Below are 144,179 nucleotides of genomic sequence, written 5' to 3' on the forward strand. Positions count from 1 at the left end.
ATCTGTCAGTGCTTCTGCTCACAAGATATGAGAAACTTATGGAAAATTGTCTCCTAATACTTCATAGAGGTGAAAGAGTCACTAAAGAAAGCATTTTAAACTGATCATGTTCAAAACGAAAATAAGGAAAGAGTAATGCCACTGGAAAAAAAATAAGTGAAAATTTAAAGTAAATACAATGACAGTGTCAAATTCTATATTCAGATAAGTTGAGGTAATAGATATTTGTCCATATGTCCATTTGATTTAGTAATTAAATAGTCATTAGTTACTATTCAAAACCAATTTCAGCAGTTTTGTGGGGATGTACGCCAAATTGCATTGGAGGTTGGAGTAAGTATTTAGTGAAGAATAGACATCAGTAATTGCGAAGCTTACTCGTGAAGCAAGGGAGACATCAAAAAGTTTGAAGCTAGGCATGGAATCTGTGATGGGTTTCTTTGTAGGGGTGTGTGAAGGAGAGTTGGGCATATTCATAGGGTGAGAGGTTCGTAAGAAGGGAAAGTCAAGGTTAAGTTACAGAAGAGAGAGAAGAATTGACTGGCTATGATTTCGTAGAGACTGGAATAGATTAAATCAAAATCACAACCTTATTAAAGGGAGGGAGGAAGTAATTGATGACCTGGGCATAATTTTATGGGGTAACAGAGACAAAGTAGATGGAGTTCATGCCCAAATTTTATAATATTCCAAAGGAAACACAAGAAAGTAGTGGATTAAATCAAGACACAGATATAGAGACACACCTTGACCTTGAGTTCAAGATTGAGGGAAATGAGAACATCATTGACTTATAAATACAATTATAGGAAGTAATAGAGCTTGGGTTGAGGGTATTCATGCATGAACTTCCTAACGGTATGAAGGAGGTAAGGGATAATAATGTTTTCTGAAATTAAAGGTGGTGAAGGTTGGAAAGACATGAAGAGTTTTGATGATTATGGCTAATTATTGAGGGAGATGAGTGAAGATATCAGATAAGGACAAAGAAAAATACTGTGAATCAGCACAGGTGCTCATTGAAGGAGAAGGCCATGGATTTGAATTTTCAGTAATTCTACATGGTTTTCTTCAATAATGCTCAACGCCGGCCCCAAATCTCTGTTCACACAGAATTTTGGACCATATTTTCCATTCCTGAGGGAATGAAAAACCAGACCTTAGACTAAGAGAAATTATAGAGATAAATCCTAGATCACAAATAATACTGGGGCAAAAAGAGTAACCATGATATAGGCTTAGAAAAGTCTAGCAGGTGGTAGAGAGAATGTTGAGTGTTGGCAAAGAGAATGTCTGGTTCTTTCAGTTCCAGGAGAAAAAAAATTATAGTACCAATTATATGCTATGAGAGCCTATAACTGTGCCAATGTTCTGCTATAGTAATTGAATGCTTCATACTAACAACAACAACAAAATAGCCAAGCCACTCAATTAAATGAATGAAGGATCAGAATTGGTATGCCCTTTCTATCTAGAAGCAAATATACAACTCTTACTCAAAAAAATTATTTCTAAATCCAAGCCTCTTATTATGTTAAAAAAAAATCAGCCAAATGTTAACTCATAGTAAAAATTACCGAACCCAGAAGAAGCCAACCTACCGTTAATGAGAGACAGAGGATGAGAGAAATCTGTTCGACAACAAAGACCAGAATTTGTAAATATTTCTTTATATATGACTAAAAGGCAAAGATCTTTTCAAAAGTATAACCATAATACTGTCATTATATCTAAAACAATTCCTTGCTATTAACAGTATCTAGTCAGTGTGCAAAATTCTCTGATTGCTTTATATTTACTTAGATTTTGTTGGCTCAACTCAAGATCCAGATAAAGACCATATAGTGCCACTGTTTGTTATGTTTCTTGGTCTTTTTTATATCTATAGATAACCCACTCTGCCTCTCTCTCTTTTTTTGACCTTGCAATTTGTTTGTTGAGAAACCACTTTGCTAGTCCTACCTGGAATTCAGAGTGATTGTATTGTCACACTGTATAGTATCGTGTTCTTCTCACCCATGTATTTCTTGATAATCAAATCTAAGGGCTCGAATAGATTTGGAATTCATTATTATTATTGTTGTTATTTAATTTCATTTTTTGGCAAGAATACTCCGTGGGTTATATTGTGTTCTCTTATCAGAAAGCACAGAATTTCTGACCGTTTCTTTGTTTTGCTAGCAACCTTGACCTTTTATTTCATAAGGTGTGAGAAAATAGCAGAATTCTAAGCTTATATTTTCTTCTCCATTTATTAACTGAATTATATATACAGATTATACCTATAAAGGGAAAACATCCCTTCTTCAACTATTTGCTTACACTGTGGTACAGTTTACACTGACAAAGAAGAATAAATTTTTATTTTGTTTTATTTAATTAAAAAAATCAAAATGATGGTGAGTTAATTCTCCAGCATCATCCAAAACTAACCAAAAAGGTTTGTTTTTTTGCTTTTGACCATTAGGAATCCATGGATTTAAACATATTTGATTTATTTCAATTTATTGCAGATTTTATGTTTTCCGTTTTGTTTTGTTTTTTCTTGATGACGCTTATATTAACCTCTTTTGACAATGGGAGCTTCTTCAAATTGGCCACTAAATCTTTTTAACATGATTCAGGTAGATTTTGACAGGTTTTTTCTTTTTGTTGTGACAAGTTATTTTGGGCCTATCTAATACCTTTTTGCTCAGACCTGGAATTAGTTATTTTTACAAAGAATCCTTGATCCTTTTGTAAGGGGAAGTAGTATTTAGTGATCATCATTTGAGCACTATACTTCTCATTTTTACTTGTTGTAATAACTTGCTAGGGCTGTCATAACAAATTCCTTAGACTGGGTGGCTTAAACAACAGAAGTTTATTTTCTCACAGTTTAGGAGGCTGAAGTCCCAGATCAAGGTGCTGGCAGGGCTGATCTCTCCTGAGGCCTCACTCTTGGTTTGCAGATGGCTGCTTTCTTGCTGCCTCTTCACATAATCCTCTGCAAGCACACACCTGATGTCTCTCTATGTGTCTGAATTTCCTCTTCTTGTAAGGACACCAGTCAGATTGTATTAGGGCCCACCCATATGACCTCATTTCACCTTAATTACTTCTTTAAAGTCCCTATCTCCAAATACAGTCACAGCCTGAGGTACTGGGGGTTAGGACTTCAACATGTGAATTTTGGGGGGACACAACTCAGCCCGTAACACTGGTTATTTATTGTTATTTATTTATTAGTTTATTTATTGCCTTTTACGTGGAAATAATGAGGTAATTTATTATTTTTAAAAGATAGTAGATCATGAGTTATTTTATATTTGTCTGTTTTTTCTTGGTTCCTTATTAGTTGAATATTATTACTGGAAATAATTTAGGCATATTTACAGTTTTGTTTTTCTGTCCTTGGATATGACCCACTAGAGATCTGTCATCAAATTTTTAAAATATAAAGTTAAATTAAAACACTTTTCTTTGTGATTTAGCCACCAACCACAAACACAAGTTTTTTTTTTGTGACGAAGATCGGCCCTGAGCTAACATCCATGCCAATCCGCCTCTTTTTGTTGAGGAAGACCAGCCCTGAGCTAACATCTATTGCCAATCCTCCTCCTGTTTTTCCCCCATTTTCTCCCCAAAGCCACAGTAGATAGTTGTATGTCATAGTTGCACATCCTTCTAGTTGCTGTATGTGGGACGCCGCCTCAGCATGGCCCGACAAGTGGTGCCTCCGTGTGCGCCCGGGATCCCAGCCCCGGCTGCTAATAGCAGAGTGCGTGCTCTTAACTGCTAAGCCACGGAGCTGGCCCCACAGGTTTCTTTTTTAATTTGCTTTAGCTTTTGGGGATTTTACTTTAAATTTAATTTTATTTTGTTGTCATCATGTGAGGTATTTGCATGTTTCCAAAGTCGAATCCATGAATGGTTTCCTGTGAAACCCCTCTCAGTGTCAGTTGCTCTTGTCAGATGGACCTACCACGATTTTCCTGCAGAGTTAGGAACTCCTCTTTTCAAGGGTGAAGTCTTGTTGACAGTTAACTTTCTGGATTCTTGGTTTTCAGGGCCATCAGAATTCCCTTTATTTCACCTCTTTTCTTCCCACCTGGTTACTGATATACCACCAGAGTCTAATTGCTGTTGTTGATTTGACACCTTCCACTCATAATGTGACCCCCCTCCACTTTGTAATCTTAGGGATGTTTTGATGTTTTGTGAGGCAGATTGGATTTTTCAAAGATGGCTGTACATACAGTATATACATATATCTGTCTATCTCCCATCTATGGTGCTGGTAAATGTTTAACAATTGACTCTTTGTGAGTGGGGAAAGGCTATAGTGTTGTTGCAGTTGTCAGTTTTCCTGGTGTAAATTCTACCTGCATGCCTGATTTAAAGCTGTCGCTGTGGTGCCGCTGCAGGTGGAGTTGGGCAGTAATGCTAACTATCAGCCTATATGAGTCAGCTCTAGCCCACTGCTGATGCCGTCGCTCATGTTCTTTCTTCAGTGTGGTATTGACATTCTTCCATTGAGTTGGTGGAGATTATGTTATTCTCTTTGAACCTAGGCAGACTTTTCTAACAACTTCAACCAATAGATTAAAGCAAGAATGCCGCTACGTGACTTCTGAATCTAGATCATAAAAAGCAATACCACTTTCTCCTGACTTTCAGGATATGCACCTTAGAGCCCTGAGCCACGATATAAGTAGTCTAGCTACTGTGAAGCTGCCATACTGGAGTCAGCATGTGGAGTGACCAAATAGAGATGGAGAGAAATTTCCTCAGCCTGTTGTCTTTTCAGAGCAGGCAACAACCTAGTCTCCAGATGACTCCAGCCACAGCCAACATCATCTGACTGAAACCGCACAAGAGATCTCAAGCAAGAACTGCTTAGTTAGGCACATTTCGCTCTGAGACTTGTGACAGATAACAAGTTATTGTTATTTTTGTTACTATAACTTTTTTATTTGGACCTAATTTTAGACTTACAAAAAATTGCAAATATAGTACAAAGTATACTATTCTACCAACTTCCTCAAGTTTTCACTACTGACCTTTTCTGGGTCCAAGATCCAACCCAGGAACCCATATTATATTGCGCTAGTTTTAATCTACTAAGTTTTGGGGTGCTTTGTTATACAGGTATAGTACCTGGAGCATCATTTCCAAATTTTGGCCAATGAGAGTCCCTTTATGTTGACTTACGTGAAGGACACCTTCTGTTTTAGGCCCCAGAGTCACTCTCTGTGCCTCTCCTTCAACTTTCCTCTTTGTCCCAAAAGGCTGACATGGATCCTCTTGATCTACAGCCTTATGCACTAAAGATGCAACTTTTCTACCTCACATAAAAAAAAACAATATATAATGATGGCATAGGGACAAGATAATTATAAAAGGACTCCCATTCAGAAAGGGGAACAGATCTGGGTGGTCACTCCCTTATGCTCTATGGCCTCATCCAAAGTGATCATTAGAGATATTAATTCCATTTTCATTTCTCATCTTGTTTCTGGCTGAGAGAAGTTTGGAGAGGCCCTCAGGTCATTTTAAGCCCCAAAGAATCACTTTCTATTTTGAGTCCAGGTCCATGGTCTTTATAAGTCTTTACAGACTTGCTAGTTTTCTTTCTTTTCTTTTTTAATGTTTAGTTCTCTGACAGTTATTTTCTAGATATAAGTCTGTGCTTTGCTGTAGGACATTTCTTTGTGTTCTTGTCTACATGCCTCTTTTTATCCTCAACTAAAGTGGACCTCACAGGCTTTGATGGGAGAGTCTCATGTTTAGCCCTTGTCCCTGACCCATTTGTGTTAAAATAAGCAGATATGTTGGTGTCATATTAACGAATTCAATTCACCAGTTGTTAAATTTACAATACTTTTTATTTGATCCTTTCTGGAAAGCTGAGTTTTAGTCAGATTTTGTTTACTTGGCTATTTCTCAATTTTAATTTTTACTATTTGGGGTTAAAGGATAGTTGACTTTTCCAAATTTATTAGTTTCCAAATTTCTGGATTATTTCTGAGAATTTTTATTCCTTCTTGCACACTGGCTGATTCTGAACTTATCTTTTATAATAATTTTAAAGAGCAGCAAATAACAAAATATGCTATTATAATTCTATCTTAAGACTCTTCCCTAAGAGCTACAAGTATATTAGGCAAATTATCTGTCATCAATACTGTTACAGGAAAATTTACCAAATATGCCTACACATCATAATATGTATCATCATCCTTCCAGTCTCTGATAGAAGTGTGTTTACTGCTCAGCCCCTACGCCAAAGCCACAAATTTCAGGTTTTTGCTGTGGAAACATCCCACAAGTAAGTACCTGTTTCGGGGTATCCCCAAACCATCCCCAGACTCCGTGATTCGCTAGAATTACTCGCTGTTATCCTCATAGTTATGGTTTATTACAGCTAAAAGATACAGATAAAATCAATAAAGAGAAGAGACACATGGGGCAAAACCCAGGCAAAAGCTTCCAGATGTCGCTCCCAGTGAAGTCACACAGGATGTGCTTAACTCCCCTTCAATGATACATGACAACACGTGCAAAGTGTTGCCAACTAGGGAAGCACATTTGAGCTGGGTGTTCAGAGTTTGTTTTGGGAGTTGGTCATTTAGGGGTACAGGTACAGGGCCTGAGTAACCGACCTCAGTAATTTAAGCTCCAGATCCTTGGAGAGAAAGTAGATGTCCACCATAAATTACATTGTTGGTATATGCTATCTGGACAAACTGACACACTGTGGTTCCAGGCTTTAGGCATTCTAAAATACTTTTATCAGACAGAACATTCCAGGAGCTTAGTGCCCAGGAGCTGACCAATGGCCAGTTCTGAAAATAGGGCTGTCTTGGGAAAATGTGCAGGTTTGAGCCTAGGTCTGCTAAGTTAATCCTTTCCTGAACAATACCATTTTCCGTACTGATCAGAATAGGCCAGAAGTAAAATATGGAAACCCAGGAGTAAAATTTCAGTAGCTTAGTATGTTAAAGGTCTAATTCTTACAACTGCAACAAGTCCCTGTTTTCTCAGTTGGGAACTCTATTCTATTTCATGTTCATTCTGGAGCTTGAAAAGAAAATGAGGTAATGTAGCAAATTGTGATCTGGCTTTTAAAGTTTTAGCCTGGAAATGACACACAGCATTTCCTCTCCCATTTCAACAACAAAAGCCAGTCACGTGGCAATGTCTAACTTTTTCAGGTGGCTTAGAAGTAAAATTTTATCATATGTACAGAGGACAGAAATCTATAGGGGATTATCATATTTACAATTATAATCGTAATTATTATTATTATTATATATAATGTACATACAAAATATAATTGTATATTATACATTTCACTTATATATTATTATTATATTATTATACTTGTTTATTATTTTTAACTGACCTCTCAAAGATAAGTCTCACAGTTTACTATCACCTCTGAAGTTAGCCCTTGGGTATGCCCTTTCACTTGAATGAATACATGAAAAATATTCCCTTTGCTTACAAATCCGTAAGTTTCCGTTAAGGACGGAACATTCCATTCCTTACAGAAGCTTCTCGGTTTGTTTCTGACTTTATCATTCTTTCCTGTTTGCAACTCGTTCCTATTAGGAATTTAGTAGGTGAATACGTATATATATGCATATATGTGTGTGTGTGTATATATGTATATATATGTACATGTGTATATATATAAAATTTGAGGATGTTATGAAAAATTACTTTCATACATGTATAAGTATATAAACGTATAGATATGTGGATAAAACATATATTCATATATTTATCAAAAATGAAAGTAATTTTTTCATGACATCCTAAAATTTTGCTTTCAGAATATGAATCTCACAGGGGCACTTACCATGTGTGAAATCATCCATGATACACTTTAGTGCTTATTTATGTTGCAATTTCTGGTATTCTTCACTATATACTTAATGCATTTGTCACCCTCTCCCCAACATTTGATCATATTTTAAGATCCCTTAATCTAAGGACACTATTTTTCCTTTTTTTCTAATTATGAAAGCATTAGCTTACCTTAGATTGCTCTTATAATTTTATCTGGAGAAATTTGAATACAGAGATTTCCATTTCTTGTTTTGACAAGTATGTCACATAAAATGATATTAATAAGGAATAATTTTTTTAAGTCTGTGGAAAATAAAATATTTCTAAAAGTAGTTGTATTTGAAATTAAAAACTAAAATTAAACCATAAGATTTAAACAAATTTTAATTTAAAAATTAAAGTTTGAAATATTTTCTAAGTATAATAAAATGTTATTCAGGGATATTTACCTCAATCTCAGACTTCACTATTCATTTCCTGCCCCTACATCTGTGCACTTACTTTTTCTTAGCCTAAGAGAAGTTTAGAGGCAGCTGTCTTAAGCAGAACGATGGTTCCTAGCCATTAGATTTCAGGGTCACTAGTCAGCTATATTTTTGTTTACTCACTCATCACCAATTCTCATAATATGATAATTTAAGCATTGGCTTTAAATTAGGGAGTGAACTTTATTTCTATTCCCTTTTCTTATTGTTTTTAATGCTTTTATTTTTTGAATTTGCTAAAGAGTAATCACCTTTGAACCACCTTTGAACTGGACAGCATTTTAAGACACAGCCTGCTCCTTGTCAAGAAGTAGGTTGCCTGTTAAAACTATAAATGCACATGAAAATAATAGTAATGAAATTAATGAATTATTCCAATGTTTCACGTAACAGTGGTTTAATGGTTTTGATATCAAATCGCTTATAATATAATCACAGTTATTTACTCTTCTAGAGTATCTTACACACTATTTATATAGCATACATAAATAATAAGATTATACTTTCTCTATAAGATTTATAACATCTCTTTCTTAATCCCTCCTGTCCTTTTCATTCTATTGAATATTCGTTCTTGAGTTTTTTCCTAGAAACCTCCATCTTGACACAGCCCACAGCATTCCATCTTCATCGACACTCTAACCTTGGATACTCTGGATCAGTGTTTACCCCACTTTTCATTTTGAACCTCTGCTCATGCTTGGTTTTAGTGATCCTACTTTCTCTTGTTTCTCTTTCTAGCTCTAAAACTGTACATTTTTCCCATTGGTATCTTCTGCCTGCAATGTTTTATTTATTTTAAACAGCATGGGAAACAGTTTAATGGAGAGTATTTATATTTATAGATTTAGGATCCATAATTTTAGTCAAAAGAAATTGACCTGGATATTTTACGAATTCTAATAATTTATCATTTTGATGAGGCACAAGAGGTACTTATCAGTTCTATGTTACTTTCTTAGAGATATTATTTTCCTAGATCTCTTGGTATTCCTGGTTCATTCAAAGTGTGTTCTACAACCAAGTTCCAGAAAATATATTTATTCATCCTCCCAAAATTTCGTCTTTTGCCTGAATTTGATATCCAGTTTTTGTTTATTTGTTGCTTTTCTTAATGCAGTCTGTACTTTTTAAATTTTCTTGTTAATGTTTTGTTTTCTTTGAGCACATCCTTAAGCAACTTCTTACATGCACTAGAAATAATTTTTCAGAAAGATGACATGTCTAAAAATATATTCAATCTACCTTCATTCTTGGTAACAATGTATCTAACAATAAAATTTTATGCTATATTTTTCTCAAAACATTGAAGCTTTTATCTTTTAAAAAATTGTATTGTACTTTTCATTTTTAATGTTGAAAAACTGATGCCTTCTTATTCTTAATCTTTTTACTTTATCTTAAAATACATTTATTATTTTTCCCTAATTACAAGGTGGTATTACCTTTTATGGTCCTTTTTTAAAATTTATTCTTAAATAAATTATTCAATTCAGTGAGCCTTTCTCTCTATTGATTGCTTTATTTCTTTTTTGCTTCTCTCCTACTGGAAGTCTTGTTATTAGTGTGTTAGATATGCTGTATTTTTTTTTAATTTTTAATTCTTTTTTCTTCCTAATTTCCATTTTTATCTATTCAAATTTTTGAGAGATTTTATCAACATATCTTTCAACTCTTTAATTATTTTATTAGTGCTATTATTTTTTTTTACTTCTCAGCAACACTTTCATGTTTTCTAAAAGTTATGCTTTTATAATAAATTTTCTTTTTGGTTGTAAGTATCTCATCTCTGTGGATTGTGTTTATAGTTTGCTTATTTGATGTTTTCCTGTTTTGTCTCTGTTGGTATGAGTTTTTTTCCTGTTTGTTTTGTTCTTAGTCTTTCATGTTTAGGCTTCTCTCACACACCCTCTATTTAAGAATAAGGTAATAGTTTCTGGCAAAGGATTCCTAGGATGTTTCAGAACACATTCCTATTGGCAATTGGAAGAAAAGAATCTGAAAAAACATATAAAAGCCTTAGTTTGACTGTGTCAGAAATAAGTGAGTAATCACAGGGCCAACACCTAGAGAATGAGGAACCCGGAGTGATGGGGCTGATATCTGTTACCCTTTTTCCTCTTAAGGTCACTGGTGACTTTGAAAGTGGTTTTAACAAGTTGAACAGTGCTTTCAGCCTTCTCAGGGAACTAAAGGGTCAAATGCTAAAGATCACAATCTGCCAGAGAAAGCTTCCGGGATCCACTTAGGCTCTGTGTTCAGATTCCAAAGGCCTACACCTTGGGAGTGAGGGCGACTAGGAAGAGGATAAATGCCCATGGATTGCAGCCCAAACATGAACTCTTTAAAGAATAATAAATACTGTCCATTAAATTGTTTCCCATACTGTGTAAAATAAATAAAACTTTGCAGACAGAAGATATCAATGGGGAAAAATGCGCAGGTTTAGAGCTAGAATGAGAAAGAAGAGAAAGTAAGATCATTGAAACCAAGCATAAGCAGAATTTCACAAGGAAAGATGGGATAAATAATAGCATTAATACTGAAATTTAACAACAATTATAAGAAAGGAAATTTTCTTGATAATATATGTAAAAATAAATAGGTATTTGTAAACTGAGTCTAATGAGGCTGTTGTAAAAATAACAAAGTATTATCAAATATATGTTTTATTTGTTTAATGATTGAAAGTGAAAAATTTTTTCTTATATATATTATGCACGTTCATCCTGGAACATATCTAATGGTTTACTGTTCTTAGGAGGAAATACCAGAGAGATTAAGATATCTAGACATAGACATTGCAATAATCTTTTTGTAGGCTATGATACTGATTTCACTTTTCTCAGTCTTGACAAAATGTCTTTGCTTAATAAAAGGCATGTATCTGACAGATGACATTCTTATTGCCAAGACAAATGGGTAGAACTCTATATAAGAATGGGGAAATCTATCATCTGATTAGTTTTCTCAACTTATCTGCTTGTTCTGTTTGTTCTTTTATTTCAGTATATCTGTCTTTTCTATGGCATTTTTACCTTTTGTCAAATGAAAGCAAACTGAACTGAAACTGTGGAGAATATCTGAGAAAATGAAAAACAAGAGAGTAGCACAACTAACATGATGTACTTTTATGACTGGTTCTCTAATTAGGAGGTACAGAGACTTCAAGGTAAGATTAAGATTAATTTATGAGCATAAACCAAAATAAAATAATATACAAATTCATTTTCCAATAGCACACTCATTTGGAACCTGTAATTTAGCCAGAGCAAGTCCATTTATAATGAATTACAAAATATCTGTGGGGAAATCGATATGAAATCAAATTCAATATATATGGGAAAGCTCTTAGAAAGAATTTGCTTCCAGTGTCACCAAGGAGTTCTCCGGGACTTCTCAGAACACCAGGATGGGGGTAGTTTCACAGGATATCACTGATTCCTCAGAAATTATGCAGGAATAACATCTTCTCACGGGATCTTTAAATGGTAGATTCACTGGAAAGTGTTTGTGCAGCATAAATAGGTTTTAAATATAATGCAAAAATTTAATATCCTAATTCTATATTTTTCAGTGGGACTTTTATATATGAATTGTATTTAAAAAGTTGGGATAGAAAAATAGATATATAATTACATGTTAACCATTACATATTGAATCTATCATAATTTCTCGGCAATATGTTATGCTCTTGGGTGTTATATAACAAATAAAAATATATGTTATCTGCACTTGAGCAGATTATACTTAATTCTGGAGCTAAAAATAAATATTAAAACTTTAAAGGATATCTACTCTAAGTTTTTTTCAGAGAACTTATTTTAAACTGTTTCCAACTTTATTGAGCTCTCTACCTCACACCTGCAATTTTGTCAGACAGACTCCCCTCTTGTTTGATAACATTGACACAGTGTGGTGGGAACTCACTTTCCGTCCTCTCTCTCACAAAGTTCATGGCATCTTCACCTCCTTTTCCACGATCTCAGTGGAATATTTATCATTTCTTCTTTCTAAGGCAAAACACTCTGCTGTGTCTTGGAAACTATCTCCCTTCTTAAGAGGTTTTGCTTTTTATCTCACTTCCTTTTTGGCACTTCATTCTCTTCATCTCCCCCTGAATTTTTCTACTTACATTTTTAACTTATTTAGGTGTCTCCAATCCTGATAAAATCTTTTAGTCAACTCTGCAACCACTCATTCTCTTTTAATCATTAAACTTCTTGAAAGATCAGTCTATATTTACTGCTTCCATTTCATTACTATACACTCATCTTGTATTCTTCTACAAGAATGCTTTGCTTTTCAATCCTGTATTTTAAACTGCTCTTAATGGGACAGACATTCAAAGTACCAAAGATTTTTCTACTCTCTAGTACTTAAAAACCATTTGCAATCATTTGTTATGTCTTCCTCTGCCATAGCTCTTATTTTCTTGTTTCATTCATCTTTAATTTATCATCACATCCAACATCCTACTTTCAATCTTGATTCCTTACATGTGAATAGTCAAAATTGCTTTCTGACTGTTGGACTATCCTTAATCTGTATGTGTTTCAATTCATTATGCACACAGTTACGAAATGAATCTTTCTGAAACATTGACCTGATAAATAATATAATGTAGAACACCTCAGCTGAAGTCCCACCGTCTACGGAATAAAAACTAAAAGACATTGATGTGTTTTTCAAGTGCTCTACAATCTGACTCAAATCACCTTCTGATTTTACTTTTCACTGCTTCCTTTCACGAGCCGTATAATCCTGCCCATGATCTTTGCTTATGTTCATACATTTGCTCCTAGTTTTCCAATATCAAGTCTCCGTCTATCCTTTATAGCACATTCCCAATTCCTCTTGCTCCCTCAAGCTTTCCCTGACACTTTCAGCAGCTTATACTCCCTCTTTTTAACTTCCATCATATTTTACCTATACTTTTATGATTTTTTCTTTAAAAATATTTTATTATTTATAAAACATAACAAGAGTAATAGTGATTCAAGAGAAACAACATAAACATAAAATTTCAAAAATAATATTTTATGTCATATTTTAAATATAATAAAATATAATATCTTATTATTGTGATATCTTCATTGACTATAAGATTTTTCTAGCTTTCCTCTCCAAATTCATTTATTAGGTCATCCAAATATATAATTTATCAACTTTATTTTCAATTAATATAAATGAAAACAATACTGGTTGCTCTTAGCAAATCCAAGATTACAAGTAACTTGATAATTTTTAATTTTGAGAAGGATATGTCTGCTGATATAATCTAATTGGATTTTTTTTGTTTTTTTGTGAGGAGGATCAGCCCTGAGCTAACATCGTGCTAATCCTCCTCTTTTTGCTGAGGAAGACCGGCTCTGAGCTAACATCTATTGCCAATCCTCCTCCTTTATTATCCCCCAAAGCCCCAGCAGATAGTTGTATGTCATAGTTGCACATCCTTCTAGTTGCTGTATATGGGATGCGGCCTCAGCATGGCTGGAGAAGTGGTGCGTCGGTGCGCGCCCGGGATCCGAACCAGGGCCGCCAGTAGCGGAGCGCGTGCACTTAACCGCTAAGCCACGGGGCCAGCCCTAATTGGATTTTTTTTTAAATTGTTGAATTTTGAGAATTTTCTATATATTCTGGCTTTAAGTCCTTTATCACATATGTGTTTTGAAAATATTTTCTTCCAATATGTACTTCTTATTTTTATCATCGTAGCAGAATCTTTCATAGAGAAAAATATTGTTTTGTGAAATGCAATTTATTATGTTTTTCTTTTATGGATTGTATTTTTGGTGTCACATCTAAGAACTCTTTGCCAAACCTTGGTCATCTAAGATTTTCTCCCATATTTTCCATTAAAGTTGTATATTTTTATGTTTTACATTTAAATCTACAATTAATTTTGAGTTAATTTTTGTAAAAATGTAAGGTTTAGGTTGAAGTTCTTTTTTTTTTCCTCTCCCCTCCTCGCTTCTCCCCTCCTCTCTTCTTTTCTCTCTTGAATATGAATATCCGATTATTCCATCACCATTTGTTGAAAAGACAATTCTTCTTCCTTTAAATTGCTTTTGCATCATAATATAAAATCAGTTGGCCATACTTGTATGTCTCTATTTCTGGGTTCTTTATTCTGTTCTAGTGATCTGAGTGTTTATTCATCCACCAATACCACACATTCTTGATTATGTAGATATATAATAAATCTTAAAATTAGATAGAGTGATTCCTCCTATTATATCATGTAAACAGTATTGTACATTTAATTTTTGTTTCTACGTGTTCATTGCAGAATATATAAATACAATTGATTTTGTATTTTGATATATCCCGCATATTGATGAACTCAATTATTAGTTCCAGGAGTTATTTGTAGGTTCTTTGGAATTTTCTACATAGACAATCACGTCATTTGCAATATTTTACCTATAGATACATGTTAATACTTCTATATCTCTATGTTGTATTATTGGTTTGAGAGTTGTATCACATATCTTCTCCATTAAGTTTAAAAAAGTGAAAGAACTGAAGTTTAGGATTGCATATTAATAGTCCTCAATAAATAATTTTGAATGAATTGAGTGAAATTTCCTAATTATCTCATTCATATAGTGCAGTAGAGTGAATTATGAATGCAATTATTCTTAAATTATGTTATATTGCATGTAAAACTTCAATATTTGGGATTTTTCCTAGCAGTATATGAAATGATATCTGCAACAGATTTTGTGGATTCCTAATATTATGTAACTACCCCAAATTACTATGAACGAGTCTTACTTATTAGACCCTTGATTCTGTCATTTGCCAGTTATCCTGGTACAATCTATACTAAGCGAATTGCCAAAGGACTTTAACAACTTTTAGAAACGTGAATTCCGTGCTTTCATTTCAGATCTACTGAATCAAAATCTCTTGGTCCCGAGATTCTCAAATCCTACTTTTTAAAAGCCCTTCAGTTTTTAAAAGTATGCATATTGCATGATTCCATTTATACAATATTTATGAAATAACATAATTAAAGATATGGAGGATAGATTAGCAATTGCCAAAGTTTAGAGGCAGACAGTGGAGGAAAAGAATGTGACTATAAAGGAGTAGCATGAGTGAGTCTTGTTATGGTACAGTTAAATATCTTGATTGTGGTAAGTGTTACATGAAGCTACACGTATGATAAAATTGTATGAGATACACACACACATACACACTAAGGCATATACAACTGGTGAAATCAGATTAAGCTCTGGATTGTACCAATGTCACTTTCCTGGTTTTGATATACTGTAGTGATGTAAGATGGTAACAATGGGGAAGCCTGGGTGAAGGATGCATGAGACCTTTCTGAATATTTTCTTTGAAACTTTTTGGGATTCTATAATTATTTCAAAAAGTAAAGTTTAACAAAAAGACGAAAAAAATCTTGTCAGGTAGCTTTTATGCAGTCTCTTGATTGCCCCGACTGGTATTTGGGAACCCCGACCTAGGAAGCTTTGAGGGAATTCATGAGAAAGTTGCATAAACATTTCTTCTTCTGGTGGTAAAAATATTGTAATACTGTTATTTAAAAAATGTGATTTTTAGTTTGAGTAGCACAGAATCACTGTCAGGCGTATGGTAGAAACATAGTGCTTAATTTAAAATTAATCCACCCATCTCTTTCTGCTCCCCATTGGGCTGCCTAGACCTTTCATTATAGTGACAGAAGATAAAATGAATCTCAAACTCCCCACATTGGTAGATAATATGACCGGGGTAAGCTATAATTGACAGTCATTTCATTACTGAGGAAGGTCACTGGGTTTGCATGATTATTCTTTTATTGTGAATGTGTCATTCACATTTGATCCTATGAAGTGACATCTTTGGTTCTCTGGTTCATAATCCCAATGGGAGCTATTCATTAGCAGTGGGTAACAAGATGAACTAACAAGATGAACATGAGTGCACAATGTCATTCCTTAGTTATAAAAACAGTGCAATCCTGGGATTCATGGTGAGAAGAAGAATGTGTTGATACCATGAGATAAATCTCCCATTATACTCAACATCTCAGCGTGATTAAAACCTTTCATGGGTACCACATTTAGTTTTGGCTCTGCAACTTAAAAGGGAATTTACAGAGGATTAAAAGAGAGTTCCATAAATGATTAAAGGATTAAAAATATGACCTCTATAAGAAGGTTAAAGAGACTGTAATTATTTAGCCTGAAGACTAGGAAGCCAAAAGATAAGTTAGAATTATCTGTTAAGAATGTGGCAGACAATTATACAGAGAATGCTATACTGTATTTTCTAATTCTTCTGAGTATGCCTGGAAGAATTGAACATAAGTTGCAGCATAAGCAATTTAGATTGTATTTTAAATGGAATTTCAAGAAAATTAGGTCTTGTAGATATTTAGAATTATTATCTATGGATAGTGTAGCGATTCCATTGTGAAAGCAAATAAAAAGAATACTCAATCAAAATGTATCCAACTAAATTGTCCTACTTGAATGAGTACGGGGGATGAAGTGATTTTTATGTCATAGAAACCCCTCAGGTGAGAATTACTCTAAATTATATGTTAAACAACAACAATACAACAACAACAATCAAAGGCACTTACATAAATGATATACAGCAGACATACCTCCTTTTGCAATGGTGGAAAAAATACTTGCTGGCACCAGATGAAGGTAAAGGAGTCAATATTAAGCAAAATTACATGCTCTCTGCCAGCTGACTTTGTTGTCTTTCCTTGAGCTCCGGTAGGGCATATTTTCCCCTTTACATTTTAGGAGTCCAGTGCCTATCTATTCTCCCTGTTTATTCTCCTATCACCCTGGAATCTTTTATTTGATTATTCATTCTACAAATATTTACTAACTAACATGCTACAGGCATTATGTTGGCTGATGAGGATACAGTGGACAATGAATACAACAAAACAGGAACAATTGCTGTCATCACGGAGCTAACAGTCTGGTAGGCCTACAGAGAAGTAGGGCAATACAACGCAGGGTGTTATGGGACCATATAGGAGAGAGAACCACCTTTGATAGTGTAGCAGTTTTGATAACCTAGCATTCCAGGAATCAGAGAAATGTAGACCCTACCTTGTTGATAGCAGAGTAACTTAATCTTGGCTGCTAACGATATCTCAGTTGCTTCTGATGTGTATAGTTTCTGTTCAGTTTACAATAGTTACTTGAAGGCAGCTGCTCAGTCTTTCTGAATACTGACATTTACATCTGTTTCTTTCCCAGATGGAAAGGGCTCATTATAGCCTCTTGACAGAGAGAGTGGGATCTTTTATCTGACATGAGTCTTTGTGCTGCTCGTTAGGCCCCTGAGAGATTCTGAAGTGAGGGTTTCTCTTGGCCTTCTGGTCACTGCTCATGGGCTCTGCCCCTGAAATCTGCACCTAGTAGATACCTGGGCTGAACTCTTTCAGCTTGATCGTTGCCAGGGGTCATCCTTGATGACTCAATCCCACTGCAGCTTTCATTTTTCCCCTGATATCTGGCTAAGATTCCCATTTGATCCCTAACCCTGCTGAGGTCACAGCTGACTGCACTTTCCAAGGCAAACTTCTGAAATACTGACCAGACAACTTCATTAGCTACATTTTTATCTTGCCAAGGGTTATTCACAACCTTTTCAGCAGCTGGCTGCTTATGCCTGTGAATCAACAGCTAAAGAAGTGGGTTGCTGTATTTGCTGGGATGAATGATCATGATGATAAGGAGAAAATTAAATTGCTGCTGCACAGTGGGGTTGAGAAGGAAGATCCCTGGAGTGTGGAAGATCTCCTAGGGCACGTCTTAGTACCATTCTGCCCTGTGATTATCAAAGTAAAATTATAGCAACCCAGTACAGGCTGATCTCATGGTGGCCCACACACTTCAGGGATGAAGTTCTGGGTTAGCCCACCCCAAAAGGAACTCAACAAGTCAAGATGGTTGCTGAAGATAAAGGGAATCTAGAATGAGTAGGAGAAGAAAGTAGTTATAAACACTAGTTGCAACCATGTGACCACCTGCTATACATATTTCTTCCTCATTTGAATATAAATATATCTGCATAAAAAGAATTTTTCTTTATTAATTTTATATTATTTACATAAAATATATAAATGATAATGTATTTACATATGAATGTGCTATGTTATATATTTATATATTGTTTATTTAATATATAAAATAAGAACTTTTTTATAGAAGTTTAAACTTATTCAGTTACAGGGGCTGATTAAGCAGTCTATGTGAGGCTGCTAGTGGTTCCACTTGTTTGATCAAATCTTGAATGACATATGTGGACAATAATGCAACAATAACAAGTAAAATGTGAATAATAATAATAACTAAAGATAATTGTTAGAATTAAGTATATTAGTGCCTAACTCATAGAATTAATATAATAATTAAATAATTATAATGTTAAAAAGCCCTTAAAACACTCCTGGCCTATAATAACAAAACTATGATAAGATAATATATTCTTGGGTATGATATTATTATTTTTATTAATAATAGATCCACATTTTCGTGAATATTCCAATTATTTCTTAAAAGTCTAACCCTCCCTGTATTTATCTCTAAATAGTATATTGTTTAGTTCCACTTGCTTTTGGAATTTCACTTGAATTATGTCATATATATTTGTTTGTGTCTTGCTTATTTTGCACAGTAACATGTGATCACTGCTGTACCGCACTCTCTTTCCTAAACACATATTTATTTATGTCTGAAATTTATCATTAATCATTTCATAAATATGATACATTGATATGTAACATACTACAATAATATATAAATATATATTATAATTTACATACTATATATAAATGTTATAAAACAAAAAATAAATTAAAAATTGTATATATATATCAAAATCAGGAAAAATTATGTATAGCAGGTGGTCACATGGTTGCAACTATTTATAACTACTTTCTTCTACTATTCATTCTATATTCCATTTATTCTCAGCAAAAATCTTGGCCTGTTTGGTTCCTCATAGGGTGGGTTAACCTAAAACTTCATCCCTGAGGTATGTGGGCCACCATCTGATCTGCCTGTATGGGGTTGTTATAATTTTACTTTGTTAACAGCAGGACAGAGCAGTACTAAGTGATGCCCATGGGATCTTCTGCACTCCAGAGATACTCCTACTTACGCTTTGTCTTAGTTCATTCAAACTGCTATAACAAAATACCATAGACTGGGTAGCTTATAAACAGCAGAAATTTATTTCTCACAGTTCTGGAGACTAAGAAGACAAGATCAGGGTGCCAGCATGGTTGGGTTCTGGTGAAGGCTCTCTTCTGAGTTGCAGACTCGCAACTTCTGCCTGTGTCCTTACTTGGTGGAAGGGGCTAGAGAACTCTGCTGGGTCTCTTTTATATGAGCACTAATCTCATTTATGAGGACTCCACCCTCGTGATTTAAGCACCTCCCAAAGGCCTCTCCTCTTTATACCGTCACATTGGGCATTAGGATTTCAACAGATGAATTTTGGGGAGGACACAAACATTCAAACCATTACCCCCACTGTTTAGTAGCAATCCAATTTTCTCCTGATCATCAGTTTTCCTTTTTTTTTTTTAACTTTTTTTTTTTTTTTTTTTTGTGAGGGAGATCAACCCTGAGCTAACATCCATGCTAATCCTCCTCTTTTTTTGCTGAGGAAGACCTGCTCTGAGCTAACATCTATTGCCAATCCTCCTCCTTTTTTTCCCCAAAGCCCCCCAGTAGATAGTTGTACGTCATAGTTGCACATCCTTCTAGTTGCTATATGTGGGACGCGGCCCCAGCATGGCCGGAGAAGCGGTGCATGGGTGCGCGCCCAGGATCCAAACCCGGGCCACCAGTAGCGGAGCGCCCGCACTTAACCGCTAAGCCACCGGGCAGGCACTGATCATCAGTTTTCTACTGAAAATATTAATTTTTTTTTTTTTTTGGTATATGAACAATGCTGCTATAAACATATCATTATCTATTGCTGGGTAACAAATCATCCAATAACTTGGTGGTAAAAACAATAATAATTTATTTACTCATGATTCTTTGGGTCAGAAATTTTGGCTGGGCTTAGCTGGGAATAATTTCGCTTTGCCTCACACAGTATATGCTGGGATCTGTCATATATCTGGGGTCTCAGCTGGGATGGCTGGATCTTTCCCTTAACACGGCCTCGCATCTGCAAGATGGGAAGTTCCGTTTGTTCACATGGTGGCAACATTCCAAGAGGGTGGGAGCAAAAGGTGTAAGGCTTCTCAAGGCCTAGGCTTGGAATTCACAGAGCACAATGTCTATGGCATACTGTTAGTCAAGCAAGTCACAAGCCCATCCCAGATTTAAGTGGTAGGGAAATAGACTCCATACTTTGATGAGGAGTTACAAAGAATTGTAAGCCACAAACTATTCACATTACTTCTCAACTTAAAATATGTCTACCAACGTGACAGATTCCCAAAAAGTCTTCTCCAATTATAGCATCAGACTCAAAGTCCATGTTCTCATTGTCTATATCAGGTCTGGATGTAGAGGCTCCTGGGATGCAGTTTCTCTTAATTGAGAGATCTGTGATTTGAAAAGACAAATTGTCATCCTCCTCTACACTCAATACACAATCAGAGGATCATGCAGGACAGCAGCAATAGACAGTGCCAGTCAAAAAGGGGAACAACAAAAGACAACTAGCCCATAGGAATTCTTAAATCTAGCTGGATACCATACCCATTGATAGCCCCCCTCCCACTCTGGAAGCTCAAAGTATTCCTTGATTAGGGCCTGTTTTTGCAATCTAGAGTGTTCTCCTAATTTTCTTTTTGGTTCTTGGATCCATCTCTTGGGCTCTTGGATCCATGCTCTGAGGTAATTATCTTTTTGTAGGAAATAGTTTAGGTTTTCAGATGTGTAGCATTTTCAGCCTGCTTTCTGTCCATAAAAAGCCAAGATTCTAGAGGTTTCCTTTGTGTTTTTACAGTTTCTGTCCTTTTCAGTTGAGGTAGTTGATGCTTTTACTAATATAATTCCTTTAAAATTTTTCTGGAGTTTCTCTGAATTTTGTTTGAGTCTACATCATGCACTAAAAATCAAATACACATTTTTAAAATAGACTTTGACTTTTAGAGTAATTTTTGGTTCAGAGAAAAATTGAGCAAATATATGGGGAGATTTTCCTATACCTCCTGCCCCTCTCGTGCATAGCTTCCCCCATTATCAACATACCATATCATTAGTCACAATGATGAAATTACATTGACACATCATTATCACCCAAAGTCCATAGTTCACATTAGGGTTCACTCTTAGACTGATATAGTCTATGAATTTGGACAAATTTTTAATGAAATACATCCACCATTATAGTATCATGCAGATAAGTTTCACTGCCCTAAAAATTCCTTTATGCTCCATATACTTAGTCATCCCTTCTCCCAACCCTGGCAACCACTGATCTTTTTACTGTCTCCATAGTTTTGCTATTTCCATAATGTCATATAGTTGGAATCCTACAATGTGTAGCCTTTTAAGATTGGTTTCCTTTATTTAGTAATGTGCATTTAAGTTTCCTCCATGTCTTTTCATGGCTTGATAGCTCATTTCTTTTTAGCACACATTAATATTCCATTGCCTGGATGTACTACAGTTTCTTTATCCATTCACCAACTAAAGGACACCTTAGTTGCTTTTAAGTTTTGGTAATAATGAATAAAATTGCTATTAACATCCACATGCTGGTTTTTGTGTGGACATAAGTTTCTAATTCCTTTGGGTAAATGCAAAGGATAATGATTGCTGGATTGTATCATAAGAATATGTGCAGTTTTGTAGGAAGCTGCCAAACTGTCTTCCAAAGTGGCTGTACCATTTTGCATTCCCATCAGCAATGAATGAGAATTCCTGTTGCTCCAGATCATTGCCATCATTTAATTTTGTCAGTGTTCTGGATTTTGGCCATACTAATCGATATACCATAATATCTCACTGTTGTTTTAGTTTACATTTCCCTGATTACATATGACATGGAACATCTTTTCATATGCTTACTTGCCATCTGTACATATTCTTTGATAAGGTGTCTGTTAAAGTCTTTGGCCTATTTTTAACTGGGTTGCTTGTCTTCTTATTGCGCAGTTTTAAGAGTTGTGTGTATATTTTAGATGACATTCCTTTATCAGATGTATCTTTTGCAAAACTTTTCTCCCAGTCTGTGGCTTTTATTCTCATTCTCTTGACATTGTATTTTGCAGAGCAGAAGTTTTTAATTTTAATGAAGTCCAGCTCATGAATTCTTCGTTTCACAGATCATGCCTTTGGTGTTGTATCTAAAACATCATCACCATACTCAAGGTCATCTAGGTTTAATCCTATGTTATCTTCTAGAAGTTTTATGGTTTCACATTTATATCTATGGTCTACTTGAGTTAATATTTGTGAAGAATGTTAGGTCTGTGTTGAGATTTAATTTTTTTGCATGCAGATGTCTAGTTATTCCAGCACAATTTGTTGAAAAGACGATCTTTGCTCCATTATATTGCCTTTGCTCCTTTGTCAAGGATCAGTTAGATTATATTTATATGGGTTTATTTCTGGGCTCTCTATTCTTTTCTATTGATCTATTTGTTTATTCTCTTGCCAGTATACACTGTCTTGATTACTGTGGCTTCATAGTAAGGCTTAAAGTCAGCTAGTGTCTGTTCTCCGACTTTGTTTTTCTCCTTTGATCTTTGTTGACTGTTCTGAGTCTTTTACCTCTCCAAATAAACTTTAGAATCAGTTTATCCATATCCACAAAATAACTTGCTGGGATTTTGATTGAGATTACATTGAATCTACAGATCAATTTGGGAAGAACTGACATCTTGACAGTATTGAGTCTTGCTATCCATGAAGATGGCATTTATCTCTCTGTTTATTTCTTTAATTATGTTCATTAAAGTTTTGTAGTTTCCCTCATTTAGATCTTATATGTATTTTGTTAGATTTATACCTAAGTATTTTATTTTTTTGGATGCTAATGTAAATGGTGTTATGTCTTTAATTTCAAATTCCACTTGTTCATTGCTAGTATATAAGAAAGCAATTGACTTTTGTATATTAATATATTTATTATAAAAAATAAAATACAATAATATTTTGTATATTGTATCCTGAAACTTTGCTATATTTGCTTATTAGTTGCAGGAATTTTTTCGTGGATTCTGTTGGATTTTCTACATAGGGAATCATGTCATCTGTGAACAAAAACAGTTTTATTTCTTTCTTCACAATCTGATACCTTCTTCTCTCTTTTCCTGTCTTATTGCATTAGCTAGGACTTTCAATATGATGTTGAAAATCAGTGGTGAGAGGGGACATCCTTATCTTGTTATTGATCTAAGTGGGAAAGCTTTGAACTTCTCACTATTAAGTATGATGTTAGCTGTAGGCTTTTTGTAGATATTCTTTATTGAGTTGAGAAAGTCCCCCTCTATTTCTAGCTTATTAAGAACTTTTATCAGGAATGGATGCATGTTTCTTTTTGAGATCAGTTTCACTCTATTTAGAGCCATGTGTCAGTCTACTCTGGGATGGTATGCTTAAGATACTTTGAAGTGCTTTCTTCTTATGATATGTCCTTTTACAAAATGGTTACTTTAGTGTGTAATGCATAATTTACAAGTACGGGTATTTCCTTTTTTAACTTTGTAATAATAATTTCTGTAATATTTCAATTGAAATCAGAAAAGATATTCTGTATAATGCCAGTATTGAGTTTAATTGATGATGTTTAATTGTTTAAGATATTGTCAATTTTTGTAAATTTTTCCTCTGGGTTTTAAGAGAATGTGTGTTTTACCATTGTGGATGAAATATTCTACCTATGTCCATTAGTTAAAGTTTGTTAATTTTGCTAGTCATACTTTCTGTAATCTTTATATGTAAACTCTGATTATATATTCTGCTGTGATTGTGGAATTTTTTGTTTCCTCTATTAGTTCTGTAAATTAAGCTTTATATGTAATGAGACTATGTTAATAATTAGCTAAAATTAAAATTTAATATGTATGTGCTTAATTGAACTTTTGACATTATGAACTAACCGTTTTTATCACTAGTAAATAGTATTGCCAAAATTTTTAAATCAAATTTAAGGAGTGATAATTTGGGAACAATACACTGCACCAATTTAAAGAATATAATTCAATTAGTTTTGACAATAAACCTGTGAGACCATGACAACAATCAAGATACAGAACATTTGCTATATTCACCAAATTTTCTTCATGAATATTTTGCAGTCCATCTTTTCTTTAGTGTTTTCCAAGCAACCAGTTTCCTAGTACTATAAATTTATTTACATTTGTCAGAATGTTTTGGAGATAGAAACAGTATGTTTTCTCTTTTATTTGACATTTCTTACTCAGCATAATAATTTTGATTTCTTCATGTGCTTATGAGTCTCAATATTTTACTTCTTTCTATTGATGAGTAGTATTCCAATGCATGCATATATAACATTTTGTTTAACCATTCACCTATCAAAAATATGTTTGGGGGACCAGCCCAGTGGCACAAGTGGTTAAGTGCGTGCGCTCCGCTTCGGCGGCCCGGGCTTTGTGGCTTCGGATCCTGGGCGCAGACCGACGCACCGCTTGTGAAGCCATGCTGTGGCAGTGTCGCATATAAAGCATAGGAAGATGGGCATGGATGTTAGCCCAGGGCCAATCTTCCTCGGCAAAAAAAGACGAAGATCAGCATCGGATGTTAGCTCAGGGCTGATCTCCCTCACAAAAAAAGAAAAAAAATATTTTTGGAATTTTCCAGTTATGAACATACATACATACAGCTGCTATGAATATTTGTGTGCAAGTCTTTGTGTGGACATAGATTTTCCTTTCATTTGGGAAGAGATCTAGAAGTGTCATGGTTTAGTGGTAAGATAAGTGTAAGCTTAAAATATGCCTGAAGTAGTTGTACCACGTTCTTCTCACTAACAGTGTATGATGATCGCAGTTGCTCCACATCTTCACCAGCACTTGTTGTGGTCTCATTCTTTTAATTTTATACATCTGCAGGGTTTTAGTAGTGTCTTACTGTTGTTTTAATTTACATTTCCTTAGTGACCAACAAAGTCTGTGAATAACTAAAAATGTTTTTCGTTTTTATGTGTACATTGACCATTCTTTTTTGAAGTTTCTGCTCAAATTTTCTGCCCATTAAAAAAAATTTCTTATTATGTTAGGCTTAAATGTCTTCTCTTTCTGACTCTTAAAAGTCTGAGTTTATAGCATTAAATTTAGATAATTTTTCTTTGCTAAAGTAAACATTTAAAGCAACAGTTTCCCTCAACATAGTCCTGTAGCTTTATTTAGTAAATTTTGGTATGTTTTGTTTTTATAATGATTAAGTACAGAATATTTTCTAATTCCAATTTTAATTACTCCTTTGACTAATATGTTTTTGTAGGTGCTTAGTGTTATTTCTAGATATCTGGAGATTTTCTAGCTGCCTTGTTGTTGCTGATTTATAACTTTAGTCTATTGTCCTTCAGGGAGCTCTTGCAGTAAGGTTTCCTTTTTAAAGGAAGACTTGTTTTGTGGCCCAGCATAGGTTTGTCTTTGTGAGAAATCCATATAAATGTGGAAGGAATATGTATTCTGCAGTTTTTGGAGGTAGCATTTCATAAATGTTACTTATGTTAAGGAAATTGATAATGTAGTTCAGATCTTCTTTTATATTACCGAGAAAAGTGCATTAAAGCATCCAACTATCTCTATTTCTTCCTTTAGTTGTGTCAGTATTTGGAATTTAGTTCTTTCAGTGTGCTGTCGTATATTTGGAAGCTCTATTATTAGGCGTGTGTGTGTGTGTGTGTGTGTGTGTATACACAGAAATATACACATAAATTTATATATATATGTTTATTACTGTTATATTTAGTTTATGTAGTCCCCCTTTTAATCATTGTTTCAGAGACTAATTTTTTCTGATATTGACGTAGACACTCCAGTTTCTTATGTCTGCTTTTGTTATTTAGTATCATTTCCATCCTTTTACTTTCAACCTTTCTATGTCTTTGTAAAGACATATAAGGGCATTAAGTGTGCCCTTTATGGGTAGCATATAGTGAATTCCTGCTTTTGTATGCCATCTGACAATCTGTGCTTTTTAATTGGAGTGTTTATCCCATTTATTTTTCATGTGAGTAAGTTAGTCAGCTTGAGCTGCCATAAAAAAATACCATAGACTACATGGCTTAAACAACAGAAATTCATTTGACTTTGTCACAATTCTAGAAGCTAGAAGTCTAAGATTAATCTTTCAGCCAATTTGGCTTCTGGTGAGGGCTCTCTTCCTGGCTTGTAGATGGCTACCTTCTCACTATGTCCTCACACGGCCTTTCCTTGGTGTGTGTGCGGGTGGAGAGTGAGAGAGAGAGCAAGCTCTTTGGTGTCTCTTCTTACAAGGACACTGATTCTGGATGATCAGGCCCCACCCTTATGACCTCATTTAGCTTAATTACTTCCTTAGAGACCTCATCTCCAAATACAGCTGCATTAGGAGTTAAAGCTTCAACATATGAATTTTGGGAGGATACAAACATTTATTTCATAACAGATAATAACAAAAAATTGGAAATGATAAATATGTGGGTAAATATAAAAGATATATTTCATCAAAAGTTTTCTTTCCATATGTCCTATTGTTCTCATGTATAATTTCCCTCCTTTCCCCTTTTGTGTTGAGTATTAGTTTTATCATTCCATTTTTTTCCTGAACTACTTGGAAGTTGTATAATCTGTTTCTATCATTGGATTAGTTAACACAGAAATTGCTCCATGCATATCTAACATTTCAAAGCATAAATTTACTGAATGAATTTATACTCCCTAATGATAATACAAGATCTTACAAAATGTTAACTTTAACTACTTTCTGACTTATATGCTACTATAGTTATTTGCTACTCTAAATGTTACTTATATGTTACTATAAATTATTTGGTATAATTTATCTTATTGCTGTCATTTTAACTTCATAAGACAGTATCAATTAGGTATTATCATTGATTTATACACTCTAAATGTTTAGATTCATCCATGTTTTTTCCACTTTCATTGGTCTTCATTTACTTTTACATCTTAGATATTCACTCTGAAGTTATATTCCTTTTGCTTGAAGTACATTCTTTAGAATGTCCATCACTGAGCCTCAAACTCTCTCCATTTCTTTTGTTTTAAAATTTTTTTTCTGCAAGTATCTTTTTAAATCAGTGTGAGCACATTATTTTTTCATTTGACTATAGCATTCTAGGTTGTGGTAAATATTATTGATTCTCACCAATATTTGCTTTTTATTCTCCTTCAGGTGTATTATAGAAGACTTTACTACTCAGGTCCCCTTGCTGTCGGGCAGGTACATATTATTACAGCTTTGTAGAAAGTAATAAGAGCATAACTGATTAGTATCACTGTGTTATAAGAAAAACTGAAAAGCAGCTGGGCAGTGGACAGTGAGGAAACTTGTACAAAGGCAGGAAAGATCGTGATTCATTCTTTCAGTGGCAAAATATTTAGTAAAACCGTGGCTTCCATAGGAGGTCCTGCATGTGAACAATATTAAGAAAAAAGTTATGTTAGGAAGATGGTTTGGATAACAGAATATGAACAGTGAGTGTGTGCATTTTATGTGCTGCTTTTAGCAGTGTGTCACAAGAAAGTGACAAGCTTGGGAAATAGTAGACAATTTTGCACATAGAAAAGAAAGGTGATATTGAGGTTCCATAAATTTGGAACCTTTCTAGGTGTGGAAGAACCAGCTGCTACATAAGATAAAATTGAAAATCCTTTTGAAAGGAAGACATCCAGGAAATCCCTTCAGTTGTATCAACAGTCTATGGGCAAGAATGAATTTTAATTCATATAAGGCCACCATTGCTTCCATAGCTATCCATTTCTTTAAAACTATGGTTTCGCTCTGATTTATCTTGTTTTTCTAACTGTTACGTTCCTTGTGACCTACTTCTTCTTTACCAGATGTGGAAGTTCTCTCCTAAAAAAATTTTTTAATACAAAGTTGTCCTGCTAAAGATCCCATGGGTCTAGAATGAAAAATCTTGTGACTGTTTAAGTCTTCAAATAACCTTTGGCTCCCAGTCTCCCATAAACAGAAAGTGGGCTGTGAAGGCTATACAACTTTCAAAGAAGAAAGACTATCACCCAACAACCACTTTAGCTAAAGCAAAAGGAGAGTAGGATTTTTTCAGAGCAGGAGTCAATCAACTTCTTGTGTCAAGGGCCTGATAGTAAATATTTTAGGCTTTGTAGGCCATATGGTTTCTGTCACAACTATTTAATTTTGCCACAAAAGCAGCCACAAACAATATTTAAATCAATAATTGTGGATGTGTTCCAATAAAATTATATTTAAAAATAAGTTTGGCCAAGGGCCAAATTTGACCCTAAGGCTGCAGTTTGCTGCCTTCTGCTCTAGAGGTTGAGCCAGGGGTCATGGGAAAAATTTGTACTAGGAGTGACTTCCTAAACAGTGGAAACAGGACCCAGCAATAACTCATGTTAGGAGAACCATGATTGCCCAGGGACGTTCCAGAACAGATGTGTACCTGTGGCTTTGCATGACTTTCATTCTTCCTCTTTCTGAATGGGAGTACTTATTTTTCCAGTTAGGCCGTTTTATATTATGTATACGTGGGAGGATGTTTAAATCATGACAGCATGGCCTAATCTACCCTGGCTAACATATAAAGTGATAGGTTTATTCTTTTAGCCTATTGACAGAGGCATTCCACTGTAACGTTAACGTTGATTATTGCGGTTGGGACCTTTTTTCTAAATCTAAAGTTTTTCCCTTGGAGGCTAATCTCTCTTTTACCTTAAACTTTTGTTGAGATCTGGCATTATCCATGATACAACTATGTTCTGAATTCTGTTTCATTTAATCTGATTGGGATTTGTTTCTTTTCCTGAATTTTTAGCTGCTCGTTTTTTGTTGTACAGAATTCTCAGTTTTCTTTTCCTCTGTGCCATTCTCTCTCTCTTACAGCCATCACGAAGAGACTGCAGGATCTTCTCATAGTATCCTACATGCCTCTTAACCTGTCTTTCAGATCTAATATCTCCTGCCTCATTAGGCTTTGCTTTAGAAAATTTCTTCTAAACTTTCTTAATTTTTAAACCTATTCTTGAATTTTTCATTTTAATTATGATATCATTTTGTTGTTATGATATCTATTACTATTTCTAGAGTATCTATTTGGCTATTTTTTAAATCTTCACAGTTATTTTTCGTACTTCTGTTTCCTGCAAATATATTCTTTTTTTTTCTTTTAAACTTATTTAAGCACAATTAATAAATTTTATGACTGATTTTAAAATTTATGTCTGGTAATTCTAATATTTAAAACATTTTTGGAGCCTAGCTGTTGTCTATTATTTATGGTGGTTCTCACTTAGTGACATGTTTACTTGTGTGATTTTTGTCTGAGAGCTGCTTGTTTCTTATACCACCAAATCTGTGGTCATTTTTAGGCATTCCTTGGCTTAAGTTTCTTCAGACAGGGTTTGCATTTGCTCTTGTCTCCTGTCTGGGGCCACTAATAACCAGGACTATTTTAAACTTGAATTTCTCTTTAGATATTTCATGCTTTTCAGAGAACACAGGTAGCATGTTGGGATGAAAAATCAGTTCTAGCGCTGTTTTAGGATTTTGAATTTTCAAAAGAGATTTTTGTTTATTCTGCGAAAGTTGAGGTGGTGGAGCTTCCCTTCCGTGTGCACTGGAACACAGCTTATTTCTTGTTGACTCTTACCCTGAAGGTGTACCCTTTCGAATGCTGAGCTTTAGAAAGGGTTTCTCTAGGTTTTCCACCTTGTCTCTGCTTGCCTGTGTTCAACTGTCAATTCAGAAGCCCTTTGTCCCAGAGTACAGCAAACAACCCCAGGGCGAAAGCTACCTTCAACTCTCACTTTTTTTTGAAAGAGTTCCTGTTCTCACTTCACTCGTGTGTTTCTTTCAGCGCACTTCAGCAGCGTTTACAAACGTGTCTGGGTTTGTTTATTTCTATCTCTCATCATTCTATCCATCATCGGAAGAACCATCAGAGTATATAAGCTGGCATACTGTGGGAAATACAAGTTCAACCCAACCACTTTGCCAATTTATAAAGTGTTGTAACTGTTTACTTTCTGTTTGCCTCCCACATGATTCATGAAAAAAAGAACCATGTCTCTTACTCATCAATACATCCCAGCGACTAGCAACGAGCCCGGCATATAGCAGCTAGCTGGTAATTATTTGCAGAATGTTGGTATTGAGGTAGAGGAGACTTTCTTCAGTGTCACTAGATTCTTTTAGACCCTAAAAACTGCAGTCCCAGCACCATTGCCTCTGCCCATCTCTTCAGTTCTCCCACTATTCCTCCCTTGAAATCTCTGGAATAGACTTTCTTTACTAACTCATGAATGAGACAATGTGCTTGCTGCAAATAGCACAGCACATGACACATAATTGAAATTCAATACCTGCTAATCATAACCTGTTCTATCCTCAGCCCTGTCCCACCCATGTCCCAGTTCTGTTTCACAATCTGAGACACACATTGATCTTTTATAAGGTTTATGATTTAATTTTGGTTTTCTTTTAATGATTCTTTTGCATTATAAATCATATAAAAACCACCCACACATCAGGCAGTAAAATTGTACCTAGCAACTATATTATTTTTGCCTGTGGTTATGCAATTTCTGATGAAAGATATAGGTAACTGAAATCAATCTCTTCACTAATAAATATATTATTATAACCTATCAATATCTTTTCCAGATCTTTGGTTCTGTTGTATATGAGGCATTCAACAACATATGAGGGATATTCAAATAATATATTATGTTTAGATAATATTAACTTTTGATAAAAAATTAATATCTTAAAGCTAATTTCTATTTCAATAAAGACTAATGTCTGTTGCCCCTTGTGTTATTAATATATATTTAATTGTTTTCGAAAGTGCAGCGATAATTGCGATTTGAAAATTTTTCTCTATTCAAAAATTCTCATTTAAAAAGCAGTTTTAAAGGGCCGGCCCTGTGGCTTGGTGGTTAAGTGCGCGCGCTGCAATGCTGGCGGCCCGGGTTCGGATCCCGGGTGCGCATCGAGGCACCACTTCTCCGTCCATCCTGAGGCCGAGTGCCACATACAGCAACTAGAAGGATGTGCAGCTATGACATACAACTATCTACTGGGGCTTTGGGGGGAAAAAATAAAATAAATAAAATCTTTAAACAAAAAAAAAAAAGCAGTTTTAGGGGGCCAGCCCCGTGGCTTAGCAGTTAAGTGCGCGCGCTCTGCTGCTGGCGGCCTGGGTTCGGATCCCACGAAGGCACCACTTGTCAGGCCATGCTGTGGCAACATCCCACATAAAGTGGAGGAAGATCAGCACGGATGTTGGCTCAGGGCCAGTCTTCCTCAGCAAAAAGAGGATTGGCGTGGATGTTAGCTCAGGGCTGACAAACCCTGTGTTTTTTCCTCACAAAAAAAAAAAAAAAAAAAGCAGTTTTGTAGTCATGTTGACCTTTCATTCTGCCTGTTTTCATTTTAAATATTCTTTGTAATTTCCCTTATCTGGGAACTTTTCACTCGGTTTCACTGAGCCCATAGCGCTTGCCCTTTTTGGGATACTTTCCCCATTGATTATCAACACATCTACATGAAGTATAGTTATTAATTTGCTTGACAGGATTAATCCATTGAAAAACCAAATGGTATTTTACAAAATAAAGATTTAGATGCACTGATGTCACACTGAACCAAAAAAGTGCCATTTCAGATTTCACTTGTTTCTATGATACTGTTTCCTTGACTTCAAATGCATTCAGAAAAGATAAATATATCAGAAAAAAAAAGACAGAAGTTGAAGCACTTCTCCTTAAAAGAATGTATCAGGAAAAGTATGATCCTGGGCAAGCATATTAATGCGGCAAAATTTCAAAGTAATAAATGGAGTTTTCATTTAACCTACCTGGAGCTGAGTCTGTATAATGGAAGAAGTAAGCTTTGTTGGGAGGGATCAATAGAACTTTTAGCAAAATGGATTGTCAATGAGGCTTCTAGGAATCTGTGCTAAAGAGAAAGGCAGATATAATTTCCATACTGTCTTGCAAGTGTAAGTGTTGTCCCAGAAGACACCAATCTGGTGTTCAGGAATCTAGGATTCTGTACTGGTGGCAATCTTCTAATTTAAAACTGCTTCAGCATCAGGAATCCGAATTATTTGTCTGTTAGCAGAGACTCCGACTGCAGAGAGCAAAACTCGGCCTCTCTATAAAGAAGATTGGCAAAAAATGGGCAGGGAACTAGTCCCAGATAATCAAATAAGGTTATAGACTGTTTACTGCAGTGCTGAAGGGAAGCACAGGGTGAGGGGCCCCAGCTACAAGTCCGGCCACACAAATTTAGCCATCTCGTAAGGGAATTCTGTCATTTACAAATGTTTTGATGTTACTTGTCTTGCATTTGCCTTATTGACAATGTTCTAATTACATATTCCATCGTGGTAACTCAAATACTCCCAGTTTGGTTTCCCTCCTATCCCACTGGCTGCTCCCCCACATACTCTTACGCACATTATACCTTCTTGACTGAAGCTTTTATTTATTTTTTTAATGTATTTTTTGTGAGGAAGATCAGCCCTGAGCTAACATCCATGCCAATCCTCCTCTTTTTGCTGAGGAAGACTGGCCCTGAGCTGACATCCGTGCCCACCTTCCTCCACTTTATTTGGGACACCGCCACAGCATGGCCTGACAAGCGATGCATTGGTGTGCACCCGGGATCTGAACCCAGGCCGCCAGCAGTGGAACGCACGCACTTAAGTGCTACACCACAGGGCCGACCCCGACTGAAGCTTTTAATATGAGCACTTTTCACGTTTCAAGCCAGGACAACATATTTCTCTCTATTATAAAGACATAGGAGATTCCATCCCTTTCCGTGTCACAAATGTATACTGATGTTTCCCAAATATATTTCTCCAGCAGACGTATCCATTGACTTTCAGATATTTATGTGCAGTGGCCTATTTATCATCTCCCCTTGGAACTTTCGTATGCTTCTCAAACAAAACAGTTACAAGAGAGGACTCCTGACTCCCCTCGGAACCTCATTATCTCCCTAACATTCCCTCACTTACTTAATGACACTTCACTCACTGAATGACATCAGCAGTCTTACTAAATGCTAAATACATATATCACATTAAAGTTCAAAACCTGACCCTAGCCTTTCATTCTTTTCATTCTTTACCTCCTCATCCAACCTATATTTAACTCCAAAATATGTCTTGAATTTACTCTCAACTTTTAATCCACATGGGCCTTGATCATTTCCAGTAACTCATTTTTCCAGTTGTCCTCTTGCCCCTTTCTCATTCCATTTATTTTACATAAACCCAAATGAATGTTTAAAATAGTGTAAATTAAAATAGGTAATGTCACTTTTCTAAGCCACTGAAACACTTGTCATTAAATTTACAACAATCTCCAAGCTTCTCCCCATGCTTCTGGTTTGGTCCAGCCCCTGCCCATTTCACCTCACTCAGGTTGTTCTCAGTTCTCCCTTGTTCACTGTGTTCTAGCAATGCACTCGTTGTCAGTTCCTAGAGCACAGCCATTTTCTACCTCGGGGTCTTTGCACTTGCTGTTCCCTGTGACCAGCTCTTTCCCTGACGTTTTCTTTGCCTGGATCGTTCCAATTAATGATAATTCCTTTTAAATGTAATCTCTAAGAGACATTCCCTGATTATCCTGTTCAAAGTGGGATTTGATCATTATTCTTCATGCAGAATCATATTAAGTATTAATTACATATGTATATACACACATATACACATATACTCTATGTCGTGTAGAGTTACACATAGTAAGCTTGCAATAAATATTGTAGAATTAAAAAATGTGTAAATAGTTAATGAAATACAATAAATCAAAAGAAATCTTGTTGATGGGATATTTCAGGTAGGTATTGTTGCTATTAATTCCTTAACTTAAAAACTCTGTCTCCTCTCAAAAATATGAGTGCCATTTTATTTTGTCAATAAACATCTATTGTAAGCCTAATATGTGATAGATATTTCATTAGGTGATGAAAATTCCATACCACAGTGAGCTAAATGTGTTCTACCATCTGGAAGTTCTATTTCAATAAAAAAGGCTAAAGATACCTAAATTATCAAAAAAATGTAAATTTTCAACTTTGATAATGATTATAAAGGAGTATGGAAAATGTCATGTGAGTTTTAATATGAAGAAAGATTAGAAGTTAAATATGTGAGTTGGAAATACAAAGAGTGTTTCTGACAGAGGTAATTGTGTATGAAAGCCCAGAGACCAGAGTGGATTTGTATTGTCTCTTTATAAAGATATTTTTCACTGCTGTTTAAATTACAGCAAAGTACAGGATAGGAGAAGTCCAAAGCAAACAAGAAGAAACCTGTGGGCTGATGCTGGAGCCTCAGAGAGGAATGTCACACTTTGGATAAAGATGGCAGCAATAGAGATGAAGATAATTAAACGGATTTGAGAGAAATTCAGCATACAAAATTTTAAAAGCTTTTTAAAAGTCATCTTATCAGAACGGCCATCTCTGATCATCCAATAGCTAATCATTAAAATAGCTAATCATTATTCACTATCACATGTAGCCTGGTTTATTTTTCTACATAGCAGCTATAGTGAACTGACCGATTCTCTCTTTCATTATTTGTTGGCTGTCTGTCTTTCTCATTCTCCTCAGCCTCTCATTGAAATGATGCTCCATGGTGGCAAGATTTTATTTATTTTTTTCCTGCTATATCCCTAGAACTTAGACCAGCACCTGGCCAAGAGCAGACACTCAATAAATATTTATTGGATGAAAGACTGAGTTTACAATAAAGAGAAAGATAGGAGTCAAAATAGCTTTCAGGTTTCTGGCTCTTGAAACTGGGATGATGGATGGTGATATAATTCATTGATTTGGGGAACACCAGATGGTCCCCGGTTTAAGTGGAGGGGAGGGAAAGTCATAAATATAGTTTAGAACATCTTGAGTCTGAAATGGGCAGATAGACACACAATTAGAAATAACTAATTATCATATATATATAGGTACAGAACAGAAAATAAGTCATAACTAAAAATATAAATTTTGGAATTATTTGAATATGGGCCTTAAATTTCTGTAAGGAAGATATTGCCAGAAACCAAAGGGTTTGATTCAGTCTGTAATATAGACTTGAGAAAACCCAACTTTTAATGGCTGGCTAAAGGATCATATTGTTTAAAAACAAACCAATAAACAAAAATAACAAGACAAAAATGAATGGTCAGAGATACAGGGAAAAAAGTATCAAAGGATAATTTCTTGGAAGCAAGAGAGGAGAGTTCTAACAAAGAGAAGAAAAGGTCATCATTGATCAATTTCTTGGGCGATGAAACGATATAAAGATTGGAAATGTACCTTGGATTTAGCAATATGGTTGCCTCTGATGTCTTTAGCTATAGTTGTTTTGTGGAAGGAGGGAGAGAGAAGACAGATTGGGGTAAGTGAGTGGAAAATGCACAGATGGGGAATAATGACATTCCATGGTCCTTTCAAAGAGATTGGCTACAACAAGAAGGTAATCTGAGAGAGATATGGAGTCCAGGAATTATTTTAAGATGGGAGAGAAAATATCATTTAAACACTGAATAATATTGAGAGAAAAAATTGGGTATAAAAAAGCTAATTGATCATCTAATATTTCTAAGCAAGTTGGAGGCATGAGACCCAAAACATAGATGAAAATATTAACCTTTGATAAGAGATACTTCTTCTATTAAAATTGGAGCCAGGGGAAAAAAAGAAAGGATAGAATTTGAAGAAGTTCCAGTTGAATGGTTTATATTTACCTGTGATTTCAGAGGCAATCTCATCTGATAGAAAGTGGGAAAATTTTGGTGGAAAAATAGAAACTTGGAGCATATTAGAAAACTTTGGAAATAGCAATTGTTGAGAAGAAGAAATTAACTGAAGAATTACTGTAAGATTCACAGGAAGCATTGGTGGTCCAGGTTCAAGGCAGGAGAACTGGATTTTTTTTTTTAAATCATGCATTTTTAGTGATAATAATAATAATAGCAAATACATAGAACTTACCATGACAGGCATTGTTCTATGTTCTTTATATGGTTCAAGTCATATCATTAAAGAAGATATGAAATTTGTTTAAGCTTGGACAGCTAGTGACTGCTGAGGCTGGATTAACAATGTGTATTGTGGTGTTAATTCGTCACTTAGTGATGTGTGCTATCACAACCAAATGAAATTTTACCCTGCCTTTGATGGCCGTACACCAACCAATTTTTCCAAAGCCAGCCAGAGGGAGAAGCCACGACCCACACATAACTCTCTACATTCTCTAAATACTCGATGATGGGATGCCTTATCCTCAAATATAAACTTCCCAAGATGTTTTTTTCCCCACTCCCTCTGGATATTCTCTGTGTTCTCAGTTTGCTTTCACTAGGGACATTTGCCAATTTTCACCTCTCCTTAAGGTTCTTTCTCTAGAAAAATATTTATTTTTCCATTGAGAGAAAGCCCACAGCCAGTGTGAACATGCTCCCTCCTTGTTTCCATCCTGCTGGCTGGAGGGGCACATCAGACTCTAGTACAGCTAGGACAGCTACTCCTCAGATAAAGTTTAAACAGCAAGGGAAATACACACACATATAAGCACTGCATAAGTTTCTGGCCTCGTACAAATAGCCCTGCCTTCCTGGATCAGCTGAATTACAAAGAAATAAGTTATTAACCACTGTGATACATTATTAGTCTTCTGAGACTTGAACATATCATAAGTAACATATATCATGCTTTCTCTTATTCATAGATCTGTCAGTAAAAGCACCTCAATAATCATCAAAGCAAAATCCATTAGCATACAATAAAATTAAATTGCATTTTTGTGTGGTGTGAATTAGCTATGAATAAGAGTTTTTCTAACTGTTGCTAACAATTTATCTTTTAAGTTGTTAGAATTTTATTTAAGAAAATTGTGCATTGCATTGGGCAAGGACACAATAGAATATAGATGGCATGGTCAAAAGGGGCAAATGAGGAGAATTTAGTGAAGAGCCTACTTACAAATGTTTGCTCAAGGGAAAGAGAAGTCAGTGAGGGGTGATGGAATACTATGGGGATACCCTTAAGACTGAAGGAGCAAAGGTAGCTGACAGATTTTTTTTTTTACATATTGAGTTTAAGATGTCCATTGATCTGGAATATTACTCAGCCTTAAAATAGAAGAAAATCTTGTCATTTGCAACAACATGGATGAATATGGAGGACATTATGCTAAGTGAAATAAGCCAAACACAGAAAGACAAATACTGCATGATCTCACTTATATGTGGAATCCAAATTAATCATACCAATAGAAGCAGAAAGTAGAATGGTGCTTGTGAGAGACTAGGGTGAAGGGAAAAGGGGAAACGTGGATCAAAATATACAAAGTTTCAGTTATGTAGGATGAACAAGTTCTGAAGATGTAATGTACAGCCTGATAACTATAGTTGATAATGCTGTATTTTATAATTGAAATTTGCTAAGAGAATAGATCTTAAGATCTTACCACAAAAACAAAACAAAACATGGTGACTATGTGAAGTGATGGATATATTAATGAGCTTGATTTTGGTGATTATTTCACAATATATACATATATCAAAAGTCGTACATAGATATACACAATTTTAATTTGTACATTATACCACAATAAAGCTGAGAAAAAAAAAGATGCCCATTGATCCATACAAATAGAGAGGGAGAGAAATTGGTCTTGCTCTCAGTCAAGAGAAATCTGTATTATTCACACAAAAGCACTTGAATAAAGAAGTGAAGAGGAGGGGCCGGCCCGGTTGGCGTGCAGTGGTTAGGTGCGCGCGCTCTGCTGTGGTGGCCCGGGGTTCGCCGGTTCAGATCCCGGGCATGGACTGATGCACCACTTGTCAAGCCATGCTGTGGTGGCGTCCCATATAAGGCAGAGAAAGATGGGTATGGATGTGAGCTCAGGGCTGATCTTCCTTACACACACACACAAAAAATGAAGAAGAGTCTTTTGGACTAGTGTGGCATGTGGTCTTACCTATCATTTTATAACAGGACTAGCAATTTTGGTTTTCAGGCCTGGTAACAACGCTCTATTCATTTAGTGTGATAGTTCAACAATGTGAAATACTTATGGTCTCTGAACTAGTAAAGTGAAAGCCAGTTCTTACTTTTTTTCCCCCATCCATGAGAACTATTATTCTTTATTTGAAAGTACCATGTAAATTTTATAAGTTTCTCAGCAGTGAATCGTGTCATCTTTATTCCAGAGAGGCTGCTAACGGGAGGAAATGGGAGGGAGTCAGAGCCACTGCAGAGTTCACACAGGTTGCTGTTTGTCACCGTCTAAACTCATCATGGATGTGGCTTATGAAAGAGACCTGCTGGAAGAAGAAGGATTTCACTGGAATGTTTCAGAATTGTACTGAAGCGAGATTTATATGCTTAGGATGAAAATTAATGCTTACTCTGTCTGCGACTGTGATGTGAGGAAATGTACAGTGCTGAGGCACATTATCCTCCCAGCCTGGGCAAGTTATACAATATGAAAGGGAATAGAGGAAATGAAGGGGGTGGAGAAAGCAAAAGATAGATCTATGGTTTTTTAAGGACATGTAGGAAAAAGAGAAAGGAAAAAATAGAGAAAAGGCAGGGAGGACCAAATCGTAAATTTGGGAGGTGGGAACGTTAAACCGAAAGAAAAATGGTGCTAACTTCATATTTTAAGAAGCATAGAAAAGTAAAAGTTGAAGGAATACAAATAAAATAGTAACCAACTTGAAAATATTCTCGTTAACGTCCTCATTTTTATTATGCATTATTTAATGTATATTTTTGAGTTATAGCATGTGTTGTTTACTCTGTGCATGTATAAGTTATGCTCATTTCTTAATTCCATTTCTCAAAGTTTAATAATTTAGTTATACAACTTTCAGCCCCAATATCGGCTTTTTGAAGCCTTTATTAAGCTTGCATTTGTTGCTACAGGGGAGAGGCTATGCAGCATAGTGGATAAAAGCTTGGATTTTGTCTGGTTTCAAAGTAAAATACTGGGTAAAGTATTCACTCTCTCTGTGCTTCAATTTCCTCAAATATAAAATGTGATTGGTTACAATGGTACTTAGGGCATGCTGTAGCCATGAGTATTACACAAATTAATACATGAAAACACTAAAATTGATGACTGTCAAATAGTGTGTGCTTAATAATATTACCATTATTATTACCACCTGCAGGGTAATAGTTTGTGCTTGTGCATAAATAGTTCTAATAACGTAGACTAGATTACATGATTTTTAAAACTGTTTATTTTGAATTAATTTGAGGCATGCATAAAAGTTGCCAAAATCACACAAACTATTTCCTTCATTCTGGTTTCCCTATGCTAGCATCTTATGTAACCACAGTACAATTGTCAAAATCAGGAGATTAATATTGGTACAACAGTCTGAACCGTATTACAGGCCTAGTACAATTTCATCAGGTTTTCCACTAATGTCTTTTTTCTGTTTCAGGATTCTTTCTAGAATCCACATTATTTATAGTTATTTCTCTTTAGTATCTTCCACGTCTGTAAGATTTCTCAGCCTTTCTTTGTATTTCATCATGTGGACCCTTGAAGGGTATTGATTAATCATTTTGTCGAATGTTCCTTAATTTGAGTTTGTCTGATGATGTATAGTCATAGCAGTGGTGTTACGCATTTTTTGAAAGAATACTATAGAAGCAATGTTGTATCCTTTTCAGTGAATCATATCGAGTGGTTCATGATGTTAATATATTTTACTACAGACGTCGTTCAACCTGACCACTTAGTTAAGGTGGTTTCTTCCAGGTTTCTCCATGACAAAGTCACTGTCTTTCCCTTTGTGCTTAATAAATGTCTTGGGGAGATACTTTGAGATTATGAGATCCTGATTTTCCTCATACTTTTGCCTAATAATGTGAGCATCCATCAGTGGGTCTTGTCTTCAAGATTTACTATTGTGGTGTTTGCCTAATGGTAGCTTTGTATTTTCCTCTTACCTTCTTTATCAATTTGAATTGTACTGAAGAAAGAACAGTTGGTCATCCCTCATATATTTATTTAATAGATTATTTTATCAATACAAACTTATGCATATTTATTTTCCTCTATGGGTTAAAATCCAATGCTATCATTATTTTGCTGTTCAAAATATTTTCCAGCTTTTGCCATTAGGAGATTCTTTAGATTGCTTGGCTCCTATGTTCTTTCAATAATCCCTTATCTATTTTTGAGCACCTCTTTACTTTCTGACAACATAAGAGCTCCAGCTCTTACTGTTATTTCCTCTGTCTTGAAGTCATTCACCTCTCTAAGGAGTCATGGTTGCTTTTTTTGGAGAATAGTGTTTAGAAAGCAAAATGGAACACTATATGTGGTGATTTATACTAGGGTGTTATTGCTTCTCGTATACATACATATATATATGCACATCAATATGACTGTATTTATCTCTGTGTGTATATATAAACACACAGATGGATAGATTTGCATATTAAAAATTGTGTGTTTATAGTGCTATTCTATAGCAAATGTCTCAGTATAAAGTTAAAAATCTGACTAAATTTTGAACACATATCCACATATATATCCACTGGATATCCAGCCCATGTAGCATTTGCAGGGAACTGTAGGCCAGCTGCAGGGTTGCATAAACACATATGTGGTAAAATATATAGGCATAGTACAGGGGCAAACTTAACAATGGAAGTGTAAGCATGAGGAAGAAGAGACAAGTGAAGAAGAAATCAAAAGGATCAGGAAGGAGTTAACCAAATTGAATAGATCAGTGTGGTAAGAGCGAAATAAGAATTAAGACTCAAATTCAGGGGCCAGCCCGGAGGCGCAAGTGGTTAAGTGCGCGTGCTCCACTCGGTGGACCGGGGTTCGCCGGTTTGGATCCTGGATGTGCACCGACGCACTGCTTGGCAAGCCATGCTGTGGCAGCGTCCCATATAAAGTGGAGGAAGATGGGCCTGGATGTTAGCCCAGGGCCAGTCTTCCTCAGCAAAAAAAGAGGAGGATTGGCAGATGTTAGCACAGGGCTGATCTCCTCACAAACAAAACCAAAAGACTCAAATTCAACTATTTCATAACAGAGAGACCTCTCTGCAATAAAAAAGAATTGAAGAAGTGAGGATTGAAAGAAAAACTTCAGATAAAATTATTTCTGATCTCAAATTTGAATGGGGAAAAAGAAAATTGAACCTATGATGGTTTTCTCAAAATACCGATTTGAGCAGAATATAGAATCCAAAAAAATAATTTTTGTGATTGATAGTAATACTGAGATATGGACTATCAGATCTGAAACCTATCAAAAGTTAGATATAAAGTAAAACCTGAAAATTATCCTTTAAATTGGATTTGATAAGGAACATGTAGCAATTAGGTTGACAGTTCAGTTTAGAATATAATAAATATGTTTAAGCTTTACCACTCTAATTGTGATCAGAAACAAGTGAGGTTAAGATAAGGTAGTAAATCATAATAATTGATGAATTGTAGGGCATCTTCAAACAGAAGTAAATTGTAGGTGATACAGGGAAGGGAAGGCAAAGGAGATTTTCATTGGCCATTTGAGACTCATGCTGTGGGTCAGCATTGTTACTTAACCCATTATTTGGAAGGAAAAATACATCCCTCTGTTGGTAGCACTCCTGAGAAATTCTTATACAGGATTAACTGTTAATAATCAGGGCCAGCATAGTAGAAACTGTGTGCTTTGTGTGAATACAATGTGTCCAAAAGACAAGTCGCAAGACATGACCCCACACAGGGTATGGATGGCAGAATAATGGCCCCCCAAAGATGTCCAAGTCCTAATCCCTGGAAACTGAGACTATGTTACTGAACATTGCAAGGGAGAATTTGAATATTTTATTAAGGTTATAAACCTGAGATGAGAAGATTATCCAGTTTTATCCAGGTAGGCCTAATCTAATCAAATTAGTCCTTAAAATTTGAGAAGATGAAAAGTGAGAAGGATTTGGCCTGCCATTACTGGCTTTGAAGAGGGATGAAGGGGGTCACAAACCAGGCGGCTTTTAAAGCTGGGATTGGTCCACAGTTTACAGCCAGAAAGAAAAAGGAAGCTTTGCTTCTACAACTGGGAGGAAGAACTGAATCTAACAACAGATTCTCCCTAGAGCTTCCGGAAGGGAACACAGCACCGTGACATCTTAGCCCAGTGAGTCCCCTGTCAGACTTCGGACCTGTAGAATGGTAAGCTAATAGATCTGTGTTGTTTTAAGCCACTGAGCTTCTGGTAGTTTGTTGTAGCAGCAGCAGGAATTAATACACTGAGTTTGCTTTAATTCTGTATACATAGAAGAATTTGAGAAAGTTTAGCAAGTTAAAATGATTAAATTGAAAGCAGAGTTACCCTAAAATGGTAAAAGGGAAATGAATCTTTGTTGAGCACTGATTACTATTAAATGTGTTTGGCATCTTAAAAATTATTATGTATAGACACCTCAATAACCCTATGACATAGGCATCATTTTGTTCATTCTATACATGTGGAAGGATGTTCTGAATTATATATTCTGAAGGATATATAATTATGAAAGAGTGAGATTGTAATTTCTAGCTAATGTAGGTCAGGTTTCAAAGCCATATCCAATAAGAGGCCATGTTTCCTAAAACATTTGGCTTGTGTCAGGTCCTGTGATACATGCTCTACATGCAGTGTCTCATTTACTACTCACAGCAACAATTTTGCTGATATCGACTACAAGCAAGCACTTAAAGAAGGGAAACATCAGTCATTAGAATAGTTTTTTAAAAAGGTGAAATTAGAACAAAGACTCAGCTTTGAGTGGGAGATGGGTGAGGAATGGCATTTAGATTGCTGGAGAATAGTAAGGAAAATAGAAAGAAGTTCAAAAGGTGCATTTATGTTCAGTGTTGTTTTTTTTTTTGTGAGGAAGATCGGCCTTGTGCTAACATCTGCCAATCCTCCTTTTTTTTTTGCTGAGGAAGACTGGCCCTGGGCTAACATCCATGCCCATCTTCCTCCATTTTATATGGGACACCGCCACAGCATGGCTCCACAAGTGATGCATCAGTGTGCGCCCAGGATCCGGACCAGCGAACCCCGGACCAGCAACGGAGCGCACATACCCAACCGCTTGAGCCATTGGGCCAGCCCTAGTGGTTTTTTTAATATCAAAAATATTAGAAAGGCTAAGAATTATGTTTGTGTGTATGATATAAATTGTGTATATGACTGTGCACATTTTAAAACATTGGCATTGTGTTTCGATGTACTGCAGTATTTATGTAGGCTATTTTGTGCCATCTGACTATACTGATAAAATGTGGTTGTTCATTAAATGGATAGAACACGGAAATTCACCTGATTGATAAAGAAAGCTTTAAGAAAAGCTTATCAGACATGTAGCTAAGGGAGATTTTGTCTCATATTTATAATCTATCATTATAGATTTTAGAAATATAGATTATAATCTATAGCATATTTGTAATCTATAGCTATTTAAGCTATACTCAAGAAGTACAACCTGGAAGTAAGTCTAAAGATATAGTTGTAAGAACATAAGCAACCTTTGCTATTTTATAGCAAATAGCTCACTATGCAGTTAAAATTCTATCTAAATTTTGACTGCCACACCTGAGGGAATGAGACAATTTTGTTCAATTTCCTTCCTTTTTTTTTCTGGTTTTGTCACCAGAATGAAGTATTGGCATTTGCACGCTCCATTTATTCTGTGAAGTATAGTAATATGCAGTACTATTTTGACCTTTCTGAAAGTCTGGAATTTAATTAGTTGACTATTTTCCTCTAGTCATCATCTCAACCTCACTGAGTTGTGAGAAAGGATAGGCTAGCCATAAAATGTATGAAAAATGATTAAGGATTTAACATCTCATATGTCTTTAATCCTCGTGATCCTCTCAGTTCTGTTTCAGGAATCTCAGATGTCTAACCAGCATTTGATCATATTGAAGTGATGATAATACAGCACAGTGCTCATTACAACACACATATCACACTGATGAAAAAATTTAGCTCACTCTCACATATCCAGGAAATGATGCCCTTTTAAAGTAAATGTGTAGTGTTCTAGAGAGAGAGAAAGATATTTGGCATGTAGGAAAATTATTTATTATTTTCATATCCAGGTGTTTTACTCTTTATTGCTACTGAAATGAAGGGCGGTCATGTAGATGAAGAAGTGCTACAAATTACATGAAATAAATAGTTAATCTAGTCTGTGCTGCTATTTTAAACAGTTTGCTATTAGTCTTAAATATGTTTCTCTCAATTTATATTAATTAATATAGAAATCTGTGCTTCCACAAAATAATGAATAAAACACTTGTGCATTGGTTTTCTGGAATGAATGCTTGGATAGTAGAAATTGGCTTTGCATGCTTCAGTTAAATAAGTGCATTTCTAGCTAATGAATTTCTTATTCTGGAAATAATGTTTGAACATATATGATATTGATCATAATGACTTTTATATTTTGTATACAAATGTATATTTCTTTGTGAAAAGCTAAATCATAGTTATCATTAAAACAAGTGATCTTTTAAAGTTACTGTGATATTCCAGCTTTCCAATTCTTACTCAAGGAAGATCTTTAAAAAAAGGACAATTTTTCTTTGTCACTTCCTAGTGATCGTATATTTCCTATATATTGTACACAAATTTAGTTCAAGATAAAAATTATGTTTTTTTTTTAAACAAAGATAGCTTACCATAAGTATGAGCACTTAAAATGGTCTACAAGGGCATATCAAGCTTACTAAGATTTTTAAATCTAGGATACCCTTTTAAACCTGTCGTCTGCATGTTGGTTGTGGAACTCAGGAGGCAGAGGACTCTTCACTTACTATCGCCATGACTTGCTTGTTGTACAAAAGAAAAAAATACTGGAATATTAAGCATTATTCCCCCTCTAATGATTTGAGGAGACAGGCTTAAAGTTAGAAAGTATTTTCTTTTTATATCTTCATAGTTTCACCTTCCCCAGTGTTCTCATTGGTTCTCAGAGCTCTGCTGCCCATGGCTAAATTCATTTCTCTGTGCCACTAAATCAAATACTAATCAGACTCTTTCCCCCAAAATGACATATTTTAAAATAATTCTACTCCACTTATGCACTTTGTAAGCATGGGAACACTTTAATTAAGCCAAGTGAGCAGGATTTGAATTGTTACAAAGTAATTCACACCAAGGGAATAGTTATAAACAGTATAATAATTCAAGTCCATGAGTATATTTTTATTATTACAAAGTAATATTTTAAAAACTCTCATTTGTTTGAGAAATCACATGAGGACACATTACACTTCACAATACCAATTTCCTAAAATGAAAATGATTCTGCGAAATAAAGAAGCTAAGGCCAAAGGAGGAATCTTAAGAAGCCAAATTTGTTAACCTTCCCTAAAAGAGCCAATGTGTTTCACAATGGTTCTCTTAACTTCTCTCTTGCAATGAGGGAACATAAGAGAGAAAAATAAAAACCTATTTATATATGCATATTTTGGTGATTTTTTTTCCACATACAAAATAGTGCTGTATATATTAATCACAGCGCATGAAAAATTATTTGCCAGCTACACAATGTCTGGTTTCATTTGTAATAACATCAACAAAGATCTGTCTGTCCTCTAGAGTCTAGATTGTAACATTCACGAGTGGTTGACAAGATGTGTGGGACATGGCAGTTGTATTATCGTAAATTATGGCAGGCATTGTATTATTTACTATCATCATCAGGCATTTGTGATTCTTCTAACAAAACTTACAGCATCCCATGGATGATCACTTTTCTTTAACATCTTTTTTTGTCCAAAATCACATTCCAGGTAGTACTCAAGATGCTCACATTTCCCTCTTCCACTAAGATTCTGCCTAAGTAGTCAGAGATAAGGCAGCATAGGTAATATATTCTCCAAAACAAATTCCAGAGGTCATCATTTTTTAATTATTATTCATTATTAATGTTTTCTTTGGCATTTTAAGGAATAATTGGGAACAGCTTTATTTTAACTCAATTTCCTTTTTATTATATACACACAACACTATCACAATGCTATGACTATGCTAGACCCTAAATAAGAGTTGATTGTTTACTTAATTTAAAATAGTATCTACTGCTGCTCACCAATAATTCTGATTCTTTCTTTTGTTGCATTTTCTTATCTCTTTGACATTATAGGTGGCATAGTAAATAGCTTTTTAAGCACAATTTAATTTGTTTCACTTTCAGGTAGAAACATTTAGCATTTGAAAGCCTGTTGGTGATTCTCCATGCTCTTTTTCCCAGGTCACCATGATAATGGCACATATTGATACGGCTATTCCATAGAATTGGAGTATTTTGGAATGAGAAGTCACCACCTGGAGGAAAGGTCTCTTAGAGAATTGCCTGGACTCACAGTGAGCAATAAATCTTGGCTGTTTTAAGTCACTGATATTTTCGGATTATTTCTAACTGAAGGGCTTAAGTATAACTTACTAAATCCTGAATAATAACAATGCCATTTTCATTTATTGGTGGTACAGATGGAAGGGCTGTGTGTGTGTGTGTGTGTGTGTGTGTGTGTGTCTGTTTAATAAGCATAAACAAATACGTGATCTAAAGAACTGTGGATGAGTAAACTGAATGACACCATTATGTGAATAGGAATAGGAAAAATAAAGGAGGATTACAGATGACATTTTTCTGTGAAGAAATCCCACAAAAACCAAAGCTACTGATGTAAGAAATCTCCTCTTGTGACAAATTTTCCCACAGCTTCAGGTTTCTGTAAATACGGCTTGTTGGACATTTCCAGTGATATTTACAGAAGCACCTAATATTCTATTTTTCCAAATTGTAACTCATCATTTTTCCCCAAAAATATTCTATAATTTTATCTCATTTGCTGATCCATCACTTTCTCAGTCACTTAATCTAGAAACCCAGATGTAACTGATTTCTTCTTCTCCCATTATCCTTCCATCCAAACACAAATTCCATGGATTTCAATTCCTTAATACAGTTCAGTTGTTCCTTTCTTGCTTTCCTGTTCCCGTGCTACTTTATTATCTCTTGTTTGGTTTAGTCAATTAATCAGCCTTCCTATATCCATTTATTTTAACCTTTAACCAAGCCTCCACAAAAATCCCCAGATAAATATTTCTAAATTGCAAATCTGGTCTTGTTACCTCCACATATGAAATTTTCAATGTTTCCCACCCTTTCTAGGAGAATTTTTGATGAAATCGTAGTCCTGTGAGATCCTTCTTGTAAAAAATTACCTTGAACAAATGAATTTAGGGATCACTTATGTTTGGTAATTTACAAAACACATAGATATATTAAAAACTCAAAGAATGCCTGCCTAATCTTGTTTAATTGGTATTTTTTTTTAATTTTTTGTTTATTGCAGTAACATTGGTTTATAACATTGTAAAAATTTCAGGTGTACATCATTGTACTTCTATTTCTGCATAGATTACATCATGTTCACCACCAAAATACTAATTACAACCCATCACCACACACATGTACCGAATTACCCTTTCACCCTCCTCCCTCCCCCCTTCCCCTCTGGTAACCACCAATCCAATCTCTGTCCCTATGTGTTTGTTTATTGTTGTTATTATCTACTACTTAATGAAGGAAATCATACGGTATTTGACCTTCTCCCTCTGACTTATTTCACTTTGCATTATACCCTCCATGTCCATCCATGTTGTCACAAATGGCTGGAGTTCATCGTTTCTTATGGCTGAGTAGTATTCCATTGTGTATATATACCACAGCTTCTTTATCCATTCGTCCCTTGAAGGGCACTTAGGTTGCTTCCAAGTCTTGGCTATTGTGAATAACGCTGCAATGAACACAGGGGTGCATGTACCTTTGCAAATTGGTGTTTTCAAGTTCTTTGGATAAATACCCAACAGTGGAATAGCTGGATCATATGGTAGTTCTATCCTTGATTTTTTGAGAAATCTCCATACTGTTTTCCATAGTGGCTGCACCAGTTTGCATTCCCACCAGCAGTGTATGAGAGTTCCCTTCTCTCCACATCCTCTCCAACACATGTTGTTTCCTGTCTTGTTAATTATAGCCATTCTGACGGGCGTGAGGTGATATCTCATTGTAGTTTTGATTTGCATTTCCCTGATAGTTAGTGATTTTGAACATCTTTTCATGTGTCTGTTGGCCATCTGTATATCTTCTTTGGAGAAATGTTTGTTCAGGTCTTTTGCCTATTTTTTAATTGGGTTGTTAGCTTTTTTGTTGTTGAGATGCATGAGTTCTTTATATATTTTGGAGATTAAGCCCTTATCAGATGTATGGTTTGCAAATATCTTCTCCCAATTGTTAGGTTGTCTTTTTGTTTTGTTGATGGTTTCCTTTGCTGTGCAGAAGCTTTTTAGTTTGATGTAGTCCCATTTGTTTATTTTTTCTATTGTTTCTCTTGCCCTGTCAGACATGGTGTTTGAAAAGATGTTGCTAAGACCGATGTCAAAGAGCGTACTGCCTATGTTTTCTTCTAGAAGTTTCATAGTTTCAGGTCTTACATTCAAGTCTTTAATCCATTTGGAGTTAATTTTTGTGTATGGTGTAAGGTAAGGGTCTACTTTCATTTTTTTGCATGTGGCTATCCAGTTTTCCCAACACCATTTGTTGAAGAGACTTTCTTTTCCCCATTGTATGTTCTTGGCTCCTTTGTCAAAGATTAGCTGTCCATAGATGTGTGGGTTTATTTCTGGGCTTTCGATTCTATTCCATTGATCTGTGTGTCTGTTTTTGTGCCAGTACCATGCTGTTTTGGTTACTATAGCTTTGTAGTATGTTTTGAAATCAGGGAGTGTGATACCTCCAGCTTTGTTCTTTTTTCTCAGGATTCCTTTAGCTATTCGGGGTCTTTTGTTGTTCCATATAAATTTTAGGATTCTTTGTTCTATTTCTGTGAAAAATGTTGTTGGAACTTTGATAGGGATTGCATTGAATCTATAGATGGCTTTAGGAAGTATGGACATCTTAACTATGTTAATTCTTCCAATCCAAGAGCACGGAATATCTTTCCATTTCTTTGTGTCTTCTTCAATTTCTTTCAGAAATGTTTTATAGTTTTCAGTGTATAGATCTTTCACCTCTTTGGTTAAGTTTATTCCTAGGTATTTTATTCTTTTTGTTGCAATTGTAAATGGGATGGTATTCTTAATTTCTCTTTATGCTACTTCGTTGTTAGTGTACAGAAATGCAACTGATTTTTGTATGTTGATTTTGTATCCTGCAACTTTACCATATTCGTTTATTACTTCTAAAAGTTTTCTGGTGGATTCTGTAGGGTTTTCTATATATAAAATCATGTCATCTGCAAATAGTGACAGTTTCACTTCTTCCTTTCCAATTTGGATCCCTTTTATTTCTTTCTCTTGCCTGATTGCTCTGGCTAGGACTTCCAATACTATGTTAAATAAGAGTGGTGACAGTGGGCATCCTTGTCTGGTTCCTGTTCTTAGAGGGATAGCTTTCAGTTTTTCACCATTGAGGATGATATGAGCTGTGTGTTTCTCATATATGGTCTTTATTATGTTGAGGTACTTTCCTTCTATACCCATTTTATTCAGAGTTTTTATCATAAATGGATGCTGTATCTTGTCAAATGCTTTCTCTGCATCTATTGAGATGATCATGTGATTTTTATTCTTCATTTTATTAATGTGGTGTATTACGTTGATTGATTTGTGAATGTTAAACCATCCCTGCATACCTGGAATAAATCCCACTTGATCATGGTGTATAATCTTTTTAACGTATTGTTGTATGCGATTTGCTAGTATTTTGTTGAGGATTTTCACATCGATGTTCATCAGTGATATTGGCCTGTAATTTTCTTTTTTTTTGTGTTGTCCTTGTCTGGTTTTGGTATCAGGGTAATGTCAGCTTCGTAGAATGAGTTAGGGAGCTTCCCCCCCTCCTCAATTTTTTGGAAGAGTTTGAGAAGGATAGGTATTAAGTCTTCTTTGAATGTTTGGTAGAATTCACCAGGGAAGCCGTCTGGTCCTGGACTTTTATTTTTGGGGAGGTTTTTGATTAGTGTTTCGATCTCCTTACTGGTGATTGATCACTTATGTTTGGTAATTTACAAAACACATAGATATATTAAAAACTCAAAGAATGCCTGCCTAATCTTGTTTAATTGGTATTTTTCAAATTTATTTAACAACGAACCCTTTTTATTCCTTTATAATATCTATTAACACTCTGCAAATTCGCTTTTCCAGGTAGACCCCAGGATAAATGTCAAGTCTCATAGCATGTCGTTCAAGCCCCTGCTTGCATCTGCAGCCCTATCTTTAGCCTTTAGTTTTATGCTCTGGGACTTATAAAATGCTCTACGTCTTGGCTCATTCCTGGTTATTCCTCATCTTCCTGCATTTGCTTTTATCTCCTATCTAGAATGTCCTCCCACCTAAACATTAACTGCCTAACTGCTATTAAATCTTGATGTTTCAGCTTGGATGTAGACTATTCCTAGAAGCCGTCCTCATATTTACCTATTTCTATCATTAGGACTTCCATAATATTTACTAATTATCTATTTATGTGTCTTTTCTCTTTAAGAATAAAAACTTTGAAGAGCAGAGATCATCCTTTGTTTCTTGCATTTCAGTGCCTGGGAGATAATTTGTGCTCAATAAATATTTATAGAGTGAGTGGATGAATGAATGAATGAACAAATGAATTTACAAAAATTCACATACTAAATGATTAATTATATGAATGACTATATATGAAGCCTCAATGTGAATAGTCTCTAAAAGTTTAGTTCCTGTGTTGGTAAGTCATAGTGCATTTCTACTTCTTTCTTGATCTTGATGGTCTTTTTTAAAGAGCCAAATTAGGACTACGATGTTTCTACAGTGCATTCACAATATATAAATTTATTATGACCTGGTAAAATTATCAGTCTCAACCATGGGCAATTTTTTTCTGTTTGCTTTTAATCCTTTTTATAAAGTGTGTGTTTTTACCTGATGAACTTGCGTTAGATATAAAAATTGCTGCTGTCCTGGATTTGTCACACTCTGGAAGTTATCAGATTATGCTTTCACAACAGATTACGAGTTTCCGTGTCTGAGGTAGGCTCAGTCTCACAATCATGGACCGCCTGTGTTTTGCTTCATTGGTTTTGCTTCTATTTCCCTGCATGGCAGGATGCAGTTATGTCTTCTGTGGACTCCTTAACTTTCGTATTTTGCCTTAATATTGTGCCTCGGTCTTCAGATTCTTCTGATTCCTTTCAACCAGATTTTGTCTGCATTGAAATAACACATCTATGCAGAAGTCTCCAGAGTCTGTATTTCTTGTAGAAACTATCCTAAGATATTGACCCTTGATTCTAGCTCTTTGCTTAACGCCTCCACCTGGAGGTCCTACAAGTGCAGTGTCCATGAGAACCTCTCCTTTCTTCTTCCCCCTTGCATCGCCACCAGTCTCCTCCCTTTTTACTGTTCCTCCTAAGGCAACATCATTCTCACAGTCACTTAGATGTGAAAAATCTGATTTTCTTAGGCTTCTTTTTCTACTAGAAACCCAACTTCTTGTACTTTCTATCTTTCCATTATGAATAGAATCTTTGACATCCAGTATTTTTGGATTTCTAACTCTTTTGTGAGCCATTACAACAGAATCCACACATTTTACCCTCGATATCAATTATTTTTACTTTTTAGTATTTTGCATAAACTGAAAGTGTGACTGTACTAAATTTAAAATCATAATTTTCATTGGGAGCCTCGTGATATTTTAACTGGCTCATAATTATAATCTTATATAAAACAGCAGAAAAAGCAATACAGAACCCCTGATTTTGTTGTCTAAGCATATATTTTGCCCTGAGTAATCTTAATGGTTCACTGAAATTTATATTTCTCAAAATTAAATGATATATGGGTGCTTTTTCAAGTTAGGCATTTAGTTATTATGGCTATGGTATAAATCTTTGATGAGTCAAATGTCGTTGTGCTGAAGCAGACAAAAACTTATATCCTTATAATACATTCTAAAATTATCTCTCTCTATTTATCTCTATATTGATATATATATACATTTTCTTTGTAAGCATCATAGATTAGCAGCACTCTAATTCCTCATCTGTATCAATAATCTTTAGCTTATTTTAGAGCAGTACTTATCAAAATTTCCATTGAGAGAAAAGAAATTTTTGTTAATAGCTGTCTGAAGGTTATGTAGTCTATTCATTTTTACTCTAAAGTCTATTCTGGATTAAGTAAATCCAGAAAATAATGGTGTGCTTAGATCATATTATCTGGTCCTCCAAGACATGACTGCCAAGCCAGTGTTTCATGGCTCACTAGGTCACAGTCGTGCTGAGATAATAGATCCCTTCATCTTTTTAGGGGACCATGCAGGGCATGAGGTGGCTGGATCCCTTAGATTGGGTGCTCTGTCCATAAGCAGTAAGGGACGAGAAATGGTATACAAATACAGGGTTATCATTCTCTATGTGTACTTTGGTTTGAAACCACTGCTACAAAATTTTTTAAATAGAATTTTTCTGTGATATTACGGCATGTATTTACATTGAGTTATCTTATATAAAAGATGATACTATAATTATATCAAGTGTCTTTAAGAATCTAATTTATTACTGTATCGGAGTTCAGCCAGAGAAACAGAACTATATATATATATATACACACATATATTTTACATACACTTAAAATATGTACATAATATGTATATATACACAATAAGTGTATATATATACACACTTACTGCAGGGAATTGACTTACCTGATTATGGAGAACAAGACAAGTTTGAAATCCATAGGGCAGGCCATCAGTAAGGGCAGGATGAAACTCTTAGGCATGAACTGAAGCTGCAGTCTATAGGTTGAATTTTCTCTTCCTCGGAGAAGCCTTGGTTCTACTGTTAAAAGCTTTGAACTGATTGAATCAGGCCTATCCAGATTATCTAAGACAATCTGCTTGACTTAAAATCAACTGATTTTGGACTTCAATCACATATACAAATTATGTTCACAGCAAACACCTAGATTAGTGTTTGACTGAATAATTGGCTAATGTAGCCCAGCTGAGTTGATACCTACTACTGACCAACAAAACTACAATAGCCCATATAATCTTAATGATGCTCCAAAGTAGAATTTTTCTCCAATTTTCAGGACCAGGAATGTATGATATGCTTTTGGGAAAGTTAGTTTGTTTGCTTGCTTTAAGTTTATTTATTTTGCCTAATTGGCAACACGAATCAGGTAACTGACCAAAAATTCTGTGATAGACACACCCTGAGGGGACCTCATTGAGTCACACCCTTGAATACTCCCCTCCCCTTGAGTCTGGGCAGAATCTGTTATTTCCTTCTAACAAATAGAATATAGCAAAGGTGATGAGATGTGACTCTTACAACTGCAACACATTATGTAGGAACCTGACTTAGCAGTCTGGAATGAGAGATTTTCCTACTGGTCTTGAAGAAGCAAACAGTCATACTGTGAACTTGCTATGGAGAGGACTGAGAAACTGGAAACTGCAATGACCTCTGAGATCTGAGGGCAGCCTCTGGTCGGCAGCCAGTGAGAAACTGGGACCTGCAGTGGTAAGACTGCAAGAAAATAGATTCTGCCAACAATACGAATGAGCTGGGAAGCAGCTTCTTCCCTCGCCAAGCCTCCAGGTGAAAGTGCAGCACAACCGACAGCCTCAGAACCCTGAGCAGAGGAGCCAGCTAAGTGAGGCCTGATTCCTGACCCACAGAAACAGTGAGATAATCAACGTCTGTTGCTTTAAGCTGCTAAGTTTCTGAGAATTTGTTATTCAGAAATAGAAATTTACTATCATTTCCTTTCTCTATTTCTGGTTAGGGAGGCCTAACTCTTGGTTGGGGTCCTGTTCGCAAGACCTTTTAGTAGTCCCACTAAGCCTCATCCCTCACTCTAGATTGTGTCAACAAAAAAGGTGATATTTTGACTTCTCTGGGTTTTACTACTTGTCTTATTGGTTCGGAATTTACAGTAAGTAGAAAGATGGTTTCAATTAGGCTACATAAGAGACTGCACAGTCTGGTTCCTGATCTGGGGATACTAGGAAATAAAAGCAGTGGAGTAGAATGTACAGATCCAAATAATTATAAATAGTGAGGTTTTTGGTGGAGCCTCTGGGATCCATAACCTTTGGACTTAATTATTTTATTTTGGTTCATTGTAAGGCCCAGTTTAGGGCAAATTCTCTTTACAGCCTTTACAGGCATTGGTAGATTTAATAATTTTACTCAGTCTAATAGTTTTTCTGTGAGGTCTTGATCATGAGGAAATTTTAGTCTGGGAACTGCAAGCATTGACCTTTATCCAGTGCCCAGGCTTGTCTGTGTGCCTTGTCTGCCTTGGCATCATTCTAAGGCCTTCCTCACCCATTCTGTGCTAATTATCCTTATGAATATCTGAGATCAATGTTATGGATTTACTCTCAGAAACATATTACTTAAAAATAAAAGGCAACAGGTAACCTTACCCTTTTGGAGATAGAATATCCACTTGGAAAGAGATAGAGAAAGCCAGATGACTTCATAACAATTTTGAGGCCAAGATATCATTACAGAGTAGTTATTCTGAGGTGACTTGGTAATTAGGCATAGTGCAAGGAAGTAGAACAAAAGATAGAGAAATTACAGGATACTTGAAATGAATAAAGTATAGTGGCTCAGGAAATAGTTTCAGTACTACAGAGGCACAGACAAAGAAATACAGAGAAATAAAAGAGCAGAGGGGCATACTTTAAAGGAGTCTTGACGCTTCAAAAGATAAATTAGATCTATAGTTAATGTAAATTTAAAAAAAGAAGTATATCTAAGAAAACTCTATATCAAATCTGCCTTTAAAGATAAGGTTACAAAAGAGGTTGACTGATTATCCAGTAAAAGAACATGATTGGGGACAAAAGAGATCTGATAAAAAAAGAAAGGAATCATTTAGGAAGAAGACTGGAATGACAACCTCAGGGAGAAACAGGATCCAGGAAATTAAAAATCACAATCCTTAACCCTTAGTTCTGATATCTGAAGTGCTCTTAAAACAAACTGTCTTAAATAACTCAATCTGAAAGCAAGGCATGACTTTACCTGAATTACATTGGGAGAAGAGTTGACTTGATGTTATTTATAATCTTTATGAATCTCATGTTATGTGAATATTCATGTATGTAATGCAGAAATACTAGTGTGCTCTGTTATGAAGTGCTCCCTAGGTCCCTATAGGTCTTGTATAATATATATATAGTATATGGACAATCACATTTCTGTAATCCTCAAATTTTGAATTCTGAGATATACTTAACTCCAAGTGTATAGAATAGGGATTGTGGAACTCTTTCAAAAAGCACCCTTTCAAATCTGAAGATAGAGAAGCCATTGCACAAACAATTAGAAAATTGCACCTTAACATTTAGGAAAGCATGCAGAAAATGTGAACAGAGTTTAAGTGGTGGGATGCATGTCACCTGACTCCTAAGAAAAAAAAAGTTATGATAATTTGTAGAACTAGGACTCTAAGACATAGGAAACACTATGACAAACCATGTTAAAGAGATGCCAGACCAGACAATTAAAAATTAAATCTGGGCCTAATAAGAATGTTGGTCCTCTAAGAAAGTATCACTTGAATAGGATTACCCAATCAAGGAGAGTCAGAAAGCCTCCAAAGAGACAGTAAAAGCTACTGAAATCATATAGCAAAGGTCCAAGAGCTTCTGGTACATATTTTGTAAACTTATTTTCTACTGGCTTAATCTCATTTTTCCCTCCTAATTCCTTTCCCGTATATTTTATTTTTTACTTTATTTTGTATGTATTTTATCAAGTCTTCTTCAACCCTATAAAACAAAATGGCATATAAGCAAACACAAATAAATATACCTGTATCATGGTAGCCAGATTAATGTTTCTAAGAAATAGTTTCATTAATATCATCGTTCTACTGAAAAAACCCTTTATTGGATACCCCTTGCTTATTCAACATAAAAGGTATTCTATATTTCAATTTTTATATCCGGCTACCTCCTATATTCTCTCCAGAATTGAATAAATCTTAAATACTACCTTTTAAGAATGCATTGTACCTTCCTGATAACTTTAATAATGAGTGTTGATTCATTTATTTTTTCCATTGTCAATTGGTGTGTAGGAAACTACCCTAAAACTTAACAATTTAAGCCAATGAACTATTATTTCTCATGACTGTGTGGATTAGGATTTGGGGCAAGAGTTTTCCAGGTAGTTATTCTGCTCCAATGGAATCAGCTGGGAAATTTATTTGGCTGCATTCAGCTGGCAATTAAGCCAGGTCTAAGAAGGCTTCTGTCACCTGTGTGGCACCCCAGTGTTCCTCCACACGTCCGCCTTCTTTCCTGGTGATGTCTTATTCTCCAGGAATCCTTCTTGTTGTCTCTCTCCCCTGCCGAACAGCCTGAATTTGCTTACAGTATGGTGGTTAGTTTTACAAAATAGAAGAAATGAAAGCTGTCAGTTCTCTTAAGACCAAATTTGGAAGAAATAGAACATCACTTGTGCTGTGCTCTCTTGCTTAATGCAAGTCAAAATGTGTGTACAGAGAAGGGAGAAATTGTTGGTGACCCTATTTAGTGGCTATCTTTTATTCAAAAATATTTATTCATATGTTTAGTATGTCACGCAATAAATTAAGCACTGGTGACATAGGTACTGTAGACATACTTTTACTCAAAACTATCTATTTGCATCTTTAATATGTCAGGCAGACATAGCCCTTATTTCATTCAGCTACATGTCTAACAATGAAGACAGATGCTAATCAAATAATCTCTTTAAAACATGATTATAAATTGTTATATTAATAATGAAGAAAAACTCCAGGGAGCTCTTTGTGTATACAACAAGGGGACATCATTTAATACTGGAGAGTCAATGAGTAATTTATGGACTGGTAATGAAAGTTAAATACAAGTATCAGGATGAAGTAGAAGAAAGAGCAAGGTGGAGTTTCAGGCAGAGACAATTTGGGCAAACACAGTTATGACAATATATCGACCTTCAGGTTGGCTGGTGCTACTAGACTGGCAAGACCAAAAGAAAGACTGGCTTGAAAGGAGGTTAGAGAGTCAGGCTGGGGCAGACAGTTCTGGGTCTTGCAACATGTAGGAAGGGTCTTAGTCTTTATCCTTACAGCAATGAGCTCTCCATGGTAAGGATTGATATTATTGTCTTTATTTATGTGTGACATTCACACTGGCTGCAGGGTTCACAATGGATTGAGGGAAACAAATGCATGTAGGGGAGAATATTTATTTAAATGGTGATTGAAGTAACTCAGGCAAGAGATGCTGGTAGGTTTGCCTGGTAGTTGAAGATAGAGATAAGATAGGGGCTCATAGATGAAAGATTTTTTTTTTAAGTTAAATCACCAGAACTAGTGTATTATTTATTGGACACAGTAATTAGTGAAATAGCTATATCAAGGTTGTAACATTCGCAGAGTCTGGATTTCTATTTCCAAGTGTCTGGCTTAGGAAGCTGAACGAATTTTAGACATTTGGTTCTTCAATGCCTTTGAAATTTCCAAGTTGGAATATTAAGTAGGCTCTTGGATATATGGGATATATAAGATGGACATGTTCTGCTTTGTATTTTGTTTATTTAATAGTTTCTTTTCTAACTTTAGTTCAGGATAAATTATTATATCTATGTGTGTGTTTACCATAGTAGTTGTTGTTAACATCTTAACATATTGCATCTTCCAAAGTACATTTTAAATTGAATTAACACAGCTCCTAAGAATTATCTAAGTTTTAGTTCTTTCTTCTGGAACTAGGTCATGTATACTAGATTGATTTATTTCAACATAATAGTTCTTCAGAAGCATATTCTACAACATTCTCAGAGTGTGGCATTTTCTTTCCTACAAGTTCTTCCTACAGAAATAAAAACATACTTAAAAGTTATAATCATACAATATTGAATTTATTTAATATGTTATCATTCTAAGAATACAAATAATATTTGTATTTGAAATGAGATGGAAAAGAGAGAATCCCTTCTCACTTCTTCAAAGAATGTCACTCTAAGTGTGGGGTTTCAAAATCCACATTACCTAAGTGAGGTGACATATGATTTAGCACTATTTCTCCTGAAAACATCACACTTCTTGGGAAACAATATCCAACATTTAAAGTTCAGATTTACCGTAACAGTAGCAGCAAGTACATTATTCTATTTTGTAGAAGGACAGATACATTTTGATACTCACATTAATGTAAAAAGTCAAAGAAAATGTTTTTATTTATTTATTTTTTATTTTATTTTTTGAGGAAGATTAGCCCTGAGCTAACATCTGATACCAATCCTCCTCTCTTTTTTTGCTGAGGAAGATTGGCCCAGGGCTAAGATCCGTGTCCATCTTCCTCTGCTTTATATGGGATGCCGCCTCAGCACGACTTGACAAGCAGTGCATATATGCGAGCCCAGGATGTGAACCTGCAAACTCTGGGCCTCTGAAGCGGAGCATGTACACTTAACCAGTACACCCCCAGGCCAGCCCTGAAAAATTTTTTTAAATATAATGTGAGCATATTTCCCAGATTCACTCTCCTGGTTTACACTTGTATCTATATTTTTATTTCTTACCATTCTTTTATTCTTAACATCATCCCTGGTTGGATGATAAATTAGATAGTCACCCTATTTAACGATCATAAATTCTCTTATCTGCTACTATTTGTGATTTTCTAAAGCCCATCTTGAAACTATACATTTCCTTGGATTATGCAACAATATAAGAAATTCCACATTTTTGTTAAGTGCTGTGTAATGTACTCAGTTGCTTTTTTAATTTACATCCTTAAATCTTTTATATTTGCCCCTTAAATTATTATATTTTAAAATTTGCCTTAAATTTTTATATTTTTATATTGTGCCTTACTCCAATTTGTTTGTTTGTTTTTTATCCCCATCACCAGTGTAACGTTATGTTCAGTCAGCTTTCATATCCTTTCACCATTTACTTTTTCCTCTGGACCTTCTCCAGAACAGATTCTTGAAATCTGATGACCAGGAGTGCTTGCAGTATTCAAGATGCAGGTGCATTAAAATTTTATACAAGAATAGGATAATATGGACTCTCTTGAGTTTGCTTTTGCTTTTATGTTTGCTGGCTTCCAAGAGCTCTCCTGAGGTTGTTAATATTGTGTTGGCTGCTTTGTCTGCTGCAGTACATTGGCTTCACCTCCCCAGGGATGAAGCTCCAGCTTCCCACACTGATACTCATCATACTGTCTTAAGGGTGCCACAAATGTCCTCAGCTGCTGTTAAAAATTGGCAATTCAAATACCCCTTTTGCCATTGTCTAAATGAAGACAATTCTGACACCAGGAGTGTGACTGAATGAAGATGGCATGCTTTCTCTAAAAGTCACCACCTTTGTCCTAGTGATAAGTATTTTGGAAACTATTTTCTACCCTTAACAATTGCAGTCTTAAGATGAAATGCTAATTTTTTTAAACAAGAAAAGGAAATATGTTTCTGAAAACATGCAGTAAAACTTCTTTGGATTCCATTTATATAAATCAAGTAAATTTCTCAATTGTTTCCTACAAAAAAACCCAAATGTTTTTTATTTTATTCATAGTTAAGATATACTTTTTCAAAGCATTATGCTATTAAGGCAAAAAGATTTTAAAAATTTGTTTTCAGAACTGATATTTGTCGTTTTACTTCTTAGGCAAAAATTGCTATTGTTTAAAGGAACATTATCGCCATCAGATTTTTTCCCCCTTTAATAATGGGAGATTTTAAATTTCTATTTGAGAAGATTTTTTTTTTTTTTGGAGGAGATTGTATGTCAGTATTTTACAGCCTGAATTTGCTAAGGAGAACAGTCTGAAATCATTTTCTCTTAAAAGATAGGGGAAAAAAATCCATTCTATGCATCTTTAGTTACTAACTCAGTTTTCCATCCAAGCTGGGGAAGTAATCTGTACAAGTAACTAAGAATAAAGACATTAGCATGTATCACTTTTATGTAGCATTCTCCATAAGCTAAGCAAATCTCTTCAAGAAAAGTCACATTTCCCTGAGCTTCCAGAAACCATGGTGGCACCTGAGGCCCGAGGCTCCAGGATCCATGCAAGTGCCCATGATCAAGGCTTCCAGGAACTACTGCAGTGCTTTCAATCCAGCTCCTCCTTCTCTCCCAGCAGTGGCATGACACCCGTGACCTGAAACTCCAGGAACCATGGCAGCATCAGACACCAGAGGCTCCAACTAGAAAGGCACCCATAACACAGGTACCCCTGTCCCCATGGTGGTGTTGTTGGTGTTCATGACCCCAGCCTGCTTGACAGTGGTAATGACACCTGCTAATCCAGTGCCTCCAGCAGCAGTGGTGCCAGCACTCACAGAAAACCCAGAAGCAGCAGCTGAGGCACCATGCACAGTAGTGGACCGTGACTGCAGCAGCACCCACGGCTGTGGAGAGCCTGGAAACAGTGATGGTGGGGCCTAAAATCCTGGTCCCTCCCAGCTGCAGCAGTGCCTGCAACCTTGGATCCCCCACCTGCAGCAGTGGTGCCTGCAGACCCAACAACTCCAGACTTGACAGAGGTGCCCATGACCCCGGCTCCCACCTCACCCTTCTCCTCCACCCACTGCAGTGGGGGAACTCGTGACCCAGGTGACCCTGGAAGCAACAGAGGTGATCATTAGCCAGGTGATCCCAGTGGTGAACACTGTGACCACAGTGACACCTAGAGCAGCAGGGCACAAAGGCACAAGCAGCATAATGAGGGCACTGACAACACCTCTGGCAGAGGCAGTGGAGGGTGGAAGGCACAGGCTCTCAAATAAAACCAGAAGCTGCTGAGAAACAAATTAAAAAAAGTCTTAGTGAAATAAAAAAGGTGTTTGCTACTACCACTGTGCTGGCAGAGGATCAACTTATCAAGCACCACAAAAATCTTTCATAAAAGGTATCACAAAAAGAAAATGACAAAACTCCATTGTGATCTGACTGATAGAGCATTCAAAATAGCTGTCATGAAGAAACTCAACGAGCTACAAGAAAACTCAGAAAGACAGTTCAATAAGCTCAGGAGTAAAATTAATGACCAGAACGAGTATTTCACCAAAGACATTGAAACTAAAAAAGAACCAAAAAAAAATTCCAAAGCTGAAGAACTCAATAAATGAGATGAAGAATAAAGCAGAAAACATTGGAAATAGAGCAGACAATATAGAAGAGAGAATTAGTGAGCTTGAAGATAGAAATCTAGAAATGACTCAGGTAGAGGAGGAGAGAGAACTGAAATCTAAAATAATTGCAGAAATTCTACAAGAAATATCCAGTTTAGTTAGGAAAAGCAATATAAGGATAACCGGTATCCCAGAAGGAGAAGAGAGAGAGAAGGGACCAGAGACCTTATTTAAAATATAATAGCTGAGAACTTCCTAAACCAGAGGAAGGAACTGGATATACAAGTACATGAAGCTAATAGAACACCAAATTATCTCAGCACAAAAATACCTTCTCCAAGGTACATTATATTGAAACTGTCAAAGTCATTGACATGGAAAGAATATTTTGGGCAGCCAGGGAGAAAAAAATAACAATAACATGCAAGGGAAGCCCCATTAGGCTATCAGCCTATTTCTCAGCAGAAACTCTACAGGCCAGATGAGAGAGGAATGATATATTCAAAATATTGAAAGGTAAAAACTGGTAGCTGAGAATATTCTACACAGAAAAGTTGTCTTTCAAATATGAAGAAGAAATAAAGGCTTTCCCAGACAAACAAAAGCTGAGTTCGTCACCCCTATAACTGCCTTACAAGAAATCTTGGGAAGAGCTCTCCTACCTGAAATGAAAAAGAAAAGGTATACAAAGCTTTAAGCAAGGTGATAAATAGACAGAGAGAATCAGAAAATTGAAACTCTATATCAGAATAGATTAGTAAACAATTATAACATAAAGGTTAAAGGGAGAGAAACCATTAAAAATAACTATAACCTATGGTGAATAATGCTGCAATGAACATAGGGCTGCATAAGCCTCTTTGGATTGTTGATTTCAGGTTCGTTGGATAGATTCCCAGTAGTGGGATGGCTGGATCATAGGGTATCTCCATTTTTAATTCTTTGAGGAATCTCCATACCGTTTTCCATAGAGGCTGCACCAGTTTGCATTCCCACCAGCTGTGTATGAGGGTTCCTGTTTCTCCACATCCTCTCCAACATTTGTTGTATTTTGTCTTGGTGATTATAGCCATTCTAACGGGCATGAGGTGATATCTTAGTGTTGGTTTGATTTGCATTTCCCTGATGATTAATAATGTTGAACATCTTTTCATGTGCCTATTGGCCATCTGTATTTCTTCTTTGGAGAAGTGTCTGTTCATTTCCTCTGCCCATTTTTTGATCAGGTTTTTTGATTTTTGTTGTTCAGTTGTGTGAGTTCTTTGTATATTATGGAGATCAACCCCTTGTCAGATGTATGTTTTGCAAATATTCTCTCCCAGCAAGAAGTGGAAACAATCTAAGTGTCTCTTGACTGACGATTGGATCAAGAAAATGTGGTATATATATACAATGGAATACTGCTCAGCCATAAAAAAAGACAAAATCGTCCCATTTGCAACAACATGGATGGGCCTGGAGGGTATTACGTTAAGTGAAGTAAGCCAGAAGGAGAAAGACAAACACTGTATGATCTCACTCATATGTGGAATATAAACCAACATGTGGACAGAGAAAACTATTGTGGTTACCAGGGTCAATGGGAGTGGGGGGTGGGCACAAGGGGTGAAGGGAGTCATATATATATATGGTGATGGACAAACAAAAATGTACAACACAAAATTTCACAATGTTAAAAACTATTAAAACATCAATAAACAAAAAAACAAACTGTAACCACTTCAGTTCGGTAATGAACTCACAATACAAAAAGGTATATTTGTGACAACAAAAACATATAAGGGGAAGAAGAAAAGGATAGAACTTGCATAGGCAAATGAAGATAAGATGCTGTCAGCAGAAAACGGACTGGCTCATCTATGAGATCTGTTACACAAACTTCTTGGTAACCACAGAGAAAAATTCAGAGCAGAGTCATGAAACACACAAAAAAGAGAAAACTGAGAAACACATCACAGAAAACCACCAAACTGAAATGGCAGACAGAAACATAAGGATAAAGAAACAATTGAAATATAGAGCAATCAGAAAACAAAAGATAAAATGGCAGTATTAAGTTCTCATATATCAATAATCACCCTAAAACTAAGTGGATTGAATTCACCAATCAAAAGACACAGAGTGGCTGGAAGGAATGAAAAACAAAACTCAACAATGTGCTGCCTCCAGGAGAACCATCTTAGCTTTAAAGACAAACATCAGCTCAAAGTAAAGGGATGGAAGATGATACTGCAAGCAAATGGCAACCAAAAGAAAGTGGATATAGCTATACTTACATCAGGCAAAATAGACTTCAAGCCAAAAAAGATAACAAGAGACAAGATGGACATTATATAATGATAAAGAAGAGAATCCATCAAGAAGAAATAACATTTATTAATATCTATGCACCTAACACAGCAGCACCAAAGTATATAAAGCAACTATTCACAGACTTAAAGGGAGAAATTGACAGCAATGCAATAATAGTAGGGGACTTTAATACTCCACTTATATTAATGGATATATCATCCAGAGAGAAAGTCAACAAGTAAGCATCATCCTTAAACGAAACCCTAGACCAGATTGATTTAACAGATATATACAGAACATTCCATCCAAAAGTAGCAGAATACACATTCTTCACAAGTGCATATGAAACATTCTCAAAGCTATAACAGATGTTGGGTAACAAAACAAGTCTCAATAAATTTGAGAAGATTAAAATCATATCAAACATCTTTTCAACCATAATGCTGTGAAACTAGAGAGCAACTATAAGAAGAAAGCTGGGAAAGTCACAAATATGTGGAGACTAAACAACATGCTACTGAACAACTATTGAAGGAATGAAGAAATCAAAGAAGAAATCAAAAAATACCTGGAAAAAATGAGAATGAACACACAACATACCAAAATCTGTGGGATGCTACAAAAATGGTACTAAGAGGGAAGTTTATAGCAATATAAGCCTACCACAAGAAAAAAGAAAAATCTCAAACAATCTAATGCTACACCTAAAAGAACAAGAAAAATAGAAACAAAGCCCTGAGTCAGTAGGAGGAAATAACAAAAATGAGAGCAGAAACAAACAAAATACAGACTAAAAAGACAACAGAAAAGATCAATGAAACTAAGAGAAGGTTTTTGAAAAGATAAACAAAATTGACAAACCCTTAGCTAGACTCAGGAAGAAAAAAAACAAGGCTCAAATATATAAAATCAGAAACTAAAGAGGAGAAATTACAAGAGATACCAGAGAAATAAAAAGTATTATAAGAGAATACTATGAAAAGCTATACAGCAACAAATTGGATAATCTAGAAGAAATGGATACATTCCTAGAATCACTCAACCTCCAAAACTGAATCAAGAAGAAATAGAGAATCTGAATTGACCTATCATTAGTAAAGAGATTGAATTAGTAATCCAGAATCTCCAAAAAAACAAAAATCCAGGACCAGATAGTTTCTCTGGTAAATTCTACCAAAAATTCAAAGATTTAATACCTATCCTTCCCCAATTCTTCAAAAAATTAAAGAGGAAGGGATGCTTTCTAACTCATTTTATGAGGCGAACACTACCCTAATACCAAAACCAAACAAGGACAATGTAAAAAAGGAAAATTACAGGACAATATCATTGATGAACATAGAAGCAAAAATTCTCAACAAAATATTAGGAAATTGAACACAGCAATACATTAAAAGGATCATACTCCATGATCAGTGGGATTTGTTCCAAGGATGCAAGGATGGTTCAACATCTACAAATCAGTCAATGTGATACGCCACATTAACAAAATGAAGAATTAAAACTACATCATCATCTCGATAGATGCAGAGAAAGCATTGGACAATATTTAGCATCCATTTATGATAAAAATTCTCAATGAAATGGGTATATAAGGAAAGTACCTCAACCTAATAAAGGCCGTATATGACAAACCCACAGCCAACATCATAATTGATGGTGAAAAGTTGAAAGCTGTCCCACTAAAAACAGGAACAAGACAAGTATGCTCGCTTAACGACTCTTATTGGATACAGTATTGGAAGTCCTAGCCAGGGCAATTAGGCAAGAAAAAAAAATAAGTGGGATCCAAATTAGAAAGAAAGAAGTAAAACTTTTTTGCATATGATGTGATTTTTCTTTCAATTATTTTATTGAGGTCATAATAGTTTATAACATTGTATAATTTCAGGTGTGCATTATTATTTATCAGATTCTGTATAGACTGCATCAGTAGTCTAATTTTTATCCATCACCACATATATATGTGCCCCTTTACACCTTTCACCCACCCCCCAACCTCCTTCTCCTCTGGTAACCACTAATTTGTTCTCTTTATCCATGTGTTTATCTTCAACATATGAGTGAAATCCTGTGATGGTTGTCTTTCTCCATCTGGCTTATTTCACTTAACATAATACGCTCAAGGTCCAGCCACATTGTTGCAAGTGGGGTAATTATGTCTTTTTTATGGCTAAGTAGTATTCCATTGTATGTATGTATATACATACATACAATGTGGTGTATATATATATATATATATATATATATATATATATATATATATACACCACGTCTTCTTTATCCATTCATCAATTGATGGGCACTTGGGTTTCTTCCACGTCTTGGCTATTGTGAATAATGCTGCAAAGAATGTAGGAGTGCATAAGTCTCTTTGAATTGTTTATTTTAAGTTATTTGGATAAATGCCCAGTAGTGGGATAGCTGGACTATATGATAATTCTATTTTTAATTTTTTTTCAGAAATCTCCACACTGTTTTCCATAGTGGCTGCACCAGTTTGCATTCCCACCAGCAGCGTATGAGGGTTCCCTTTTCTCCATATCCTTTCCAACATTTGTTATTTTTTGTCTTTTTAATTCTAGCCATTCTGACATGTGTACGGTGATATCTCATTGTAGTTTTGATTTGCATTTCCCTAATAATAAGTGGTGTTGAACATCTTTTCATGTGCCTATTGTCCATCTGTATATCTTCTTTGGAAAAATGTCTGTTCATGTCTTCTGCCCATTTTTTGATTTTTGTTTGTTTGTTTGTTTGTTGAGTTGTATGAGTTCTTTATATATTTTGGACATTAACCCCTTGTTGGATATATGATTTGCCAACATTTTCTCCCAGTTGGTGGGTTATCCTTTCAGTTTGTTCCTGATTTCCTTTGCCTTGCAGAAGCTCTTTAATCTGATGTAGTTCCATTTGTATACTTTTTCTTTTGTTTCTCAGGCCTGAGTAGACATAGTATTCAAAAAGATGCTACTAAGACTGATGTCAAAGAGTGCGCTGCTTATATTTTCTTCTAGGAGTTTTATGGTTTTGTGTCTTACATTCAAGTATTTAATCCATTTTAGGTTAAGTTTTTTGTATGGTGTAAGATAATGGTGTACTTTCATTCTTTTGCATGTGGCTGTCCAGTTTTCCCAACACCATTATTGAAGAAACTTTCCTTTCTCCATTGTATGTTCTTGGCTCCTTTGTTGAAGGTTAGCTATCCACAGATGTGTGGTTTACTTCTGGGCTTTCAATTCTGTTCCATTGATCTGTGCATATGACATGATTATAGGTATAGAAAACCCTAAAGAATCCACCAGAAAAACCATTAGAAACCATGTAAAAACAGTAAAGTTGTAGAGTACAAAATCAACATAGAAAAATCAGTTGCATTTTTATACACTAACAATGAAATAGCAGAAAGAAAAATCAAGAGTACAATCTCATTTACAATCACAACAAAAGAATAAAATACCTACAAATAAATTTAACCAAGAAGGTGAAAAACCTGTACACTGACAACTGTAAGACATTATTGAAATAAATCTAAGAAGACAAAAAGAAATGGAAAGATATTTCATACTCCTGTCCATATTACCTAAAGCAATCTACAGATTCAATGTGATCCCTATCAAAATCCCAATGAGATTTTTCACAGAAATAGAGCAAAGAATCCTAAAATTTATATGGAACAACAAAAGGCACCAAATAACCAAAGCAATCCTGGGAAAAAAGAACAGAGCTGGAGGTATCACACTCCCTGATTTCAAAATATACTACAAAGCTATAGTAATCAAAATAGCATGATACTGGCACAAAAACAGACATACAGATCAGTGGAACAGAATTGAGAGCCTGGAACTAAACCCACACATCTATGAACAGTTAATATTTGACAAAGAAGCCAAGAACATACAATGGCGAAAGGAAAATCTCTTCAATAAATGACACTTGGAAAACTGAACAGCCACATGCAAAAGATGAAAGTAGACCACTATCTCATACTATACAGAAAAATTAACTGAAAATGGATTAAAGACTTGCCTGTAAGACCTGAAACCATAAAACTTTTAGAAGAAAACATACAGAGTATGCTCTTTGATATTTGTCTTAGCAGTATCTTTTTGAATATGTCTCCTCAGGCAAGGGAAACAAAAGAAAAAATAAACAAATGGGACTACATCAAACTAAAAAGCTTTTGCATGGCAAAGGAAACCATCAACAAAATGAAAAGATAACCTAACAATTAGGAGAAGATATTTGCACATCATATATCTGATAACGGGTAATATCCAAAATGTATAAAGAAGTTGTACAACTCAACAACAAAAAAATAAACAATCCTATTAAAAATTGGGCAGAAGATCTGAACAGATATTTTTCCAAATAAGACATACAGATGCCCAACAGGCACATGAAAAGATGTTCAACATCGCTAATTATTAGGGAAATGCAAATCAAAACCACAATGAGATATCACTTTACGCCTGTCAGAATGGCTATTTTTACAAAGACAAGAAATAAAAAGTGTTAGAGAGGATGTGGAGAAAAGTGAATGCTCGTGTACTGCTCGTGGGAATGTAAATTGGTGCAGCCACTAAGGAAAACAGTATGGCGATTCCTCAAAAAGTTAAAAATAGGTCTACCATATGATCCAGCTATTCTACTTCTGGGTGTTTATCCAAAGAACACGGAAACACTAATTCGAAAAGATATATGCACCCCTGTGTTCATTGAAACGTTATTCACAATAGCCAAGAATTGGAAACAACCTCAGTGCCCATCAACAGATGAAGGGATAAAGAAGATGTGATATATATATATACATATATCATTTGTATATATATATATACAATTGAATACTACTCAGCCATAAAAAAGATATAATATTGCCATTTGCAACAAGATGAATGGACCTTGAGGGTATTATGCTAAATGAAATAAGTCAGATGGAGAAAGACAAATACTGTATGATTTCACTCATATGTGGAAGATAAACAAGCAAACACATTGATATAGAGAACAGTTTGGTGGTTACCAGAGGACAAGAGGGTTGTGAGGAGGGCAAAAGGGGTAGTGGGGCACATCTGTACAGTGACAGATGGAAACTAGACTTTTGGTGGTGAACATGATGTAGTCTATACAGAAGTCAAAATATAATGATGAACACCTGAAATTTATATAACGTATAAACCAAAGTTACCTCAATAAGAAAAAGAAAGAATGGTTGCTTTCATTTTAAGGTTATGGAGAACATGGATTCTACATCTTAGAAAATTTCAGAGAAAAAATAAAACATGAATAAATGAAAATAATGTATCCAGATTATAGGGTGTACTATCTGCTCACAGAAATGTAAAACTTATGATCAGAAAAAATGTTTAGCAGTGATCTTTTGGTGTTTATTTTTTTTTCTTTGATTTTTTTATAACTTAGATGGGTGGACACAGCAAGGGGGTGGATTTTGAAGTGAGGAGTTCAAAGAGTCTTAAGGCATAAACTCTCTATTTACTGAAGAGTTGAGCAGTTTGATGTTCCTTTAAATGAGTCTTTCAGGAGGCTACCTGGGTTCTCCAGAGTCTCAAGAAGGTAGACTGTCAGAGTATGAAAGTTATTCTGGTCCAAATCTCTCCCATTTTATAGAGGGAAACACTGAGTTCCAGAGGGACTGTTCCAGAGTGCTCCAGAGGGCACGTGGAGTAACTTGCCCAAGGATGTGCATAGAGTTGATGGCAGAGCCCACTGAATGGCCAGGTTTTCTGGCTCCTGCCTCCCTTTCTTTCTGTGGCCCTCGCTGGGTCCCGGCATTCGGGAGCTCCTCTGCTTAGCACTCCTGTCCTCTCCTTCTTGGCTATGCAACTCCCTCAGGCATCTCAAACACACTTCCAACTCTGCTCAGCAGAGAAGGCGTGTGTGTGAGAGGCCAGCACAGGCCTCGTGCATTCCATCCACACCCATGGAGGGCCTGGGACCAGGAAGGAGGGGAAGGGGAGGTTTATGGGCAAGTTAGGAAGACAGGCATGGGAAGGGAAATATTACTGCGGTGTCAAACTGACATTATCTTTATTTTACATGTATAAAAACTATCCACAAAAGAGTAAAATGACTTTTTTTAAAACCACAAAATTATTAAGTGGTATAACCAGTATTGAACCCTAGTAAATTGAGTCCGGAGCTCTGTGTGTCAGTGTTATATAAGTAACCTCCAAGTAAATGAAGGTAGAAATGTTCAAAGAGAAACACAAATGTCCAAAAGAAATCCATTGTGCAATGCCTTTAGGAAATGTTCACAAGTTCTAGTCAATAGTGTTGGATGATGGGAAATCTTCACATTTGCCCCGTTACTGGCCATGGGTCATTTGACATGTGTTGTAAAATTGGACAAAACTTAAAATTAGGACATTTACTTGACGCAGATGAATCAGGAAACAGCATTTCCTAGAGGAAAAAAGTACAAAAACCGCAATATTTTTAAAAGCCTGCTTTGTTTGGATTATGTTATGGTTTTATCTGTTGTAAAAATAAGATATAATAGAATACACATGACCTTTGAAAACATAAAGATGAAAAATTCCTCTCTTTTATGTCGTCAATTTTGGGCTAGAAAACAAAATAATATTTACTCATGTATTTTATAGATTTCAAATATTCCAACATCTATATTTTATTATTTGAGTCATTTGATTCTCTTAGATATTTAGTGGGCATGATATATATAAATAAATTTTAGTGTTTTTCTGAAGTTCACAGTGCGAAAGGGAGAGGATGGTAAACCTTAGGAAAACTAATCAGATATTTTTGCTGTTTTCCTGAGACTCAGTCAAGTAGAAGAGAAGCTTTTGCATAGTCACAGATTTTATATATATATATCTCCATTTCTCAAACAGGCCTATTAATGCTGTGATTCATTTGAACAAAAGAATTATGTTTGACCAATGAACATCTTAGAGAACATACTATGATGGAAATTGTAGGGAGCAACTCAGAGAAACTTCTGTACAATTTTTAAAATTATAAATGTATTATTTAGTTAGCAAATAAAAAAGAAAATACATCCTACAACCACACCGTACATATGACCACTTAATATTGTTGCATATTTCCTATCAGAATTAACCATGTTTATTAATTAATAGACTATGTAAACTACTTTGCTCTTTCCAGGACAGGGTAATGACTTTTTCTTTAAGCATACTTTCACACTAAGCACGTGTCATGTTGTTTTCATCAAGTACTTTTTAATAGACAAAAATCAAAGATCACTTTACTTTTAATGTTATTGATGTCAGTAAGAAAAGGCATTTTTTCCATATGAAAAGAAGCATTTCTCTAGAAATTCCTTATATAGGTCCTTCACTCATTTTTCTGTTGGACTTTGTATATTTTTATTCAAATATTGTTTTACGTATTTTATGTTAAACAGTAATTTGTCTATCTTATATGCTGAGATTATTTTTGCTATTATTTTATTTTTTCCATTTTTTTATCCTTTCATTTTTGACACACATTTCAAAAATTATTCTGTTATGTCTGTCTTTGAAAAAGTTATTTTTCTGTTGGCTTTCACTTAAAATGCTTAAAATAAGGTTCCTTATGTTGAGATTAGATATGAACCAACATTTACCTTTAATATTGAAGGTTTCTAAATATTTAATTCTTTGAGCCAAATAGAATTTATTTTTCTATATCTGTGAGACAAGAAACGAATGGGATTTTTTTTCTAAATACTTTATAAACTCTGCTAACACTAGCTGTATTTATAATTCGCCTTTTCTCTGAAGATATGTCATTGCATCTTCCATATCTACCAAATTCTTATATATGCTAGCCCGGTCCCTGAGCTGTCTGTTCTATTTCATGAATCTAGTTCTCTCTGCTTTGCAGTAAACCAGAATTTTAATTATTGCATTATCATTTATTTTATAATAAATTAATTTAGCTATATAATAATTATTTGTTGTTGTGGTTGTGCCTCCGTTACTCTTATTTAGTGTATTCCCTGTTTATTACAGCTCTATGACCTGCAAGATGAAACTGTCTGTTGTTCATATTCCTTTTACATTTTGCCCCATTTAAATGGTTCGGGGAAGCATCATTAGAAAAGCATCATTAAAAACAAAAAACAAAGTCTTTGTGAGTGATTTAAATCAATAAAAGTATGTTTTTCACTCATCCTCCGTGTCCTTTGCAGGTTAGTGGGTTGAGTGGTGGTGTGTTCTTCTGCAATCAGTGAGGGTCTGGGCCACTGAAGACCCCATCTTGATGCGGGCTTCTGCAATAGCCAAGGTGGATAAAGGAGACCTAGTGCCTCTTCCACTGTCTCTTAAATCTTCTCTCCAGGAGAGACATACATCCTTTTGCTCACGTTTCAAGTCATATGATCACACCTAACTTCAATGTGCAGGGAAATATAATCCTGCTGTGTCTGAACAGGAGGAAATCTGAAGTTTTTGCTAAAGAGCTTGCTCTTCAGGTCACCAAGCATTCAGTTCATTCTTCTTCAAAGGTAAGACACACTCACTCATAACCTGAAAGAAACAATGCAGATTCAAGCTGCAAGTCTAGAGTCTCTAGATGTTCATGCTGGTTTCTTCATCAGCACATGATGTGCACTGGTCTACAGGATGTCTAAAATATGTTTCCTCTTGATTCAGAAATTTAAGAGATAAAAACCAATTGATATGTTTCCAAAGCCCACTATACATTGATACAATGGTGGAACAAGGACAGGATAACGAAAATATACACTTTCTCAGAAATAAGTAATGGTTATAATATAAGAGACTCAGCAATCATGTATGTGTGTGTATGCACTCAAGCAATCAAATGTATGTGTTTATTCCTAGTGGACAGTATGTCGCATCTCAACGTAGTTGTCCAAATATGTAAAATCTCCAAATTCTAGAAAAATTGAAGGTGGATTTGAGCTCCAGAATCTGAAGAAATCATTTATGCCATGAAGGACATAACTTTTGCTTCTTTGATTGTTTTCCAGATTCTTTTCTCTTGATAAGAATTGCATGCAACCCTAGAGTTAACTTTTAAGATAATCCCTTATCAATATTAGAAAAGAGATGTTTGTACATCTGTCACATGCTCCTTTTTTTTCCTCCTGTTTCTGCTATTTATGCTGTTGACTCTATTCACTGCTAGTCATCTCCTAATTATCCTGGACGCAGTACATTGGATGGGATACGGTGTCAACCACATAGGAGCTAGTAGAAACATAAATGTGGATCAGAACAAACTAAAATTATATTCTATTACACAAAATTTTAAGAGTATATGATATTCACTGCATGGAAATAAAAAACATGAAAGGGAATTTAAAAAGTCTGTTAGTTTGAATTTCTTAGATTTTCATGACATTTCATATTAATAGAGGCTTGTCATTCCCACGATCTGTTACTTTCATCTTAGGAATACATGTTCCATTGATGAGTCATTCAGCCCAAAAGAACATCCCATATGGTCAAATAGTCAGCTGTGATGTTTGGCATTCTATTCATCAAAGAAGATTCTGGGTAGTAGAGCAGAGAAATTCAGGAATACAGGATCCACACAGAAGTTTAGAATAGGTATTTCCTTCACCTAGATTGGCTTCTGTTTCTTCTAACCACCGTGGTTTATATGCATATGATTTTTTAATTTCTTATTTTCAAAGAATAAATCATTAATTCTCAAAGAAAATAGAGAATAAAAAAAAGACAGAATAACATTTTTTGAAAAGTTTCATTAATTCTAAAGCTATATCAGTTACAGTGGACTTGAACATGCTTCTTATCATTCGGGGTAGTGATAGGTTCTTTCCTTTATTGCATCTTTTTAAGTTGTGCTTATCTCAATCCTGTGGTAGTTAACATCGTAGACTGTTCCTGAGCAACCAGTGTAGGCTCCTAAAGACTGTTCATAAGTCCATTAACGTGAAATTTAATATAATGCAGATATCTATTTAAAATTAGCAATAAAATTTCAGATGTTCATTATAGTAGTTTTAATTCATACTTGATTCATATTGCATCTTTTCAACTATTGCATTAAAAATTTCAAATATTCCATTTAGGTTTTTTCTTTTGTCATATATAAGTTTTACAGCTTTATTCAATATACAATGAATTGAAAATATGTAAAGTATACAATTTGATAAGTTTTGACATATGAATAGACTTGTGAAACCATCACTAAAGTCAAAAATACTAATTCAGAAATCTCCCTAAAAAATCTCTGTAATACAAACAGTAACAGTTAAATCTTAATGAAATTAAAGCCCCTAGTAGGGTTTGTCATCACGTTTTTCAGGCATTTCTTAGAGATTTCAGATTTTCCAAATCGTAAATAGTGCATGATTTAAGCATACGCTGCCTCTGCAAGATGAAGGAAGTTTCTCCATAATGGTAGTATACATTACCTAATTCTAAACTGTGAAATTATATGGGTAAAAAATCATAATAACATGGATATAGGTCATTTAAATGATTGGCCCCAACTCAAATATCCCTCTCCCCATTTAACAAAAGGTATTCATGACTATTTTAATCTCAAATGGATTATGAAAAGTTGTAAACATCTAAAATACATGGAAGTAAAATAAAAATTTATTGAAATTTCCAGTAGAAAATATTACAAAAGAAGCGCAATTTTATGACATTAACCAAAGATATGTTAAAAATCTCAAAGCATGCAAAAATTTTAATTTTATCTATTTTTTTTTTTGTTTTGTGAGGAAGATCAGCCCTGAGCTAACATCCATGCCAATCCTCCTCTTTTTGCTGAGGAAGGCTGGCCCTGGGCTAACATCTGTGCCCATCTTCCTCCACTGTATATGGGACACCACCACAGCATGGCCTGACAAGCAATGCATCGGTGTGTGCCTGGGATCTGAACCTGGGCCGCCAGCAGCGAAGCACCCACACTTACCTGCTACGCCACTGGGCCTGCCTCTCAATTTGAATTTTGAAATGACAAACGTATATGCTTGACTAGAGAACAATTAAAGTGCCAAAGAGTAATAGTGGCCCTTAGAAAAACTGATGGATGTTTTGAATATATGAAACCCCAACATATATTTCCAAAAATATTATCTTTCTTATAGTGTTAGGAAAAATAAATGTGAAGTGATGGAGGACACATTTTGTTATCATATAATTTTGCTGAAAAAACTAAAAGCAAAAAGTATTTGATTGTTTCTAAGAATATGTGCATAATTGCAAGTACTATGCATATTTCAAAAATATTATATAAAATAAATTTCCAACCTGTTTTGTTTAATTTTGAAATTCACACTCCAAATCATTTAAAAAAAGTATTGATACTAAGTTTCAAAATAAGGATGCATTTTATCTTCAATCCCTTCCAGTAACTTTTGAAATTAAAGAAAAATGAGATAGTAACAAATTTTCTGTGATCTTCTTCTAGGTTTTATTCTTGGATTGGACTAAAATTCTGCTTTCCCCATTTCTGCACAAAGTAGGAGACTTTAAAAAAACAATATATAAGAAACACTGAGGTCAGTCTGATGTAAAAAAAGTATATTTCTAACTTCATGAATCATGAGCTAAGTAATGAGTATGTAGTTCCATGAATGGTGATGAGTAGGTTGATTGTGTGAATAGAGATGAATAAATGAGCAAATATGTAGATTGGTAGGAGAATGTATGATACATTCTTTTAAAAAGTAAAATAAGAAAGTGATAAGTCAGAGGGAGAAGGTCAAATACCGTATGATCTCACTTATTAGGTAGTAGATAATATCAACGACAAACAAACACATAGAGACAGAGATTGGATTGGTGGTTACCAGAGGGTAAGAGGGGAGGAAGGAGGGTGAAAGGGATAATTAGGCACATGTGTGTGGTGATGGATTGTAATTAGTATTTGGGTGGTGAACATGAGAACATGATGTGATCCATGCAGAAATAGAAGTATAATGATATATACCTGAAATTTATACAATGCTATAAACCAATGTTACCACAATAAACAAACAAACAAAAAGTGATAATGAAGCAAAGACTATTTTGTATTTTCCAACTCATTAAAAACCTCAGCTTTTGACTGCAAGCCACTGAAAACCAGTTATAAGTTGTTCTTGAGCCAGAAAAAAACTATACAATTAAATTGTACACTGATTAGCATAGGGCATCCACATGTTCCTTCTGGAAGAAACTCACTTAATTCACAAACAGGAGATGGTATTTGAGGCACTGTGGTGGTATTCTCTTTGCTTAGAAATGAAAAGGAAATGAAATTTAAAAATCAGGGTTTTCTGAGCAATGTAAAGATTTTGAGATTTATTCTTTGTTCCTTTTTTTCTTACATTCCTTTTCTTTTTAATACGTTGTGTTTTACCATTATCCTGACTGGTCTAGTATTCTAAAATCTTAATACTTTTTTTCTTTCTCATCCTTGCATCATGCTTCTATTGTCTCCATTATAGTAAAATATTTATTAATTTTTCTTTCCAAAAAAGCAAATAGAATAAAATGCTTCTTTTCATCTGAATTTAAATTTTAAAAAAGAACAAATCACCATTTATCTTCCAAAAAAATCTGTTAAAAATTAAATATAAACATTACAGGAAATACCACTATCTTGGAGTGAGTTACTATTCCAGATCATGATGTTTGTTATTTTCAGAAGTAAATAATATGAAATATTGACTATTGCCTCTCAATAGATAATAGTAGCTTAAAATCCTCTAGTTCAAGAGAAATCACTTAAAAGAAATAAATTAATTGATGGGACTATGACCTGAATATGAAAGCAAATAGATTGAATTCACTGAACTAACTCCTTCTTACTATTTAATTTTGAGTAACACTGGTAAGATATGAATACCACATTATTATTACAAAATAAAGATATTACATACAAAGCCAAAGGTTTATTTCTCTATAAATCTTAGTCTTATACAGGCCACTATTGGTACCATTTGCATACATATTAATATATATAGTATATAATAATTATATAATAATATAATCATATTTATGAATATAAGAAAATATATAAATATAATGCTATTATTCTATGATGTTAATGTGTATTAATATATTTATATATACATTAACGTACACATTTGTGTATACATTGGAAGAACAATGATTGGATATGTTACATGTAAATATGAAATATTAAGGAATAAAATGCAGTCATTAAAGTGAATAAGGCAGGTTTGTATGAATTATCAAGAAATATGTCAATTATATGTTAAGTGAAAAAAAACAATTTGCAAAAAATCTTGTAAAGTGCGTTTTTAAAAAAATTTAAATTAAATATTTCCATACATGCTGTGAATGTGCATGCACAGAAAAGTTCTGAGAGATGCATACTTCACTGTTAATCATGATTTTTCAATTCTATCTGGACCATAGAGAAGTCTTAATAAAAATTAGCTATATTTGGGTTGGAGAGAGAGTGATAAGGAAAGTCTCCATTTCTATAACTTCACCTACTGTACAATTTTTATTTTTATAACAATCATTTATAATTTTATAATTTTTAAAATAATTTTATAAATTTTATATTTTCAATTTTATAACTTTTATAATTACCAATAAAATGCAATTATTTTAAAAATATAAAGAAATATTCAGTTCTTTTTAAGCATGTGGTATGTTCTTAATTTTTTCACATAGAAATTCTTTTATTTTGATTTATTCAAATGCATCAGCTCCATGTCTTATGATTTTTGTTTTTAGAATTTTGAACTTCTAGGTCATATACATTATCATTTATTGATTCTATTAACTTTTATTAACATTTTTGAAAATTTATCTTTTATTAACTTTTATTAAGTTCATTAATTTTTACTTCTACATTTAATTTTCGAATTCATGTGGAGTCTAGCTTTGCACATTTTGCTAGCTAGAAATTGTTTCACTTTCTATGTATAATTTGCACGTTTCCTAAAACCAACTTTCTGCTCTATCTCTCTGTTTTTCTCTCCCTCTCTCCTTCCTTTTCTCTTTCTTCACTTTGTGCTATATCTTAGTATCCAATAAGCAAGTCTTCTATCTTTGCTCCTTTTTTCCATGTTGACTTAGACTTTCATGGAAATGTATTCTTTTAAGTAAATATCAAAATACATGAATTGAGCTATTCAAAAGTCTAACTGAAATATTTATTGTCATTGCAATGAATTTATGGAAAACTTGGAGAGAATTGATATCTTTATAACTTTAAATCCTCCTATCCAAGCGCATGGGATATTTCTGTAGTTATTAAAGTTTTATTTATTTTTTTAATATAATTTTAAATTTTCTCTATAGAGACGTTTTAAACTTCATTTTATATTTTAAGCTTGATTTCTAGATATTTTATAGCTTTTGTTGCTCTTCAGGAGAGATGTTAATGATATTTGTAGTCACATTCAAAGACGTTGAAAATGATTTTGTATTAAAAATGCTGAAATCATTTGTCTTAATTTCAGATTGTATTTTTTACATAAATGTTTATATCATCTCTAAATAATAATAGCTCATATTTTTCCTTCTCATATGTATATATATATATAATTTAATTTTCTTTTCTAGTTTATGTGTCTGATATTTAAAAGGAATGTTCATAAATTATCTCCACTCAGGATAGCAGATTTTTAAAAGTTCTCCCTGTCCTAAATAATTTATCTGTGGTTCTTAGTTGCTAAGACTTTTAAAACCATAATTGAGGTTTTTAACACCATCAAATATTAATCCCTCTTCTATTGAGATAATTCATGTAATATTTTTTCCATTAGCCTATTAATTTAGTTAAACATAACATTATTCTAATACATCATTGGATTCAGTTAGCTAATATTTAGGGTTTTCACATCTAGTTATAACTGAAATAGGCTCTTTTACTGCCTCTTTTTCTAACTTACAATCAAGATTCTATTTGATTTTAAAATGAAATAAAGAGCTTTCTTATTTATATTTTCTGTAAAGTTGTTTAAGAAAAGAATCATCTGTTCCTTAAAAGTCCAAGGGACTGTATTTGTAAAAATATCTGGAACTTATTTCATTTCTTTTCTTTCTTTTTTGGAAGGAGATATAATTTCTATTTCCTTAATATTCATTGAAATATCCACATTTTCTGTTTCTTGATTATCTAATTTTGATACAGTGCACCTTTACAAGAATTTTATACCTAATAGTTGTTTCTCTTATAATTTTAATATTTGAAATACCTTTGGTATCTAAAGATTTTTCCCCTTTTTTATTTTGAATTTTGTTGATTTTTATGTCTACTATTCTTTCTATTTATCAATTTTTGAAAAACTATTAACAGTATTTCCAAATAACCAAATTTAGTGCTATGTTTGCTGTTTATTATTGCTGTTTTGTATTTCATTGATATGTCTTTATCTTATACTATTCTCATTTTTGTTTGAGATGGCTCTCATGCTCTTTTATCTCAAGTTGTCGAATTGAGTCCTTTATCTGTTCTTTATTTTTCTGTTTTCTAATAGATATATTTAGTAATTCCAAAAATCTTGATAAGCACAGTACAGTTTCCATTGAGTTCTCATATGATATCATTTCCATGGTGATCTTCTTTTAAACTAAGGATTGTGTAGTACATTTAGTTTCTAAACTTAAGATATTGTTTTCATTATTTTGATATTGATGTTTTATTTTATTGAATTTTAGTCAATAATCAATATATTCAATTATAGCTATAGAAGTTATTGAAGTTGTTTTCTGCAAATAGACTTACTAATATGTTCATTTATTTTGACTTATGTCTTTTGTTGCTTTATATATTTTAAAAATAAATGTTTATGGTTCTTTTAGGAGGAAAAGGGCCTGGCCCGTGGCAGAGTGGGTCCAGTCCTGTGAGCTTCACCTTGGCTGCCCAAGTTCCCGGAGTGGATCCCAGGTGTGGACCTACACCACTCACCAGCCATGCTGCGCATATAAAGTAGAGGAAGATTGGCACAGGTGTTAGCGCAGGGTGAATCTTCCTCAAGCGAAAAAAGAGGAAGATTGGCAATGGATGTTAGCCCAGGGTGAATCTTCTTCAGCAAAAAAAAAAAAAAGTATAAAACTTTCCATTTTTAGGTAAATTCTATTTTGTCAAATATTAAGTATGCTATGCTCTTTATTGTTGTTTTTGTTCATATTCATACTGAGGTTTTTTTTATTATTTTAATTTCAACTGTTTTTAGTCTTAGTTAATGTAGTAGAAATCATGTTATCTATGCTCTCAAATAGCCATATTCTACAGGTTGATTACTTGTTAATGGTGTAATTTGTCTTCCTATTCCTTGCATTTCCTAGGAATTGGTATTTTGATTTTGAGTGTTAAGTTAACTGAGTCAAGTTGATTTTAGGTATTATTGGAAAATATATATATTCTTTAGCTTGTAATCCTTGAAATTTGAATATTCAGAAGAGCAGAGGATAGGAGATAGTTGATTTCCCACACACGTTTTCATCAACTACTTTCCCCAGGAGGATCTTAGCACTGCTTTGGTGTTATACATCTCATTCCCCATGATGAGGGCTATTGCTGCTTATTTCCATCTTATAATCCAAGTGGGGAAGACAGTGTCCTTTCCAAGAGCAGAAATTTAATGTCTCTTCCAATATATCGTCTTTCTGATAAGCCCATCGCCAAGCATCCCTAGCTGCAGGTACATACCCCTCCTTTTATACCAGTTCAGAGAACTTTAGTTTTTACAAGTGCTTCTCACAGTTATTTGTAGTTCCTTAGTTTCATGCTTAGCTATCTTTTGTATAGTTTCTACAGAACAAATTATGGTGAAAAGAGCCATCAGTCTAAGCCAGCTCATATCTCTCCAGGAAGTAAGAGTACCTACCTAAATTTAATTTCAGGATGGTCTCTTCATCAGCATCTTTTGTAGATTCAATCTTTTGTGTACATATGGGAGCTATATATATATATAGCTTTTAGCTATATAAAACGTGAATTTTTTTAAGTGTTAGTAGGCGTTACCTTAAATGTTGTCAAAGGTAGGTTGTAAATTAATTCAAGAAACAACCATCTTTGAAGAAATCAATAATTAACATTATCCTAATTAAATGTGTAAACACATGTAAGTGTATCTATAAAACTTGCAGTAACTTGTGAATAGAAGCATAACAGATAACAAATTATGCACTAATAATAGTTATAAAATTTTTGTTCTTTAAAAATCCCACTCTGTTGGGTTAATCAGGTAAAGCATTCTCCAGACATAAGAACACATTTTTGTAAATATCTCATGAAGTAAGAAGGAAAACAGTTTTCTCTTCAAATAGATATTTAATCAGCTTTAATTTTAATTATATCTATAAATCCAAGCTATTTTTGCCTTGTAGGATTATTGTCCTTTTCTTTAGAAACCACAGTATTGATTGAAGTGATAGAGATTATAAAAGGTAATACAATGAACCCTTATATATTTGCAGTTTATGACCTTTATATAGTCCAAAATTTTATTCTACTTGATGTAATGAATGAATCTTGATTCTTAAATGTTTTATTTGCCATTTTATACAGATTAAACAGGAAGAAAATAGAAACTTTACAAATGCACTACGGTTCATCAATACATTCCAACCTCAAACCATTTGTTCACCATTCTATACTATTTATGTCTTTCCTCTTATCTATAAATCAAAATAACAGAAAAACATCAACTTTCACCACATTATATGTCAATTTTATTCAAGAGACACAGATTCATATAAAAACGTGCCAAAGCTGCAATTAAAAATTGGACCAATGTTGTTCATTTAATTTATCTTTGCTCACTGACTTTATTGTAAGATGATACTTTAGGATATATATATATATATATATATATGTAATCAAACAGTGATTTATGCAGTAAATGGCAAAATGAACATTTAAAATGGTTTAAATAAGGTAATCATGTATTACAAAAAGCACCGTTAGTGTTGAATTTGTGGTCATTGAAAGAGTGGCTCACCTATATAACTGTCAACTCAAAGTGAACTTCTATCTACTCTACAGGGAATCTGATCACATGTATCTCAGAGTAGCCTAAAAGTGAGGCGATATCAAAACAATGTGCAAGGAAGGTTGTGAATATTAATATCTAAATATACATCATCCCATTTTTATATTTCCTACTGCTCAGGGCCATCCCAATTCTAAGAGGCAAATGTTGTCATTGTAGAGAAGGCCAATAGGAAGTATACTGTTGGTCTTATCAAATGGCAGATCTTAGATGAAGAGATAATACCAACTATTACATATATTAATTATATATATATTTATATGTATCATATAATGTATGTTAATATTTCATTGAATTCATATATCATCTATGTTGTATAAGCAGTCCAACACCAAAGATCACGGTCTTAACTATCAGAGTATGCTAAAGATATTGATGTTTTCATAAGAATTCGATTCATAATTAGTAAGCACTGGCTAAAGTGAGCCCTATTGATCTCTTTTGTTTTGCCTTCAGAATTTGTTGGTTTATTACTCATTTCCCAGTTTCTAACTCTCAGTTCCTCTTTGTTGATCTTAGCCGTTTGTATGTATATATGTATGTGTTGGTAGTAAGGAGCCAAAATATACTAACTTTCTACCCTCTATTGTTAGATATCAGAAGCTTCTCATTAAGAACTATCATCATTTTCTAGTCTAGGGTAACCAACTATTCCAGTTTTTCCAAGACTAAAGGAGTTCCCAGATGCAGGATCTTCAGTTTTTTGTTTTATAATTTTATTTATTTATGTTTCCCCCAAAGCCCCAGTAGATAGTTGTATGTCATAGTTGCACATTCTTCTAGTTGCTGTATGTGGGATGCGGCCTCAGCGTGGCCGGAGAAGCGGTGCGTCGGTGCCCGCCCAGGATCCTAACCCGGGCCGCCAGCAGCGGAGCACGCGCACTTAACCACTAAGCCACGGGGCTGGCCCAGGACTTTCAGTTTTAAAGTCAAGAAAAAAGTTCCAGGAAAACCAGGATGAGTTAGACATTCCATCTTTATGTTTTGCTGCGCGTAGTAGAAAAGCAGTGGACTTTCCTAACCCAGTCCTCCTCCACACACATTTAGTAGTTCTTTGTTTAAGTTGTGGAATAACCTAATGTATCTTCTAATATGGAGATATTTACTAGATATTTCTAGTATGGAGATGATTTACATTAATATCTGAAGTCTTTAGAATAAATAAATCTTCTCTCTTGTTTAAATATTTGCACACAAAAAAAATCCCATGTTTTAGATGCATTCACAAGTTACCATACACAGGCTTCAATAGTAAGGATTTTGTTCTTAAGAGACTTTAAGGAAATTCCTAAAACCTGTCAGATGACCAGTGTTAACCCTTTCTCCGCAGAGGCAACTGTTCCTATAAGCCTTTGTATATCATCCTTAATTTCCATTTAAGAGTCATAAATTTCAAGTTATACTCCTTTCCAGAGCTGACAAATTACACTAGCTCATTGCTTTCTTGTGTTCAACTAGAGAGCCATATATCTTGCACTTGGATGGCTGCATGCTGAATGGCCATCGGGTAATAATAATAATGCAAAATATATAAGAGTGTGTTTTCAGTGATACACAGGGTGAAATATGGGTAAAATTCCTCCTGCCAGTAACAGCACGTATGCTTGAAGTAATAGCTCTTTCAGCCTACGGAGAATGGATCTTTATAATGTTTAATTCTAAATCATCAGATGATGGGCTCTCAATCTTGACAGAGCTCATGGTATGCATAGAGAAATCCCTTCTTTTGATAAGATCATCTTATGCACACTGCACAGCTGAAGAACATTTCAAACCCCCTAATGATTACAATTGCAATTATTATCTGTGATTTATGTCTATGTGTGTATGTTCCTGCATGACTCTCTTATAACTAGTATGTTGTTTAGGCATGTGTTTGGTGACAGGACTTGCATTCTAGTTTCCTCAAGGCTGTATTATTTTAAAAAAAAAGAAAAAATCAGTGCTATGAAACACTATGGTAATCATATGTGTATTCCACTCTCAGCACATAAACATATATTATGTAACTTTTCCAGACAAAGCTCTCCTACAGATTCTTGGGAGACCTCCTATGCAAGTATATAACAAATGAGAGGTAAATTTCAAACAAATAGCTTATTTTCATTTCCAATTCAGTCATCCATTATGTAGATCCATTACGTTTTGGCTCCTGTGGAGCTGAGCACCGCAGGAGCAAAGAGTTGAGCAGCACTGACTACCATTCTGATTAGACCAGAAGCTGAGATGGGGTAATTTAAATAGAATAGGCTGGCCAATGGCTGGTGGAGGGAGTTGAATGAAGCAAGGAAGTCATTTACAGATTGGGCAGCATCACAAAGGCGAGGTTATCCAGGCTCAGTCCCTCATCCATAGCTCATGTGGTCTTCCTTGGAATAGTGTGGCTGTCGCCTGCTGTTAAAACTCACTTTGTTCTCTTGCACATTAGCAAATAACATCTATTTGGAACTATTAGGATTTGGTACGGTTTCACTAAGGAAAAACCCCGCAGAGCTTTAAATAAGAAACTACACCTGACTTATCTAATTCTGTCTTCACATAATCTATACTCTGGTAATTGGAAATCAAACAACAAATGTAAGAATGAAGGTTATTTAAGTTCAAGAGTTCAGAACAAATAACAATACGACTTTGATTCACGTTGCTGATGGAAGCAGAGATAATTACAGCAGATATTGGACAACTTTCTTCGCCTTTAGGAAAGCTGGGCAGTGAGAGAACTGAAGGACCAAGTTGAGAGTGAATCTTTGGTGGCAAGTTTAGACATTAGTAAATTTAATGATCCTGCTGATTCATTACAAATACTAGTAGTTCCTGTTGCTGAGATATGAATTTGAACATGAAGTAAATGTCAACATGTAGAAGAGGGTCATGTGGTGAGGGTTCAAGCCTGGGTGACTGCCCCTTCTCAGAGCAGGCTTGTTGGTCCCATTTAATGCAATGTTTTGTTGAACTCAAACAATAATGCTGTGGTGAAATTGGTATTACTATCCATATTATACACATAAAAAAATGAGGAAATGTGCTATTGTGAATTTCATGGATTTGGACAATTACTGACGTCTTTGAAAATACTCTTTATTAATGGTATCAAAAAACATGTCAAAAATTACAAATTGTGTCTTCATCCTGGCAGTCTGATTTGAGTGCAGTATTTGGAAAATAATTTTTTTATCACCACAGAATGAATGACCAGTTCACTTTTCATTGAATCAATAGCACCATCATGTATATTGCACAAAATTTCATTTACTAGAGTTATTATAGACATTTAATATTAAGAAATATTAAATCCAAGAATTCATTAAATATTTTGGCTATAATTAGAATGATTTCAAAGGCTTTCTTTCATCATTTCAATATTCAGTTAATGCTAAACACTTGCTTTCTTAGGAAATACTGTGAAGCAAATGCTTTCCTACTCCTGTCTTTTAGTGTTCAAAATATAGAGTCCTTTTTGGAGATTTGTCTTTCTGAAATTAATAACTTCTTTTGTATGAAAAGTAAGTTCTAAAGATCAAATAGAGCATGTGCAGGTAGATAGAGCATGTGCAGATAGAATTTGGCCCTTAAGACAGAGCTTGCCTAAATCCTGCTTTCAGAAAGCTGAAGGCAAAATGATCTTGTGCAAAATGTGTTTAGATGTCAATTTCCTCATCTAGTGCAGAGCACTATTCTGTACCTTAGGGTAAAACTGGCAGATCATCATCAATCCTGTTTTGGCCTCCTAATGCAAATTGAAAACATAAAATTTGGTGGGTATGGATTAAATTAATGGTAGGAAAAACACACAGGCCTCTTTTATACTGTGAGATGTGAACATAAAGTTGACAATTATTACCAGAGTCTACTCTGGGGCCCTTTTACCATGAGTGGATTTATTTCATCTACTTTGTCTAGTGTGAAAGACATAGGCAACCTGCAAGGCAACACACACTTGGAGATAGCCCTTGACAAAATATACACAGTTGAAGGGAGAATACCCCTGTCTGTGACTTTGCCTTGCACTCTAATCCTATTATTGGAGGTGGCAGAGAAGAAAGATGTTTTCCAAAGAGCAGGTGCACACAGTAAACCAGCCAAAAGTAGGAATGTCTTGGGCAATAATGTTTTAGTTTAACCAGTGCTTTACCACTCTAAATCTCTAAGCAGAAAACTCCAACTTTCCAGGCGACCACACTACGCTTCATAAATTAGTGTTAACATTATTTGTGACTCTTCTTACTGTGTATGTTTCCAAATATTGGATCCTAAAGTCCACTTCCCTTTTCTTATACTTACTAAAGCAAAACATCCATACAAGGAACAAAACTCCTCCTTTCCCTGGGCAGCACATATATTTTTTCTTTGTAATGGGCATATTAAAGCTAACCTTCACATCTGTTCCACTGTCTAATTACACATGGAAAGAAAAAAGCATAATTCACAACTGTACCCTAAAACATAAGTTGTATATGATTTAAATTTGTGTGCAGTATACACTTTATTCCAGGCAGTATACATCTGTTATGTTATTCTCCTGTCATAGACATAAATCAACAGAGAATGTCTTTTCCTGGGGAAAAATCTTTTGCTGCCTTTTCCCCTATGTAAACAAAACATGGTTTTCCTCTACAAACAGATCTTTCATTTCATTCATTTTTAGAGCAAAGTTCAAATGACTCTATTGGTCCTGTGAGTTTTCTTTGATTCCAAGGACTAGGCCCAAACTTAAGACAAAAACAAAAACAAAAAAAACAACCAAAAGCACTCAGACAAAAAAGTGGTCACTTCGTGAGAATTTTACAAACACCAAGTCACACAGAAGCTTTTTCTTTAGGAATCTTTTTATAAAAACTTTGTATTTAAGGAAAGTTAACAGTTGAATTGGTTTAATGTGAAAACAATAGACCATGGCCATCAATAAATAAGCGAAATTTCTGATTCCATAGACTCAAATCGTGCTAATTATTCTGTGTTCAGTCCAATCAATTCATTGTTTCTCACACTGCCAAGAGTTGTTTCCTTGAATAAAGAAAATTTAGCCATAATATTTTAATTTTATTTGAAAATTAACTATTTCAAGTAAAGTATATAATTTATAGTGGAATTTGTTTTGGGATAGTAGAAATATCAGATAATTACATTCTTGTCTATATAGTAGGTGTTTTATAAATGTGAATAAAATGAATAAATTGAACTGAAAAAATACATATCCGCCATCCATTTCATCCTCCCTGCCCCCATTGTCACTCTCATTGCCTTGCACATAGGATTGTTTTACAAAGATGGCTACTTGACAAGTCTTTTTGTTCCAAAATCATTCCTCTAACACATTTTCTATGGTGCTCTGAGATTTATCATTCTCAATTACAATGTTTCTGTGATTAACTTCATTTTTCTTGCTCATCCAATGCTTGACAAATTGCATCCAGATCTTTTATTTTGGATTAAGGCATACCATAGATCCCTACCCTATCTTTATTCTCTTTCTAATTCTGGGAATTTTTTTAGTCCTTTTTAAGTGACACTATATACTATTCTATTTGGTCTTACTCCAAACTTTTTCTGTTTTCTCAATATCAAACTCCATCTCTGCTACTCTCGTAACTGACCTCTCTTAGTAGATTTTTAGACTGAGGCTATTTGAAAAAACTCCATCTTCTAATCTCAACGTACCTGTTCCTTTTCTACTTCCCTCTGGGTTCAGAGAACTATCTTTTAATCTTGTTTACCAAAGCTAACCTATCTACCAAGGCTGTGAGTCTTTCCTCTTATCATGTATGACTTTTCTCTCTTCTAAAATCTCTCTCTTCCCTGCATCCTTCCGGTCCACTGAAAATATATTCTAGGGAACTTCATTCAAAAAACTAATAACAAGGAAAAATAAATGTATCTCCTTTCAAATTATGTTCCCATCAAGGGTGATAGACTCACCTCTCTACTTCTGTAATTACTGGAAATGTTAGTATACATTTATTGCCTCTGTATTATAATTATACCCAAATCCTAAGTCCCTTGCAGATTGACTTGATTCTCATCACTCTTCACAACTGCTCTTATAAATATAATAAAATCATTATTCTTAAGTTAACATTTATTGAAGGTTTTCTATGCCAGACATAAGCTAAAGCCTTCACATGGATTAATTAATTTAACTCACATATAGATAAGACATTGAAAGTGTAGATAGCTCAGAAAATCATCGAAGGACACGGCAGAGCTAGCAAGTTGAAAAACTTGGGTTTGAATCCAAGGTGTCTAATTCCAGAGCTTATATGCTAACTGACTTTTCTCTTTGAAATCAAATTTCAAAACAAACATGTTATTATAGAATTATTTTAGCTGTTATCTTGAATTTTCTTTACCATTCATCACTATTGACTGCCACGTTATTAATTCATTTTTTTACTTTCTTGCCATCTGACATTGTGATTTTTTCTGTTCTCTTAATTTCCTACCTGCTTTTTCTAGTGTCTCTACTGCTGAGTTTTATTCCTCCTTCGCTCTACCAATGCAGATGTTCCCCAGGCGGATCTTTCCATGACCCTCTGCTCTCTCATAATTTCTCCCTCTGCCCCTATATCTTTTCAACTATCACCTCTATGTGGATAACTCCCAGTGTTATAAATTCTGCTCTGACCTTCCTCCTGAGATATGAACTTGAATTTTCAATTGACTCTTGTTCATTCCTTGCTCCTTGTTGAGGCTGAATATAACTTCACCTCCAAATAAAAGGATAAAGTTAAATATTATTACCACGATGTCATCACAGACATTATTTTTTCTGGCCCCACAACTACAAATACTGTTACTCCAATAAAGATTGAGGAACTGGTCCAAAAGAGGAGCAGTATTGCTCAGGTTTATAGAAAAAGGTATATAAAAAGGTGTAGCAAGAAGCCATTTTATTAAAGAGTAAAATAAATTTGTATGTGGAACTCAGTGCTTTAAACTTTTGAGATGTTTTAACTCAGTGTTTTAACTGTTCAATATGCTATATCATGGGACATTTCTTAGGTGATATGGTTCCTATGACTATTTTCGTCAGCTCCATTCTTTCCTTGAAACCAAATCCTGGACTTGATCCTAGTCTTGTCATCTTCTCCAGTTAATTCTCTTTCAGTGTAATCACTTTTTCCTATTCTAAGTCATCCTTGGTTATGCTGAGAGCACAAAACTTGGAAATTTGTTTTAGACAGTTTGATGGTCTCTGTAATACTAATGGATCTCAGATCCTACGATCAGTTTTCAGATTAGTAGGCGAGGCATGCCATTCACAGAGATAGTGGATGCATCTTTTTCATATAGTTTTTCTTTTCCTCACAACTATTCCGTTCTAACAGACATGCTACACTATTCTTGGCAATTCATAAAGGTCTTTTATAGATAGTCTTAAGCAATCTATTGTTCCTGTAGCTTCTAATGGATTTGGTAATGCTAGTAAGTGCAAGGAATCACAGGAGTAAAAACCACTGTATTTTCTCTGAGAGTTTGTGCAAGTTGATGGTGGTCAGAACAATGTGCTGGATAGGGTTACCATTGCCTGTGGTATGGCACTATTGGGCATACGTTGGAAACTGCACCTTGAGAAATAACAAGTCCCAGCTGAGAAAAAATCAGAGGGAGGTTGGCAATTCAAAGGGAGTGGATGATTACCAAGCTTCATCAGCTGAAGTCAAATGGGTAGTAGATGAGGACTTTGATTCAAATGGAGAGAAAGCTAATGTATTTAACCTGAATAATCTGAGAGCTGATCTGTAGACACCCACTATGCATTTTTATGTTGTTGTTGCCATCTGTAGCATGCGTGTCCCAGGTTCATCTAGTGGAGTTAAAACATTTTAGATTTCTTTATAATTTTCAGTCTGAAGATGGAGGATACTGAATATAGATGTAGAGAATTTTGAGTAGCAGCCTATTAAAATAGTATATAAACCAGGAGCCATGATCAAAGTTTTCTGTAATAAAGGCAACTTTTATTACTGAATAGAGTATTAGTTGCTGAGGGGAATGGGTGACTGGTAGAGCTGTAATGTACTGTCGTGATTGGACTACCTTTTGTCATTGAGATGATGAGAAAGCTATGAGATGTGATGAATCTGAAATTAAGTTCATTGTGGTAGGAATACAGGGTTCTCAGAAGTTGGAGAGTTTTTAGTAATATCTTATACTTCCCATCTCTGTCCTTGTTCTAAGCGCATGCCTCAGGCATTTTTATGTACTTAAGATTACTATTTCAGATTAATGGCCACCCAGAGTTCCTAAGGCCATGTTATGAATGAGTCATGGTAAATTATTAGGTAAATGCAACAATAAATCTGTAGAAAATTAGCGTGGCTTTCTCTGATCAATCCGTGCAAGTGGTCTTTCTGATAGAATAGGACCATCTGAGTGCTGAGCTTCCTAGGATTCTGGAGAACTCTCAGTCTCAGTCAATAACATTTGCATAGAATTGTCTGGCTAGTTGCTTCAGCTAATTTTTGTGGGGCAGAATGACAATTGATTTCTTAGATGAGAACATTTTTTAGGGTTAGTGAACTTTTTCTTCTTTTTTCATAAGATGTCTTATAAGACATGGGATTCTAGATGTTTCTTTGGTTTTCCTGACTTTAGAAGTCAAAACTCTATCAAGGAGGTCTACCTGAACTTGCACAGTCTGAGTTTCTGGGCCACACTCAGCTGCTGTAGGCTGTGGTGCTCAGAAATAACCATCACTGATGGAGCTGTTCCTCTAGAAGAGCATCCCTATGCGTTGAAGACATTTTATTCTCTGTTATAGTTACCAGGACTATTCTTTGGTGTTTCAGTTCTCCTTCTTCTGGAAACATGGTAGGATTGCAATTCCCTGTGTTCTTTAAGTTTAAAATGGCTGTAACTATTGTTACAACCTACTAGCTTTTGTAATTGCCCACGTATTTACCTTTACTGAGATCTTTATTGCTTCACATGGCTTCAGGTTTCTGTCCAGTGTCTTTTTATTTCACCTTGCAGGACTCCCTTTAGAATATCCTGCAGAGCAAGTCTAATGGTAACCAACTTCCTCAGTTTCTGTTCATTTGGGAATGTCTTAGTTTCTTCTTTACTTTTGAAGCAAAGTTTTGCCAGATATAGGATTCTTGGTTGGCAGTTTTTGTTTTTTTTTTAATTTTAGCAACTTTGAATATATTGGCCCAATGCCTTCTAGCCTCCAAGGTTTCTGATGGTAAATCCTCTTATAATCTTATTGAGGATCCTCAGTATGTGATGATTCACTTCTCTCTTGATGCTTTCAAAATTCTCTCTTTGTCTTTTGAAAATTTGATTATAATATGTCTTGGTGAGAGTCTCTGAGTTCATTTCACTTGGAGTTTCTTTAGCTTCTTAGAATGTTTACGTTCATGTCTTTCATCAAATCTGGGAAGTTTTCTGACATTATGTCTTTGAATATTCTCACTGCCTCTTTCTCTACCGCTTCTGCTTCTGAGAGTCCCATAATGTGTATGCTGATTTACTTGATGATATCCCACAGATATTTAAGGCTCTGCTCACTTTTCTTTAATCTTTTTTCTTTCCTTTCCTCAGACTCAATAATATCCATTGCCCTACCTACAAGTTTATCTATTCTTTACTTTGCCTGCTCAAATCTGCCTTTGACTCCCTCTAGTGAATTTTTCATTTCAGTTATACTTTTCAACTCCAGAATTTCTTTCTGGTGTCTTTTTAGGTTTTCTATCTCTTTGTTGATATTTCTACTTTTTCATACATCGTTTTCTGGAATTTGTCCACATCTTTCCTTTCTTTGCACACTTTTAAGACAGTTGTTTTAAAAGTCTTTGTTTAGTTAATCTGTTATCAGGACTTTTTCAGGGAAAGTTTCTGTTGATTTATTTTTTTCCTTTGAATGTACCATATTCCTGTTTCTTTGTATTTCTTGTGATTTTTTGTTGTTGAAAACTGGACATTTGAACGTAATAATGTGGTAACTCTAGAAATCATGTTCTCCTCCTTTCCTAGGGTTTGCTTTTTTTCATTTTGTTTATTGTTTTTGTTTTTGGATTATTGTAGGCCCTTTCTATTTCAAGGATCAGTATGAGATGTAAACTTAAGGTCTTCTCAAGTTTTTTCTGAGCCTATGCCTTTCTCTAGGCGTGCAAGGTGACTTGCTTTAATTTCCTTCCTATATGCAGTTGCTTTTGAATGTTCTAATTTTTCATGTCTGGCTCCCAAAGGGGGAAAAAGAGAAAAATGAGGGGGACTAAGGGCTCTAGTATTTTAAGTCCACTGATAGTCACTTCTGCTAGAAGGGTAGGGGCTTGCAACAGCTAGGGGATGTACAACAACAATGGCTCCCTCCTTCTTTGTCTGCACCTCTGAGATCAGAAGCAGCAATCACTGATCAGATCACATATCCCTGATATTTGAAGGACAGAGTCCTCTTTGCCCACTTTGGCTTCTACTAGCTGCATGCCAGCTGCTCCTGAATTGCACGCATGGCTGCCTGACACGGGGAAGGGAGGTGGGGAGTAGATGCTACTGTGCTAAGAGGTGAAATTGACTGAAATTAACACAATTTACCATATAATTCTTCCCCTGGCAGTTGCAAGACTTCAATAGATTCCAGAATTCCAAAATAGTTACATCAGATAAGATTCTGCTAGTACAATTATTGTATAGGTAGAGAGACAGATTCCTGGTGCTTCTTACTCCACCATCTTCCATATTTTTTCTACATTTACTTTTTTAAACAACCTTATTGGGACATAATTGATATACAAAGAACTGAACATATTTAGTATGTACAACTGATGAGTTTGGACATATGCAAACACCTGTGATACCATCATTACAATCAAGGTAATAGACATATGCAACACCTTCCAGAGTTTCTTTATGTCCCTTTGTGTGTGTGTGTGTGTGTGTGTGTGTGTGTTAAGGACATTTAACATGGGATCTATTCTCTTAACAAATTTTGAAGGGCACAATACTGTATTGCTAACTATTGGTACTATATTGTACAGCAGATCTCTAGAACTGATTAATCTAGCATAACTGAAACTTTATAACCATCAAATAATCAACCTTTACTTTTTAATGAGTCTAATGAATTAATATAAGAAGACATGCTTCTTCAAATCAATGTAACTGTCGTAGTATTTGGATGTCCTCAGGGAGATTGCTTGAAAAATAACTATTTCTTTCTCTTAAATTCAAAGAGAATTTTTCCAGCAGTTTCCTTTGCCACAAAAGAATAGCAACCTTGAATAATTTCTTTTAAAACAATAGTTTGACAATTTTCAAAGCAGAGTCAGATTATTAACAACAGTAATTCTGTGAGGCAAATTGTATGTTAATCATCTATGTCATTATTTGTCATAATTTTTTAAGGGTCACTCATAAAAAACGTGTTTCTGTTCTACACTAAAAAAATTCTTCATAGAAGTTAAGGAAAGTAAAGTGAGAGCTTTGTTGAAGATTTAAGAGAACACGCATATCAATTTGGGCTCATGAATGATGGGTGTATATTTCTAAAAATCAGTAAGTAGACCTCTTCTGGAAACTAGAAGTGTTTAAATCATGGATTTGAATGAGATCACTTAGGAATTGTGAAGGAGGAGGAAACTAATGTCATCAGGAAACATCATTCTAGTAGAAATAGCTCCTTTGGATAATTAAAAGAGAGAAAAAAGTTTAAAGGGAGAAAATTAGGAAATTTTATTAATGCATGGAGTCCATCACACCAGGCAAGTTGGGCAATGTCCTAGTCTAGACTTAAATAAGAGTGGATACAGTCCCAAATTACTGTCCAGTCTTCCTCATTATTATATGCTAATGCACCCTCAATTAATGGGTGAAGCCAGACCAGAAATCTCCACTTCTCTGTCCTTCTTGACATTCCATGCAATGTTTTCCATGGCATGGAATGCAATTCCAAATTGAAAGTTTTAAGTTCAACATTGTCGACTTAATCATGTAAAATAAATAAATTCTACCTATTCGGGGAAATATATTCCTATCAGAAATCTATGAAAACATAACAAACAAATAATAACATTCTAAATTAACTAGTGGAATGACAGAAGGAACAATATTAAAACGTTTCTATACACAAATGCTCTGCCATGCAATTCTTTTCCACCATGAGAAATTAAAACCAGATATCTTCATATGACTCAAGGGAAGATTCCAATATGTCTCTCCACCAAATTAATTCCAATTCAATCATTTTTAGCCTTGCTTGTAATAGATGTCAGGCCTCTGTAATATCAGGCCTCTGCAACATTAACCAGCTTACTTTCGTACTACAATTCCGAAAACCAAGGCAGTGCTCTGGAGAACATGAGATAATCTGAACAGAGAACCCACAAAGGAAACTGAGAATATGCATTCAAGAAATAAGAGCTAAACCTATAAGTTAAATTAAGAACTGTTTCATTGAAGCCTTTGAAGTGGGATTTCTAAGAATAATCTTTGAACTCAGACAAACTTATATTGAGATTCTACCAATGAAACACATTACTTGTGTGACTTGAAGCAAGTCACTTATTCTCCTGAAAGCCTCTCCTCTGTTAAACTGAGATCTAATAAGTACTTTATTCTGAGGATTAAAGAGATGAGACTCATGAGGAACCTGAAAGATGGAAAATATTAAGTATTAGCTACCTACCTCCGTCTAAGTTACTCCTAGCAATTTGAATTCACTAACATAATGTGAAGGCACTGAATATCATGTGTATATGCGTCTGTGTGTATGTGTGCATGAGTATGTGTAAACAATCGTTTTCTTACTCACTAGGGGAAAAACTATCAAATTTATCAAAAGCATTTCCATCCAATATTTTCATTCAATATTTACAATTAGATTAGACATTTCTAAAGAAATTACCTCAGTTTAATTTATAATCTACAGAGATTCTGGACTATGAAATAGTATATACCTAATAGATTAAGCAATTTGGAGATCAAACATGTGAAATCATTTTTTAATTATTTACCCTGACTTATCAATCAAATATAGAAGGCAGAATTCAGAAAACTCATAATTTTCTTTCATCAATAAGACAGAATTATTCTTTCTTGAAAGCAGTGTTCTTGGCACATGAGAACATCTTAAATGATATGTAGGAGGCTTGACGTTTTGAAACGCCCATGAATATCTGCAATATCACGTTTTTCAAATGGGTTTGGAAATAAGTCAGTTTATGATTTTCATGGGTAAACAATCTAGTTCACCTTAGCTTATGTGCAGTTAATTTTTTAAACAAGGGTTATTTGAAATAGTCCTTTTTACTTCCTTCTTTTAATGATATTTAGGGACTGATAGAAGTCCCTCCTTCTAAAAGGGCATCCTGCCCTGTGTCTTCCCCTAATGATAGACAGCTCTGCAAGACTACTGAAGTAACAGAGGGGTCACTTAAAATACCATCTGGCAACCTGGAAGGATTGCCCTCATTCAACACAAATTTTATCTAAGAATCAGCTAATTCACCAATGTATGTCTGCAATGTCCTCTTGTCTATCTAAGCAACCTTAGGTCGGTGACGTTTTACTTGAGATTAAAGATGAGAGAATATTGTTGGTGAGTCATCATAAAAGCATAAAAAACAGTGAAAACTACTTATAGCAAGTCATATTAAACAGATTTAAATGAGGGAGAACTATACTATGAATTGACAATGGAAAGGAGTTTGATATTTACCAGGTATTGTGACTTAAACAGTGCTTTTAGTAATATGGACCTCTTTTTGCTCTATAACATAAAATGATAACAAACTCACATATCCTTACAGTATTCTTGCTAAAAAATACAGTAGTAGATGAGACAAAAGCTTTTTATCTACTTAATTTGTCTCTCTCTTTAAATCCATGTTTTTGCTGGTAAGAAACACATTGCATTGGATCATTGAAATGATAATGCATTTTGTTAAAATGGGAGGCAAAATTAGAGTGGTCTTAGGCAAAATTCTTTGTAAGTATGGGAAAATCTATTAGCCACCTGCAGAGCAGCTATGCACCCAACATTTATCACTGAAGTCTAACACAAAACAATTAAATGAACACACTAGAGGAAACCTCTCAAATCTCCAACAGAACTTAGATGAAATGCTAATCAGAAAATATGATTTGCAAATATCATACAAAATTACCCAAAAATAAAAAGTAACACAGAATACCATGTTATTTTTTTATGTGCATTTCTTATGACATTTCCTATTGTGAAAGTGGAAGTCAATACCCTAATCGCTCTCTCTCCAAAGGAAATTTGGTGAATGTTAAGAATTTGGTGATCTGAAGCTTTTATTCCTGGAAAGCTCCACTATTATTTTTCTTCACTTGTGCACTGACTTCATCTATGTCATGTGGTTTATTCTCCTTCAGAACTGCTGATCCTCCTTAACAAACGTGGCATCACCTTGGGGTTCTGCTACTGCCACCATTATTGCTGGTGGTGCAGCTGGTGGGGTTTTAATCACTTGAAATAACTCCAACCCTTTCATTCCCCAAACTACTCTTCTGCAAAATGTCTCTGAAGCCTCACTTAAAATGTGCGTGGGGTTATCTCTGCTTTCAGAGGTTCCGTGTATTAATTGTGCAACTCTGTATGGAGCCTTTATTTTGTCAGTGTCTGTGTAAAGTACTTCATGTATGGAAGAACCTTCCCCTTCTCTCAGGAAGTTCACAATTGATCAGAATGACACATAGAATATTGTATGATTCACTTTATGTCAGAGGAATGAACAGAGAAATGGCTACTAGCCTGTATTCAGCAAAGGCTTTTTGGAAAAGATGGCTGAGTTGAATTTTAAAGAATAAATACTCCTTTGGCAAAAGAAGAGTCGGGTTTGTGTGTGTGTGTGTGTTTGTGTGTGTGTTGGTGGGAGTGCTGGTGGTCCTGGTTATGTTTTCAGGCAGAAAGAAAACCTGTGCACAGATCCGTATGTGTAGGGTGCCATATTATTTTTTGGAATACTGTAAGTACTTCAACTTGGCTGGAGTATAGCAGACAAAGTTGAAATTAAGGGACATGTGTAGAAAGAAAGGAAGTTAGCAAACAGCACAAGAGGGATTTGCTTGAAGAATGAGCTGGGAACAGATGTTAATGTATTCTGCTCTTTGTGGCCGTCCTGATCAACTGGGTCTGAAATTATTACTACCACTTCTACTAGTACCCTCACCAGTACCATTGCTGAAGTCTCAATATGCACCAGGTTTTGTACTAAATGTTTTACACACATTAGGTCCTTTAATACATCAAGTCTATGAGATTTATTATTATTTTAAATTTTTGTCTGGGAAAGTTTAAACTTAGAGGGTGTATAACTTGTTCAAGTTGTGCAACCAGTAAGTGGCAGAACCTGGTAACACAGTCTCCCTTCTTACCCAGACTACCACACTGTATTTAATTTCTATGTTTTCTCTCTCTTATGGTAGACCCATAACAGAAGTTTGTATCTCCAAATGTCATAACTTGAACATCCCCAGAAAGGATGATCCACTGCTAATTATTTCTTCAAAACTGGTTAAAAGATAGAGAATTCAATCTTGTCTAACTTACTTTCTCACATTGCCTAAGACCCTGTCATTATATTGTTTTTCTGTTCTCAAACAACTTAGTTCTTTCTAACGCCCCCAACACACATGTTCAGCTGATGATATTGCCATAGAATTCATTGTAAAAAATAGAAGTCATCAGATGGGCACTCCCTCATTTCCCTAATAGCAACTCTAGAACTTGCAGCCATATGCCCCAGGCTTTATTTTTTCCTCTATTTTTAGGAAGGAGAAAGGTTCTCTCTTCTTAGTGAAGGTCAGTTCCTTCACATTTGCTCTGCACCCCATTGTCACTTGTCTTCTTAATGAATTCACTCTTTCAATGTTTCCCCTTTTCTCCTACATCTTCAAGGTATCCCCTACAACTGGATCATTTGAATTTTTATTTCCCATTTACAAGCCTCCCTTGATCCTACATCTCTTTCCTTTACTGCTCTGTTTTTCTGAGTTTCCTGCTCACTGTCCCAGCAAACTTTCTTGGCATATTTTTCTATATACATGGTCTTCAGTTCTAAAACATCTACTCATTCTTTGTGTGTGGAGTGTGGGGAGGGAGGGTGGAGGTTAGGGTAACACTTGTGTATTAAGACTTACTGGTTAAAATGAAGGTTGGAATTAAATCATATACTAATCCTTAGCATCACATCTGGAAAAGGTAAAATACCCTACTTCACCTCTGCCCTCACTCCACTGTCCCACTCACCATTATCATGACCAGACCATTATGGCAAGAGTGGAGGGGCAGTTGTGAAGGTTGGGAAGCATTAGTTGGCTTACTGATTCATCAGCAGCTTAAGAGCCATCATATCCTTATGGCCTGGATGTTGATCTATGTAGGTTTTGGCTATGTGTAGGAAGGTCAGTGAGAAGTGATTCCTCCAAAACCAGACTTAGTGATTTTTGGCTTAGCAAATGGATGCCACTCAGTGAGCTTGTTGAACCACGAAACAACATGGTCCCCATATTGTGAATATTTAAAGGCATGTGTGGTTCTCTACCTGCCCCCGGAGCAGTGGCTAGTTTCTGCCCGTCCATTCTCTGATTCTTTAGGCAGCTCCATCCACAGTACCGTCAGATGTCCCTTCATATGCTGCAGTACAGCACTTTCATGTCCAATTGTTAGCGTGGTCAGCGTGAGTGATCACGCACTAATGATGGAAGTTAAAGAGCTTAATGGTACTCCTAACCTTCAACTTGGGTTCTATAATCCTCCTCCAAGCAGAATGTTTCAACCTTGAAAAGATTGTACACAAGAAAGTTTCAAGCATCCGTATTCTATCATATAGCCAGGTCTTTAGACCTTCAAGATTTTGCACAATCTGGCTTGCCCTCACTTCAACCTCAAATTATTTTTCTTCTCCTATACTCTATGTTTTAGTCCTACTGGTTTCCCATCAATTTCCTATGTGTTATACTCTTTCCCAGAAAGGGACATCGTACATGATATCTCCTATACCTGAAATTATCATTCCACCACTCTGTGGATGGCTAACTCTTGACAATTCACTACGTCTTATGTCAAATATTCCTTCTCCAGAGAAGTTTTTCTCTAACCTCCGAATCTAAATTTGTTATTTTCTCTCATGACGTGCTGTCCTTTCCTTTATACCTTTGTCACTTTTTCAAATCTGCTTTGTTTGTCATTTAATTCTCAGCAGTTATCATGTTATCAGCACACAGAAGTTCTTCAATTAGTACTTTTAATGAATACATAAACAAATGGATATATGAATGAATGATGAGTTCTTTATTTTTCCTACTCTTGAGGTGAATTGGTAGGAGGCAACAATGTTCAGCATCCACTTATTTAAAACACTGAGCTAGGCCCCTTTCCCTTCATTTTCTATTGTAATCCTAATAGAAACTCTATGAAGGAGTCATGATTGTTACATCAAAGATTTATGTCAGGGAAATAAATTCAGACATTCACAAATTTACTCAAGGTCAGAGTGTCTATTTACTTACTGACTATTTAAGTAAGTCTATTTGATTCCAAATTCAGTGCTCTAAGACATCCCCCTTTCATAGAACGTATCCACATTTTCATTAAAAAATATTTAATCTTGATGCTAAAAGCATGATCTGTTATAGAAAAATTTGATAAATTTTCTTCATCAAAATTAAAAACTTCTACTCTTCAAAAAATACTCCTGTGAAAAAGATATGATTTGGAAGAATAAAATTTGCAAAACACATATCTCATAGAGGACTTGTGTACAGAACGTCTAAAGAACTCTTAAAATCAATTAATAGGACAACAACTCAGTCAATAAATGGGTAACTTTTTGAACAGATGCTTAAACCACATTTTATATATATATATGGCAAACATCCATATGAAAAGAAACCAACATCATCAACCATTAGAGAAATGTAATTTTAAAAAAGTGGTGAGATAACATTACACATCTAAAGTGGGATGGATAAAACAAAAATAGAAAAAACTGACAATACGAAGTACTGGCAAAAATGTGAAGCAACTGTAACTCGCATACATTGCTGTTGGGACTGAACCATGTTACAGCACTTTGGGAAACAGCTTGAAAGTTTCTAATTAAGTTAAATATACACTTATATGACTCAGCAATTCAACTCCCAAGTAATTAACCAAGAAATTTAAAAATGGGTGTTTTTATAGAAACTGTATTCATAATCACCCAAATCGACAACCCAAATACCCTTCAACTGACAAATGGATGAACGAACTGTAGTGCATCTGTAAATGCTTTTAATTACACAGCAACAAAAAGGAAGAAACAACGGATGCACGCGGCAACACGGCTGCGTCTTGAATGCATGGTGCTAAGAGAAAGAAACCAGACTCAAAATCCTCCATGTATTAGTGTGACACACACATGAAAAGGTAAAACTGTACGGACAGAAAATAGATTAATGGTTGTCAGTGGCAGCGAGTATGACGAGCAGTTGATTTTAAAGGGGGACAAGGGTGGGCTTTTTTTGTTTTTTAGTGGTGATGGGATATTTTTCTCTTGATTTTGATTGATGTATATAATTGTGTTTGTCAAAACTCATAGAACTATATACACTAGAATGGTAAATTTTGTTGTATATAAATTTTTCTCAATAATCTGATTTTAAAAACTATTAATTCTTTACCAAATATTTAATTCTTCCAAACTGGAAATTTAACTTCTTTCCTATTCAGCCTGCCTCACTTTCTGAAAAATAAGCTAATAATCTGATTTCTGTTCCATTTTCTCCTACAAGTAGACATACTAAGTAGTATATTTTAGAATTATAGACCTTGGGATACACAATTATGAATACCAAAGTTGATAAGGCACATTATAAGTCTTTCTTTCCTCCCATCTATATAATCCTTTTCTAGTCTTTATGTTTATATTTACTAATTTGTCTCCTATTAAAATGTTTATGGAGAACATAAAGTATGCTTTATCTTTATGCTTACATAGGTTAGAGAAGATCCAGTGTCTTTCACGTACTTTAGAATGTTTAAACTGTTAAATTGATTTAGAGACTTTTTATCACTCTAGCTCTCAATGGAGAAGCCATAGTCTAAAATCTATTTTCAAATACTTTTAAACATAAAATTTCCATATAAAGTGTGTAGTCTATCAACCTCGTTTTTGTAATAGGAAAATTATGACTCTGAAAGCAAAGATGATAATTGCTCAAGGTCACAGGTTATGATGGTCTGGGTCTTTTCCCTGCTAGTTAGAAACTTCTTCCAAATCATAATATGGTTGCTCTGAAAACAGTATAGAGATACATCAGGGAGAGGTTTTTCCAGAGCTAATTGTACCTTCGGCTATTACAACATAGAAACTAAGAAATCATGAATTGTGACACAGAACAATCCTGTTGTTAACATGCTTCATTAGTGCATGGTTGGGAAATGGTATGAGTCAAATTGTATCCTGTATCATCGTGGGTATAAATGATTTAATATCACAATGCCAGGTGGCTGCCCCAAGGAAGGTATGGAGGAGGAAGTCATAGGAAGTGCCAGAGTGTTTAGTGATGCCTGCAAAGTAGAAGGGCATTTTCCTCATTGGATTTAATAAGGAAAAATTGCTTTTTTTCTGCTAAAAGCCAGAGACAGATAAAACCGTACCTTTGCAGCACAGGAAACATGAGAAAAAGCTAAAGCAGTACATTTATACAGCAGAGTCATCCTTGGGACAAAACATATGGCTGTCATTTTTCTTTGTAAAAGGTAGCATTGCATATTAAAAATGAAAAGATATATAGAACAAGGGGAATACAAATTATGAAAATAATTACACATCAACAGACCAAAGATTTCCTATTTTTGTAGTACAATATACTAAAAATTTCAGCCATTATTTGCATGCCTGAAAAACTTGCTAGGTAATATCTCATTCACTTTCATTATAAAAAAATATCATTTTGGATAATTATTCGACCAGTTCAATATTTAAGTCCCTACAGAGATGATGGAACTTCCTGGTGCAGGCAAAGTTTTCTGACCCTTTGACATAAGAGGTGGGGCTGCTGGGTCAATGGATTTGTCTTGCTCCCTGTGTGTTCTCTGTTGTGGCGCAAGTTGAATTCTTTCTGACTTATGTCCCAACTTACATTTGCTGAGGAATAGTCTCATTCCTGTGCACCTTCCTGGCCTCTGCTACTAAAATCTGTGATGAGTCATTTTTGTCCTGTTTCTCTTGATTCAGGGCCTAGTGGTGTCCCTTTATGGCTGTTTAGCTGAGGGGCACAATACAAAATCATGTTCTCTGAGACACAGGAACTGCATAAGTTGATTTCAGTTGAACAGGTTTAGCTATATTGTCCATATGTAGAGGATAACCCTCATGTTCCTCATTCAGTGGAATGATATTTTTCTGCAATAAAGGAATTCTGAGTATATATGTATTAAATCTGTGTGTGTTTGTGTGAGTGTGTGTATATACACTAAATGTGATTTTAATGTCTACATACTTATAAAAGATTTATATATAAGTATTCATAAATCAGGGGGAAAACTTTTCAATTCTTTTGTTCTTATTTTTAAGTCTATTGTTGAATACCGTCATAAACAGTACTAAATTAACCCTGCTGGATATCTTCTTACATTAATGCATTGCATCACGTCATGAAAAGCATTTCTTTTCATGTCTCAATTTTATCTAAATAGGGATGATTTCAGGCAGCTTTTTTTTTCAGAGAACTCTTCATAACAGTGGCAAATGCTTTAATGTACTAAATACCCAACAATATTAGTGTTGTAATTATTGAAGACTTGTTTAGAGGTAATGAGCTAAAGTGTTGGCAGAATTTGTGATTGTGAAAGCCTGATTTTTGGACATGGGGTCCACCACACCACGGAAACACACATCGAGAAGCCCGACTGTTGTAAGTCCCTGTTAGTGGGGCATCCAGCAACATTTCCTTTTGGCTGGCACTTTATGTGGGATCCAGCTGTACGTCCTGAATGCTCCAAGTCCTCATAATCATATTATGTCTGCTCTTGCTCGTTCTGGAATTGGCAGCCTCAGACATGGTGAATTGATTTTTAGTTGGCTGTTCCCTATTTTATTTCTGGAAGGGGAGTTTGTTGAATAGACCTCGATAATAGAAAATACACCTTCCTGAGTTTTAAGGTCAGGCTCTTTACTTTCAGTTCTTTATGGGGAACTCTCTTACAAGGATATATTTTTAAAAAGTATTTTGTCTTTAAAATCTCGTGTTCCAAATTCTTATTAATCATAAGCTCTGCTCTGAAGATTTGAGGTCTAATTGAAAGTCTTCAAAATAAAATAGTAACAAAATATCATACGCGATTGATATTTTAAAATAGCAAATTTGCTCGTGAAGTATCTGTTTCATGGAATTTTTTAATATTTGGATTACTTCTCCTCACAGCTCTCCAGAGTCAATGTACATTGCTATGAAAGCAGGCAAAATTGAAAGTAGACAGTATTGAAGTGTAGTACTTTCCTCTTCCTTATATCTCGATCTTCGTTCCTCTCAGCCTTGACCTGAGCCAACTTTAAAGAATATCTTCTTCCCTACAGACAGAGATTGGATTGGTGGTTACCAGAAGCGAAGAGGGGAAGGCGGAGGGTGAAAGGGATAATTTGGCACATGTGTGTGGTGATGGGTTGTAATTAGTATTTGGGTGGTGAACATGATGTAATCTATGCAGAAATGGAAGTATAACGATGTACACCTGAAATTTGTACAACGTTATAAACCAATGTTACTGCAATAAACAAAAAATTTAAAAAAAAAAGAATACCTTCTTCCCATAAACGAGGCCGTTGCTAGAAGATATTTATTACAGTGTTAGATAATAAGAAGTAGTCCAGGAATATTAGGAACGTAACTATGTTCTCAGTTTCACTGTACCACTGACGGTCCTTGAAATGAAGGAGACATATGTGTGTACATATATGAGCATTTGATATATCAGCTACCACAATATAGGCCTTACTCAAAAATTGAGAAACACTGAAGAGAGTCACAGAATCTCGCTTGTGAAGACAAGCAAGGTTTATCAGTGGAAAGGCCATTTTAGCTGAGTCTTGAGGAGTCAGTAGGGAAATTACACATAAACAGAACTAAAAATTTAGGCTAGGGTGAGATGGAAATAACCTTTATGTTTTTCACTCTGAGTTTGGATTTTATCAAACAGTCAGCAGGTGGACAACAGAGTATTAAAACTGGACATGTCATGATCAGTTTTGATCTTTAATATGTCTAGAAGTAGTGCAGAGGATGAATAGGAGGTAAAAATTGTCATGGAGACTTTCAAAATTGCTTCAATGATCTAGGTAAGAGAGGATTATAAGAGTGTGCTTCATTTTATGTTAATACACATTTAGCAGGTGTTTTCTATTTTTATTACAGCAGTGTTTAATTCCTCCATGAAGACTTCTCTAGTCTTTCTATTTAATTTGATATTACCAATTTTGAATCCTAACATAGATTCCTATAATCAGCACTGTTCTGGTTACATGTTAACTTTATGTATGCTATTTGATCTTTATAACTTGACCATAAATGTATCTCTTAGACCACATAGCAGAATGTCAAGTACATAGTATGTATTCCATAGTAAACATAGATTACCTATCATTAATTTTTTAAAGTTTGTCACTAAAGCATAATTTTAGTAAGATATATTCAGTATTTTAATAAGGACACTGGTAAAACTACAACTGGAAGAAAAATACGTTCAAATACAAAAGACAAATTAAAGGGTCATTTAATCTATTTTCTAATGATCTCAAGGTTTTTGGTTTTGTTCAAAAACATACTCCACTAGGAGAATTAGTAATTATAATGTTGTGACAACATCATAATTTCTGACACTGCAGTAGTTCCCCCTTATCCACAGTTTGGCTTTCTGTGGTTTCAGCTATCTGTGGTCAACCGTAGTCCAAAGAATATTAAATGGAAATGCCAGAAATAAACATTCATAAGTTTTAAATTGCGAGCCATTTTGAGTAGCATAATGGAATCTCACAATGTCCTGCTTACTCCTGCCTGGAACATGAATCATCCCTTTCCAGTGTAGCCATGCTTGATACCCGCCCGTTAGTCACTCGGTATCCATCTGGGTTATCAGGTCTACTGTTGCTGAATCACAAGGCTTGTCTTGAGGAAGATCAGCCCTGAGCTAACATCTGTTGCCAATCTTCCTCTTTTTGCTGAGGAAGACTGGCCCTGGGCTAACATCCGTGCCCATCTTCCTCTCCTTGATATGTGGGATGCCTGCCACAGCATGGCTTGATAAGTGGTGCGTAGGTCCACGCCAGGGATCCAAACCTGCAAACCCTGCGCCACTGGAGCAGGGTGCACAACTCAACCACTATGCCACGGGGCCAGCCCCTCAAGTAACTCTTATTTTACTTAATAATGGTCCCAAATTGCAAGAGTAGTGATGCTGGGAATTTGAATATTCTCTTACTTTGTCTAATTTATAAATTAAACTTTATTATAGGTATGTATGTATAGGGAAAAACATAGTATAGGTGGGATTCAGGACTATCTGCAGTTGCAGGCATCCACTGGGGGTCTTGGAACATACCCCTCATGTCTAAGGAGGGACTACTGTTTAAAAATAAGAAGCTCAGACAGCAGTGCATCATTATAATACAGTTAGCCCTTGAAAATTTATGAATAAGAGACTTTCATAAGTTTTTATAAAATTCTCCTTTAAAAAAAATTGTTCCCTATCCTATCAGAGGAAAGAAAAGTAAATGAAGGAATTGCCTTACTTCACCACATAGCTATGATTTAATTTTTTTGCCCAACTAAAAGTTGACAAATTTGATTTTTATTGGTGTGAATTTTATTTGATCAATAACCAGAAAACACACTTCTCAGTCTAACTGAGAGTGGTTAAAATTATAAAGTCTGAACAGGAGAGACAGAACAATAGAGTTAGCTTTGGACAAAACATCCCACCATTTGCTTATTCTCTCTGGAAAGTTAAGAATTTGTGATTTTGTTTCCTGTGATTTGTGGTAACACCAAGATATTGGGAGGAAAATAAATTTTTAAAAATTTGACTCCTTAAATTTCACTCCAAGTTACTTTAAATAAAGTTTCTATATTTTATTTAAAGAGTGGCTCAAAGCACCAAATTTCGTCTATAGAAACCTCAATTAGTCTCAGTACATGAGTTCAGCAAGGAAAACTGGGCAATGCATCAAACTGTGAAACACTGAAATCTCTATGTAAGGTATCCAGTAACTGACAATTTAAAATGGAGATGAAAACAAATGAGAATTTGGAACCTCTTAAAAGCTGCTCTAAAATGAATACTCACTCTTGGCAGTATTTCTCATGTTTTGTTTTGTTTTTTTTTAAATATATGCTACCCACTGTACAGACTGGTATATGTTTCCCTGGATCAAATTTTATTTGATGGATAATGTGCTACCAGAGAATCAAACACATAAAATGAGATTAGCATAATGCAAATTCTCTCTTGCAGTGTTCCCACAAATGTGCAACTTAGAGAATTTTAACACAGTGATGTGTGGGGCCAGGGGGAGGAGATTACCTACTAACATTAATCACAGCTCATCACATATCTAAGTGTGCATTGTTGAGTATACTAGAAAATTCCTTTATATAACAACATCCCTGGAGTCCAGCCTTTTAGATATGTTTAAAGATGCATAAATCACCAATTTATCCTCTTGGCATGTTTCTTCAGGAATTGATTTATTGAATCATTTAATTTTATGGTTTATAGGCCTTTACATTCCAGATGGGGTAATGAGATCCTTTTCCCACATTTGAAAAATTACTAGGTCTTTTAATGCTACTGAACCAACAACAGTATAGAAACATGGCAGCTTGAACATTTACACAGCAGAGTAAGGGATAATTTGATATTTATGACTTATCATTTCCCATGTATGCTGACCTCCCCACAAAATAGACTATTTATAAGGTGGAGAACTCTATATGGAATCTGCTTTTGATTTGGTTTATATATTTTAAATTACTAATAGCTAAAGCATGTACTTACCTATTCTTATCTAGAAGGAAAATAATTCCTTTTTCATTTCAGCTTGATATTTTAATCTTTTGTTTCATAGAATCTCAGGTAAAATAAAAATGTAAGATACGGCATTGCATTTCAAATGGCTTTATCAGGCCAACTTGTCATCTTCCAACTGAAAATTAAGCCAGCAAAGAAATGATGTGTGAAAGCAGCACACACCTATACCTCTCGATACTCTGATTTATATGAGATAGTTTATTTTTAATAGATACATTGTTATTAATTCAATGGGAAGATTTTCATGAACAAATTATAAATATAACTTTGCAAAAAAGAAGAAAGGATGAAAAAAGTAGAGGAAGTAAGAACAAAATGTGAAGAGAAGCAAAGAGAAAAAAGGAAGCTATAAGCCCACAATGACATAATTCTATCCATCTATAATTCCATGTAAGCTATAGAAGAGAAAAGGTTCATATAGTAACTGTTTTTCTATACAATGTTTAAAATATATTGTCTCAGTTTTAAAAACAATTATTCTATGTATTAATATTATATTCATCATTTTGTGAATATCTGCCTTAGACTAAAATAGTAGGTTGAAATGTGTAAGATAAAAATGCAATATGCAGTGCTTTAGTTAAAATTATGAAAGTGATAGTGAATTATATCTTCCATTGGAAAAGAGTGTTCTCAAATTATTGTAATTCTCATATAAAGACGCAGCCTGTGTTCTATTTTCTCAAATAAATGATGCTGAGATATTGCTGATCTGCTGGCCAAAAATCTGCTTTGGACTCAGTTTTTGTGAGTACCACCAAGGGTAGGAGTTTCGGAGATGGCATAGGGTGGCCATGGAGTAGAAGTCGGAAATGCTGTCTGCAAGGACTCTGGCCTAGTTTATGTAACGTAGCCTGATAGCACCATTCCAACCAACATTTATGACAGAACTGTTGTAAAGAATGATGATTTCATTTGATCATCTCTGTATGGTGTAGGTGGTGTAGCCTTGACATACCGTAAGTTGGTAAACATGTTTTATTACCTGGAAATGTTTCTGTACTTTTAAAGTAAAAATAACAATGTTTAAAATGAGAATGATCTTCCTAACCTGTACTCAAAAGCAAATGAAATATAATCACTAAGATGAAATTGATCTTGGAGTGCTCACAAGAAATGCTGCTATCTAATGGATCATTTTCTTTTTTAACATAGTTTATGCTTGGTATTAAGTTTGAGAGCAGAACTGCAAAGAAATGTAGTTGGATGGCAACCCTATGTTGAAAATCTTCATTTTGTAATGTGTGATTAAATTTAGTAGTCCAGAAGGTAGATGATATCTAATCAGTGCAACTATGGTGATAGATCAGGAATACCTACACACAGTAACATTTTCCTATATTAAATGTACTTCCGATAAAATAAACCTAATAACACCACACAAAACTCTAATAAAATAGAAAATCAACATAGGATATATGTAAAATATCTATAATAATAAACCCACTTCATTTTTAATAAATACATTTGAGTGAGAAACTCTTATGGAGCCTTTACGTGAAAATCTAAATATTTTTGTTATTACATGTATTTTTACTTCAAAGAATTTACCATGTAGTTAGAAGGTAGGTTCTCTTTTGAAAGAAGATATACAAATCAAGCCTCTATTGGTGCAAAGGGGCAAAATGGGCAATATTTCAAGATTAAAATATCTTCATCTTCCGTGCAAAATCCCTTCAACTAACAAATTGACTACATTTCTCCTGTGGACAATATTAATGCTTTGTATATATTTTTTTCTTTTATAATCTTCCATTTACCAAAAAACATGAAATTATTACTCAATCTTTGCTTCAAGGACAATGTTGAAACCTATTGCTACATTTCTTCCTGATGCTGATGTGGATCAGTACCTACCGGAAGGGTATTCTCATAACAGTTTGCAGCAGGCAACATCATTATCCCTGTCTTCCTACTTTTACCTCAATCTCATACACATGTCAGGTAAATCACGTACTCTCCAAACATCAGAGTGTAAACCAGGTTACAGAAAGTGAATCAGAAAGGCAGCAGCAGCAGCAACAAAATGAATCCAATTCCGTCTTTTAGTATGTACACTGGCCAGAAAAGTTAGCCTTACATTCATTTTCACTTTAGAGGGACAGGTTCCCTTTTTTTTTTTTTGTGGTCAAGCCATTAACTTTATTTATTTATTTATATTTTTATTGATGTTTTAATGGTTTCTAACATTGTGAAATTTTGGGTTGTACATTTTTGTTTGTCCATCACCATATATATGACTCCCTTCACCCCTTGTGCCCACCCCCCACCCCCACTGCCCCTGGTAACCACAGTCCAGTTTTCTCTGTCCATGTGTTGGTTTATATTCCACATATGAGTGAGATCATACAGTGTTTGTCTTTCTCTTTCTGGCTTATTTCACTTAACATAATACACTCCAGGCCCATCCATGTTTTTGCAAATGGGACGATTTTGTCTTTTTTTATGGCTGAGTAGTATTCCATTGTATATATATACCACATTTTCTTAATCCAATTGTCGGACAGGTTCCCTTTTACAATAATTACACAGTAAGGAGTAAATTACAAAGTAACTTCTTAAAGGAATACAGAAAAGTTGACTTAGAAGTTTACATTTCTTCTAGGCACATGATAGTATAATGAAAGTTATGTTGGTAATCAAATTGTACAATTGATCCTCAGCTGAGACCAACATATAAAGAGGTTTTTGCCTTTTGCTTCAACAGTGAGTTTTAAAAATTGACTCATTCTTTTGTGCAGTAGGGAGGAAAAGAGCACTCACTCGTCTGAGAGGCAGGAACCCTTATTGCTAATTTCTATTTCACCATTTTAAGATCTTTATGTCAAGCATCTTTACGTTAAGCCAACTTTTAGATAATGCAGTTAACTTCCTCAGGATTTAGCTGTTCCATCTGTAAAACAACGACCATTAAATATTTTAACTTTTCTCATTGCAGATTGTACCTGATATTCTTTGCTGAGTTGATGGAAGTCCATGACACCTGCCCTCAGAATATCCATCCTTCTTATGTTTATCTTGCAAGGGTCATCTCTGGTGCTACCTAACATGAGCTGGCAGCTATAAAATACCTTTGGAAAACATTCACTCATCTACTTGGAGGTGAAATTTTTTACAGATGAACTATGTTTAAAAGTATTTCCCTCAACATCATTTAAATAGCCTTTAATTTTTTTTGGAAACAGCAATAAAGAGCTCTAAGTTTCTATGGATATTTTAGGAACCTAGGCCTAGGAAATAGCCTACGATATGCTGGTTTTCCTCATGGAATATTGTTGTTGATGATGTCAGAGTAGTAATCTCTCGGGTAGGGCACGTGCAGCCTGATGATATCAAGCAAATCTTACTCATTTCTTCCTAGTGTGTTTTTTTATAATACGTAGACTATGGCAATTTGAATAATATGTGGGTATAGTAATTTAATAAATGATTCTAGTTATCGGGGCCATGGTCTCAAAAGCTTTTTTCTGATTGAGGTGTGTCATAACAAACAATTGAAAGTGTACTGTGCTAAAAGATTATTTCAGTGCTAGTGTGCTTATGTAAATTTTAATTTATTCAAAAAATATTTTATAGAAAGCCATAAAAATTTGGCCATTAGCTAGTTATTCCTCAGTTGTATAAAGTTTTTAGGTAAATAGTAGGTGTCTTTAAAGATTGAATGGTGTAATTAAAATCCATATTTTCTCAACTAATATCTAGTTATTATTATTATGACTAATATCCCCAAGTAATTTCCAGATGTTATGAAATAAATTCTCTGTACTGTACTTTTCTTTTATATCTTTTTTAAATGACATTTGAGTCTGTGAAACTATATCTCCCCACACAGCAGGCAGTACACTACTCACCTTTATCAATGATTTCTTTCACTGTAATTAAAATAATCACTTTTCAGGATTTTGTTTTGCTTTATTTTTGTAATTGGCATTCAGTGTAAACTATAAGACTTATGTAACTGCTGTAATATGCTCACAAGCCGCAAAGTTGCAAGGCTCATCATTTCAAAGAAGTTAATGAGTGGTCATGAACCTCTGACATTTGATTCAGATTTAAAGGGAACGAGGTACTATTTGAAATGTTCCTACTTCAGGTTTATCAATGTGAAATTTTCTTTATAACTTTTCTTTATAACAGTGCATATTATCTCATCAAGGTAAGGCTTGCATTCATGAGGAAAAATAATTTTTGATATTTTTATTCTAAAACGATATATGTCATCAACAAGGGCAACACAGAATAATAGCAAGAACACAAGACAATGGAAAGGGACATGCTTGTTTTACGCTTTATTCCTTCATTTGATGATTGTGTTACTGTGAACACATCACTCAAACTTTTTTTAACTGTTTTTTAAATTTCCTGTACAGTTATTTTTTGGTGAGGAAGATTGGCCCTGAGCTAATGTCCATTGCCAATCTTTCCTTTTCTTGCTGAGGAAGAGCGGCACTGAGATAACATCTGTGCCCATCCTCCTCTATTTTGTATGTGGGATGCTGCCACAGCACGGCTTGATGAGCGGTGCATAGGTCCATGCCCAGGATCTGAACCTGTGAACGCTGAGCCCCCGAAGTGGAGCATGTGAACCCAACCAGTACTCCACCAGGCCAGCCCCTTTGTACAGTTTTTCAACTGATAATGATTTGTAAATCAAAGGTCACTGTATATATATAATGTATTATAATTTCCACTAATCAGTCCATTTGATCTCATTAAGTCATCCTTGAGAAAACTTTTGGATCACTTGAAAACTAGAGGAGTAATAAAAGCACATCATTTTATTTGATGGTAATCATATGCTGAATTTCTAAATTTTGTGACTTGTTTTCTATATTTAAATACATCAATGAGTATATAGTTTGTTTACTTTAAAGTTATTCTGGAGAGTAGACAAAATGTTATGTGTAGGTTAGAAAATTTTAGGGACACAATCTTTGGTCAATTTTACAGGCATGGATACTCTATAAGTGGTAAACGAATACTTTGCACTTGTGAAAATGCCTCCCGAGATGGTGCCCAAAGTAGACAACTGAAATAAAGCGCTGTGAGGAACTGTAATAATCTTTCTTCATAAAGGGTTCTGTTCGTTTTCAGAGATAGGCAAGGTTCATGATTCCATCAATGGATATTTATTGTATAAATAATAGGGATAAATACGCAATTTATTTAAATGCAGGGTGAAATTTCTTTCACCATCAAGGCCAGTTTCCAATAGTAACTTAGCTCTTAAGCTTTTCCAAATGCAGGAAGTATCTTTTGTGCCCTCACAAATGTGTGTTTATACTCTTTCACACGTTGTGTAAATCTCTGTATTTGTAACAACCCAATTGGAGTGTGAGCTCACAGAGGCCAAGTCTTAATGTTTCATAATTATAAGCCTTTTGTCAAATATTTAGAGCTCAAAAAATAGTGTTAAACAAAATAAAAAGGAAGATAATAAATTTGAGATGACCCAGTAAAAGAGACTGAAAATTGACTATGGAACAAACAGAATAAATTGTCATGGATGGACAGAGAGCAGACTCTTTAGAAATGGATTGTTAACACTGTCAAATTCTGCAGAGAGTCTAAGTACAATGATAAAGCAGCTACCAAATTTGGCAATTTGAAGATCATTGGTAACCTTTAAGAAAACAATCTCCTCAGGGATGGATGTAAAAGTGAAAGAGCCATGACTTGAGGAGAACAGAAAAGGAAGAAAGGAAGCAGCAATCACGGATCATTTTTTTTGAAGAATTAAAAAATAGAGTCATAGTGGAGGAAATAAAGCAAAGGTAATGAGAGTTTAGGGGCACAGGACCAGCAGAGAAAGGTACTTAGAAGTGTACTTAAAAATACTATTCATTCTTAGATACAACCTGCCTATGCTTGATATTAATGTCCAATGACTAGTATTCTATAGTTATATTCATTTCTTTCACTTACATTTTCTCATATCTTCTAACATTTCCACCAATCCCCAAAAGGCTAATTGTATCTTTCGTTTCTTCCCTAAGTCTTGCCTCTGGCTCACACATTATTATACTGTTTCTCTCTTTGCTGAGCACTTCCTATCATAAGAAGCTCTTTTCAGATTGTGAAATATTCAATGTATAAAAGTTCCATAAAGGAAAGTGCTTTATAAATGAATTAAATTGGGGTCAGCAAATAAACATGCTACTACTCCCATATCTGGAGTACATGGCAGGTATTGCTACTTGATCTGTGTACTATTTGTGTTAATCACGAAAGCAACTTAAACAAAGAAATTTAGCGAGCTGAATCCAATCAGCCAAGCATACCAAGATGAAACGTTTGCCATTCCTGAGATAGTAATCTTGGTTAAGTTAAGGTCGTATCTTTAACCTGCCACTTAACAAAGAAAAATTCTATTTTTAATCTGAAAAATAGTTCACTTTGAATTCTAGATAGTTACCATGAAGGTTTATCCTTTTAGTCACAGAGAGATAATACGCATTTATTCAATTCTTACATTTCCAACAAGTTTATTAACTGCACTGTGCTAGATACTCTGAGGGACCCAAAAGAACGTATGAAAAATACCTTTGCCTTCAGTGATCTTTTAATCTAGTTAATATGTATAACAGTATAAAATGTGCTAACAATATAGAATTCATGCATATTACATATTTAGGTAGACAACTTAAAACTCATCAGTCTCTAATTCACAAAGACATGCACACTCATACACACGTGCACACACACAATTAGACAACTGAGGAGAAATAATCCACCAATTTTGGAAACACTAAAATTTTCAGCACTTTTTTTTCCTAATAAGTGAACTTATAAATGCTTTGATAGGGAAAATGAACAGAACAGGCACTGTATTTTATAGTTGCTTTATACTGTATAACTGTTCACAAGGTGATATTTTTAATTCTCTTGTGCTTTTCTGTCGTGTTTCATTTGTCTTTGGTCAGAACTTCAACTGGAAGTTAAAAATTTAACTAGCACTTCTAGTGAATTTGGGACTTTTTGGTCCTCACAGCATAGGCTTAATGAAAGAAAGACAGACAGAGAGAGAGAGAGAAATTGAGAGAGATATTGAAAGAGAATGCCTGATAAATAGCTACATACTCATTCTAAAAGCTGGGTTGATTTGTTATGACACGCAGATCTCATCTGGATGAGTACCTACAGTTATGTCTGTGAAAGTGCTCCTGTGAACATATTTTGAGGATGTTATTGTTCTCCTGCCCTGTGCTGAGACTTCTCAGACCCACTATAAATAGTAAATGTAAATGTATAAGAAATACACATTGCCAACGGGTGTTGAGCAATTCTACAGTTTCCCAGTTCCAGCCTCAGGATTGAGAATATGTTAGCCACTTACTTGGATATAATATTTTATGATTGTATATTTGTATTTATTCCTGACAACCCTAAATTCAATCTCTAGCCATCTCTGAGTTTTTATTTCTTCATCCCTAAATCCAATCTTCTATATAAATTTAGTTTTTCTTTTTAAATATTTTTCATGAGCACTCTTTCCCTCTCTATTCACTATACCATCATCACAGACTAGAACTACATGAAAGAAAGCTACAATAATTTCTCAGATTGTCGCTGAATCCACCTTCTCCCTCTCTCCCCCACACATTTAAATAAGGAAATATCCCAATTTTCCCTAATCATTAACTAAAAATATAAGCGAGACCATTTCTTTGCTTCTCTTGATCCCATCAAATACTGATTTCCAAAAAATCTAAGAAAGAGTAATATGCTCCACTCTATATTTACAAATATACCTTGTATTTCTTTGTGGTATGAATCCTTCACTTTGAACAAGCTATTTATTCTTTGAATGGTCCCTCGAAATTTTCCTTATGCCTTGAAGACCCTGCTTTCTTCTGGTTGCATGATTTAGAAAGTCACACCTCTGTCTCTTCAAAGTCCATTTAACTGCACTTTCTCCAGATAAGGTATGATACTGTGTGTCATCACTCGGGTCAGAAATTTCCAGTAGGTGGGCGGGATGGGTGAATTTCATACTACGTATTCCTTTGGGGGTTATATTTTCTTCAGTGGAGGTACCTGGCCCATCTCTCCCTCAACTCCATTGAATATGAGCACTGCTAATACACAATAATGTCTACGCATTACTCATGCAATAGCATCGGCCAGATAAATTATGATAAGGCAGGAAATTTGTTGATAACCATTGAAATAGTTCATTAATGGACAGCAGCATATCTTCGACTTAGAGTCCCTTATACTTGGCATAACATATTTTATTAAAAAACACATAAGTAGTAATATGTTAGAAACATTACCCAATCGATGTACACTCTAGGTTCAGTTAATGTCTAAATGTGTGCTTTTTAAAATTGATATATTAAGAATCAGTAAGCAATTATGAATTGCCAATATACAAAGAATTTATATAATGTTTATGTATTAGAGGAAAAGACCAATATTTTGAAATTACTTACTGTAAGATACAATGTGATATACAAAAGCTAATTTTTTCTATGCATAGAATAAGTGGCCTAGGAAGTAAACATGAGCAATGCTTGTAAACACTGAAACACCATTGAATTATATATTATACCATTGTTTCAGGATATATTCTATAGTACTATGACACATCAAAGTCAATCTTGCCCTGAATTTGCTGTGTTCAAATTTATATTAGAAAATGATAAAAAAAGAATGAGGGATGAAATGTAAAAGTAAACCAAGGCAAACAATATTATAGCAATATTTTTGAGCATGCAAACATGCCAATGTGAGTTCTGATTTAGTCATCTCATAAAATGGCAGCATCAAATCTATCAGCATTTCTATAAAAGTTCTTCAAAGAAAATTGAGATTTTATAGGAAACCAAGAAGTAACATCATTCATTCTGAATGATAAATAAAGCAATCCTTGAGAATTGATATAAGGTTGGCATCACTTCAGTGAGACATAAAGTTATATTCTTCTGTATTCATTATGTAATGATAGCGTCACCACAAAGCTTTCTGACCTGGGAGAAAATCTGTTTGTAGGTAATATTTTTGGAGCTTTTATATGTGTTTGTGTACATGCATGTATTTGGCACCTAAGTCAAGAAACAGTTTATTTAAATTTTAAAGACTATCAAATAAAATATATTTGTAGTGATATCTAATATATTTAAATTTAAACTATTATTTTAGTTAAAGAAAATTTGCATAGTTCTAGCCCACACATTGTTGCTTTTTAATAGGAAACTTATATAAATATACACTGGATCTTTTTTTTTTGTTTTGTGAGGAAGTTCAGCCCTGTGCTAACATCTGCCAATCCTCCCCTTTTTTTTGCTGAGGAAGACTGGCCCTGGGCTAACATCCGTGCCCATCTTCCTCCACTTTATATGGGATGCTGCCACAGCATGGCTTGTCAAGCAGTGCGTTGGTGCGCGCCTGGGATCCAAACCGGCGAACCCCGGGCCACCTCAGCAGAGCGCACGCACTTTTAACCACTTGCGCCACCGGGCCTGCCCCAAGTATACACTGGATCTTGTTATCACATGATATCAGCTGGAGAAAATTATCAAACAGTAGTTAGCAGATATATATTTAGGGATCCACCACCCAAAATGACAGTTAGTCTGCATATGATTTACCTAAAACAAAATGCAAATTTAAATTTTTGCCACTCAATCTTCACTTAATGCCATTTATTACAATGCATGACCAAAACTAGTTATAAAACCATTTCCTATGATAGGAGGAAAAGAAAATACAACAATAGCAGCCATAGCAAGGCATATCAAGCAGAATCAAAAGCAAGAGCTCTTCTCAAGTCAAAAATGACAAAGTCATTTCTCTGATCGTGTACAGCAACGAAAACTTCCCATTACTCTGTATGTTTTTAAATATTAATTTGGATTTCAAAACTGATTTCAATACTTATGTTCTGCCCAGTTTTCTGCAACAGTGCTTCATAAGTTTTATTCTGACTTTGTGTTTAACAGCAGTAAATAAAAATAAAAATTAGTAGCTATTTTGAAAATCCATATTGCTGCAAATGAAAATTCTCAAACTCTTACATCATTTATTCCCAAAGCCAAGCCACCATTACACAATCATAAACAAACTTCCTTCAGAAAGAAATTCTAATAATTTTAATGGTTTCCCCTCTGAATAATTTGGCATTTCTCCACTTCGTATATACAATTTTTCCATAACACATTGGATAAAACAATCATGTTTATTTATTTGTTTGTTTATTCATTTAAATCAGCACTCTGAGAAACTACTTTTTTTGTTTGTTCTTTGGTTTTGTTTTGTGAGGAAGATCAGCCCTGAGCTAACATCTGTTGCCAATCCTCCTCTTTTTGCTGAGGAAGACCGGCCCTGGGCTAACATCCGTGCCCATCTTCCTCCACTTTATATGTGGGACACCGCCACACATGGCTTGATGAACGGTGTGTATGTCTGCACCCTGGATTCGAACCAGCGAACCCTGGGCAGCCGGAGCAGAGTGTGCAAACTTAACCACTACGCTACTGGGCCAGCCCCTTGTTTATTTTTTATTGTATTAAAAAAAAAAACATATAATATGCAATTTACCTTCTTAAATTTTGAAGTGTACAGCACAGTATTCCTAATTTAAAGCACATTGCTGTACATCAGATCTAGAACTTTTTCATCTTGTATAACTGAAACTTTTACCTAACAGCTACTCCCCATTTCTCCCTCCCTCCAGTCCCTGGCAACCACCATGTTACTCTCTGCTTCTATGAATCGGACTACTTTATATATCACATATAAGTGGAATCATGCAGTATTTCTGCATAATGTATATTTTCTTCTGTCACGGGCTTATTTCACTTAGCATAATGTACTCAAGTTTTATCCATGTTGTTACGTATGATAGGATTTCCTTCTTTCTTAAGGCTGAATAATACCACATTTTCTGTATCCATTCATCCACAAATGGACATTTAGGTTGCTTCCACATTGTGGCTATTGTGAATAATGCTGCAATGAATATGGGAGTGCAAATATCTCTTTGAGATCCTGTTTTCAATTCTTTTGCATAAATACCCAGAAGTGGGATTGCTGAATCGTATGGTAGTTCTATTTTTAATTTTTTGAGACACTTCCATATTGTTTTGCATAGCGAGTGCACATTTTACATTTCCACCAACAGAGTCAAAGCATTCTAATTTCTCCACATTCTTACCAACACTTATTTTTTATTTTTTTTTTTGATAATAGCCTTTTTAACAGGTGTCAGGTAATACCTCATCGTGGTTTTGATTTGCATTTCCCTGATGATGTTGAGCATATTTTCATATATTTGTCGGCCATTTGTATGTCTTCTTTAGAGAAATGTGTGTTCAAGTCCTTGCCAATTTTTAATTGGATTGTTTGTTTTTTTGCTATTGAGTTGTAGAAGTTCTCATGCATTTTGGATATCCTTATCAGATATGTACTTTTCAAATATTTTTTTCCAATTCAATAAGTTACCTTTTCATTCTATTGATTGTTTTCTTTGTTGTGCAGGCACATTTTAGTTTTATGTAATTCCACTCATTTATTTTTGCTTTTGTTGCCTGTGCTTTTGGTGTCATATCCAAGAAATCATTGCCAAGACCACTGTTGTGAAGCTTTTTTCCTATGTTTTCTTCTACAAATTTTACAGTTCCAGGTCTTAAATTTAAGTCTTTAATCCCCATTTTGAGTTGGTTTTTGTGTATGGTGTAAGATAAGGGTCCAATTTCCTTCTACATGTGGATATCCACTTTGCCCAACCCCATTTGCTTTTGTATTTCTTTTTAATCCCCGTTGCATAAGTGATGGTGTATCCATGTAATAAGGTGCCAAACAGCCATAAAGAAATCATATTTGCAAGGATTACTTATTGACATGTGAAAATGCCCATGAAATCATGGAAGGTGAAAAAAGTCACAATGCAAAAATGACTGCAGTATGATTTCAGTTTTGTACAATACGAATAAATAAATAAATATAGACAAAACTTCTTCCTTTCCTTCCTCGTAGCCTGTCCCAGGATGGAGAGGAAGAAGGCTTATCTTTCACAAACCTTATCTCATGTTCTTTCCCCTTCTAACCAAATACGAATGGTAGGAAGGAGATGAAATTTTAAGAAATTTTAGAAGAACTTTTAAGAGCTAAGTACTCCATCCTCTGTTACTGAAATGATAAAAAGACCGTATAAATATTTTGAACATTGCTCTTTATTTAATGGATCATAGACTTTTCATAATTCCATGGATTATCAAGGTATCATTATGAAATGTTGGAGTATTGTGTTTTGTTACTATTTAGCAGGTGAAGAACTAAGAATCAGACAGGTGAGGTGAGGCTATTTAGTAAAAAGAACACTGGACTTGACCAGGAGTCTTCCTCTGCCCTAATTCAAACTTTGGCTCATTCACTTATCTAATCTTGAGTTTTGTTATTTAATCTCTTTAGATTTTTCTTAGTTTCCTTGCCATTATCTTTTTAAAAAAAAATTTAATATATTTTTTAAATTTTTGACCCTCATCACCCATTTCTCCTAACCCCCACCTCTGGCAACCACCAATCTGTTCTCTGTATCTATGAGCTTGGATTTTTTTAGATTCCCCCACATAAAAGTGAGATCATACAGTATTTTTCTTTCTCTGTCTGACATTTCACATAGCATAATACCCTTGTGGTCCATCTGTGTTGTTGAAAATGGCAAGATTTCATTCTTTTTTATGGCTGAATAATATTCCATTGCATATATATACCACAATTTCTTTATCCATTCATTCATTGATGGACACTTAGATTGTTTCCATATCTTGGCTATTGTAAATAGTGCTGCAATGAATATGGGGGTGCATATGTCTTTTTAAGTTAGTGTTTTCATTTTCTTCAGATAAATACCCAGAAGTAGAATTGCTGGATCATACAGTAGTTCTATTTATAATTTTTTGAGGAGACTTCATACTGTTTTCCATAGTGGCTGCACCAATTTACATTCCCACCAACAGTATACAAGGGTTCCCTTTTCTCCACATCCTCGACAACACTTGTTATTTCTTATCTTTCTGATAAAAGGCCTTCTAACAGATGTGAGGTGATATCTCATTGTGGTTTTGACTTGCATTTGCTTGATGATTAATGATGTTGAGCATCATTTCATGTACCTGTTGGCAATCTGTATGTCTTCTTTGGAAAAAATGTCTATTCAGATCTTCTGCCCTTTTTTTAATAGGATTGTTTATTTTTTGCCATTGAGTTGTATTTGGATATTAACCTCTTATCAGATATATGATTTGCAAATATTTTATCCCATTCGGTAGGTTGCCTTTTTATTTTGTTGATGGTTTCCTTTGCTATGCTAAAGTTTTCCAATTTGATGTAGTCCCACTTGTTTATTTTTGCTTTTGTTGCTTTTACTTTTGGTGTCAGATTCAAAAAATCATCTCCAAGAGCTATATCAAGGGGCTTACCACTTGTGTTTTCTGCTGAGAGTTTTATGGTTTCAGTTCTTATGTTCAAGTCTTTAATCTATTTTGAATTTATTTTTGTGTTTGGTGTAAGATAGTGATCCAGTTTCATTCTTTTGCTTGTAGCTGTCCAGTTTTCCCAACCTCGTTTATTCCTGGGGTCTGTATTCTGTTCCATTGATCTATGTGTCTGTTTTTATGGCAATACCATATAGTTTTAATTACTATAGCTCTGTAATATAGTTTTAAATCAGGAAATGTGATGCCTTCAGCTTTGTTCTTCTTTCTCAAGAGTGCTTTGGCTATTTGGGGCATTTTCTGATTCCACATGAATTTTAGGATTGTTTGTTTTATTTCTGTAAAAATGACATTGCAATTTTGATAGGGATAGCATTGACACTATAGATTGCTTTGGGTAGTATGGATATTTTAACAATATTAAGTCTTCCAATCCATGAGCATGGACTGTCTTTCCATTTATTTGTGTCTTCTTCAATTTATTTCCTTAATATCTTGCAATTTTCAGTATACAGATCTTTCACATTTTTGGTTAAATTTATTCCTAGGTATTTTATTCTTTTTGATGCAATTGTAAATGGGATTGTTTTCTTAGTTTCTCTTTCTGATAGTTCATTATTATTGTATGGAAACGCAACAGATTTTGGTATGTTGATTTTGTATCCTGCAACATTGCCAAATTCATTTATTAGTTCTAACAGTCCTTTGATGGAGTCTTTAGGATTTTCTATATATAATATGTTATGTCATCTGTCAGTTTTACTTCTTCGTTTCCAGTTTGGATGTCTTTCATTTCTTTTTCTTGCCTAATTGCTCTGGCTAGGGCTTCCAATACTATGTAGAGTAAAAGTGGTGAAAGTGGGCATTCTTGTCTTGTTCCTGATCTTAGAGGAAAAGCTTTCAACTTTTCATCATTGAGTATATTGTTAGCTGTGGGCTTGTCCTAGATGGCATTTATTATTTTGAGATACGTTCCCTCTATACCTACTTTGTCGAGAGTTTTTATCATAACTAGATGTTGAATTTTGTCAAATGCTTTTTCTGCATCTATTGAGATGATCATATGATTTTCCTCCTTCGTGTATCACACTGACTGATTTGTGAATGTTGAACCAGACTTGCATCCTTGGAATCAATCCCACTTTATTATGATGTAAGATCCTTTCAATGTATTGTTGAATTCAGTGTGCTAATATTTTGTTGAGGATTTTTGCAACTATGTTCATAAGGGATATTGGCCCATAATTCTCTTTTCTTTTGTGTCCTTGTCTGGTTTTCATATCAGAGAAATGCTGGCCTCATAAAATGAATTTGGAAGAATTCCCCCGTCTTCTGTTTTTTGGAAGAGTTTGAGAAGGGTTGGTATTAATTCTTCTTTGAATGTTTGGTAGAATTCACCAGTGAAGCCATCTGGTCCTGGACTTTCATTTGTTGGGAGGTACTGATTACTGATTCAATTTCCATACTAGTAATTGGTCTGTTCAGATTTTCTATTTCTTCATGTTTCAGTCTTGGTAGGCTTTATGTTTCTAGGAATTTATCCATTTCTTCTAGGTTGTCCAATTTGTTGGTGTATAATTGTTTATAGTAGTCTCTTATGATTCCTTTGTATTTCTGTGGTATCAGTTGTAATTCTTTTCATTTCTATTTTTATTTGAGTCCTCTTTCTTTTTTTCTTGATGAGTCTAGCTAAACGTTTGTCAATTTTGTTTATTTTATCAAAGAACCAGCTTTTACTTTCAGCAATCTTTTCTAATGTCTTTTTAGTCTCTATTTAATTTCTTTCTGCTCTAATCTTTGCTATTTTCTTCCTTCTACTAACTTTGGGCTTTATTTGTTCTTTTTCTAATTCCTTCAGCTTTAAAGTCAGGTTGTTTATTTGAGACTTTTTTTATTTCTTAAGGTAGGTATTTATGGCTATGAATTTCCCTCTTAGAACTATTTTTGCTACATCCCATACATTTTAATATGTTACATTTCCATTTTTGTTTGTCTTAAGATTTTTTTTATTTCTCTTTTGATTTCTTCTTTGAACCATTGCTTGTTCAATTGTATGTTATTTAATCTCCACATATTTGAGATTATTGATTTCTCAGTTTTGAGTATTGATTTCTCAGAAATCAGTGTAATTGATTTCTAGTTTCATACCATTGTGGTTGGAAAAGATGCTTGGTATGATTTAAATCTTCTTAAATTTATTAAAACTTGTTTTGTGGCCCAACGTATGTTCTATCCTGGAGAATGTTCTATGTGCACTTGAGAAGAATGTGTATTCTGTTGCTTTTGTATGGTATGTTCTATATATATCTATTAAGTCCATTTGGTCTAATGTGTTCTTTAAAGCCAATATTTCCTTATTAATTTTCTGTCTGGATGATCTAGTCATTGGCATAAATGGTATATTAGCGTTTCCTACTATCATTGTATTGCTGTCTATTTCTCCCTTTAGGTCTGTTAATATTTGCTTTATATATTTAGGTGCTCTTATGTTGGGTGCATAAGTATTTACAAATGCTGTAATCCTCTTCTTGGACTGACCCCTTTATCATTATGTAACACCCTTCTTTGTCTCTTATTACAGTCTTTGTTTTAAAGTCAATTTTGTCTGATATAAGTATAGCTACCCCAGCTTTCTTTTGGCTACCATTTGCATGGAATATCTTTTACCATTCCTTCACTTTCTGTCTGTGTATGTCTTTACATCTAAAGTAAGTCAACACCAATACTGGTTGTTGAAGAGACTAACCTTTCCCCATTGTGTATTCTTGGCATTCTTGTTGAAGATCAGTTGAATATGCATGTATTTATCTGTGGACTTTCTATTCAGTTTCCTTGTTGTATATGTCTGTCTTTATGCAAATATTATACTGTTTTAATTACTGTAGCCTTGTAATATGTTTTGAAATCAGAAAGTGTGAGGCCTCCAGCTTGGTTCTTCTTTTTGAATATTGTTGGGGCCACTTGGGGTTTTTGAAGTTTCCAATGAATTTTATGATTTTTTTTTCTATTTCTGTATAAACTCCATTGGGTTTTTGTTAGAGATTGCATTGAGTCTGTAGATTACTTTCGGTAGTTTGGACATTTTAACAATATTAATTCTTCCAGTCCATGAACACAGGATGTCTTTCCATTTATTTGTGTCTTGTTTAATTTCTTTCTTCAATGTTTCATAGTTTTCAGTGTACAAGTCTTTTGCCTCCTTGGTGAATTTTATTCCTAGTTACTTTATTCTTTTTATACTATTGTAAATGAGTTTTGTTTCTTAATATCCTTTTTGGATTGGTTGTCATTAGTGTATAGAAATGCAATTGATTTTTTATGCTGGTGTTGGAGTCTCAAGTCTGAAAATATGCAGGACAGGCCAGCAGGCAAGAAACTTAGGCATGATTTCTATGTTGCACTCTTGAAGTAGAATTTTTCCTTCTATGGGAAACCTCAATCATTTGTTTTCAAGACCTTCAACTAATTGGATGAGACCCACCCACATTATAGAGGATAATCTACTTTATTTGACTGTAATTACTTACAGTCAGTGAATTGTAAGAATATCTTCCCAGCAACGTCTAGACTAGTGTTGGACCAAACAACTAGGTGCCATAGCTAAGCCAAGTTGACACACAAGACTAACCATCATAACTACCATCATCTATCTATTTATAAGTGTTTGAACATGTTCTTCGTTAATGGTAAAAACCTTTAGATACTTTGCTTTTCGTTTTCTTCTTGGAAATCATATTGATTTACATTTAAAAAGGTACTGGTCATCTGTAACCATACCAAAATACATAAATAAATCGTATTCTAAGTTTTAAGTTGCATATGATGAAATACTCTAGGTGTTAAGAAATATTCTGGGTTAAGTTATCATTGCAAATATTTGTAGTATAATTGATCAAAACACCATAATGCATATGTATTTTTTGTGTGTGCATTGGTGCGCACCCGGGATCTGAATCGGTGAACCTCCGCAGCCGTAGCGGAACACGCACCATAGAGCATATATTTTGATAAAATTTCTCAAAAATAAAAAGGCAGTTTTATTGAAAATGCATCTCTTAATAGGATAGGCTGTTTTAAAATTAGTTCATGTGTTCAAAATTGATTGCCTATTCTAAGACTCTTATGTATTGCTAAGATTCAATGGCAACATAGTTGGATAATGCAAAAATAGTTTTGATCACTAACAAAGCTTATAAAAGGAGTATTAATGATTCTTGCTAAATGTATTATTAATAGAGAATACACCTATACCCATTAAATTTATCTAAAAATAGTAAGGATAATAATAAAAGAGTAGTTGTTTTCAAGTAGTTTTAAGAGACTCACTCCCTAAGGCATTCCAGGCATAGGGAAAAGCCAGTGCAGAGGCCTAAGCTGGAGGCATGCCTGGCTTCACTGAGGAATAGCCAAGAGACTAACGTGCTTTAGAAGAAGGATGGTGAGGTTGCATAGTGAGAGATGAGGTTCAAGAGTTTATAGATAATAATTGGCTATTAGGCCATTTTAGGGATTTGAGTTTTAGGAAGAAACTTTTTGGGGTTGATCTGATCTGACTTGACATTTTAATAGAATCACTCTGGCAACGGTGTGAAAAATAGACTGAGGACAAAGATGGAAGCTAGGTCAACCACAAAGATCTTGCAATAATTCAGGTGAGAGATGATGGTGACAGAGTGAATTGTTAGCAGTGGTAGTGGTGGGAATTGATTTGAATAATAGCATGTTCTGACAGAATTCACAGGTGGATTGTGATGGAAAGAGAAGTCTCAAGAGAGATCGTAAATGTTTTAACGCGAGAATTTGAGAGGGATGAGTGACCATTAATTGAGATGGGGAAGATTTCAAAAGAAGAAAGTTTGGGGCAATATTCAAGGTTTCTATTACCATAAGGAAGATAGAAATAATGAATGCCGATTAACCACAAAATCATGATGATAAACTAGGAGAAATAGTTTGCTATAAATGTGATAGACGAGGGGCTAATTCAAAAAGAACTCATACAAATGAATAAGACAAAAAAATTCTAAGTCATTCAATCAGAAATTGTACAAATGACATCAATATATAATACACAGAAATGGGAAAGTATATGGTAAAAAAATTTAGAAGTTAAATTTAAAGGTAATTATATAGATGTATTATAAAAGAAAAAAAATGTTAATACTTACCTAATTTGCATGTGGGATGTGTACGTGTGTGTGTGTATGTGTTAATGATTATACCCAATGCCAGGAAAAAGTTGTGAGATGAAATGATCACATTTACACACTGAGGATGAGTTGAGGATGTAAGTTTGTTTCATCATCTTTTATTAACAAGAGCCTTAAAATATTGATGGACTTTTACTCAGAAATTCCAATAATAATCAAAAATAGAGGAAAAAATTTAAGAAAATAAATGCTATCATAATTTCTTTATAATAGTGAGAAAAAGGAGAACAATATAAATGCCCAATGACAGACATAATTTAAAGCAGGTAGAGATATCGTTATATACAGTGTAAATTTTCTGACTTGATTCACCTTCAGATAGCATGATTCTGTGTAATTTCTTTTACTTTGTTTCAATATTTTTCAAATTCTGTTTAATAATAAACACTTTTTACTTTCATAATCAAAAAATAAAACAAAGTACTATGAAATGTGTTAGATTATGCATTATATTATAACATAATATATATATAAAGAAGTACAATAAATATATTTATAAATTTTAGCATTAAAAATATTGATACCAGAAGAAACAAGACCAAATATAAAAGAGGCTGTTTATCTATCCTTCTACATTCTAACCTCATTATTTGTGAGTTTTATATTTGTGAATTTTTTTACTCACTAAAATTTATACGTAACTCGCAAATCAATACTCATGTCATTTTCACACTCATTTGCAGACATTTTGCTAAGAAAAGCAAAAAATTTGTGTCATCCACTGCACGTTTCCAGCTGAAGTCAAACAAGGCAACACCTGCCTTCTTTCAGCTCTCATACACAAAACAAAGCAAGGGTCCTTCACATTTCTCACATTTTGTGCTTTTTGATGGTGATTTTGCTGTTTAAAATGGACCTCAAGTACAGTGCTGAAACGCTATGTGTTGTTCCTGGTGTAAGAAGTCTGTTACGTGCCTTATGGAGAAACTATGTGTGTTAGATGAACTTTGTTCAGGTGTGAGTAACAGTGCTGTTGGCCCTTGAGTTTAATGCTAGTGAATTAATGATATACATTAAATAAAATGTCTTTAAACAGAAACGTGCCTAAAAGAAGCTATCAATATCCATCAATAAAAATATTGTGAGCAGAGGCTTGCAGGAACCTAACCCTGTATTTCTCATAGGAACAATTCTTCAGTATTTGCTCAGAGTCTGGTGATTTTCTTATAGAACATGACTACTGTAAATAACAACAAATGACTGTATATATTTGGCTATCTATCTGAATTTCCTAATGACAGTAAGGTATTGTGAATCGTTGGATACTTCAGGTATTTTTCAATAAATGTTATTGGAATAACAACTTGATCACATTATGGGCCTAGTAAAGTTTGACCTTATGCTTTTTTGGTGTATGGACATTTACAAGTGTTTTTACATTGAGGACTATATTGATAGATTAGGAGCCAGTAGGATTTCCATGAAGAAATATCAATTCTCTTGAAGGGGCTATTATGAAGAGTTACAGTAACTTTCTGCTACAGATGAAGAACATATATGTGGATCTCTCAGCCTGGGACATACAGCCAACCCTTAATGTAGTGTAGCCTTTGCCCTCATTGATTCTCCTGTTTTGATAAATAGAAAGCATACCTGGAGTTCCTGGTACATTTGTGATTTCTATTCTGTGAAAACTGTTTTGTGGAGTGGAACAATCTTGACCACATGGGAAAAATAAACAAACATAAACCATCTTAGAAACTGATTTCCAAATGCAATTGCTTTCCTTTGGAAAATTCTGCCATTTCAGTAAGCTCCGAGTGTCAATAGTGTAATAATTTCCTTGAATTGAATATGCAGAAGAAAATGATTTAGATAAGTTTGCAACGTTGTAAAGTCTTTGAATTGATTGACTCTATAGAGTGAAACAGGAAAGATTAATTTATATATTTTCTGGGGTATTGAAAGTTCTGATTTATATTAGAATGGTTCTATAGAGAAAAGAAAGCCAATGTGATCCAAATTGACACTTTTGGTTATAATTCATTAGGGTTTGACAGTGATCAGCAAACCTAACCACGTCAGACACACAATCGATGATGTCGGTTTGTTGTTTCTGATGATGTTGCTTTAATTTTCTTTGCTTATTTTTCAGTATTTATAATTGATTTGGAAACTTAAAACTTCTTTAACACATGGTACTAATATTTAGTTTCCTAAAGATAGTAAAACCATTCTCTCTGGGTTCATTTATCTGATTTAAAAAGTTACTAAGCAGATGAAAAAAATCTACAATGGTATCCTATAAAACATTGCAATTATTTTAAAATGTCCATTCTAATAAAATATAATCAAAATGCTTTTGCTTTTAAAATCAGATAATAGCCAGACTAAGAGACTATGCTGTAAAATTAATGCTCAGGTTTCCAAAACAGAAGTCCAAGAACATAGATTTTTATTCTCCTTTTCTCAACTCTAAAAATTCAAAGTTGGCTCTCTGGCCATATGAAAGGAATTTATTCAGACTATCCCACAATTTCTTTCAGGAAACATATAACTTTTATTAGTTTACGATTATTCCTCAAAATAGTAATTGTATCGAGCACCAGCAAAGTGCAAAAAAGCAATAGCTTTGTACAAAACAAAATTAGAAATGCCCCCATCACCCAGTGAGACTGTAATATGAGAAAATAAATAAAATACAAGTTTCTTTTAAACAACAAATGTCACTGTAATGAATATGGGTTTTTAATAGTACACTGAAATGACACATTGCCTTGATGTTCTTACAAAAGTTTTTGAAAAGTTGAAACAATCTTTCTGAATACCTATATTTTTTTAAAAAATTCAGAAATAAAAGCAACTGTTTAAAAAAGATTATTTAATTGTATGTTTTTCAGGGTATAGTTACAAAGAATACAGCATACAACTATTCAGTAAATATTTAATTCGCCTTGGAAACTAGAGTCCTGTGCAAGACTGTTTTATGGACCAAAAAGTTCAAATTCAAAACAAAAGCACATTTTCTTTTTTTGTTGTAACAAAAGTATAACATGATTTTTATTTCAATTTTTTGAAAGGAAAATAATAACAATACAGTAGGATTTTTCAATACTATATGTCAAGTTAAAATCCCAAAGCTGTAAGACCCCACACTTAAGCTGTGAGAGTAGACTCTCTATAATTATTTCCACTATTTAGCTCTGTGAGGCTTGTCTTTTTTTGAATCACACGCAGGGAGATAAGGATTTAACTCGGTAGCCTTTTGCAGCATCAAAGGAAACTATATTTCCCACACATAAAATTGGAAATCAAGGAAGTGAAAACTTTCATCTCAATCTACTACGACCGTACTTGTGGAAAATGAGGTCCAAGAACAGGTCAATGTCAGTATTACCTTGTTCATCTTTTTAAAGGAGATTCATATGATTTCTTTTGTAATATGGTAAAATGTGTTGAAGGTTTCGAAATTGTGCATGGCTTTCCAATAGCCTAAACAACCTCTTCCCAGGATAAATAATCTTGTTTTCAACATTCCTATTGAATATTTCAGAGGCAGTATGAGAGTAGGATATAAGAATGAGAAAATATACTACTTTATCTGACAATTGTAAAGAAATTTCAGACTGATCATAAATCCAAATTACAGTGTTAATGTATCAGGTAGAAGTACTTGCCAATGTGAGTGACAGAAAGCTCGATGAACAGTAGTTTAACCAAGTTCAGAGTTAGACAACTAGGACACTGAATGAGTTGCTCGCAATGCAAATCTTAATCTTTCCACTTCATTGTGTCAAGAGTGTAGGATATATCCTTATACTTGTGTTTTCATGGTTGGAAGATGATTGTTTCAATTCCAATCATCCTATCCAAAATTGAGGCTAACAGAGGGGGAAGAGAGAGAGAATGACCGTGCTCCTTCATTTTGTCCCTTTTTATCAAGACAACAAATACTTACCTTAAAAATACTCCCCAGTAGGTAAATATTTATAGTTTATTGGCCAAGACAGTGTCAAACGGCTGACAGAGATGCTGGGGATCTCAGTGATGAAGTTTGTGATTATACATACAATATGAGGGGCAGAAAAAGAGTAGGGATCTGGGTCCTTGAACATTCAGTGTGAGTTACCATCAATTTTGAGAGTTTGAGTGTCTCTCAAGTTTGTCCAGAAAAGAAAAAAAATAACCACTCAGTAACCCTGCTCTTACATTTCTGAGTGTGCCAATCCAGTGTTCTAAATGATCTTGAATTTGTCCCATTTTAGATCAACAGGTGTTATTCATATAGATTCTTTTATGCAGCCCAGTAATTTTGAATTGAATGATATAATATGCTCAAGTTCGCATTTATTCAAAATTTTTTTGGATCAAATACTACGTGCCCAGCTCTGTGATAGATACCAGAGTTTAACCGAAGAGCCACTGACTTTCAACTTGTCAGGGAGATTTTTATATAAATGAGGAAATAAAACTATTGTGCATATAAAATAATGCATTTATTGATGTTAGCATAAGATGGGGATATGAGAAAATATAATATAACTAATAAATGCTATGGAATTCTAAGACGATAGGGATAAATATTTATCAATATGGTTGTGCTTCGTTATAAAGATCAGGAAATATTTGTGGAGATAATGGATGTGGAAGAAGGGTATTCTGTGATATTACAGATGATTTTGTGGCATAAGGTGCACACTGCCTTAGCAAAAGTTTTACATTTGGCAAAGGGGAGGAGGATGCTCATCTGAATTATCTGTAGGGCTTTTCAAGGTGATTTAACTTTTCTTCTCTGTAGAATCAAGAATCGCTGTTTGAATGAGATATTATTTAGTGTGTGAGTTTGGTTACCTTTCAAGTCTGACTAGGAATAAAGCAATAACCCTTTTCTAGGTCATGGGAAATATTGAAGTTTTGATACAAGAACAATCTTTTTAAGCACTAGAATAGACAGTGATGTACATATACAGAGGCATGGGGAACATTTGGAAAGTAATTAAAATAATTCCAGATGAAATTAATATTTGATAAAGTTGGTGTAATATTTGATAAAGTTGGTGGTAGTTGAAAAGGAAAAGAAGTAAAACATGAGAAATCTTTTCATGAAACTACATTCTAGGATTTTATTACATATAATGGTGCTTGGCCTTTACTATTAGGTATTCTCTAGTAGTAGCTTTAAAAAAGATATAAAATTGTCTGAAATGAAAAACTCATATCTTGGGCTGGTTCAGTTACTGTTCTATATAAGTTGACACGGAATTGCAAACACATATACTTTTTTCTTTATGAGTCAGATGTCTTTTTCAAACCACAATCGTCTCCAGAATCCAAAAGGCATATCAACTTTTAGAATTTAATACATCATATTTTTAAAAATCAGTAGATGATAGTTACGTAGTAGAGACAATAAAAGTCAATAATTGCTTTTTGTTCTGTACCAAAATTTAGATACTTTCTACCACACACTGCAAATTTTGTGAATAATATTAACAGACTACCAAGGATGACTATGGATTTTTCTTTTATAACCAAAGCTTCCTAAATAGAAAATGCAGACATTGGCTGTACTAGAAACAGCCGATAAACTGCAACAAAATATTTCACATGTTCACACTTAAATGGTCTTTCAATTGAATACATCCATCCAATGCTGAAATTCTGAAATAATTCTGAAATAAACTGAATCCCCAAATGCTTTAAAAAGTCAGAAACTGATTTTGTCTGTTGTTAATTGTAAAATAGATAATTCTAGTGATTCTGCATTTTAGAAACTTCATAATTATAGTTCTAATGCCAAACAAAACAAAAAACAATCCTTTTCTCTGACATTTGTTTCTTCATCTTAATTCTGAATACGTAAAGGTTTAGGGATTAACTACTTAACGGTAGAATTTGAACCAATAAGAAAACAGAGTAGATTTTAATAAATATGTTAAGCTGTGACCACCTAAAATAGATAAAAAAGCTGTTGAATGTGAAAGTTTGGTGTATTCTAAGACATTTCAGTTCAATCCTGTGCAAAACAACTAGAGATCTTTTTCTTTCATTTTATAGCCAAAGAATGCATAGGGAAACAAAACGGTGGGAAAAATCCTATCTTACATTGAACTTTGTAGAATGAATGGATATTCATCCAACACATATTTTTATTCTAGGTGCTGTGTATGTAAACGTAAATATTCTAGGTGTTGGGATGTAGGCGTGAACACGGCAGACGTTCTTGTTCTGACTGAGCTCACGTTCTGAACAGGGTAGTTTAATTAGACAGGTTTTTGCCTTGCCCCAGCAAATAGGAAGGCTGTAGTCCCACTTAATTTGACAGAAAGGATTACTTCTAATTGAGGTCAACATTTAGAATGAATCAATGACTGATAAATAGGTTTCTGTGTAACAATATTAAACACTTTCCTTGACTGCAGCAACTAGGGATATGTGATTGCCTAAAAATTTTACATCCAGTCATTATGTAGTCCATATTCTTCCCTAACTTTTGGTTCCCAGACATATGTAGTAGAGGTGCAGTGATTTTATACTGGAACACATTCATTCACTCATTTATTCATTAGCTTGTTCGGTCTTTCAACAGATATTTATGGAGTGACGAATAGCTGCCAGTGAGAATTCATCAACAGGAAACCATTTCCTTGTGAAACCTAGTCTAAAAGGTGGGGTATTGTTTGGAGTCAGATATATTGGTGTTCAAGCTGCAGATCCACGATTTACAAGCTATATATATAATTTAGGGTAAATTACCCAAAGTTTCTGTGTTCTTAATCTGCTTTATAACATAGCCACAGGATTATTAGAAGCCTTCCGTGATAAGAGGGCTGCAGAGGGTGTGACAGAGCTCTCGATATTTGATGGGTGTTCAAACAAAGTTTTAAAATAATCGACCTTAGTAAGATTTATTTACGGAGATAATTTGATATCATGAAAAAGCACTATGGAAAAATTAGATTTAATTTTAGGCACTGTCGCTTATTTGTGATGTAACTTTGGTCATACCACTTAGAATTTCTAGGTCCTAATTCCTCGTCTGCAAAATAGAAAGTATGACACCTAGTCTCACAAACTCAAACAGTTATTGCAAGATCACTCTAGAAAAGGATGGTTTAAATGATTTACGAACGATAGAACATTATACAATTTCAAAAGCGTTATATATTTTGTTTGCTATTCTCTCTTAACGTAGCATTTCAAAATCACATATTTCAAAGTTAAATCCATTTTCGTTTTTCTCTTGACATTTAACCTCCCTTTTATTTTTTCTTCTCATTAGCTTTGTCTTAATTCACATTCTCACTCTTTTATTTTGTTCTGTTTTTCATTGCTTTGTAATCTCTTTAATCTTTCATCTTAAACTAGAACATATCCTCTATACATCTCCCTCTATTTCTTCAAGAAACAAAACACACACATACACAGCCATAAATACGTAATAAATCTACCAACATTCTCTTTCCCTGTCCTGTCACAGAAAATTTAGACATCTCCTATAGATAATGGCAGCTATTAGTCACAGTGATAATAATAGCTAACATTTCTTGAACTCTTATTATATGGTAAGAAGTATGCTAAATGCTTTTATATGCACTAATCTAATTTAATTCTCACAACAACCTTGTGAGATTGAAGTTTAGTCATTTAAATAACTTGTAGAATAATCAGATCAGAAAAAGTCCAATTCTAGTGATTCCAGAGTAGAAAGCTTGTATATTACACGATACATATTTTTTAATGGAGAAAATTCCAAATCATAAAGTTACCTTTTTTTTTGCAAAGGAAATTACAAAAAAACACAATAGGACAATTTAATGGTATTTATTATTTTAACATGAGTTTTTTTTTTTTTTGTGAGGAAGATCAGCCTCACAAAAAAGCTAATATCTGTTGCCAATCTTTCTCTTTTTGCTGAGGAAGATTAGCTCTGAGCTAACAGCTGTGCCCATCTTCCTCTGTTTTGTATATGGGATGCCGCCACAGCATGGCTTGATGAGGTGCATAGGTCTGCACCTGGGATCCGAACCTGTGAACCCCAGGCTGGCAAAGCAGGTCATATGAACTTAATCTCTACGCTGCGGGGCTGGGCCTCTAACATGAGTTATTTTTGCAAATGCATGAAATGTATAATATGCCTGTTATATTCTACATTTTTTATTTCTTCTTTATATTTATTTCCCTTTATTCTCTCTTAGTTTTGATGTTAGTTTTTCTAAAAATAACTTTACTTTTGTGGATACCACTATATAAGTAATTTCATTCACTGTTTATCAGCACATCAGAATAATTAAACTTGAGAGCATTTTTTATTTGTATTTCTATTAATATAAATAAAGATTGTTTTGGATAAAATACAGATAAAAATCAAATTCCATCTAAAGGACAATTGATTAGGCATTGCTATGTAAATATTTATCAAATCACAAAATTTAGTAAATACTAAATACTAAATAAAAATTATTGATAAATACTCAATAATATCAAGCAATTTCTAAGACAGCATCAGCTACCATGTAAATCAATTTTATTAATAAAGATTGCAAGGTTCTCCTTTGATTTTCACTCACAGCAAACAGGACCTTTGTTTTAAAATATTTCATTCAAAAGTTCTCTGCACAGCAAAGTACACGGCACTCAATTTATCTCCCTGGAGAAGACGAAAGGCTTAAGTGGCCTTGTGTGATTGGAAACTCTGGCTGTAGGAAGTCTCCCAGAAATACAGCCTGGTAAGCCACCCCTCTGACTTTCACATTGTTATTATATAAATGCTATGATTTTTTTCCCCAAAGAAAGACTGAAATTGGCTATTTTTACCTTGAGACAAAGCGTTTTAGATGGAAACAATATTATTTTTTCTGTCAGAAAACATTTTATCTAAGCACATTGAGTACACTTCACTAAATCAGCACAAACGGCTACAAGTGCAAAGTCGAACATCTCAAAGACTAGATTTTATTAAAAATAGGGCACATGCCTGGAGGTGGAAATGCTGTGCAGGCATATATGAAGGGGCAAGAATTTTGACAAAAAAATAATAAAATTTTGTAATACTTATTTTTCCAATATGTGAAACATGTAATTTTATGAAGTACTCAGTTATTATGTGTATTAGAGCTCTCATTAGTGTTTTGTTTTTTTTTTTTGCTACTGTGTTTATATATACACACACAATAGGAGCACTTGCATATTACAAAATAACACAAACAGGCAATTCACAGAAAAAAAAAGTCATACTATTAATAAACAGGCAGAAATGATTAATTTTACTTATAATTATAGCAATGAAAATTGAAACTACAACAAGACATCTTTTTAGATTAGAATCCAAAAATTAAATCTTTTTTATAATCATAATTGTTGGTGACTGTGTTTGGAAAAATAAACTTTTGTTTTTTATGGGGAAGGGATTAAAATCTGTGGAATATTTTTGGAGAGTTGTTTGTCACTAGCTTGCAACAGTTAAAATACAAAAACCTTTGATTCTAGCAGTAGTAGAAATATATTTTTCAGATACACGCTCAAATGCATACAAGTAACAATGTTTATTTTTACATTCTTAAAATGTTAATATCAAAAGTGGAAACTGTAAATATTTATAAAGGAATGGATAAAGTGCATTATTTTATAATTGTTAAGTGTATTGATATGTGAGCATTAAAACGATTAGACCCATATGTTCTAGTAGGGGAAGATGCAGATATATGGGAAGTTCAATAAAATTCAGAGCAGTGGGACTATTATAATCTCTTTCTTGTGAGAAAGAAAAGAAAAAAACATGTGTAGATACTCTGAATGTTTTTGGTGAGGGATTGAGGTATCTTGTATGAAAAAAGGATTTATTTTAATGTATATATGTTTGTTTTTGCTCTTTGTTGTTGTTGCTATTGTTCTTGTTTGTTTGTTTTACCATATACGTATATAACTATAGAACATTGAAAGCAAATGCTTGAAAAATTGTTAACTTGCTTTCAATGTGTAGAAAAGTGGGAATTTGAAAGAGGAGTTTAACTTTTCATATTATACCATTTGGTATACTCTTCCAAGTATGATTTTAAACTGAACGAATACTACATTTATACTAATTTAAAGAATACATTTAATTATTCCTAAATCTGAAATGCATCAAAGATGGTCCTAGTAAGTCAAATTTGTTTTTATTTTAAATTTTGTATGTTGGAATAAACTTTCAATTCCTTATAGTCCCCAACCTTTTTATTAAAAAAGTAATGCATGATTCTGAATCCTACAAACCACTCACTATAGGACATTTTAAAAAACACAGATTGCTGATTAGACTGCGGATATGCCACATGCACCTCTGAACATTCGTCTTTTCTCGAGCTCTTTAGATTAATTTTAAGAAGGAATTTAAGGAATGGTCAGTGGACTGTCATTTAAAGTAGCTTAGTAAGGTATATTTGAGTTATTCTTCTAGCTCTGTGATTCTCAAAGTACTGTGGTAGTTTGTTTGACATAAACAATCAACATCCAACTCACATACATACTGATTTAGTTTATCTGTTATGGATCATGGGAATCTTTCTTTTTAATAATTGCATAAAGCTGTAAATTGATTCTTATGCAGAATACGTTTTGAGGTATACCATCCAGCAGAAAGTTAAATCATCGAATTTTTGCTAATAAAATCACTACCATATTTGAGAATAGAATAAGAAATTTTCATTGCGTACAACTTTTCCCTTGGCCAGTACATATTTTTTATATGCTAAAGATTTACCATAGTATAGATAAAAACATATGAATGATTTTTATTTGTACTGAAGTTACAGAGTAACCCATATCAAACACATGACAAAACAATGGACAATATCATAGGATGGAGAATAAATCATCGTGTTCCCTCCCCCTTTCTGTAAACCAATTGAAGTTGTTAGTAGAAGACAAGAAGAGTGAGTCCTTGCAGTATTAAGAAGGCACAAGACAAGAGAGTTTGCCACAATACTTGTTGTGTATAATTTGATTAATATTCTATCACCTAAATTTCTTGAAACTCACCAAATTACATTAGCGTTTATCTTCATTATAGATTGAGTGACGTGAATATGGCAGAGAGGAGCTCTGAGTTTTCTCTACCAGCAGAGAAAATTAGGTTAAAGTTTTAATTTATTTCCTACCAGTTCTTCTTTATTTATGCAAATATAAATCATAATATTTATATTTAAATACATTGTTAAATTAACAATTAGTATCATTACAAATGAACATAATCCTGGTTAATTTTTTTTGAAAACAGTCAATATGAGCAACTCTCTTGTTTACAATATTTTCCCCCATTCTGTAAGTTGCCTTTTCATTTTGTTGATTATTTCCTTTGCTGTGCAGAAAGTTTTTGGTTTACCATAGTCCCATTTGGTGATTTTTGCTTTTGTTGTTTTTGCTTTTAGTGTCAAACCCAAAAAATCATTGCCGAGGCCAATGTCAAGGAGCTTTTCCCTTATATTTTCTTCTATGAGTTTTGTGGTTGCAGCTTCAATTTGGGGAGCATAAATATTTACAATTGTTATACCCTCTTGATGAATTGACCTCTCTATCATTATATAATGACCTTCTTTGTCTCTTGTTACAATTTTTGATTTAAAAACTACTTTATCTGATATAAGAATAGCTAACCTGCTCTCTTTTGCTTTCCGTTTGCTTGGGATATCTTTTTCCATCTCTTCACTATTAGTCTATGTGTCCAGCCACTCTTTGTCTTTTGATTAGAGAATTTAGTCCATTTAGATTTAAAGTAATTATTGGTAGTTAATGGCTTACTATTGCTATTTTGTTAATTGTTTTCTGGCTGTTTTGTAGATCTTTTGTTTCTTTCTTCCTCTGGTGACCATTCAGTTATCACTTTTGGGCAGATGGTGGGGATTTCCTTTCTTTCAGGTGAGAGAGGAGGGAGACTTTTGTTTGATAATTTTTTTTGTTCGTTTTTTGGCAAATCTGACTACTTTTTTCTTATATTTTAAGCCAAATGATAAATTAGTTTTCACAATTGTCTAGCAAAATTTCTCATAATTTAGGAATATAATAAACATAAATCTGCTAAATATTGTCTTGGATATTTTATGAAGTTGGTAAATCTTTCCCAGAGGATGTTGAAAACTATAATCCTAGAGTGTATTGCTGAGAAGGTTTTTCTTTTATCTTTTATCACCTACTATGGGTTGAATTGTATCACTTGAAAAGATGTTGAAGCCCTAACCTCCAATACCTATGGATGTGACCTAACTTAGAAATAGTGTCATTATAGGTGCAATTAAGTTAAAATGAACTCATTTTGATCCAATATGATCAGGTTCTTATAAAAGGGGTAAATTTGAACACAGAGAAATTCATAGAGGGAAGATGTAAAGACACAGGGAGAATGCATATATAAGCCAAGGAATGACTGAGGCTGCCAGAAGCTGGGAGGGAGGCATGGAACAGATTTTTCCTTCACAGCCCTCAGAAGGAACCAGCCCTGCTGACACCTTGATTTCAGACTTCCATCCTCCGGAACTGTGAGAAATTAATTTTTGTTGTTCCAAGCCACCTAGTTCGTGGTATTGTGTTAGGGCAACCTGAGAAGATAATACACCACCTATAGTTTTCTTCTTTTCACAGAATGACACCTGGATTCACATCCATCTTCTTCCACCTTGAAAGTATGTAGTACAGAGAAGTACAGTCTCCAAATTGATATTATATGACAGATACTGATGAGAAAGGAGCCAGTATTGGTTCTCCTTACCTGTAAAACCAGTTTCCACCTAGTAGATGTTTTATTTGCTTTCTTTGGACACTTAAGGGGTGAATGGAAAAGATAATTGACCATAACAATTTATAATCACCACCTTCTAAATCAGACAATTAATATTTTAATTTACTTACTATAGTATGATAGTTTATCAGAGAGACTCGGAAATTGTGGTCATGTTGTCTAAACAATGCACTGGTCTTCTCAGATATGGGGTATGATTTGATTTCACTCCTTATATTCAACAAACTTTGAAAAACCTTTTGGAGGAAAAATTCTATTCTTGGATTATGTTGAATGACTGACTATTACAAAGCAGAATGTACCCTTGGAACATATCCTGTAAATTTCTCTGCCACTGAATGTTACACAGAAGTGGCTGCCTGTGGATCTTGGAATGCTCAATACAAAGAAACATGTTAATTAAGACAGTCTCAATTCAACACACAAAAGCACGTAAATTATAACTCAATATAAGGTCAATGAAAGGCTACTTTGTTGTTTTATACAATAATGCTACCTAAAAAAAAAAAAAGAATATTAAATACACAAAACTACTCTTCAGTAATTATAAGGTACAAATTCAGCTTACAAATGTGAGAACATTCAATTGGAACGTGGTCTACACTGAAAAATAAGAGGATTTTATTTCTTCTTCTAGGGCCCAACAGAAGTCTCAGTGACACGCCACAAAGCAAATGTTTATATTGAATATACAGTGATTATAGGACAGGGTCTAAGTGATGCTTGTATAAGTTATAGTACTATTTAAAGGACAAAAGGAAAATGCTCTGTGGAGAAAAGTAGTCTCCAACTGGCTTGTAACATTTTTCCCTGTAAGAAATGTAATATATTTAGCATCAGAATTTACCAATACAACATTGAACTACAAATAATAGGTATATTTTTCTTTCTTAAATACAAGGTATTATTTCAGATCTTAAGTATTCTCTTGCTATACTTTGAAGTACGATACAGTCTAAGAAATAAAAAAGACCCAAGATAGAGATACTAATATGCACCAAGAAATAAAGGAACTAGGTCATTGTCATAAAATAAGCAATTTTATGATTTGATTCCACTCTTATAATTTGATTCTACTCATTGGAATATGTCTGTAGGCTGTCTATATTTGGTTATGATCACATGTTTGATTTTAAAAATATCTACAGTCATTGTTAATGATATGCAATGGTAAAATTAAAAAGTAAATGTATGACAAAGCTTAATTTTAGTGATTTTTCTTCACTTTTATAGATATTCTCATAATTAAAAAGGCCTCGAACACATATTTGAATATCTAGAAGAGTAAAAAGTGAAATTCATGGCAGATCTTGAGGTATACTGATGAGAAATAATAGTTAAATTGTAGCCAACATAGAAAGATGTCAAGGAAGGACCACACTTAGGTGACAAAACATTCTGTTTGAGTTGTACATGTGCAGTGTGATGGTAGTGGCATCAGATTTTCATTAAAGTTAATCAGACGTGGGAGAAGAGACATTCCACCAGTGGACAAAATATCCAGTCTATCACATACAGATTCAAAATTTCCTTCTCAGGTATGGGAGACTCACAGGGACAAGGGAGCCCCTAGATCTACTAAAAGATTAGGTGGAAATGTTTTCAATACAAACAGAAATAGAAACCAAAATAGAAGGCAAGTAGACTGGACCATAAATTAAGTGAGAACTGGATTATTGGATTGAGGAAAAAAATTAAAAAGTGGTGTTAAGGAAAAAAATTATTCTGACACTTGTTAAAACAGTAAGGAAGACTTTATTCCAGATAATTGCAATAGGAGTATCACAATAGGGGACAGAGACCAGAGTCAACTCCGAATACAGCAAAGATAGCTGGGGATTTATAGCCAAGAGCAGAGTGAGGGGTTCAGTGGTTGGAAAATTAATCAAGAAGATATCCAGAGTGGGAGAATTTTTGCTAACCTCACATCACTGGATTCTTGATGAAGGTAGGTGAAGGTGATCAGATATCAAGGATGGGAATGAGGAATTTGATCAGATACTGAGGCTGATCACATACCAAGGATGGGGGAATTCTCACTCTACTGACTTAGCAAGACTCTTGCTAAAACTGGACTTGGCAAGGATGGACACAGAAGCCAAATGTTGAGTCCTACTTGGGAAAAGGCTCAGAGGAGCACAACTGAAGTTTAGTCAAGGAGAGAGTCTTTGTCAGTGAGTAGACATACTTGAGAGTAAGCCCTAGAACGAGTAACATAATAACAGGTAATATTTATTGAGCATTTAATCTGTTTCAGATACTATTAAAAGTACCTTATTTTTCATTATTTAATCATAATTAAGATAAAATTAAATTATAAATAGAATAAAATAATAAATTATAATAATATAATTTAAGTGTTCAGCATTCCTAGGAGGTGGAGAGAATAGTACACTTATTTTATCTTGAAGTACACAGAGCTTAGCCAAAAGAAACTTCTGCTTTTGGAGCAACAGGATCAGAGTTACCATCTTGCTCAAAACAAAACAAAGACCAAAACAAAAACAAACAAGAAATACAAAAACAAAAAACAACACAAAATATATGAAACAATGTTTTATAAGATACTGAATATCAGGCAGTGAAGGAGAGTGAACCCTTAGAGACAGGAAACAACGTAAGTAAACCATACTGTTGCCTCAGCTCACTTGAGGAGTTTTTAACCAGTACTTGAGACTGTAGAAAGACCATCCATAAGGGCCGGAGGGTACAGTACCTGGCACCCAGGCCAAGAATAGTGCTTGTCGTTAGGCTGCTTCCACCTCCCTTGTTTTGCCTCAATGTCAAGCAGGTTCAGGGCTGGCCCTGTGGCTTAGAAGTTAAGTGCGTGCGCTCCACTACTGGCGGCCTGGGTTCAGATCCCAGGCGTGCACTGACCCACCGCTTGTCGGGCCATGCTGAGGTCGCGTCCCACATACGGCAACTAGAAGGATGTGCAACTATGACATACAACCATTTACTGGGGCCTTGGGGAGAAAAAGGGAAAAAAAATGATTTTAAAAGCGGGTTCAACTGCTTTTTCTTTACTGAAGGCTTGGACATACACAAGCTTCATTGTGAAATTTAAATATTTTGCATTATTTTAGGAAGAGTTAACATATGATGGATAATTATTTCTTCCTCTAACACAAAATCCCATTTATTCTTTGCATATATATTTTTTAATTTTATTTTTGAAAGGCTGAATAATAAATATTATAGAAAGTAATATTGTTGTATCTATTAATGGTAGAATTCAAAAAGACAAATTTATGGCCCCCACATAGCACCTGTGTAGGAGTCCATGGAATGAATTTAATGAACTAATATTATTCCACATAATATCTTAGTTTGAAATCCAATTACGTCTTGTCCTACGTTTGATTTATATTTAATTTTATTTATCTTAATATGAGATGATATTTATGGTTGACTTTTCTAATACATTAGCCAGAAAACAATGTTTCCTCCCCTCAGAGGAAACACTGAAAGATTTGGAGACCCCTGCATGACTTGCTCACAGTGGATATTATGCCATTAGCACGGAAAATATAGAAAAAGAGAGAGACACACACACACAAAGAGAGAATATGTAGTCACATTGGAGAGGAAGATTATGAGAGAGAGACAAAGAGAGAAAAAAAGCACAAAGGTCTTTGGGTTTCAAGAGCAATGGTTCCTTCTTAGGACTTCTGATTTGTCGAGACCTCACAAAGGTTATCTGACTCACATCGGGAGGCAGACCCCCAGGCCAAGCTTGATGTGAAAGGAGGACAGCATGATATTCAGCAATCTTGAAGCAGGACGATGAGAATCTGTTCCACGAAAATGCCTTTCATCCAGTCTTCATCTAATACTCTGCATGATTTTGAGGCGAGGCATCCAGTTTTTAACAAATAAAATTACATTGTATAAGACTTTCTACCTTGTTATATCTATGTGTGTGTGTGTGTGTGTTTGTGTGGATCGATAGATTTTAGATTAGCAAAGACCAACTCTGATGAATGGTTTGGATATTTTATTTCCTTTTAAAAGCCCCTTTCTAGTGGTTTCTAAATAATAACAAGAGTAATACTAAGTCTACCGCTACTAATAATAGTATATTAAAATGGATTGTTTTCAGGAGTGTGGTTTGCCATAGATTTTTTTTGTTTCATATTCATAAATTCATTCAAAATTTTTCCAACAGGCATTTTTTGAGAACCTACTACATGGCAGACACGGTCCTAGGAATCAGAGATTGAGGAATGGACCACAGAAAAGATATTCTGCCTTCAGGGAGTTTACATTCAGGTGAAAGACAACATATTCGTTTGTGTTTGTTTTTCAAAGATTATATAGGTTTTCACAGACTCTGAACAAAGCCACTAAATGGATATAGATTCTGCGTTTTCTTTTCTTTTTTTAGTTTGCTACTTTCACCCCCACAAATCAGTTTTTATCCACTTTGTGTAATTGAGAATCTGATGTCACTTTCATAACCTCCAATATTTCCACAATAACTGGTCATCTTTTAAATAACTTCTTTGAATTAATATGTACTTAAGTCTTTATCCCTCAGTCATTTCTTTTTTTGTCCTATGCCCTCGAAGTTCTGAACATAACTGGAGTCTTTTTTAAATTCAAAATAACTCACTCTAAAAACAATCCAAATAAAACAAATACATGTCTTCTCAAAATACATGTGTTGACCCAATATTTCCATCAATATTTCTAACTCACGCTCTTCCAGGTTTCCAAAATTCACTGATGTCCTTCATGTGGATCAATAGAATCTAGCAATTGAGGCAGCAATCTAATTTTCCAGTAAGTTTTATAAGATGGTTCTAGAAATATTGTGGTATATCTTTGGTAAAATTCTGGACAAAAAAAAAGAATTTTTTTCTTGTCCTTCATTTTTATTCATATGTATTATTTGCAAGCCCCCATGGAGATCTCTCTCAGACAATACAGGGATATAGTTGAATAGTGAACTCATGTTCCTGGAACTCATATTCCAAGTCCCCTTCCTGAGTCAAAGACAATGAAGCTGTGACAGTAAGCTTAGTCCTCAGACATATTTTCCATTCTACTAGTCCTGTGGAGTCACTGAAGTCAAATTTCTCAGGGTATACAGAAAATGATTTTTTCTCATCCTGAAGTCTTTTATACATAGATGGAAAAAACATACGGCTATGTTCCAATCCAATTGACAATCCAATTTCAGGAAATCAAGTCAGGATGCTTTTGGTATTATGTTTCTGTTTACAATATTCTTCAATCAATATAAATAGATTTTTGTGTGTTATATGTTAGCAGAAATTCTAGCAATGTTGCAATAGGCTGGACACACCAATGCAATTGATCTGTTTCCGTTACAGATGAAGCTTTGAAAATGGATACATGACATATCATTGATGCCAATGTTATTTTCTTTGTGGCTGAAGAGAATTAAATCTTCCAAAGTCTGTAAGATTTTTGCTTGTAAATGCTTATTTGAATGTAATATTTCCCAGAAGTCACTAAAGAGTGTTACTTTGATGGAAAATTTAAAATGACCACAAATTCTTTGACACTTCTCCCATTGTGAGAGAAGATTTATGCCACTTCCCTCTGAAATCAGGCAAATTCTATGACTGCTCATTGTACCAGAATATTAAGAGGTGACCATGTGCACATACTCGGGCCCAGTCCTTAAGAGTGGCAGCTATGTGTCCCTTGGAGTACTTACTTGTGACACTCCCTTTTAGAATCCAGTTGCCATATTGGAAGAAGCCAAAACCCCGTGAAGAAGTCATATAGGTACTCTGGTAGACTGCACCATAAGAGTTTTCAGACAATAATGAGCAGCAACTGTCACCATATAAGCAAGTCCT

The 144,179-nt window shown here is 34.5% G+C and overlaps 1 long non-coding RNA gene across 3 annotated transcripts; it reads left to right on the plus strand.

Moving 5' to 3' along the window:
- The first annotated feature begins 11,261 nt into the window (after positions 1 to 11,261).
- On the plus strand, positions 11,262 to 81,757 carry LOC131423108 (uncharacterized). Of its 3 annotated transcripts, none has more exons than XR_009224234.1 (5): positions 11,262 to 11,493; positions 46,766 to 46,878; positions 72,172 to 72,486; positions 75,396 to 75,486; positions 79,757 to 81,757. It is a non-coding gene; the product is annotated as an uncharacterized LOC131423108 (long non-coding RNA). The 3 variants fall into 3 exon arrangements; XR_009224236.1 differs by having other exon boundaries at positions 72,321 to 72,486; XR_009224235.1 differs by lacking the exon at positions 72,172 to 72,486.
- Positions 81,758 to 144,179: the final 62,422 nt, after the last annotated feature.

Source organism: Diceros bicornis, chromosome 27 (assembly GCF_020826845.1).
Source record: "Diceros bicornis minor isolate mBicDic1 chromosome 27, mDicBic1.mat.cur, whole genome shotgun sequence".
Taxonomy (NCBI): Eukaryota; Metazoa; Chordata; class Mammalia; order Perissodactyla; family Rhinocerotidae; genus Diceros; species Diceros bicornis.